This window comes from Sphaeramia orbicularis, chromosome 9, assembly GCF_902148855.1.
Source record: "Sphaeramia orbicularis chromosome 9, fSphaOr1.1, whole genome shotgun sequence".
NCBI classification, from domain to species: Eukaryota; Metazoa; Chordata; class Actinopteri; order Kurtiformes; family Apogonidae; genus Sphaeramia; species Sphaeramia orbicularis.
In genome coordinates this window covers 53,684,630-53,822,401 of record NC_043965.1, presented here as the reverse complement: position 1 = coordinate 53,822,401, position 137,772 = coordinate 53,684,630, and the positions used below count along the sequence as shown (strand labels likewise).

General features: G+C 39.3%; 4 protein-coding genes across 4 annotated transcripts in view; 2 read left to right on the top strand and 2 right to left on the bottom strand.

Annotated features, from left to right (window-relative positions):
- LOC115426255 (death-associated protein kinase 1-like) overlaps nucleotides 1–48,982 on the top strand; it is a 52,909-nt gene extending 3,927 nt beyond the window's left edge. The window contains 16 exon segments of the mRNA XM_030144255.1: nucleotides 1,575–1,694; nucleotides 7,487–7,585; nucleotides 12,477–12,519; nucleotides 12,522–12,574; nucleotides 15,381–15,479; nucleotides 15,565–15,762; nucleotides 15,993–16,190; nucleotides 21,315–21,413; nucleotides 29,290–29,367; nucleotides 32,678–32,894; nucleotides 38,385–38,570; nucleotides 39,421–39,618; nucleotides 41,057–41,195; nucleotides 41,876–41,996; nucleotides 42,104–42,292; nucleotides 43,171–48,982. Of these exon segments, the coding sequence (XP_030000115.1) occupies nucleotides 1,575–1,694; nucleotides 7,487–7,585; nucleotides 12,477–12,519; nucleotides 12,522–12,574; nucleotides 15,381–15,479; nucleotides 15,565–15,762; nucleotides 15,993–16,190; nucleotides 21,315–21,413; nucleotides 29,290–29,367; nucleotides 32,678–32,894; nucleotides 38,385–38,570; nucleotides 39,421–39,618; nucleotides 41,057–41,195; nucleotides 41,876–41,996; nucleotides 42,104–42,292; nucleotides 43,171–44,469 (3,336 nt within the window). The 3' untranslated portion in view covers nucleotides 44,470–48,982.
- An 11,112-nt stretch (nucleotides 48,983–60,094) lies between these two features.
- ctsla (cathepsin La) lies at nucleotides 60,095–64,409 on the top strand. Its single transcript, XM_030143318.1, has 8 exons — nucleotides 60,095–60,199; nucleotides 61,122–61,257; nucleotides 61,356–61,478; nucleotides 61,677–61,829; nucleotides 62,952–63,176; nucleotides 63,478–63,646; nucleotides 63,761–63,878; nucleotides 63,985–64,409. The coding sequence occupies exons 2-8, from the start codon at nucleotides 61,132–61,134 to the stop codon at nucleotides 64,082–64,084; spliced, it is 1,014 nt and encodes a 337-aa protein (XP_029999178.1). The 5' UTR covers nucleotides 60,095–60,199; nucleotides 61,122–61,131; the 3' UTR covers nucleotides 64,085–64,409.
- Nucleotides 64,410–67,431: 3,022 nt separating this feature from the next.
- Nucleotides 67,432–93,538, bottom strand: fbp2 (fructose-1,6-bisphosphatase 2). Its single transcript, XM_030143320.1, has 7 exons — nucleotides 93,288–93,538; nucleotides 85,105–85,267; nucleotides 83,309–83,401; nucleotides 80,141–80,281; nucleotides 78,511–78,648; nucleotides 71,233–71,352; nucleotides 67,432–68,073 (listed from the first exon to the last, which is right to left on the bottom strand). The coding sequence occupies exons 1-7, from the start codon at nucleotides 93,458–93,460 to the stop codon at nucleotides 67,888–67,890; spliced, it is 1,014 nt and encodes a 337-aa protein (XP_029999180.1). The 5' UTR covers nucleotides 93,461–93,538; the 3' UTR covers nucleotides 67,432–67,887.
- Nucleotides 93,539–95,180: 1,642 nt separating this feature from the next.
- Nucleotides 95,181–109,561, bottom strand: LOC115425645 (fructose-1,6-bisphosphatase 1-like). Its single transcript, XM_030143316.1, has 7 exons — nucleotides 109,285–109,561; nucleotides 104,289–104,451; nucleotides 103,416–103,508; nucleotides 101,339–101,479; nucleotides 101,119–101,256; nucleotides 99,822–99,941; nucleotides 95,181–95,912 (listed from the first exon to the last, which is right to left on the bottom strand). Exons 1-7 carry the CDS (start codon nucleotides 109,452–109,454, stop codon nucleotides 95,721–95,723), a joined length of 1,017 nt encoding a protein of 338 aa, XP_029999176.1. The 5' UTR covers nucleotides 109,455–109,561; the 3' UTR covers nucleotides 95,181–95,720.
- Between the last annotated feature and the right edge of the window lie 28,211 nt (nucleotides 109,562–137,772).

Sequence of the window (137,772 nt, the reverse complement as noted above, 5' to 3'; positions counted from 1 at the left end):
AGTTGAACTTACTTAAAATAGTGTTTAGAGATACAATGAGGTAATAAGTCTGTCTTTTCACAATATTCTAGCTAATATAGTGCTAGTTTTAACTAATACGAAGCTACAGAAAAACGATTGTTGTGACACCACTTGCATGATTTCACCTTAACAATATGAAATCTGTCTTAAACACAATGGGATGCACAAGATGGACTTTTTCAATTCCAATACCTATAAAACCCTATTCCCAGGGCTGATACACAGTTTCAATCATTCATTTATGTAAAGCAACAACAGGCCAGACATTAAATATGTGTACTTTGTAAATCAGAATGTAGTAATATACATATATGTACATTTACACATGACATCCATGTACATGTGAACATAGAATAATACAAAGTACAGGGCTTAAACTAAGATGATCTTTAAGAAGATCATTTACTGTATAAGTCGAGGTACTACTTAACAGCTTGAGCATTTCATGTTCTGTGGCGTTATATTTCTAACTCCTCTACAGACAAATATGATACTTTTTGCATGTAAAATAACTTAAGAACTACAAAGAAAAAAATATTAATCCAACTGTAGTCATACACAATCTGCTTTTCTAGACCGTATTCCCAAAACAAAATAATTGTGGATCTTAGTTAGACCAGGAATTTTTGTAGTGCATTAACCACACTGTTCCTGGTCGGAACAGTGTGAAAACACTAGTTCAGACTTTTGGACCAATCACAGGACATTATGCAAACTTGTTGTCATGAAAAAACAAAGAAAATAAAAAGGGAAAAGTTGAAAATGAGGTGCACCAACTTGCTGACATCAGATGCATGGCTGAAAGGAGACAGGGCACACATAGATGTGTATGGAAAGGTGTATTTGCTACCTCCCAAAACTACTTTTCACTACTGTGAAAGTATAACTAGGCAGATGTGTAATCTGCACAATGTCAGTTATTTTGTTCAGATCCTGAGTGAAATCTTGGTCAGTTACAGGACTTTATGAGAGCCCTGAAAACAGGACAATCCTCCAACGACAGAATTCCAGTTTTCCAGGTAAATCTTGGCTGACTGTATTGACAGTGGCAGTCTGTTAGCTGCTCATAGATGTTGTGTTGGGTTTGTGACTCTCTGAGGAGTTTTGGTCATGGCTTCCCAGCAGGGGGGTTATGTGAAGGAATGTAGCTGGTGGAGTATTCCGCTTGACTGAGCAGGCTTAACATCAGCCTTCAGCTTCCCTCCTCCTCCTCCTCTCCGCTCCTCTGTCCTCCTCACCTCCCTGCCATTCTCCCTCCTCATCTCTCTGTGCAGCAGAGCGTTGCCACTGACTCCAGTTCACGCTTATTGGGTCACATGTCACACACAGAAAAGAATGTTTTGCGTCTGAACTGAGAGGAAAGTCTGCAGGGTTTTCCAATGAAAAATGCTCTTGTTTGTTTCTGTGTGTATTCAAGCCTGAATAAAACAAAAGATGAGAGAGACTCACGAGGGCATGTGATAGAAAGAATTCACAAGATTAACACTCAGAGGATTAAATTATCATCCTATGTGGAGCAGAAGAGTAACTGTCTTTCTTTGCCACACTTGTAGGATGAGGAGGACTCATTTGTGATGAAGGCCATCATCCACGCCATAAATGACGATAATGTTCCTGGTCTGCAGCATCTGCTTGGCTCTTTGAACAGTTATGATGTCAACCAGCCCAATAAGGTGACTGATACAATCACATTCACCTATTTTTCACATTATTGATTCTAATCTTGTATTTTTCTGTGCTCCCATTCACGTTGTCCTGGTAAATCTAAACCTTCCACTCTTGAAGGTGATATTTCTAGTTTAAAAACATTAAACATACATTGTGAAGAAGTACCAGTTTGGGTTTTATGTCAAAGATATCAGTATAATAGAGAAAAACACCTGCCCCTTCTGTATGAATCCATGGGACTGTATTTTTTTTTTTTTTTTTTTTTTGGGGGGGGGGGGGGGGGGGTATTCTAGTCAATGGTGAGAGACTAGTCATTTTCACCCCTTAAAATCCCCTTGAATTCTGCCATTTTGACATACAGTATGATGTTCAACAATTTGAAAGATAACTTTACAAGTTAAAACTCTTGAACTATCAGACTGAACATATGTAAATATAAAGACTACGTGCCTGAAAGCTGCAGAGGTGACGTCATCATAACGTCTCTGTACATGAGTCCGGTGATACAGCGGATAGCACTCGTGCCTCACAGCAAGAAGGTCCTGGGTCGATTCCAACACCAGTCGATGGGATTGTTTTCCCCGTGTGCGTGGGTTCTCTCTGGGTACTCCAGCTTCCCCACCATCCAAAGACATGCACTGATAGGTTAATGTGTTAATCCAAATTGCCCGTAGGTGTGAATGTGAGTGGTTGTTTATCTTTATATCAGCCCTGTTATGAACTGGTCATATGTCCAGGGTGATCCCCGCCTTCGCGCATAAGTAGCTGGGATAGGCTCCAGTGACCCTAGTTAGGATAACACAAGTTCAGGAAATGTTAGTTTGTGGTAAAACTCTTGAACTATCAGACTGAAAATATGTAAATATAAAGACTACATGCCTGAAAGTTGCAGAGGTGACTTCATTGTAAAAGTCTCAGAGTCCATATCTCTGCAGCATCAACATCAACTAATTTGTTGTGATTTTCACTTCCTTTATACTACCATAATACTTTTTCACTTCACTGTCAAAGAATGAGGTAAAATGTGATGTTGGCAGTAGCCATTTTGGTGTTGGTGACATGTATCATGTATAACAAGAGATTTGGTCCATTGTTGAACCCTAAATTTTTCTTTACTATCTTTGCTACAAACTGTGACGTGTAAAATTAACTTTTAAAGTGACGAACCAACAAATGTCTAAATGGTGACATAATTCATAAGGACAGAAGGATCAAAATAATTTGCCTCTCACCACTGACTACAATTTATATTTTTCCCAAAATTAAGGAAACGGAAGGGATGGGACTTAGGTTCTTGATGCATCTAGAGCATTTAGCATGCGTAAGCAGGTAGCACTAAACACCCTTTCTCCCTCACAGTATTGAAATTGGTGAACACCAACTTCACAGCTTTGTTGTTAAATCTGCCCTCTGTTGGATTTAAAATTGAATTTTTCAGCCTTAGCTTTAGAGCTGATTGCTTTAATTTCATCCCATCCAAGAACATCATGTGCATCATCCTAGTTTGAAAAAGATTATAGTGTCAGTTCTACGTGCTTCTGCATTGCAGGTGAGTTCACTTCACTTCCTTAGCCCCCCTTCAAAATGTACCTGTACAGTACTGTGTAGTGTGTGTGTAGACTTTAACTACATGGCAGCATGTTTTGCCCTGAAGCAGGCATGACTGTCTGAGTTTTGTGATGGAGGTCTCTGGATCATGAGACCACAAAGTGAATTTTGTGAAGTTTATGACTGAACATATTCAGGCTTTAACTGAGCGGTCTTATGAAAAATTGTACATTGAGATCTTTCTGTCTGTCTTGTATTTATCAGATTTGAGACAGAGATGGATGTTGTTCAGTTTTATATCTTGTGAAGTAACAACTTCCCACATTGGTCATCCCAAAAAATTTAACACATAGTAAAGTATCTGGGCACAGATCCATATATTTAGATTTACTGGTTATATTTATTCAGCTTAATGTAAAAGCTGGTTGTTAAAACTTTCCTTTAAATCTGTTGTGGGTAAAAATGACTATGGACCCCACTGTAACATAATTATAAAACACAGTCAATATGGAACCAGTTAGCACTAATGCAAGCTCTGGTCTGAGTGCATTCAGCTAGAGTGCCATAATGTGGTGTATGACACTAAAATGTTACAAAGTGAACCTGTTGGAATCTGTTGAAGTAAAAATAAAAAGTCAGTTTGATCCAGTTGCTTGAAATGGTCCCCAGAGCTAGGTGAATTTTTTACCAGAGCAATGTTTGTTGACTCCCTAGAGGTTATTTTTCCAAACTCTTTAGTGATGGTGGAATTCCAACCATTTAGACATTGTCCATTCTACATGCCCTTTGAAAACTGGTTAAGATGTCGAAGAGTGAACAGACAGACACAATTTGGAGTATCTTTAAACCTACATACTGGAGCTTTCTTTACAGTAAAAGACATTCAATCAAGAAAACCAGTTGAAGAAAACAGAGGAAGATATTATTATTCTGAGCTTAAACAGGCCATGAAGTAGAAGAATCAGGGCTCCCCAAAGAGAAAACCTTAAGAATAGAAACAGGCTGGTTCAAACTTCACGTTCAACTTCAATGGTTCCCACTTGTTTCCATCTTAAAGATATGATAAGGAATGCAAGTTAACACAATGATAAGTAAGTATGAATTAATTTGAGCTTTTTTCAACAATATTTTCATTTTAATTATTAAGAGGAGTGCTATATATAGCCTTGCCCCAAAGGGCTATGTCCTCATTATTCAGTGTTTCGAAGGAGATGTTGTATGTTGACAGGTGATGGGGGAATGTGATGTTATTAAAGTCAGTCAGGTGAAACGAAAAGAGATCTTAAAAGTATAAACGAATGAGAACAAAGTGTCTTGAGGATAAGAGAAACAACGGCAAAAGAAGCAACAAAATACATCCATTATTCCTGTGGTCCATTTAAGCTGATGAACTGTTCTTGGCAAAAGTCCTACACTGCAAAAAAGGGGTGTCTAAAAACAAGATCAAAACACTAAATCTGGGGAAAAAGTACTCAAAACAAGTGAAATTATCTGTCCATGCAGCAAGATAATTTCACTTTATTTAAGACTGTTAAATCTAGTAGAAATAAGCATGTCTAAAGATTTATTTAGAAGGCTTAAAATAAGCATAAAATGCTGGTTATAACATGAGATTACTTAAAAAATAACTTTTACAGCCTCAAAATAAGTGAAATATACTAAATATAAGCATAAATAGCAGAAAATGGTGGTTTTAAAATGAGATTACTTAAATTTTTTTCTTTTTACAGCCTCAAAATAGTGAAATTTACTAAATATACACGATTATAGAAAACAAAATAATGAGTATCAGTTTAGAATGACTAAGATCTGTCTTAATCCAAGTTAGTTTTAATCCAAGTTAGTTTATCTTGAAACAAGGCTTGCTTCATCTGAAAACTCAGATTTAAAACCTAAAGCCTGGCCTTATTTCTAGAATATACATCTTGTTTCTACGGAAATCCCAACCACAATGGCTTTTTAGAGCAATCAACATTTATTTAACACTCAACATCATCAGCAGTAAGTCAGGGTTTCTATGCATTCTTACAATCAATCTGTAACGGGTAGTGTACAAGATGGAGGACCCAAATGCAACTCACTCAGAGATGTTCTTTATTATGAGTTCAATGGATTCTGACACAGGACTCTGACATAGACAGGAACATGGACTGGAAACGGACTAGTTAAACTCACTCATACTGACTGGAAACAGATTCCTGCACAGGCGGGGAACAGAACTCGGGGAAACGGAAAGCAGATCTCTTAATCCTATAGACAGATGGGGTTTACCGGTGCAGAGATGAGGGCATCTTCAGAATCAGATAGGCCTACAGAAGAATGTTGGATAGTCCCACAAGAAGCAAGAACAATGTGGCAAAGAGTAGCTGAGGCAGAGCTGCTTAAATGCTGGCCAGCTGATAAGGCACACCTGTTAGCAACAGGTGGAGCTAATGCTGCCACTGAGGTGTGGTAAGGTAAGGGAGAAGACAGCAGTTGATGGGCAAAATTAAGCTTTCTGAAGCAATGAACCTTTTCATCACAACTGTATTGAAAAAGGTTCACTACTCATTTGACACATACACCACTGGTTCGAACACTGATTCAGTGGTAGTGGTTCACGATGCACTGCTGATAAATCTGTATGGGTTATTTGATAAGAACATGAACAACATGAATCAAGCTCCACTGAAAATTGGTTTGTTTTTTTGACACATGCTTTGAAGCTTTGGTGTCACAGGTAACATCACTACAGTTGGGAGTTCCAGGTGAAACTGTTTGTGGCTGATGAGGTGTGACGAAGTGAGACTGCACCAAGCAAACTGTGACATAATCGTTACAATAAAGACATTTGAATATCATTTTTTCACAATCCACAAAAGAGAAAAAACAATTTCTCAGCCCTCTCAGTTATGTATCAGCATTTTTCAATGCCAAAAAATGCCACGGACTGTAGGATGAGTGGTGGTTAACACTGTATAATTTATCTCTCACATTGTCATGAGAAACATGCTTAAAGTCAGAGCAGTAATAAACTCTGTGTCTTTCTGATGCTTTTTGTGTGACTTGAATCTAGCAACTTGAGTTTGTTTCTGAATCTTAAAACAAGATTATTTTGATGAGACTTTGGGGGAGCGATATCCATCCATCCATCCATCCATTTCTTCCGCTTTATCCGGGGCCGGGTCGCGGGGGCAACAGTCTAAGCAGGGATGCCCAGACTTCCCTCTCCCCAGACACCTCCTCCAGCTCTTCTGGGGGGACCCCGAGGCGTTCCCAGGCCAGCCGAGAGACAGTCTCTCTAACGTGTCCTGGGTCTTCCCTGAGGTCTCCTCCCAGTGGGACATGCCCGGAACACCTCCCCAGGGAGGCGTCCAGGAGCCACCCAATCCACAATGCACCCGGCCCTACAATTCCCTCGGTGGGTGGTGAGTCCACCGGAGGGCGGGCCCACGTCGCTCCTTCGGGCTGGGCCCGGCCAGACCCCGTGGGCATAGGCCCGACCACCAGGCGCTCGCATTCGAGCCCCAACCCCAGGCCTGGCTCCAGGGTGGGGCCCCGGCTGCGCCATACCGGTCAACGTCACGTTCTTTTGATGTTTTCTTTTCATAGGGGCTTCTGAACTGCTCTTAGTCTGGCCCGTCACCCAGGACCTGTTTGCCTTGGGAGACCCTACCAGGGGCATAAAGCCCCCGACAACATAGCTCCTGGGATCATTCGGGCACTCAAACTCCCCCACCACGATAAGGTGGCAGTTCAAGGCGGAGGGGGAGAGATTTAATATATCTTATTTTAACAGTTATTTACTTCATTTTAAGATTTCTTGCCTATTTGAGACAAAAAGATAAGGTTGTGTTTGATTTAAGATTATTTTGTAAAACTGAATACTTAAAATAAGAAATTAACTCTTAAATTATCTAACAATTCTAAATCTAAGTTTGTTTTTTATCTTGGTAGGAACCAAATAATTTGCAGTGTACAGCTGTAATCTTCTCCTCTATATCTTTTGTTGTTTTCACCTCAGCCAGTGCTGCAAATATAACACCAGGGAAAAATTGATGTAAATACCATCCACCTGATTTTTGATTTTGACTGAAATTTTTTTTTCAACCCTGGAAAACTATACTAATCAGTTTTTTTCCTCCTATTGTTTCTTGTGTAATTACTTGCTGTCAGATTGAGACTTACTGTTTCAACTTTATAAAAAAAGGGCTGATAACACAGCACGTCCACTCAGAAACTGAGATTACAACATGTATTTATGTTTCAGCATGGGACCCCTCCCCTCCTGATCGCAGCAGGCTGTGGCAACATTCAGATCATCGAGGTGTTGATGAGGAAAGGTGCAGAGATCCAGGCCCACGACAAGGTAAAACTCATCAGCGTGTCTTTGACAGCCAGCTGTGGAGTTTAACACACATGGAATTATTTGGCATCAGAGCCACAGTAATGAAGGCTACACAAAGTGACAGACTGTCATTGGGCTTATGGCACAGCCCATTCATACTTTAAATAAATACAGAATGCACATGAACTCATCACATTAAGCTGTGATGCAAAGGTTATTTACATAACAAAGCCCTGTATTGCACATTTTCAAAAAGCTGGACTAGACGGGTGCTTTAGGAAAGGACCAAAAAAAAAAAAAAAAAAAAAAGAAAGAAAATTTTTGACCGATTAAAGCTATACCTACCGATGTGGCATTTCTCACAGCACTTACTAAAAGTTTGAACATGAACAACCCGCTCTCCAAAGCCCCACCCCCTTCCCTCTGCCTGAGCTCTGAGGCTCCTCCTCCTCTCTCCTCCTCTCATCTGATGCGCGATGGAAACAGAGGAGGAAGCAGATGCGGAGGTCCGGTCCGTTTTGGCGTGCCGCGGACCCCTCCCTCAGTAATCAGATGCATCATCCACCTGCCGCGGGCCCGCGGCTCCTGTTCCATCAGTAGACCTGGTCTGTGCAGTACTGGGTCAGGTCTTCACTGCAGTGCCCAGGGGATGGGCGCGTGCACTGTGAACGCGCGGCCTCCGCGAATTTTCCATGGACATTTGAGGTTTCATAGTCCATACAATTGTCATCCTACATCATCTTACATTGTGTGACACCATGTACATGCACCTGTATGAGTCCCACCGTCATAAAAGCTGAGCTTTATGCAGACCTGTTTAGTCCAGCACAGCTGACTTCCGGACTTTGATCTCCATCTTTCATTCATCAGACTCCCGTTTGTGCCCCTCAGTTGTTGTTTCTGTTCATAAATCCGTTTTTTCCCTTCCACATGTGCATGTCAGTTCTATCCAAACACATCGTAGACAGTAGACTGTGGTCAGTGACAGGAGAAGCAGCGCCAGTGAAGTGTCAGATTCAGAGGGACACATCGGATGTGAGACGGAGATAATGGATCGGATGCTGGACGGCCGTAATGGATGATTGACACAGAGGCTCAGTCAGGATCGGCCAATTATTTTATTCGGACCGACTAAAATGATTGGTCAGACTTTTATCAGAAATATATGAGAATTAAACATTTTTGAGTTTCAAAACCTGGTGGATTTCTTTTACATTTTAGTTTGACACACTTATTAGGAGCATTTTAAGATGACAAAAGAAAAGTGTAAAAATGCCACATCATACGGTATAGCTTTAACTAAATCACATTTTTACAACTTACAGCTGGGTGGAATAGCATAAATAGACAGAACGTATTGCATACTACATGCATGTGTATTATTGAGAACATACTACTTTCTATAGCTTCATACAGTAGAGCGGGGGTTCCCAAGAGGGGGATTCGCATGACACCAGCGGGGGGGTTGTGTGATGATTTTCAGAAACCTCTTGATGTGATTCCTGAGGTGGTTATGACTGATTAAGGGCAGTATTGTTGCACCTGTACTTTGAAGGAAGAAAAATGATATTGTGAGTTTCAAAGTGCATAGGAAGTGCCTTTACTTTTATAGAGCAAAGCTTTCATTAATACGGTACAAACAACAGCTGGTCAGCGACATACGGGTAAGGCATTATTGGGCTGACAGGTTTGACTAATTGTGTCACATTAATAAAAAGTAAACATAAAAAGGCCAATAAATGTTGTAAAACAGACACAGTAATGTTACATTACCGAACCCCTGCACATAAAACAGAACACAATGAGTAAAATGTCAAGTACCCACAGTGCAATGCAGTAAATATGCCACAGTATCCAGCATTTCCACTGGTAAAGTTCCTTGCCACCACACCATACATTTGATACAGAAAACAACACTGTTGCTTTAGACTTATACATACAGTGGATAGAAAAAGTCTACACATCCTTGTTCATATGTCAGGTTTTTGTGATGTAAAATAACGAGACCAAGATAAATCGCTTCAAACTTTTTCTACCATTAATGAGACCAATAACCTGTACAAGTCAATAGAAAAACAAGCTGAAATCTTTTAAGGGGAAAAATAAAAAACTTACAATAACCTGGTTGCATAAATATACACACCCTTATACTAATACTTTGTCGCAGCACCTTTGGCTTTTATCACAGCACTGTCTTTTTGGGTAGAAGTCTATCAGTGTGACACATCTTGATGTGGCCATATTTGCCCACTCTTCTTTATAAAAATGCTCGAAATCTGTCAGATTGTGAGGACATCTCCTGCGCACAGCCCTCTTCAGATCACCCCACAGATGTCCAATCAGACTCAGGTCTGGACTCTGGTGGGCCATTCCAAAACCTTCATCTTCCTCTGTGAAGCCATTGTTTGGTTGATTTGGTTGTGTGCTTTGGATCACTGCTGAGCTAAAAGATGTAGTTCTCTTCATCTTTCTAGCAGAAGCCTGAAGGTTTAGGTCCATCACTGACTGGTATTTGGAACTGTTCAGAATTCCCTCCATCTTGACTAAGGCCCCAGTCCCACCTGAAGAAAAACAGCCCCAAAGCATGCTGCTGCCACCATCATGCTCCATTGTAGGTTTGGTGTTCTTTTGATGATGAGCAGTGCTGTTTGTGCAAAATATACCTCTTGGAATTATGACCAAAAAATTCAACCTTGGCTCACTGGATCGTAACACATTTACCCACGTGTTCAAATGTGTTTTTGTCAAAATGTAGCCGGGCTTGGGCACTTTTCTTCACAGGATAAGGCTTTGGTCTTGGTCCCCTACCCCATAGCCCAGACATGTCAGATTGTTGTCATATGTCCTACATTGCAAGTATTTGCTAGAAGTTTTTGCATCTCCTTCAGTGTTGCTGTTGGCCTCTTGACAGCCTCCCTGACCAGTTTTCTTCTGGTCTTTTCATCAGTTTTGGAGTGACGTCTAGTTCTCTGTTGTGCCATATTTTCTCCACTTGATGATGACTGTCTTTACTGTGTTCCATGGTATATTAAATGCCTTGGAAATTATTTTCTACCCTTCTCCTGAGTGATACCTTTGAAAAATGAGATCCCACTGATGCTTTGGAAGCTCTCTGTGAACCATGGCTTGGACTGTAAGGTGTGATTGCAAAGATGTCAGGAAAAGCCTATAGAACAGTCCAGCTTTATTTGGGGTTAATCGAGGCACTTTAAATGGTGGCAGGTGTGTGCTTACTCCCATTTAATTTGAATTTGAATGTGATTGGTTCATTCTCAACACAGCCACACCCCCAGTTATAATAGGGTCTGCACACTTGTGCAACCACATTATCTCACTTGGTTATTTTTCCTTCCCATCCCTAAAAGATTTCAGTTTGTTTTTCAGTTGAATTGTGAAATGATTTATCTTTGTCTATTTTTTTTACATCACAAAAACCTGGCATTTTAACAAGGGCGTGCAGACTTTTTATATCCACTGTATGTACCTATATTATAAAAGCCAAATGGCCTCTGTGTGCATGCGTGTGTGTGTGTCTGGGGACTCACACTAAATCCATTCAGAACTGACTGCTGCAGTTTGTCATACATATGTATTTTTGGTCAAGGAACAGACTAGCGAAAATGGCAAGTTGATAGGACCATATTTGGGGAGATATTAGTAATTTTGGAATACAATAGCCTTACAATCACATTGCTATATCCAGAATGCTTTAGCGGTGACTGTGGGACAAATGCAGTACATTATGCATGAATATACAACAGCATAAAAGAACCACATCTAGTCAATGCGCTAGTAATATATAACAGTTCTACTATTTCCAATAAAAAGCCACACACACTTCTTGCCACTGTACAATTTTTACCCCCATATTTTTTACCCCTATGAATTATGCACATGCTCCAAACCGTCAGGCTTGTGCAACTGCATTCTTTTGGATGGAAACATCTGGTAGTAAATCCTGTCATACTGGATTTTTTCCTTTTTGTTTATCATTGACTATAGTAAATTTCACTTTGTATATTCAAACTACACAGTTAATGGGCTACGTGCTGTACCAAATTTACCCACATAATGCACATGTGCGAGAACACCGGAAATACAAAACTAATACGGGGGTAAAAATTGTATGTGACACTGCACCTTTCTGGGGTAATCAGAAGAACAGCGTGTGAAGGGACTTTTTTCTACACTGAGTAGGCCTACTTATTTAATAAGTAGGACAGAAACCTGCCAACCTGTGCACGCACCTCTGTCTGTCTGTCTGTTCTGTCTGTCTGTGTATCTATCAAGATCTAATGTTAGTTAGCTAATCAGAGGTTAGACAGCTTTTCCCCCCTGTCATTTAAGACTTGTAACTTTTCTCATCAACTTTGTCCTTTCTCTGCTCTTTATCCTCACATGTGAAGATAGGATGACAAATGAATATGTTTTATGACACAGAGCAGATTGAACTCAGTAGTGGACCTACAAACAGGAAATGATGTCAGTTTAACAAGTGAATTTTCTGATAATGACTGATAATTGATGTGACCTAATATCTGAATTTTATCCGTAGCATTTTTGGCTGTTACCAAGCCCGAGTTACCACACCATTAAACAAAAAAAGAAGATTAAAGCTGTAATGCACTATGGGATGTAATGCGTCATGCAGATGTCTGGAGTAGCGTGTTGTGTATTTAATGGGGGTATCTTTTGCATACTGAGAACCAGCCACTTTTAGTATGCAGGTTGGTCAGTGGCACACTAGCTTTATAACATTAGTGTACTGTCAAGTGTGTATGTTGATATATCTTCCATATTGCTCCAGAAATATGCTGTGTATGTATTATCACGTTGGTGGCAGACACAAATCCATAAAAGCCTTACTTATGTAGTAAAGGTTAGGACTAAATGATGGAATTTTCTCCTTCAGAGTGGAGCCAATGCTATCTACTATGCAGCAAGACACGGCCATGTGGCGACCTGAAATTCCTCCATGAAAAGAAATGCCCTCTGGATGTGCAAGATAAGGTATATCAAGTGCCTCTACTGTCACAAACACACACTCATGCAGATACACACACTCTCACTGTGACTCTCCACACTTGGTTATCTCAGCAATTACTCATCCATCAACCCTTGGAGAGGCATTACTTTGATTTTCCAAAATGCTCACACACTTGTACACAGAAATTCACACATTTCAGACTCACCACAGTTCACACCTGGGGATAAAAACCAGTTACTATGGCATTTTATGAGCTTATTTGCTGTTGCTATGGAAACAGGTCTTGCTGAAGAAGACGGGGTAGTGTGTGAGAGTGTATTTTCTTTTGATGCCAATGTAGCTTTAGTCAGAGCCTGATGTAGCAGACAAAATCTCAAAAGACTTCTCATATCTCTTCAATCTTTTTTTCCCATTGGAGCCATCCTCTTCTTTTTGGCCTCTTCCAATGGTTCTAAATTAATCTACACTGTAGGCACTTCTTCAGCTATTATCTTGTTCCCATGCTTAAAATAAGTTTCATCTTACTTTAATACATTAACCTGAAATCACAAGCTGATGAGTCTGTGTAACCGAAGTAGTCATGAGACTTTAACAGCTATAAAGCACTTCTTTCCTCTTTACCTTATTTCATGTATTTCCCATAATTCAATAGCTCTGCACTTTTTTTTCCATCTCAAATTCATTAAAGCATTTCACTTTCCCATAAACTGAGCCTGTGTCATGGGTATCCTTTTATATAAGTAGCTTCCTCTCTAATCAGTGCCTCCTCTGACTGGCAGCCATAACGTCAGCTGATGGGTTGATTTTCAACAAGTCTGCTTTCTGTATGTGCAGACGGTCAAATCTGAATGCTTTACTGTACAGAACCAAAATATTAGTTTTGTTTCCGCGCATGTGATTAGCTTTCCAGTCATGGGAAACACATGGAAGAAGTAATATTTCTATTGAAGTCTGTTGTCCTGGAAAAAGTAATTTCAGTGTTTCCTCATTTGCTTTTAGCTGGGTATGTGCTATAACACTCTCCATCAGAAATAGATACAGATAACAGCGCTGGCCTAAAAGAGTTATGTCCAGGATTATATTAACATTCAAATGGAAGTTTACAAAAGGAGTAGTTTGAAAAGGCTGCTCTCAATTACGTTATGGTTGTGCAACTTGATAACTGTAAAGTACATTATATCAATAGTTTTTATAGGTTTACACTGCCCTCAGTAAGTAACTCAGATCCTTCCATTGGATGATTACTGATTAATATGTTTCAGCTGACACAAGGTCTTTAACCCTTTAACTAATGCAATGAGTAGCTTCTCATTTCATAAACAACTAGAAGCACTCGGAGACCTCCGCCAAGGCTGATCAGTGGCCCCCCCCCCCGTGGGCCCCCCCCCCCCCCCCGATCACCACCAAAATTTAATCATTCTTCCTTATCCCATTTCCAACAAACCCTGAAAATTTCATCCAAATCTGTCCATAACTTTTTGAGTTATGTTGCACACTAACAGACAGACAAACAGACAGACAGACAAACAAACAAACAAACCCTGGCTAAACATAACCTCCTTGGCGGAGGTAAACATCAGTTTGATAGAGAGCATAAAGACTGGACAATACCAGGATTCATCAAGCTCAAATTGTGAAAGAGTGGTTCAGGAGCAGGAGACATTACTTTTGCACATGGATTGGACACCACCAATCCAGACCTGAACCACAGATTCCAAACTTGAACCACAGAGTCCGGACCTGAACCCCAATGAGAATCTTTGGGATGGGATAGAGAGGATTTACTCAGCGATGTGACTCTCCATCATCATAACAAGATGTGGGACAATATTAATGCAAGTCTGAAATGCAAGGTAAACATGGATAAAAATGGTTTCATTAAAGAAATATAGAATCATATCTACAATGTGCAGCCACCTAACGAAGAGAAAAAGGAATACAACCACATATGTAAAACTGAAATGGGAAAGAGAACTAGGTGTGAATATTTCAGAAAATATTTGGCAAAACACAGCAGACATCTACATCATCACAGATTTGGAGATTATATTGTTGGAAGAACTTGATTAGATTCTTTGTCACACCCAGGATTAGAAATTAACACACATCAGTACCACAGCCATGTTGGAGAAAATGTGGAGATATGAATGTAGACCATTCTCATGTATTTTAATTTTGTCCTAAAATCAGATATTTTTAGAAGAAGGTTACCAGGTAATTACTAAAATTCTGGGCTATAATATATCCAAGTCAAGTGCACTGTAACTGGGCAATATGTCAGGCAATGTGTTATTAAAAGAGGACAGATATTTACTGAAAATGTTGTTAGCAGCCTGCAAGAAACAATCACAAGAAAATGGTACAAGGTAAATAGATCCGCCAACACAGCATGACTGGCAAAAAATTGTGAGTGAGATATATGTAATGGAACTGTTGACCATAAGATAAGGACTCAAGTAGAACAATGTCGAGAAAAGTGGGAGAAATGGTCTGTTCATACAGCAATTCTCAGTACTTTACAAAAATGAAAAAGAGACAAATCAAAACACATAATTAAAACATAAACAACTAGAAAAGCACTCGGAAAGCGCAGACCTTCGCCAAGGCAGATCAGTGCCCCCCCCCCCGATCACCACCAAAATTTCTTTGTAAATCGAATAATGAACCAGAAGCTTGAACTTGTGCCATTTCTATTCAGCCTCCGGCCCTCCTTCTTCTATGCCTTGACCGAGCCATCATTCCTCCATGGCGCCTTCTGCCTATTTCTAAGTAAAATTTATTTTTGAGCTGACAGCTGATATTGTGTTAATTATTTGTTGTCTCCAACAGTCTGGGGAGACCGCTCTACATGTGGCTTCTCGCTATGGAAACGTGGACGTGGTTAGCTACCTGTGCAGCATCCAGGCCAACCCAGACCTCTCAGATAGGGTAAGCACACATGTAAGTAACACAGATAGCTTTCTGTTGACAACAAGACCACCAGGTTTAATATGTTTGTGGTTTGTGTGTTCAGGAGCAGGAGATCCCGCTCCATTGTGCTGCCTGGCATGGCTATTCTGCAGTGGCTCGAGCTCTGTGCCAGGCAGGCTGCCACGTAGACGCAAAGAACCGTGAGGGAGAGAGTCCATTGCTGACGGCTTTCTGCCAGAGGCTTGTGGACATTGTGGAATGTCTGGTGGAACACAGAGCGGACCTGGAAGCCACGGACAAGGTGAACAGCTCAACTACTCGTAATGCTCTTACAAGTTGTTGGACTACATGTAACATCTAGTCAAATCTCAATTTTTTCAATAAAATAAAAAGTCTTGTTTTTTCTACTTAAATACTTGGCCTGGCTTGCTTCAGTCTTTGAACCGTCTTAACACACGTACAAATCCCTGATATTAAAGTAGAGAAAGTCAACGACTTATTCTGTGTGTGTTTGTGATTGTCTGTGTGCAGGATGGCCACACAGCTCTCCACCTGGCTGTAAGGAGGTGTCAGGTCGAGGTTGTTCGCTGTCTCCTTAGACATCACTGCCATATGGACCAGCAGGATCGCCATGGCAACACCCCACTGCACATCGCCTGTAAAGACGGAAACCTGCCCATTGTCAAGGCCCTGTGCAGCGCTAAGGCCAGTCTCGACCTCCCCAACAAGGTTGGTACACCCACTTCTAACTGCAGCCATGTTATTTACAATTGCTATGGTGATGTTAAATGCTATGTCACAGACAGGTCTAATTATCCAACATTATTGGCTTTCTTCAATATACCATTTTTCCCTCCAAAAGAGTAAAAGCTCTCATGGGACGCTCTCATGTTCTCATATGAGCATAACGGTTTCATGTGTGACTCCTTATGATCGTGTATTCTAGTGGCTCCACAAGAAGTGGTGCATCGTCATGAATTGTTTTGTACACTACTATTTTGATGCTATAAATGCATTGTGTAATTTGGCTATGTTTGATGCTACTTGAACCTGGAGTCTGCACAGTTCAGATACGAGCACTTGGTGCTGGCCTGCACCCTACCTCATTGTTTTCCATCCTTATGTCTGATGCATTCTTGCTGTTTTGTGGATTTGGAGAAGGCTTACGACTGTGTCCCAGAGGCATTGTGGGGGATGCATTGGGAGTACAGGGTGAATGGTCCCATGTTAGCTGCCATTCAGTCCCTGTACTAAAAGAGTTCAAGTATAGTCCACATAGCTGGCAGTAGGTCGAGCTTGTTCCCGGTGGAGGTTGGACTCTACCAGGGCTGCCTTTTGTCACTGCCTCTGTTCATAACTTTTATGGACAGAATTTCTAGGTGCAGCCAGGTGGTGGAGGGGGTCGAGTTTGGTGGCGGGAGGATCTTGTCGCTGCTTTTTGCGGATGATGTGGTCCTCTTAGCTTCATCAAGCAGCAACCTTCAGCTCTTGTTGGGGCAGTTTACAGCTGATTGTGAAGCAGCTGGGATGAAGATCAGCACCTCCAAGTCTGAGGCCATGATCCTCAGCCTGAAAAGGGTGGAGTGCCCACTCTGAATTTGGGGGCTGGGAGTCCTGCCTCAGGTGGAGGAGTTAAAGTCTATCGGATCTTGTTCGCGAGTGAGGGTAGGATGGAGCAGGAGATTGACAGGTGGATTCAGGGCAGCGTCGGCAGTGATGTGGACTAGGGATGCAAATTATTGATTAATTCATTAATCGTTAGTTGGTTGCCCTTATTGATCGATTAACGATTAATTGATAAGCGGCGATTTTCCTGAGGACCTAATTTCTCTTTCAATACGGTCTATAAGAATAAAAGCTAAATATTGTTTATATACTTCATGAAAAAAAACATGCCTAAATGATTGATTTACTGAACCATTGGATACAGTCAGGTGTTCCTGTGGAATTCATCTGTTGATGTGGTGGTGTGTGATGGGGGGTGCACGTGCGTGCGTTTCGCCGATGGGTGGTTGGGTACACGCGCGTGCATTTCGTTTGGGGGGGTACTCGCACGTGCACAGTACAGCCGGGGGATGCTGTGCGTGTTGGTTGGTATCCGCGCATGTGCGTGCGTCACTTTCCGTCCTACTTCTAATACTATGGGGGTACGGTGCAGTCCGTGCCCTCGCAGAAGTGAAAGTGAAACTTTTCGCTCACTTGTCTTTTCCACCTCCAGAAGCTTCGAAATTGCTTGACATACCTGTGGCCCGAATCAAGAGCCTGGAGGATGTTTTCAACTTCTGTCTCACTGACCGTGGATGAGACCACCTCCAGGGAAAACGCTCCAATACCGACCGACATTTGTGCATGTATTTAGTAGGAGGTGCACCACTCCCACATACAGACGGGCCAGTCTGTGTTTGGCTCCACCATGTCCATAAAGACATTCTAACTCATCAACGCCATGATCCGGTTCAATGACCGGCTATCCCAGCTGTGGCATTGCAGCGCGGACAAACCGGCGCCCTTCCTTCAGACAGGTGTGGACGGGCAGAAAAGGACAATTAACGACAATTAATAATTTAATCGAGCAAATTCTTATCGACAGTTAATCGTTAGACAATTAATTGTTTACATCCCTAATGCGGACGTTTAACCGGTCCGTTGTGGTAAAGAGGGAACTAAGATGAAAGGAAAAGCTTTCAATTTACTGGTCAATCTATGTTCCCACCCTCACCTATGGTCATGAGCTCTGGGTAATGAGCAAAAGAACGAGGGCCGCAAGTACAAGCGGCTGAGTGAGTTTCCTCCGCAGGTGACTGGGCTCAACCTTAGAGATAGGGTGAGGAGCTCGGACATCCGGGTAGAGCCACTGCTTCTCCACGTCGAGAGGAGCCAGTTGAGGTGGTTCAGGCATCTAGTGAGGATGCCTCCTGGATGCCTCCCTGGGAGGTGTTTTGGGTGTGTCCATCCAGGAGGAGACCTCGGGGTCCCCATGACCCAGACCCGGATAAGCGGAAGAATGACGGTACGGTACATTTTAAATAATGTAAAAATTCACCCCAAGTACAGTTGTCATGACTCTGGGAAATTAGTATAGAACCAAAATCTGTTTATTTCTGTTGTAAGGTTTGCCATTTAACATGAGTTTCTTTTGGGACTGGTGTACATTTGGAGTCAGCCTCCACTGGACATATAAGGAACTGCCACTTAGCTCAAGCCCAGAGAGCATAAATATAATATAACTATAAAGTGAAATTCATCCTTTTTTTTGGCTGACATCCAATTTACCATAACTTTACCACAGAGACTTTGTTGTCTTCTCTCAAAGTTGCTGACACACAAAAAGCAGACCTTCCTCCTTCATTTAGATGATCTTGTTTTTCCATGGAGCTCTCTCTTACCTGATTTATATTTGATTGGAGATCCCATCTTACATTCCCTCTCTGCCAAACATCACTTTTGTGCCTTCGGTAATATTGCATTCTCTTTGACATTTTTTCACTTTAATATATTCTATTGGGGGAATACTTTGTCTGCTGTTTTTGCATTTTGCATGGTGTCATTCAGGATGTGATGTGCATCAGGAGCGGACTGGAGATGTTTTGATTTATTTATTATTGTCAGTTTGTGCCTGTTTTTTCAAGGTGGTATTTCACATGTTGCTGACTCTGCCTGGATTTGTATTCAGTGTCATTTTCTCACTCTGTGGAGACAAATACAAGGAGTGGAATTTAAAATGTCTACTTTTCTGTTTACAGCAGAATAGAATATGATGAATGAATTGCAATCCTCACCTTGTGACAAATGGCAATTGATTTAAATTTTGTGCTTAAATTTCTGGTTAAATGTTGCAAAAGCACACTCAAGTAAACACACTAGTAAATGTACTGGTTCATCTTCTTCGCTACAGTGACAAAGTATAGAGAACTGAACTTTACTTCATGTTAATATAATTTAGGAATAGACATTTCAAACAAAAACAGTGATTGATAATTGGATGTTGTCAGACAGTGTGTCCAGTCCTCCCATTCTTGCTGGACAGGTGCACAAAGCACTAGAAGCTGTGCTCAACTGTAAAAATATGGTACAATTTATTTAAAGACAGAACAATAGTTGCTGAAACCAATTGATTAATTTTTTTTAATAATATAACAGTTATTTGAGTATTTGTAACCTGTCTTTAATATAATATCAAAACTATTTAAAACATTGTATCTTAAACTCTAACTGAAAACCAATGTATTTAAAATAATGAACATGAACTTTGTTCTACCATGCAGTTTTCAATGACAGCAATAGAACTTGAAACATTATGGCACCTTTTCCATATGATCCAGTCGCCATTTACTATGTGCTCATCTTGTTTTGTTTTTTTTTTAGATCGTTTTCATTTGTTTTATTTGTCATGTATGATTTGAACAATAGATTCACCAAGTGATGGACTTGCCTCTGCTGGTGTCTTATCCATTCAGGTTGAAATTGGTGTCATTGTTGTGAAGGCACACAGTGGGTATGTTACGGCTACTCTTGCATTCAAAAGAAAAAGGGTAAAAAAATAAAAATATCAGAGTAGTCTGAGGAGGAGGTCTATGACTCACTAAATTCCTTAATAAGCACTCATGGAGATATTTCTATATTCAAAATGATCCGAATTTATTTTCACCAACAAAATATTCTCTGTGGTTGACTTCAACTTCACAATAATCAAACAAAAAACTTCTTTAGAAGATATAGTGTATTTAGCATATATTTAGTGTATATTTAGCGGTAGATAAACTGTCTCACTCCTCACTCCTTCAACATGACAATCAGACCCAGGGGAGAACCAGCTGTCCTCTCTCCCTAATCACAGGAGGAGGACGGTCCGACCAGGAGGAGGGCGTGAGCAGCTGAGAACAGTCAATCAATCATAATTCATCTAAAACTTTCAATAATTAATCAGTATGACCATAGGCCTTATTTTGATTTACCATTATCCAAAAATTATAAATAATATAAATAGGCTCCAACAGCCGCTAACACATTGAAGCTAAAAAGTAAGAAGTAAAGAGCCTCTTTTGAAAATGTAAGTACGTATGCAGTCAGAGTAAAAATGTCTACTTTTCTTCAGTCCTTACTTGTGTAATGATTACCTGAAAACTGTACTTATAGATCAAATGTGTAAAACTCAACTACCTGGCAGTATTACTTTGTCATTTCATTCATATGTATCACCTGAAAATAAGAATAGTTTTATTTTCCAATAATTCTTTTGCTCTTTTCATTGAACAGACCATTTTATCTACAAAGGAGGCATTCATTACCTCCGCCAAGGAGGTTATGTTTTTGCCAGGGTTTGTTTGTTTGTTTGTCTGTTTGTTTGTCTGTCTGTCCGTTAGTGTGCAACATAACTCAAAAAGTTATGGACAGATTTGGATGAAATTTTCAGGGTTTGTTGGAAATGGGATAAGGAAGAAATGATTAAATTTTGATGGTGATCGGGGGTGGGGGGGCCCACGGGGGCCCACGGGGGGCGCCACTGATCAGCCTTGGCGGAGGTCTGCGCTCTCCGAGTGCTTCTAGTTTTTCTATGTATTCTTGTATTTTCTCTTGATGTTCTACGGTAACTCAGATGGTCTTCTTTTTTCATTTTATAGTGGGTGGCATCCACCGTGGTGATGATGCTTATATCCAAGCTATGCCCTGAACCCTCGAGTTACATTATATGACCTCCCACCTCAGATTTCCTTCATCTTGCAACACAGGATTATTTTTCTGTGTGTATTTTAAAAAATGCTAAGCATAACAAAAATGTTGGCCCTTACCTCTGTTTTTTCTCATCTTATTGTGTCATCGGGCTCTGAGTATTTCTTGTCTGTCTTTATCCAGTATGGCAGAACTCCACTCCACTTAGCAGCCAACAACGGTGGTCTTGAGGTCGTCCGTCACCTCTGCCTGATGGGAGCTAATATTGACGCCATCACCAATGTAAGTCACATGGTCTTTTTTACTTTCTCCTGTTTTTGCTCACTTTGCAATAGTAGTATAGGACTATTACACAGTGCAGTGAATGTCAATGTGTCTGGAGGGGTATCTTAATGTATTCCGTGATGTAGGCTATATAAACTGGTTTCTGTGTGACCAGTGATGCTCTCCAAAAAGCTGAATACATTAGCATGTAGAGAAAAGCTGTCACTGCGACAGGTTGTTTACTGTGTAATTTTCTGATGGATATCTGAGGGTTCACTGAGCTGGATAAACATACATGACACAGCTCCTATGGAACGCAATCAGGACACATTATTGCCTCTGTTGTTTCAAACATCTGTATGGGGTCTGCTGGAGCTACAGAGCGGTTTGGCTTTTAAATTTGAATTTAATCTCAATATTAGCACTTCTCCCCTGATACTGAAATACATAATGCTATTTTTTTCCTGGAAGTCCTGCTTGTGTGGGTTTAATGCTTTAAAACTCAGCTAAGCAGCTTAAAAGTTTGACAAAATACTTCCTTGCCCATCACAGCCCCATTTACATGGTATTTGCCGAGTCAAACACTTTTTAAAACTCTTCATCATTCATATACTGACTGAAATACTCAACTGAAGTAGTAATGGCTATTGCCACAGTACTGTGGCATGAAATATTGGTTTGTGTATTACCACAGAGCCAATCAAATGTTAGCATTTGTCCTGTGCAAATAAGCAGTAAGGACATGTTGTTGCCACAGAACCAATCATGGATACTGTTCCATGAACTCATTAGCCTCTTGTTGCAACAGTACTGTGGTGATATATGGCGTATACACCCTGTACACACCACAACCAAATTATGTCAATCCACCAAACTTTAATATTGTTTCAGCTAGGGCTGCACAATTTTGTCCAAAAATAAAATCCTGATTTTTTTTTTTTTTTTCCTCCAAAACTTGATTTTCGATTTTCGGATAAAACTACAAAAGACAACAGAAGTTGGCATGTCGTTTTCATGAGCAGCCTGCAATGCAAGGCATTGCTCCCTACCTCAAATCTGTGATGGTATCACAGAATCCCTGAAAATTCAGTAATGGGCCCACAGAAGTTATACCAGTGTAAGTCACTGACAGGCATCAGTCGTGCGTGCGTGGACCACGTAAGATGAGCAATCCCCATGAGGTTATATTTAAATTGGGGGATCCGTGCATGGAGGAGACCAACCAAGGACACACTGGAGGGATTATATCCCTGGGCTGGCCTGGAAACACCTCGGGATTCCCCCAGAGCTGGTGGATGTGGCTGGAGAGAGGGCTGTCTGGGCTACTCTGCAGAGGCTGCTGCCCCCGCGACCCGGACCTGGATCAGAAGAAGACAGTATGGTATGGATCTGTGCATGGACAACATACAATAAGTGATCCCCATGCAGTTATATTTGAATTGGGGGATCCGCGCGTGGAACACGGCTTACATTGGTATCACTACTGCGGGCCCATCACAGATTTAAGGTTCGTGGTCATTACACGGACTTCTGCAAAAGACTGCTCTCACAGTTAGGAGGAGGAGCCTATGTTAGCCTGGAGATGCATGGCCTGGAGACATGAAAGAGATGAAACTGATTTGATGATTTCCCTTTTTTAAAAATCATCCTGATTAAAAAATCCGATTTTGATTTAAAATTGATTCTTTGTGCAGCCTTAGTTTCGGCCTTTCATCCACATGACACCGGCATTGTCAGTGCCGTGACACAGTGTTTTTGGAGAACGGGTAACAGAGCGGAAAAATCTCACAACGCCACCCTCGCATCACCGTATGGATAGACAAAACACCACTTTTTGGAAGCCATGACACCATAGTACCACATGACCAGAAGAAGAAAACCCCAGACATAACCTTATGCACATGCTCACTGCATTCTTATGTGATTTTAATGTATCCTGTGGCTCTGTCTGTGTTTGTGTACAGCGCCACATATAGATGTGGCATACGTATTACACCACTTTAACCCAGTTTTCCCATTTCCACCTGGACGCAGATATTTCTTGAAATGATATGTGTATGGATGCGAAACTTTCAGAATCTGCAAAAGAAAAATTCAACAAGTGTTGTCATCTGGACGTATCCAGTAACTGGTCCCCTATCCTTTTCCTATAACCGGATAGGTACATGGCATGTGTGATGCTTATGTCCACAGTACTGTGGCTTTAGGGTGACAGGTTACCAGTCTACACAGGATTGAACCAGGGTGCTGATTGGCCCTGTGGTAATAGTCAAACGAGAAAGTTAGTCCCACAGTACTGTGGCAATAGCCACTTCGAGTTTGTTAAAGGCAATTCCATGTATCCCCTGAACCATTTTGTACCAGAATGTGTTAGTAACTATGCCACTTCCATAATGCATCCCTAAGCTCTCCCAAAGAGTTTTTGTGTGTGTGTGTGTGCGTGTGCGTGTGCGTGTGCGTGTGCGTGTGTGTGTGTGTGTGTGTGTGTGTGTGTGTGTAGTGGGGTGTCCCGGGGTCCTGCTTCTGTCATCAGTATAGCAATAAATAGCACAGTGTTTACACAGATACATGGAAGAAAGCAGTGATAGTAACATTTAATTTGGCTTGTATTTCATTGAATATAATATGAACACAGGATCTTTCATCTTCGTCTGATCAACCTAATTCCATTTATAAATATACATGCATTTCTCACATTGAGGATGAAACCCATTCAAGAAACAGATTGAACAGTTAAACATGTTGGCAGTAATTAGTCTGGATTGTCCTTTTGGTCTTTGGTGTGGAGCACATGACAGTGACTTCTTCAAAAAAGACCTGGACACTGATTAGTCTCAACACAGCCCACATTTCCACTGAGTGCTGGTCCATCCCAGGTGAAGTCTGCAACCCCTCAGAACGCAGTTAACATAGGGCTTCCTTTGGCTCAGTTAAGTTTGAACTGGCTTTTGTGGTTGTATCTCCATGTAGTATAGTTTGAAAAAGGTTCTCCACAGTAATCCTGACCTATGTAGTTCTATCAGTTCTAGATGAATAATGGTGTAACGTCTGAGGGATCACAAATCTTGGTGTTAAGCTTAGACTTGAACCCTTTTCTTTTACACACTGAAATCCATCCAAATCCCTTGAATTCTTTAATTCTTATTCTGCACCATAGAAGCTGAAATAGCTAAATCCCCTCCTGTCTTTCTGTGATAAACTGGAGATTCTCAGCCCATCTTTGTCGTGGTCTAGACCTTTCCTGGATGCTGCTTCTGGACCAAGTCATGATTCCAATCACTTGTTCACATCATCTTTAACAAATAACAGTGTTTTCTTTATTTTATATCATTTCTTTATTTTAACTTATTTTTAGCCCTAAATTACTCCTGTTACTTCTTTTTCTTGAATGTGTTACAGCCTAAATTTGAGGAATGGATGTATATTTACAAGTGAAAAGAAGTTGACCAGATAAAATGTGAAATATGTTATTCATCCTGTCTACAATGAAATACAAGTCAAAAGACATTTTAATTATCACTCTTTTATATTCTTAATTTGTATTTTCTATATAGTTTGAACTATTTACTCTCTCATCATATTTACAGTTTGTCATGTAATGTGTTATTCACCTTTCTGATGCTAGTTTGGAGTGTAGTCAGTGGTTAAGATGAACGTCATATGAGCACAGATCACTTGAAAATGAAGTGATGGCTCTGCTCAATGTGCAAAACTGTGGCTCTATGCAATACAGCAAAATATTTTCACACTGTTAGGAGTGAGACATTGCAATATTTTCAATTCAATATGAGACAATGGCACTTAAACTTTTGGGGCAGTTTGTCCAAGTAGAGTTACTGTCACACATGAACAAATGGGCAAATGCGCAGTTGATCCAGTAGTGACAGGCAGCAGAACCAACCCATAAAGATGGAAGACGCTAAGCAGCACATTGGCCCTCTGGATGGAAATATGAGGACTAAAAACCCAAGATGGAACAGTTGTTTCCAGTTATTTTGATTTTGTTGAAACTGTTGAAGGTGTTTAATATATACATATAAACATGTTAAGTGCATATATATTCCCTTCTTTCTTGAGTCTGTACATATATATATATATATATATATATATATATATATATATATATATATATATATACATATAAAGTCATCTGGGCGGTGCCTCCTTCAAGCTCAGGTCTTCTGCCAGTGGCCTGAGGGTTCTGTACAGGATCTTAGCTGTTTGGACAGAGATCTCTGATGTTGTTCCTGGTATCTGCTGGTTCCATCTTCTCAGCTTGGGGGTCACTGCCCCTAGTGCCCCCATCACTACTGGTACCACTGTTGCCTTCACACCCCACATTTTTTCTATGTCCTCTTTCAGCCCCTGGTATTTCTCGAGCTTCTCGTGTTCTTTCTGTCTGATGTTCTATCACTTGGGATTACTACATCTATCACTACCACTGTCTTTCGATGTTTATCCACCACCACTATGTCAGACTGATTGGCCATCACTGTCTTGTTGGTCTGGATCTGGAAGTCCCATAGGATCTTGGACTGTTTTTTTCTCAATCACCTTTGGGGGTGTCCCCATCTTGACCCTGGGACCTTTAGTCCATACTCAGTACAGATATTCGTGTACATTATGTCCTCTACCTGGTTATGCCGCTCCATGTATGCCTTGCCTGCCAGCATCTTACACCCCGCTGTGATGTGCTGGACTGTCTCAGGGGCTTCTCTGCACAGCCTACACCGGGGGTCTTGTCTGGTGTGGTAGACCCCGGCCTCTATTGCTCTGGTGTTCAGGGCCTGTTCTTGTGCAGCCATGAGTAGTGCCTCTGTGCTGTCTTTCAGTCCAGCCTTTTCCAGCCACTGGTATGTTTTCTTGATATCAGCCACTTCTTCAATTTGTCAGTGATAAATGCCATGCAAGGGCTTGTGATAGAGGTAAAATGACTCACTCATGTATGATCAGACAAGGACTTTTGTTTTGAGCAGACTGAGCCTGCTGTTTTTCCACTGTCTCTTTATTTGTCACCTCATCCTTCTCTTCGGCTTTGCACCATTTAGGACTGTTGATGCTTACCGTATCTCATGATGGTCAGCCTTTTACCACATTCCGCAGTCTTCTCCAGAGCCCACAAAAATCAACCACCAATTTCTGTCATTGTCCCTTTAAGTACTGTTTTACCTCTTTTTTGCAGTGATGTACATTGAGAATGCATTTAATGTATTGTAAATTTGGTCGTGTGATATATAACTAGAAGACATATAACTTGCATTGAAAGATTTTTCAGCAGGCTTCACTGCCATATGCCCAACACTGAGGTTTCTTTTTCCTCTCTCTGCATTCTCTAGCTGTTAATATTGTATGGCAGCTGATGTGCTATGCATATTTAATCTAGAAAGCACATACTGAGATGTATAATTCATTCTCTGGTGTTGGGTGGTCAGGGATTTGTTGTGTAAAATAGAAGGATGAACCCTGGTCTCTTTTTCTATTATTTTGGTTAGTTTTTTGTATAATGTCACTGCAGTGTTTTCCCTACATCTGCAGTGCAAACCCCCCACTCCCCCAACAGCACCCATAGCCCCCCCTAGGGGGTCAGGTTAATTTACTTTAACTTTGTTTTCTGTATGGAACCAGATCACAACAGAAGTCATTTAAGGATACCTTTTCATTTGAACAGGTCCTTACCTTACGTGCACACACACACACACACACACACACACACACATATACAAATGAACACACTTGTACTAGTGACTATAAAGTGAGGGGAAACACTGGATCAGAGTGTTCTGGCTTGAAAGGAGCAGTCACATATGACGTATTGAGTTTGAAACAAATGAGTAGACTGTTCTCTTGTGTAATAATGCACTAATCTTACCCAGGGTGTTAGAATGATTAGGTTTTTTAATCTAAGTATGGGTAGGTAATAGCTTTTTAATTAGTTGAGCTGTGGATTTATATTTCAACCCTCTGGTATACATTTTAGCAGACCTCAGAGATTTATGCTCAACAGATTTAATATAATAAGGAGCCACAGTAGATGATCTAATATTCATCTCCAGCCTTAAGGTAAACATAGCACCATCAGTAGTAATCATGACACCCTCCCATCTGTGAGTCCTGCTTGTGTTGGGCGGCATGGCTCAGATGGTAGAGCGGGTCGTCCAATAACCGAAGGGTTGGCGGTTCGAATCCTGCTCTGTCCATGTGCTGTTGTGTCCTTGGGCAAGACACTTCACCCTCCTTACCTCCAGTGCTGCTACTCACACTGGTGTATGAATGTGTGTGAATGATTGGATTGGCAGCCACGCTTCCATCAGTCTGCCCCAGGGCAGCTGTGGATACAAATGTAGTTTACCACCACCAAAGGGAGAATGTGAGAGTGAATGAATAATGGATCCTCTGTACGAGCTTTGAGTATGCGTTCATAGAAAAGCGCTATATAAATCTAATCTATTATTATTATTGTGTACGAAATCACACTGATTGGTCATTTCCATTCATTTGCACTCTGATAGCATTATTTAACCTTACATCAGAGCAGTTTTAGGGTTTGACAATGTCAATATGTAAACACAAGAAAGGACAGAAAATTGTGTGTAGGAGTTTTCAGGCTGTGGGGGTAGGTTTTCCCCACAGCAGCCGCCAGAGCTGGGCACTGACAGATGGACGAATTACTGAAAGAGATGTGGAATGTGATGGAACTGGAATGTGTCTGTGGCAGTGTGTTGAGGGGAATAACAGGAATGACAAATCAGGACAGTTTGAGAGAAGGAGGAGAGGGCACAGAGCGGGAAAGGGCATCTGCTGTTCAGATTGTAGGTCTGTGTAATCTACTGTATCAGTGCAGTACTTAGTGCATAATAACTGCTGGAAATGGACTTGTTCAGGGTTGTTACCTGTAGATTAAGTCTTAATGGATTTATGCACACAGGCAGTACCAAAATCGACAAGAAGACATCTTCCCAATTAGTGACGCACAGTACAGTCATGGTCAGATATGTTTATCTCCCCCGTCCATCCATCTGTCTGTCCGTCCGTCCGTCCATCCATCCATCCATCCATCCATCCAAGATGTTCCCAGGCCAGTTGAGAGATGTAAATCCCCCAATAGCAGTAAATATAAAATAAGGACAATTTCTTACAATTTCACTTCATTAAGTGTAATTGTCTTTAAAGGAAGTGAAAAGACAGAAAGGAGCATAACCAGGCTGTTACTAACAACAGTCCAGAAACCAGGGTCTGTCATGGTCTGGGGTCAATGGTCATTGTCACCAGTGTCACTATAATATTATAAAGTACAGAGAGATTTTCACAATATGTGCTGCCTATAAGGTCGGGACATTCATGCATATTTCAACAAGGAAAAGCAAAACCATATTGTGCACATTGTACAACGTCGTTTTGTTTTTTTTTAATGGGTTTCAGCCCAAATTGAGAAATGGATGGGTGTTTACAAATGAAATGAAGTTGGCCCAACAAAACATGAAGTATGTTGTATTCTTACTATTGACAATGAAATAGAAGTCAAAGGACATTTTAATATCACTGTATGTAAGTAATGTAACATTGTAATCTAACATTTGATGACTTTTACTGAAAAGCATGTTCAGACATAATCCCATTGTAACTTAAGTACCAACATTTTTAATAATTGTAATAATATGGCTTTTTTTTTTTTTTTACAGTAACACATTGAAGTTACTTTATTTTTTTACTTTTAGATCATAACACAATTGCACAGAACACTGACAGGGTGACATGTTAGTCTTCCAGAGTAACAGGTCACTGTGTCATAGTGCACATATTAAAGCTAGACAGAGTAAGTAAACGGAGATGATTACACTGTATGTTTCTCTAATATACACACCACTTTTTTCTCTTCCCTGTCTTTCTCTGTCAGGATGGAAAGACGGCAGAAGATTTGGCTGCTACTGAACAACATGAACACATAGTTTCACTGTTGGGAAAGCTTAAAAAGGTAAGATACACTTACAGTCACATCCAAGATTAAAAACACAACACCGATAGAAATGTGCTACTATTCATAAAATATTTCAAAAACATTGCATTTATATGAACAGTGAGTTTGTATGTAATCTGCAAATGTCAGGACAGTTATACATCATAAACCAGAGAATAAAGTCTGGAAATGCTTGAAAATTATAAAACCACATTTATTTCTATCGCTTTTAAACACTGTAAGTAGTTGACTTGTTGAAATTTCTATTAATTTTCAGTTTGTGGTTACATGAACTTTCTGAACTTAAAAGCCAAAATAAAACAGACACTATTTGCAGCTTTTCATCCAGTTTTCGCAGAAATTTTAGAAAGTCTTCAAAAGTGAATGCTGATTTGGGTGTTTTCATCCACCACTATTATGTGACTTTTAAAAGATGGTTCTTCATCATCATCATCATCATCATCATAGTTTAAAAGTGTACTAGTTACAGCTAATATTTCAGACAATAACACATCCTGAGTTGACTGAGGAGCTGATGGATGACCTTTTGCATTCTGAACCCAACTGAACCACTGGTCTGGATCATATAATGTTTCATGATCCTCCACAGTTTGTCAAAGCTTACGTCTTACATTTGCTTGGAAGCTCTTCCCTGCATGGTGGCACTTCATTGCCCCTGTCCAGCTTTTATTATTTGTCATTTCTTGTATAAATTCAGTGACTGTTCGAGTCTCCTTGGTGGTCCATAGATGCCCACACGCAATTATTCACTAAGTCTGTTTCCAATGCACTTCTTTTCATTCATTCATTCATTGTCACCTCCCAAACCTAAAATGTTTTAGTGACAGAAGGAAGACATGCAATTGGTGTTACCTCTGAAGCATTGTTTGGACAATATTAAATTGCAGGATAGAGTACATTGTCATCATAATGGTGAGATAAAGGCAATTAACAAAGGAAGGCAGATGGGTTGTTATAAAAGTGTTGGGCTGTCCTTAGGAAAAATGCCAGTGTTGTAAAAGTTTTGAACAGCAGTTTACTTTCCTTACTTAAAAAGTCATATATAATGTGTTCAAAGTTTCAGTGTGATTCCATGGGGAGAGGAACAACCTAAATGATGATGCACAGGCAGATTTCACAAACGCTCATCACACTTAGACGGTTTCGGTGTGGAGGTGTGGAGAGAGGTGTTTCCACAGGCATGTGTTAGCATTCCACCATTTTTAGACTTGGTGACAGTCACTTATTCAACACATACAGGTAGAAGAATCAGGAGTTTCCTTGTGCTTTGTTGTCAACTAATCAAACCTGTGAAATGTACTTCCCCCTGTGTAGCTAACTACCAAGTAAAGCCGTATATATACTGTAAATGGTAAATGGTCAGTGCTTATATAGCGCTTTTCCTCACACTTATGGTGCCCAAAGTGCTTTACAAAGCCTCACATTCACCCATTCACACACACACTCATACACCAGTAGGCAGCTGCTGCCATGAAAGGCGCTGCCAGACCCTACTGGGAGCAATTTAGGGTTCAGTGTCTTGCTCAAGGACACTTTGACATGTGGACAGTCGGAGCCAGGTTTTGAACCTTCGGTCATTGCTCTACCAACTGAGCCACTGCCGCCCTATACTGTACTGGTGCATGGATCCATGTCAGACTGTACATGGGGAGTTCAGTCCACGTGTAGTGACATCCAGTACACATAAACTTTGTACATGAAGCCGACTTCTCTAATCCGTTTATCCAGAAAACCCGCTGGGATTCAGTGCAGAGCGTGAAAACATGAAAGTGGCAACTGTGAAAAGAGTCATCCTATGCATATGTTGGGCTAATTTAAGACACTTTGGCACATTTATGCCAGTTTTAGAGAACGGGTTGACGTCCCAAGAAACTTAATGAAGAAAAAAGAGAGAACAGTTGTTGAACACCTCAAACTGGAGATCTGCTTTTCTGTGAACATTTTGTTGTGTTTAGATGTGAATCATCCTCATGGGCATTAGAAACTCTGTTTAGTCAATGTGTTAGCTGTAACCCAGGTGGGAGTATGCAGTGCTCTCATATCCCACACAACCACTCACTGGATTTGTGGCCACTTTTGATCCATGATTCATCCGTTGGATGGTTTCTGACATGTTAACAAATGTTATCTGTTGATGTTGCAGAGTACAGAGGAGGCAGCCAGTTTTGGCCACGGCTTGTGTTTTTATTATTTTTGACTTTTCTTCAGTTCAGTGTGTTCTTTTCCAGAGGATTTAATGACTGAAATGGAATAATTTTCATAATAATCTCTTCATTAGTGTGTGATCACCTCTTGATAATACCATTCAGGCATTGCCATTACCTACTGTGTTTTAGTGTAAACCACAGTTATTTTCCCTTCCACTTAAAAATCCCAGAACAGACAAACCAAACACTGCCAACAGTTTAGATTTTTTTTTGTAGCCACCATAGGGCAGGGTGAGACAAGGGATACAACTTCGCGACTAGATGCCACTAAATATTACATTTTGGGTTTTTTTAACTCGCAAGTAAAAAAAAAACAAAACAACAAAACCACAAACTTTTTTTTTCTAAGAAAGAATCTGTATACAAAAATCAGGCTACAAAAATCTATAATATAGACATCTGTTCAGTACCGTTGTCTGTGTGACTCACTTCAACATGTTAATGTTAGAAAACAAATCATAAATCCTACATTACATACAGCTGTTCACTGGCATCATGATTCAGTTCAGTTCTCTGATTGGAGGGCATTTAAAATCAAGAAATTTCACTCAGTCTGTGATATTTAATGTGAAATGGCTGAATATTAAAGGTTTTGATTCAGGAGGGTTTGTGGTAGTCAAGTGAAAGAATTTGGAAAAAAATAAAGCTTAGTCACAAAACACACCAAAAAATGCTATGCTTATACCATTGAATTTAATATCTGAGCTGAATAAAACACATTTCACAATGGAAAAATCTGTGTTTTTCCTTTTAACCAACAAAGTAGATTCAAGTCAGAACTGTAAACTGCAATATAGCCCACAGTGATCTGTCATCTGCCAAACCATAATGCCCAAAAGGAAGATGTCATTGTTATTTTTTGTCCTCGTAAGCCAAAAATTTAAGAATTATATATTTTTTGCAAAGTAGATTTAGTATGTGGGACAACTTGTGATAAATTTCACTCTGTCATCTGATGTATGTGGAGCTTGTTGAAATGAAAACACATGGGAAGTGATGGCTTCCTCAAGCTGCTTCTTATTGTGACTTAAACTATCAGTACTTTTAAATCAATCCTCATCCTCCTTTTTATTTATTTATTATTTTGGGGGTGGGGTCAGGACAACCACAAGTTGAGCTACATCCAGCAGCTCCGGCCCACCCAGACTGTCCAGCCAAGGATCAAACTGAAACTGTTCGGACACTCTGGAGCTGGAAAGAGCACTCTGCTGGAGTCTCTGAAATGTGGCATCCTGCGCAGCTTCTTCAGAAGGAGGAGGACACGCATGACCAACACGGCCCGCCATCCCAACTCCCCCATTAACTCCAAACCTGCCGGTAGGTGACACACTCTGACCTCACCTGCAGCAGCTTTCATAAAGTCTGAGAAGCATTAAGTGTTTTCAGTAGGGTTGTCCATGAATAGTACTGTCACATACTGTTAATACTGTGAATACTGGGTCTATTCATATTTTATGTCTTTTTTTATTCTACTTAGCTCTATACATATCTTACTTATGTCAAATGTTCTATTTATTTTCTTATCTTATTTTTTAGTACTGATGTTTTAGTAATGTTGCACTGACTGGAGTGTACTATTCTATTCTATTCTATTCTATTCTATTCTATTCTATTCTTGTCTATAGAGTTTTCTCAGATCCTCTCAGTTTTTCCATTCTCCACAGATAAACACTTGGATAAACCTATCAGTCCATATTTATATGGGCTAATGGTGCTGACCTTATTCAAATAATATGTCATTTTTACCCTCTAAATGTTCTCACATTTTGCTGCCTGATAGATGGATTTAATGAATAACCAACTATGTGAATGATGATATTTGTAATGTATGACTGAGAGATTGAGTATTTCCACTTAAAGTGAAGATTTTTTTTTTCCTGTTTTGTTTTGCACAACTGACCAATTAAAACTTGGCCAACAGCTCTAATTTGATGGTTATTAATACTTTACGTACAGTTAAATTGACCTGTTGAAATGCAACATGATCATATTAACCAACATTAAACTGTAACATACCATGAATCAACTGAGTGAACTCCACTCACCCCTGCTCAAATCTGAAAAATCCTCCACATTCAGAGGAGGCTGAGGCAGAGTTCAGGAGGCATGGATGTGTGAGTCAGGCGTAGTCCAGGACATCCACAGGACACAGAATCACAAGACACTGTCGCACAATCATATGAACCATGTGCAGGTGTCAGTTTGGGGTGGTACACAGCTTTATCACCTCAAAGAGGCCAAAACAAAAACTTTGAAGAGTCAGTGTAGCCTGAATTGCCCCCCACCCCAGAGGACGGGGCTTTATAGATACACCAGGAATTTCGTCCATCCATCCAAGATTTTTATCCAGCTCATTTCTCGGACATTATTCAGCTGATTCTTTTCAAATTTCATATACATGTTCTGTACCACCGGGAGAGGTGCACTACACAGTTTGATGACTGAATTTCAATTTTTGGATTTTTTTTTTGCAAATAATTGTTGAGAGTTAAGACTCAAAATTTATCCCTGACTAGGAAGGGTGTCAGTGGGCAGGAGGGGCAAAGTGTTGTGTGACCGGGTGGGGGTATTAGTAAGCTCCACTTACTTTTTCACCCACGTTTTATTTTATTTTGGTTTCAACCTGATTGATTGATTGATTGATTGATTGATTGATTGATTGATTGAAGTATTTATTTTGAGTACGAATGTAAAAAAGAAAAAGAAAATAAATAGACAAAACATTTAAAAGTGCTGTATGCAAGAGTTATGTTCCAAGTAATCATAAAATGGCCCTGAATGTCACCAGACATTAAGGAATCATGTTCATTTCAAATACTGATATCACTGACAGTAGTAGTCCAGCCAGAATATTCACATTTGAAAAGCAAAGTGTCAGCCCACAAGTAATGTTTATGGTGACATTTAGTGTTTTGGTCTGATGCTCCACCCATCACCTTTCTCCCAGTCACCAAGTAAGTAGTGTTTCAGTATCCAGTTTGCCATTTCCCACTGAGCTGCAGCTGGAACATTTCTGATCATAAATGCCTGATGTTACTAAGCCTAAAAGGCCTCTTACTATTACAAATACATCATGACAAAGTGAGAACCACAACAAGGATATGTATAGGAGATGGTTTAGAAACATGGAGATGGCTGAAATATATGTACACAGATATATATATATAGATATATATATATATATACACACACACACACACACACACACACACAGGGTGGGGAAGCAAAATTTACAATATTTTGAGGCAGGGATTGAAAGACAGTGTTTGACCAATTAGTTTATTGAAAGTCATGAGAATTTATTTGCCACAAGAAAATTTACATAATAGAAAATGTTTTTATTCTATGTGTCCTCCTTCTTTCTCAATAACTGCCTTCACACGCTTCCTGAAACTTGTGCACGTGTTCCTCAAATATGCAGGTGACAACTTCTCCCATTCTTCTTTAATAGTATCTTCCAGACTTTCTCGTAATAGTTTTGCTCATAGTCATTCTCTTCTTTCCATTATAAACAGTCTTTATGGACACTCCAACTATTTTTGAAATCTCCTTTGGTGTGACGAGTGCATTCAGCAAGTCACACACTCTTTGACGTTTACTTTCCTGATTACTCATATGGGCAAAAGTTTCTGAAAAGGTATGGATAATAGTGTTAGGTATGATTATGACATCAATATATGTTCGGTTTCAAAACAATTGACGTAGTGCCTGCTGAGAAAAAACAACTAAATGTTCATTGTAAATTTTGCTTCCCCACCCTGTGCACTTGTACATCTTTATAACACCCAGTGATACCCAACGCCACCTTCATCCCTGTACCTCTAAAAGATCCTTTCTTTGTACCTCATTTTAAATAGTTTTATGCTCTGACATTGCTTTAACTCTATATTGAATCTGTTCCACAGTCTCGCCTTGCCGACTGAAACACAAAAACTTTTCCTGGTCGAACATATTAAATGAACATTAAAGTACATTTTCCCCCTTAAATCATAACCCCCCTCATGAATACTGACAGTAACTGTAAGTAAGTAAGTAAGTAAGTAAGTAAGTAACTGACTGAAGCACCAGATTTGTTTCTGTGTGGAAGTCCAGTGTTTCCAGTCAGAGCAAAAAACAATTTCAGTTTGTCATCAGAAAATCAACCAGGTTTAGCAGACTCTGCCTGAAGGGCAGGTGGGCTGCCAGTAGGTGACAAACTATAAAAAAAACTGCCACTAAAGGAGGACATCAACATTCATTTTTATATACTTTTACTGGTGAAGTCTTAATATCAGTATCCGCGTTGGGAGGCTAAGTGACATACTGAGGCATTGTTCCCGATGAAATGCATTTTAATATGTGTGTGGTCACCAGCATTGATTCGTTACATCATCATTAAGTCATGTAATTCACTTTACAGCCTAAATGCTATGTTTTAGGTCATGATGCCACTATGTCTTGTTTTTTCTCATTTACGATAATACTCTTGGAAAGAACCATTTGCAAGATACTATTCTGCAAGATCTCATATCCTAGTAGTTAAGACTCTAAACCACCAACTGCAACATCCATGTCCAACCAGGCCCTAGAATTGGAAATATTAATCTGACAGTCTCAAGACAGAGTGGATATAGTAACTAAGCACACAATGAAAAGCACCAACATAAACATTTACAGCCCTCTCTGCTTTTAGTTAACCCTGTAAACCTTAACAGTAGTTCCATTAACCTCTTTTTGCTCATCTAGTTCACAAAAGCCGTTCTTAGAGAAGTCAAGCCGATGCAATGACAGGTCTGTGGTAAGACTCCCCAATGTGTTCAGTGTTGTGTGAAAAGCACAACCCGAGCGCACACTCACTTTTTTTTTTTTTTCAGTCCGTGCCAGTTATTTGCTCTCTATCCAGCCTCCTTCACACACATACACGCCATTGTGTTTGCTTTAACCCTTTTATTTTGCGGTGCTCAGAGCCATTACCTTCCAGACAGATGTGATGCACGCTCAGATAATGGTCAGGTACGTGAGCCGTATAGAGTTACCAATCCCTTCCTCCATACTATCTCCACATCTGAATCCTCTGTCACAAATGAAGGGGGTTGAAAGAGCTTTTTCTTGTTCTTGCACTCACAGCTGAACTCAGTAACAGTCTGTGTTGACTCTGCTTTCTATCTGCAGCGATACGTGACAGGAGTCCACAGAGAAATACAAAGAGGCAGACCTGAGAGGGAACTGACTTCATGGTGTCTGTCTGTGAATTTGTCTAAATAAATAGATTTCTATCCCAGCAAATGGAATAATCATAAAAGCACCAATTCAGTGCCTTTGTGAGCTGGTCCTCAGTCACAATATGGCACCTTAAATTAAGCGCATGTTTGCCTTTGTTCTGTGTCAATATTTCAGACTTGAGATGTTGCTCAACACCACCAGAGTCTGGACCACAGAGGCAGAGCAGTTTAATCCTACACTGTTTTTTAGAGGCTCATTAATAAGTCTTAATATTATTTGTGAAATAGCTTTCCTTTCCTCTTCAGAAAATAACACTGTTGAGTTTGTGAAGTGGAGTTAGTAGGGGACACTTAATGCCATGTCCTTACTAATACAGACACTAAGCACATATGTTTCCATCTATTTCTTAAAGAAAATTCTATCCACATGACTCCAAAAAACTCCAAAAATATTCGAGGTCAAAGGCAACCTGTGGATGTTTACTTCGTATCACTCCCCAAGCTCACATACTTTGGGCGCTATGTTGTTGCAGGGTGTGTCAGTTATTAAAGTAGTATAATCAAATTCACAAGCAACAAGTAACAGTCACATCAGTTAATCATACTCTGAAGTCTAATCCCTGCCAGAATCACTGATGTCATGTGGTGAACATGACTAACAGGTTTCAGAAAACCAACCACTAAACAAGTTGCCTATAAGAGCATGTGTTCTTTACAGACCCTGTGATGTCATCACTCAGCAGTTTGGAGCTGAAGAAATCAAAATCAGACATGAAGAAATAGTTCATTTATGTGACTTTAGTGCAAAACACAAAAAACGAACTCTAAGTGTGTTCCTCCAAAGTGTCAAACATCTACAGATGAAATGTTTGCAGACTGGAAGAATTATTTTCTGTACAACATCGCCCCCATGTGTTAGGAAAGTTGTATTTATTCAGTGAAAAAATCCAACATCACTTTGCTTTTGGAATTTAAAACAGACCTAATCCAGTATGAACTTTTCAAAATTATGAGATAAAATATCGTAATTATGAGATAAGTGAGTTATGAGTTAAATATGGGCATGAAGATGGGCATACAAACAATGAAAACAAAAATGGAGTGAAACACAAGTGTGGGATGCATCAGAACTGACTTGCTCATTGTGAGCGGTACAGTTGTCTATTAAGACCCCTGTCCAGTGTTGGAGTTGGTACAAAATTTAATGGAGGTGACCATTTCTTATTTCTCTCTGTCAGTGTCCTGTGCTAAACTAGTTTGGCTCTGCCTTTTTCCCCTTCTCAACATTTGTGTTTTTGTCTTCTTTTGTTCTTGTATGTAACTGATTCATTATTTTAATGCTTTTTGTTGTTGTTTTTAAACTGTTCCTTGTGAGTGTTTTGTAAGGTACAATTAAATAAAATGCATATTACTTTATTATCACACTGCATCTGAAATAAAGGATAGACATTTGTTCATAATAATTATCTGCATATTAGTAATGAATTTGCTCTGAATGTGGAAGCTTCCCCAAAGATCATCTTTTTTTTTATGATCATTTTAAAGCACACAATAACTCCTTTCATAACTTGCACTAATGTGTTTGTGTTTCTTTGTGTGTCTTCAGTGTCAGTGAGCATTTCCAACTTGTACCCAGGCTGTGAGAACGTCAGCGTCCGCAGTCGTAGCATGATGTTCGAGCCCAGTCTGACTAAAGGCGTCCTAGAAGTGTTCTCCCCCGTCCATAGCTCTCTGTCCACAGCTGACGAGCAGGCCACCAAGGCCATCGACATCCAGCACACCAGCATCCACGGTTAGAAGCACAAACACACACACAAACATGGAGATGCACACAGTAAAAGTCAAAGATTACACAGGAGGGCACATAGGAGGTGTTCGAGGTTTGGGTGTAAGGGTGTAAGGCAGGACTGTCTAAGTCATTTTAGTTCAGGGGCCACATTCAGCCTAATATATTATAAAGTGGGCCTGGCCAGTAAAATAAAATAAATAATAGAATAAGAACTGATAAATAATATCAACTCCAAAGTTTTCTTTATGTTTTTGAATGAAAAAAAGTCAAATTCCGTTATGAAAATGCTTACATCTACGAATTGTACTTGAACATAACATGAAAAAACATGAACAACCTGAAAATTCTTCTAAAAAATAAGTGCAATTTTAACTAGAAGCAGTCGGAGAGCACAAACCTGCACCAAGGCAGATCAGTGCACACAGACAGACAGACAACCAACACTGGCAAAAACATAACCTCCTTGGCGGAGGTAACAATATTATGCCTTAGTTTATAATTTATACATGTACATCACAACTTACAGATCACAGTGGATCTACAAATACACAAAGCATTTAGTTATAGATAGAATATTGGTACAATTAGACATACTACTCTTAAGACATTTCAGGTTCTTCATATTTTTTCAGGTTATTCACATTTTTTGTAAAAGGTTAGTCTGTAATTTTTGTATTTCACAAATTCATCCAGCTTTGACCCTTTGGCTGGCTGCATGTTTGACACTAGTGGTGATCACTGATTTTTAGATTGCCAGTGGTAAAATCGCTGTTAGTACATATCATGTATGATTCTAAGTGATTAGGCCACAGAAATAACTGAGTGAAAACACGCTGCTTGTGTCTTCCGTCAGGTGTTGGGGACTTCAGTGTGTGGGAGTTTTCAGGAAACCCTGTGTATTACTGCTCTTACGACTACTTTGCGGCCAATGACACTACAGCGATCCACGTGGTCCTGTTCAGCCTGGAGGAGCCCTATGAGACCCAGCTGGGACACATCACATACTGGCTGAACCTGCTGAAAGCCCTCACGCTGCCGCAGGACAACATTGGTGAGCACAAGAACACTCACACTGGACCATTTATAGTGATGAACAATCTTAAAATACAGGCCCGCAATTATAAGGTTAGTGACAAAATAACTCTGAAAAATGACCCATAGATAAATGTATTAATTGAGTATGTAATTATTAATTAGTTTTGTTTCCTAACTCTCACAGACAACTAAATGTCCTCCGTGGCTTAGTGGGCAAGGCTGGGCAATAGGGACGTAAAAATTTAATTCTAGTCAATATCATTATCAGTATCAACAGGCAACAACAACAGCAAAAAGCCACATTTTCCAGGTGTCAATGTTCAATATTGTAAATTTTGCAATAAAATAAAAAGCATCTAGTAAAAGACTAGACTAGAGTGAGTAGAGAATCATATTTATAATGACAATAACACAGCTAAACATGTCACATTTTAAGTTTTGGAAGAGGAAGGATTTTATTAGAAAAGACTGATCACAAGATAGTGAGTTGAGAGGGGAAGTGTAAACCTTCATCTTGTCAGTGGGCACTTTAATCCTAATTTAATCTGCCTTCACAAAAGAAAAAAATGAGACACCTTCTCTCATTATGAGACAATATCTTGTAAATGTGAGAAAACTTCAGCCTAGTCATCATGCAACATAGACTCTAATGAAGATTTTTCAGTAAAAACATTAATATAAAACACAAGAAGTACCAGATCGATTACCTTTGGCATGTGTGCCCTGTGTGTCTGATTTCACTTTTAGTTTGACACCTGAACATCTAAAGATTATTTAACCAACTTACAAATATTTCAGTATAAATAGAAATATCCATAGTATTGGCAGTAGATTAGATCCTTTGCAGCAGGAAGAGCTACTTTATGACTGTCATAAATGAATATAAATAGCAGATTCTCTTTTATATTTCCTGTTTCACTCTAGAATGTTGTGCCTGTCTTTCTGCACTTAGTTTCTTGTATTTTGTTGCTGTAAATACTGCCATTTCCCCACCTTGGGATCAATAAAGTCATATCTTATCTTATGACAGAACAGTTCTGTTCTGATTAAATGTTTTTTCAGAGTCTCTTAACAGGATGAATTTTTTCAAATTGAAAAAAATAGTGATCATGGAGGTGCAGCTGATGCAAAGCTGCAAATATTCTTATTTTCTACCTGCAGAATTCTGGCATTTCTGCAGAAAATGACAAAAAATAATTAACTGGTTGGAAAAAAAAAAATCCTCTGGTTGTCATGAGAAGACACAGACATTTCACACCTTTGAGTCCAAACTAAGGTTGGAACCATAATAATATGAATCCAGTGTCTGGTCATTATCTTCACACTAAAAAATTGATTCAGATCAAACTGAAATTGAACAAACTGCACTAGTTGAGGTATGTATTACAGCTCCCTAAAACCTAAGGATGTGCATTAGTTTAGTGACTGCTTATGATGTGTCTGTGTTGGACCAGCTTTTGGAGGTCGGATCCAGCAGCCTCTTGTCGTCGTCCTGGTGGCGACTCATGCTGACCTCGCTGATGTCCCCCGAACGTTCTCTGGAGACTTCAGTTATGATAAGGAGAGGACGCTGCTCAAGGAAGTCAGGAACAGGTCAGGACTCAAACCACAATACAAAGAAGTCATAGTAGGGCCAGGTCAAGCCCTGACACTGTTACATGTTTGGTGTTCAGTGGACTGTTACATATGTGTGTTACATATTTCAGTAGATATTTGTCAGTACTCAAACATAGTAAGGATGATGATTGCATAAAATAACATTTTTAACCAAAAATATTTGAAAAAGTGCTCAGTGACATGGTTTCATCAAAATGTCGCTGATTTTGACAAGGTTTACACCAAAGTGCTTAACATACAGTTCCCACAGGAAATTCACTTACATTTGCCTGTGATGTGTTAAGAAGCATGTTAAGCTACACTGATGTCAAAATTTAGGAAAATATATTGGAAACTTTTAGACTTACTGACACAGATTTAAAGTAACACGGTTTCAATGGGCATAGTGACACGGTTTCAATTCTTGATCCTATTATGATGAAAGGACCAATGTATCTAGAAAACAAGTCAAATATTTTTAATACAAGCATTTATTCTACATCGCAGTAATAAGCTAACAAATGAGTGCATGCAGAATAGGATCAGAGGAACTTTAGTTTTTCTCATAGATGTGCGTGTTTCCTTGACCTGACCCAGTAATAGTGGCTTAAAGCTGCCCTCACAGGAAGGAGCTGTTCAAACATCGGTTGTTCTAACTGTGTTGTATTTGGGCTTAGGTTTGGAAATGACCTGCAGATCAGTGACAAGCTGTTCGTGTTGGACGCTGGATCTTCAAATTCCAAAGACATGAAGTTGCTGAGGAGTCACCTGCAGGAGCTCCGCACCAACATCATCTCCGTAAGTTTCAACATCCAACAGTTCATGCCCATCTTTATTTTGAATACAGGACTAACCCACAGACACACTGACTCCTCCTCACTGGTGTTTGTTGTGTGCTGGTGCAGAGGTGCAGTCCCATGACACTGCTGTCAGAGCGTTTGCTGACCACACTGCCCACCTGGAGGAAACTGAGCGGACCCAACCAGCTGACGTCATGGCAACAGTTTGTCTGCGACGTCCAGGAGCACATCAACCCTCTGGTCAGCCAGGACTACCTGCGCTCACTGGCCCTGCAGCTTCACAGCATGGGAGAGGTCAGTGACATTAGGTGTCCACCAGGGGTAGTGGTTTTCTCATAAATATTTAAAAGCCAACACGTTCACTTCCATCTGTCAACAGTTACTCAGAGCATGTTGTTTGTATATTTACCACTCACATCGAGCATTCTGGATGATTCCATTTGTGACGCTCAGAAGTTCCATTTCTTCACTTCTTCATTCATCCATTGATTCGGCACTGTCATTCTGTCGCCACAGTTTTGCTAAAATTATTTTCGTCTTTGCCCATTTGACTGGTTTTCATTTTTAATTTTTTTTATTGACTTTTCATTTAAATTTTAATTCATCAGCAATCTGTGTTAATTTTTTGAAAATTCTTAGATTTTGTTTATGGCGTATTTGCAATGTTTGCAATGACAGTTCTGTAAAACTGTTACCTGAAATGTAGTGAGTTACATTTCAAATTACTTTTCCTATGAAATAAGTAAATAGTCATCAAATGAAATAAGTTATATTGTAGAGTCATTCAAATTGTTGGATTATTGATTACTTTTCTAACCCACGTTTTCAATGTTGGACACTACAACTATGTAGCATACGTTTAAATCAGCTCAGTGATGTTAGGCATCTTTTCTCATTTCAGGCGGAAAATTCTTTTGAATTTCCAGAAATGAAAGGTGTTCTTGTATGATGACATTGCCCTTCCCCCACCTTGGTGTGATCAGCTGTTATATTCTATGTATGAGCCTTTTACCAAAAAGAATATTTTCCAACCAAACCCCTTGCAAATTCTAACACTTTGATCAGTAGCTGTAATTTAATTACATTGTTTTTCTCAATAATTGCAGCAAATTGTAATTCCTTAGTTTTTTCTTACTTCTTCCACCTTTACCCCTTTCCTGGTCATTCCACAGATCAACATCATGCAGAGTGAGACGGTGCAGGACGTAGTGCTGCTGGAGCCCCGCTGGCTCTGCAGTAACATCCTTGGTAAACTGCTCTCTGTGGAGACGCCCAAAGCCATCCACCACTACAGGGGTCGCTACAGGTTGGAGGAAGTGCAAGCACTGGCCCCCGAGACCGATGTGGATGAACTACTGCAAATTCTGGATGCCATGGATGTGTGTGCGCGTGACCTCACCAACCCGTCAATGGTGGATGTGCCTGCTCTCATCAAAACGAACGGTCTCCACCGCTCCTGGACCGAAGAGGAGGAGGAGGAGTCTCTGTTGTACGGAGGGGTCCGACTGGTCCCCGCTGAGCACCTCACCCCATTCCCCTGTGGCTTGTTTAATAAACTTCAGGTGAACCTGTGTCGATGGAGCCACCAGCAGAAACCTGAGGACGACAGCGGAGATGAAATCGATGGAGATATTCACCTTTGGACAAATGGAGCCAAGGTGAGCCAGGCAGGTGTGGAGGCCATGATCCTTCTGGTCAATCATGGCCAGGGTATAGAAATCCAGGTACGGGGGCATGACTCTGAACGGGCCAAATGTTACTCCCTGTTGGACACCACCTGCAGTATCACAGAGAACCTACTGGCCTCGACTCTGCCTGGACTGCTCACCGCCAAATACTACCTGAGTCCTCAGCAGCTGCGGGAGCACCATGCCCCTATCATGATCTATCAACCCAAAGACTTCTTCCGGGCCCAGGTCCAGCGGGAGAACTCACTTACTAACACCATGGGTGGCTACAGGGAGAGCTTCAGCAGCATCCTGTCCTTTGGCTGTGCTGAGGTGTACCAGCAGGGGATTCTGGGAACAGACATCCACATATCGGATGTGCCGCTGCTGGCTCGCAGGAAGCTATGTCGCATGCTGGACCCTCCAGACGCGATGGGGAAGGACTGGTGCCTGCTTGCAATGAATCTGGGCCTCACAGACCTGGTGGCCAAATACAGCAATGGGACTCCAAATGGCACTCCTGATGTGGACTTCCAGGACCCGGACTCCCAGCAGGCCACAGTGCCTCCCAGCCCCACTGCGGCGCTGCTTCAGGAGTGGAGCGGCCGACCGGACAGCAGCGTGGGCGTGCTCATGGCCAAGCTGAGGGAGTTAGGCCGCCGCGACGCTGCTGATTTCCTGCTCAAAGTCTCTCCTGTGTTCAGGGTCAACATGGAGGCGGTGGGAGGGGCCGCCAACAGCTACGCCCCTACCTGTAACGGAGGCACGTCCTATAACTCCATCAGCTCCGTTATATCTCGCTGAACTGGGTCGGCTTTGTTCTTCTCGTCAAATGTCACATATGATGCGACATTTGTGTAAAGTGTGGACAGTCTGTGTGAATGAACATGAAGTGCAATCCTTACAGAGTGCAGATGCTCGCTCCTTAAAGGTTTAGCTTGGATTTTGAAGTGTGGTTGTGGGAGGTACTTATCCATAGATGGCAGTCAGGAGCACCCAGTGTACAGCTGTGGTCAGGGTCAACAGACAAGGCCTAAAGTAAACTAATATCTGTTGAAGTGTACCTAGTATTATGAATCTTCTCTGTTTTATTTTGCTGTCACCCAACCCTTAACTCTCCCTTCAAAGTCACCCGTAACAAAAACACCAGTTTTATCTCACAGAATGCAGGAGTTGCAGGTCTAATGCTGCTAGGACTGTATATTTGCAAGAATATTGCAAAATATATTATCATACAGGGACTATGATTCAATGTATTGCCATGTATTGTGGTACACTTAGCAAGGTGATGTATAAGGAACATCTCACTAAATGCATAAAATCTGAGATTACTTTGAGAACAGTTAGATCTACATTTGCTTTTGTTACAGTATTTATACATCTAATGTCAAATCATTACTTATGTGCAAGCCGTTCAAAAGAATTAACATTTGCATATGAATAATGATTCTGTCTTGAATATTTGTTAACTATTAATAACTATTCATTAGAAGGTTTTTGAGTCAATACAGTATCACAAAGCTTCATCTTGCAGTACTAATCCAAATTTTCTCACTCTTCTACCTGCCGTTGTTTCAGTGCAAACTAATATATTGAAACACCAAAGTCAGTTAATAAGACATAAGCTTCTGTGTTCTGTGAGAATAATGTGCTTCTTTTATTCAAGGAGTCTGGTGACCTCATGACAGATTATAAAGCTGTGAAAATATTCTAAATACAGGGCACACTTAAGACCTCACGTAGCAGTTTTTGATTCTACTGTGTTGTGATTTAAGCGGTTCAAGATAAAACTAGACTTCTGCTGCTTCCTGGCTTTGTTCACAGACTTTAGAAATTGTAGCCAAGGATGAAAATTTGAAGCTGAATTCTAGCAGCTGCACTACCCTGACACTGATGCTGTGATAGTACCTCCTGGAAGCCCATTTCACATCCTGACCACTAGGACTTTACTGAGCGTGTGCAACTGAAGCAGTGGTGTTTGTGCTCTCCACTCCTGTACAGCTGACTTTTTTCCTTCACTTTGAATGTTGCGAGTGAGCCACTTGTCCTGAGCTCCAAAGAGGAATCTTGATGTTTATTCTGTTCTTAATCTTGTTGTGCTGCTTTTTAACCCCTTCCCCTTTGCATCTCGCTCTCACAGCTAACAGCCCGAAGGTCAAATCTGTAAAACTTCATGACAGAATGGAGGTGGTTTGAAAAGATGGCAGCCTCATGTTTGGACCTTCATCCAACCTAAACTTGCTGCATTAGGCTGCCACCTTTACTTCATCATCCATTACAGCTCCATAGAATAATCTCTTCCTCTTTGCTTCTTTTTTTTTTAACTGATGTGATATTTGACCATTTATCTTAGCATTTAAAAGAATTAGATTTTTTTCAGAGTGCCTTTGTGGCCTTCTACCTCCCTCAAGAGCACAAATAGTCTTGTTAAGTATAAAAAAAGTTGTTCTTTCCAGACATTTGATGAACTGTGCCTTGTTGACACTAAGAGTAAAATGAATTTTAATCAACCATCATGAAGCAGCAGAGTCCATATTGAGACAGAGCTCAGCCCTGGCAGAATGATTTTCACTGGGATTCATGCTGCATTCAGGCGTTGGGTGAGAATCTAAAATGTGTTGATACTCCCTCTCAACAGAGCTGATGTAATGCTCTGTGGACAAACAGGGTCTAAGGGAAACCAGTTCAGTCTGATGGACTTCTGTTACACAGTCAGTTTTTGAATTCCATCATTCATCCAAAAAAAAAATACTAGGAATCCATATTTTCTTAATCATTTTCCTGGGAAAAACAATCTGAATATGTTTAAAAGAAGGTGCAAAATACCTGGTAAAATGTTAATCACAAACATTGAGCCTCAAGTCAACAGTCGCTCTGAAAAAGCTGGTTAGCACTGATCACTTGTCACCCAAAAATCCCACAGGTGTGCGTTGAAAAAACAAAACACAGCCTCAAAAAGGTTTCACGTTGGAATGACACAACTTTAATTTCCAACATTATGTCCACATGTTCCACTGCCCCATGTTGTAAAAAAACAGCTTTTATGACATGAAAGTGAACAGTAGCCACTGTTCACATTTCCTACTACATCATACACCAGCATGTAGAGTCAATGCACTTGACTATTTTGAACTAATACTGTACGATAAAACAGTATCATACACTTAGTTAGAAACTGAAAAACAAAATATCCACTCACGGTTTGGTTGTTTTCATATAGGTCTGGGTGATATGTCCAAAAATGTGATGATTGTCATGAGAAATATATTTCCATCAGTCAGTGTTTATAATTCTCTCTTTAAATGTCAAATCATTGCTTCTTCTGGGTTTAGTTGTTTTGGTTTTGAGTAAAAATTGAAGAAGGCTGTTGGTGTTTTTAACATACAGCTGAACTTTGTAGAGATGCAACATTCAACCCAATTTTAATGGCAACAAAATATTAAAATGATACCAACAACAAACATTGAAATATTTTGGCTTTAACCTAACAATGTAAACAGAATGAATAAAAAGACAGAAGAAAATCTGTATTGCAGTAACTATAGGCAGTGTCTACTGCCACAGTACTGTGGCGTGAAATATGGGTTTGTCTATTGCCTTAGAGCCAATCAAATGTTAGCATTTGCACTGTGTAAGCAGTAAGGACATTTTGTTGCCACAGAGCCAATCATGGATACTGTTCCATGAACTCATTGGCCTCGTGTTGCCACAGTACTGGGGTCATATATGGAGTATAACTGGTCCCCTATCCTTTTCCATAGGCCCATGGCATGTGCCATGCTTATTTCTGCAGTACTGTGGCAGCAGGGTGACAGGTTACCCGTCTAGACATGATAGAACAACGGCGCTGATTGGCTCTGTGGTAACAGACAAATGAGAAAGTTAGTCCCACAGGACTGCGGCAATAGCCACTTTGATAACGATTATCACAATATAAAATGATACTGTACAAAATAATATCATCATGTTCAAAATGGAAACATATGAATTAACCTAAATCAAAAATCCAAACATTAAAAGACTATGTTTTAGTTGACAGTGTCATCCAAAGAAACCGTAAAGAAAAAAGGACAAGAAAAATGTGGGTTGCAATTATCAGCTTTATCGCAATATGAAATTTTATCATGATAGTTGTCATTTTACTGTACAGCTCTAGTTTCATCTGTATTGAGGCACTTAACACTTATTTACTACAGTCTATGGTGTTTCTATTGCATTACCCTGCCCTCTTTAATTTAATTAAATTTTCACAGACTTTAATGCACATTTTCAACATAAACACACATCTGTTTCGATGTTTATGGGATGTAATAAGGCCTTAATGTGTCATCAGTTTTGTATCCACATATTTGGATTTCCTAGGAAATGATTAGGAAACTCTGGGACTCCTGTTAGCTTTTCATAGGATTCTTTTCTATTCAGACAAAGGGATGAGCAGCCATTAAAGCAAGCAGAGACAAGAGCTGTTCCCGTCCAACTTCTGTGTCTTCTTCATGGATCTGGAGTGGGCTGTACAGGGTCGTGACTGAACTATGACTCGGAGCCCAGCGCTGATACTGCCCGGACTCAACACAGAACTGTGCACTTCAACTCCTTCACCTGGAAATGAAAAATGCCCCCAAAATGAAAACAAAACTCTCCAGGATTTCTAACACAACAACTGTGTTTAGGTTTGAAGGTTTTCTACTCCACTGAGAGGCAGATATTGTCGACGCTTCAACAGCTTTTGTGCAGCTTCGCTTTTGTTGAGCTCTGCTGAAGCTTGGTTCAGTATCACTGACAGTGTTGTTCTGCTTGACGTCTTTTTTCACTTTGTTTTTACATTAAGCGGCGTTTACAAACGTCGAGGACAGGGTTTTTTAGTATTGTTAATTGAAAAAGGCCAAAGTCTCCTGAATTGAGACACTTTGTGGAAGCAGATATTTGATGATGTTTATGTGTATTTGGAAACAGGAAATGCTTTTTTATTCCAATCCTAGATGTTGATAGAAAGGGTTCCTAAATGGTCCAGCTTTGGGGATGTAAAGAGCCTTTTCTGCTCAGTATTTCCTGTCCTTTTGGCCTCACATCCCCAGTGTTAACAGCTGTTCACAGATAATTAACATGGACTTCTTTCTCTATTTTCAGCTCAGCCTAAACTTGCCAATGTAAATAATTGAGGCCTGTTTCCTCCAAATTTGTTACCATTTCCTGTTTATTTTTTCTGCTCACTCTCTTTTTTCTTTGTCCAAATATGTTGACTTTCAAGGCAGACTGAATGTACTACTCATCTCTCCTTAGAAAAAACAATAACATGTATGGTGATCAAACTCCCAATGAGTCCAAAAACATGACATGAAATGTTTCTGACTTGGATCTATCTGGTCTTTTCTTCCTGTTATGAAACTGTTGTATAGACTGTGTCATTGCCAACATGGTGTCTCTCAGACACACATCTTCATCCTGTCTTATTGCCTTGGACGTGTCACCGGCCGGCCGACAGCCAGGTCTAACAAAGGGAAACAAGATGGGGTTTGTTTCAGCAAAGGCCGGGATCTCCGTCACATGGAGTGGGCTTCTGGTTTTTCCTCTGTGACTGCAGCAGAAACCAGTGGACTTACAGGTGTTGATGTAGTCAGCGTACTCTTTTGGGCTGACTGCCCAGACCCCCCCCCCCCCCCCCCCCCCCGAGACCCCCTCGGTCCAATCGCCACATTGCACATTCATTTTGTTGCTATTTATGTTTCATTCTTTTAGCATGTCTTTGAATGCCATGTTCTTAGTACTTCTGACACTTTATAGTGTAATACATTTTATAATAAACTCTTTGCCTAATATTGTTTCCCCTTTGATTCTGTTATTTCATCAGGTTTTCATTCAGAGAACTTTGAAAGAAAGCAAGTCATACTGTACTTGTTTGCCAAGTGGACACAAAATATAAAGGAGAGGAGAAAATGTTTCAAACTAAAAGACAACAAGGGGAAAAATGGAGAAAAGTAGATAAATGTCATATTGGAGAGAAGCCTGCATACATACACACTGGAGATGCAACAGTCGTGAAGGTTTTTATTATTTTTTCCCTTTTTCCACAGAAACAATGAAATCTTAATTAAACTAAATAAATAAGGGTTTTAGTCATCAGCCCATCATTTCATTTGTGAACTAGAAGCACTCAGAGAGTGCAGACCTCCGCCAAGGCTGATCTGTGGGCCCCCCCACCCCCGATCACCAAAATTTAATCATTTCTTCCTTATCCCATTTCCAACAAACCCTGAAAATTTCATCCAAATCTGTCCATAACTTTTTGAGTTATGTTGCACACTAACGGACAGACAAACAAACAGACAAACAAACCCTGGCAAAAACATAACCTCCTTGGCAGAGGTAATAAAAGAAATAAAATATCATATTAAAATAAAATACTAAATATGACTGTCCAGTTGGCCCAGGGTTTGGGAAACACAGCACTAGTGCAGTTACAGAGGTAAAACGTGTGGACTTCTTTTCCACGGAGCTCTTATGACTTCCTCCTCTTGTTGGTCTCTTACCGTGTGTGGCTGCAGTGAAGGCTGCTGGGATGGGCCGGCCGTCCTTCTGTCACATTCCAGGCACCATTACTCACACTTCTCTGAGCTCATTGTGGATATTGCGGATCCTCAGCTCCAGTGGACATCCACATTGAGCTCCCACACAGTCACATGACCCATCCACCAACTACAGAGCCCTGAATCTAAGTTTGCATCAGCTCATCCAGACTTTGAAAATATCTGTACATGGAGAGAGTTCAATGTGTGATGGATCCAAACATGTTTCAAAGATTAGCTCACTTAGTTTATGCCTGTAGGGGACTTGTGTCTCTGCATGATGTGGAACAGAAAACTGCCACTGAAGGTGGTCAGGAACCAACTCCAGATGAGAAACCAGAGGAAACTGTGCCGGACAAAGAGAACATGCAAACGGAGAGAACGGAGAACTGAACCCAGGACCAGCTGGGACGTGGAAGTGCAAACCACCATGCCACACTGTGTTCTGACATGAATTCCCCTGAAAATAAATAATAAAAGTAATCAACTTCCAGTTGAAGGTACTTTAGTATTTTTGTTTTATACTTTTTTTCTCCACTACATTACATTTCCAGGTAAAGTGTATTTGACCAGCCTTTTATAAAGTACATAAATAAACCAGTTACATAAGAGGTCTGTCAGTTCCATCAGATGACGCTCATAGTTACATGACAATGAAAGAATCGAGAGCCAAACACATTCCAGATGAATGTGTCCCTCACTTGACTGAATTTTCATAGTCAGTAGAATCAACAGAGCCATGAAACCCCCAATGCAGAAAATGTAGCCATGAAATTTATTAACCATAGACTAACTGTGTCTGATATGAGGCCAGTGTGGAAGTGTTAAAATCTGCAGTAACGTTAATGCCCACTAGGGGGAGTCAATCCCCATATTGTAGATTATAGACCACATGTCAGAGGTTGTTCTTAAATCAAACCACTGTCTTTGGATCTCTGTAAGTGTGTGTCTCGCTGCTGACGGCCTTCACTACATCACATATGTGTTTGTGTGTTCCTGGAACATCTGCACAGACACTGAAAGACGACACGTTTCCTTTGTTTGATTTGATATGAAAGTATTTCCATTTTGCTGCTGCTAAAGTTTTTTAACTTTTTCTTCCTGCCCTTTATATATCTATCTATCTATCTATCTATCTATCTATCTATCTATCTATATATATATATATATATATATATATATATATATATATATATATATATATATATATACATATATATATATATATATATATATATATATATATATATATATATATATATATATATACAGGGTGGGGAAGCAAAATTTACAATGAACATTTAGTTGTTTTTTCTCAGCAGGCACAACGTCAATTGTTTTGAAACCAAACATATATTGATGTCATAATCATACCTAACACTATTATCCATACCTTTTCAGAAACTTTTGCCCATATGAGTAATCAGGAAAGCAAACGTCAAAGAGTGTGTGATTCGCTGAATGCACTCGTCACACCAAAGGAGATTTCAAAAATAGTTGGAGTGTCCATAAAGACTGTTTATAATGGAAAGAAGAGAATGACTATGAGCAAAACTATTACGAGAAAGTCTGGAAGATACTATTAAAGAAGAATGGGAGAAGTTGTCACCCCAATATTTGAGGAACACGTGCACAAGTTTCAGGAAGCGTGTGAAGGCAGTTATTGAGAAAGAAGGAGGACACATAGAATAAAAACATTTTCTATTATGGACATTTTCTTGTGGCAAATAAATTCTCATGACTTTCAATAAACTAATTGGTCAAACACTGTCTTTCAATCCTTGCCTCAAAATGTTGTAAATTTAGCTTCCCCACCCTGTGTGTATATATATATATATATATATATATATATATATATATATATATATATATATATATATATATCAGCTGTTCATACACGGCGTCACATGGGTGTCACATGCTCATCAGCCATGCCCATCCCTAACTGCTCTGTGGGTGAGTGGATGTGTTGTGGTATTCCTCAGTTTATTTTATTTTATCTTATTTATTTATTTATTTATTTTTACAAATAACTTAACACAGAATATTAACTGACTAACACATAAACTGTTGTGTTGTGTTCCCATTCTCTAGTTGACACATTTCTCTTCACAAAGAAACCTCTCAAGACACAAAAGGACTTCGTTGGTCTCCTGTGTTTCGGTCCTACAGTTTTTTTAATTCGACATTCTGGTTCTAAATTGAAAACTTATAAAAGCTTCACTTCCTGATGTTCACATTTTGAAATATACAAACTGGTTGGGTGTCCTTCTAATGAGCTGTAAAGAAAACCAGAAATAAGTACTGTAAATACTTCCTTTAAGGAGAACTGGGGTGTGAAGCTGCTGTTTGTGTCTGCAGACATGTGACTGCAGACGTGTGTGAACCTAAACACAGTCCTGGATCAATATGTTACAACACCATGAGCCGTCAGAATGCCATGGACCCTGAGCAGCAGACAAACAGCTGAAAAACCTCTCAGTCTGAGGAATGTAGGCCAGCATCTGGACTGATAAACACAACACTGAGGAAATCACCGATAGCCGCCATGTTTAAACCCGTTCCCAGACGTTCCCAGAGGAGGGGCATGTCTGACACACTTCACTCTGAGAGTTGACCATGTCAACAATAAAAGGGACTGAAGAAGTTCACACTGAGTCTGAGCATCGCCCAGATGGGCCCTCTCCATGTTTAAATACATGTTTAAACTACCAAACAAACATCAAAGAAAAGAATCAAAGAAAAATAAATCAACCAAATGGATTCATTTTCCTCATGCTGAAATTATTGCTGTGAGTGATGCATTCCCTCATTTTTCTAAACAGGTCCTTCTGCATCTAACCATCCTATTCATACATTTCACTGTCATATTTAATGATATTTTTGATCATTTAGAAGTTAATTCTTTAGTTGTTTGATGAATCCAATGTTCAAAATATATCTATCTACTGCATGCTTACATAAATGACACTAAATATTGTCTATTATAGTAAAGTTATGTTAGTACAGATAGATAAGAAATACCCAGGCACCAGGTGGTGGTCAGCGTAATCTTCCATTAATTCTTGTGACTTATTTAATAAATGTAAATGAATCTAGACTATCTAGATTTCCACTGAGCCTGAGAAGGAAGTAGAGGTGCAGAGAGGAGCCTTTACAAAGTTTTTTTCACACAACTGATAATCTTCTACTGTTTCACATGTGTCCACTTAAGGCCCAATGACCACTGGACCTGAGGTGACCCATCTGTGCCCTGTCCTGACGTGTGACCCCACACCTCCTCCCTTACCCTCACCTGTCTGGATGGACCTCCACACCCCCACCAGATGTACCCCCTCAGCTGTCTGCGTGTACCCCCACCCTACTGCATCCCTAAAGACTGGAATTACATCATCAGATGGATGTCGGTCAGTCCTGGTCTCATCTACAACCTGTCCATCCATGGGAGTGGATCTGTCCTTCACTGTGGTTCTACCAGAGGTTTCTCTGTTTACCACTGTGTTTTTTTGTTTTCCTTGCCAAAAAGGAGGGTCTAAGGGTGGTGGATGCCCAGGACATGAATCCATTTGCTTCACCAACTATTTACCAACTAATTACTTGAATGTTTGTTTATTTTCATTGTGTTTTTTAATCAATTCAACAATTTCTGTAAAAGCCCTGTGAGGCGACTTTGATGTGATATTGGGCTCTATAAATGAAATAAAACTGAAATGAATTGAAATGTTTTATATTTAAGCCTAAGAAATGATGAACCACAAGAATGATGAATGAACCACCACGTCATCAAGAACAAGGACAGCGGCTAAAGCTAATATGGATAATGGTAACTTCACCAGTCATATCTGTCGGCTGACGTGGACAAGCTACAGATCATGAATGACCTTAACCCATAAAGACCCAGCAATACTTTTGCAGCAGTTCCCAAATAACTTTTTCCCTAGATTTCACCTTTCTTAAATTAGTTTTCAACTTTTATTCTAATATTATCCTCCGTATATTGTGGGGGTTTTTTGTATGAAAATTATGTATTTTCCTGAACTTAATTCACTGATCATGAAAGGTTCGTCAAAGCTCATATTAAAGTTAAGGGTTATTATATCAGAAACAGAGAAAACTGAAGAAAAAGTGAATTTTTTTTTAGCAAAGATATCATTAACTGAACATAAACCCAGTGTGTCCATCCACTGTCATTGATCCAACTGCATGGGTTTGACTGGCGAATCAATGTTGTAGAAGATGACAGTGTTTCCATGGTAACTACGGAGCCTCTGAACATCCAAATGGGTCACATCTGATGACCATGAAAAGATGAAGAACTGTATTTTACACCAGTTATTTACATGTATTGATAGGATTATTCGATCAACAGGTATTAAACAGTTTAGATCAGTAGATGGTTTTGGTCGCTAGCTGCTGTTTGGGTTTTTACGGGTGAAAAATTCAATCAGCAGAGCCCTAGCTCTAGAATAGACCCTAGACCACGACCAACACATCATAGACCTTGAAGGAGCATTATCACCAAAGGTTACAGCCTTGAAGACTCATGTAGCACATTAAAAACAGTACCAGTCTCCTTCCTTCACTGGATTATCTTCAAAACAGAATGAGAAGCTCCAATGTGAGAGTGATAAACTTAGCAGAGAAAGTGGAAGAGATTGATCCAGCAAATAAATCCAACAGTGTTTAAGAGCAAATCTAACCTTTTAATGTAATTTTCATTTTTTAGGGGTAGAAATCTGGTTTTAAACCATCACCACTGATTAAAAGAATTCAAACTGAACTGATGATGTCTGCTTTGAAAATGAAGATTCAATAAACCAAACCTATGATCGGCCCATATATAATATGATGCACATCATTTACACAGGTCTGTGTCTGGATGAACTAGTTACAATATTAGCATCACTTTTACCCAAGATGCAATGTGTAACAACATTACATTTTCTAAGAGCGTAAGTTTATTCTCCAGAATAAAGCATCTTAAATCCCTACATCCTTTTATTTTCCATTGTCTTTCCAGTTTCTAAACTGGACACCATGTCTTCTGTGCACTCTTTCATACCCTGCACAAAACTCTCAATATCAGCAAGGATTTTTTTTTTTCCAGTACAGCTAACTCCACACGTCATTTTTACTATGGCACTACACAGGACACACTGGAGAGACTATGTCTAACTCTTTCATAAGAATATTTCTATTGAACCAAAGGATGTAAAAACAGGCAACAACCACGTCAGTCATCAGCAAGTTGAACCTGTCATTGATGTGCTCTGGTGGACTCTGCTGACCTGCCAACTCATCCACAGACTCTCAAAGCGCTCAGTCAGTTATTAACTGTTGATCTTGAGCAACAGGATCCAGTCACACGATCAGCTGGCGAGGGCGACGCTCGTTTCTGCAAACACACACTGTATTTTTAGCAAACTGTAAAGAATCATCAAGCGTCATGTTAAATGGACCACAGGAGCTGATGGGGACGGTCATATGCATCTGAGGCATGTGGCACCATAAAGCCATGATTCAGATGTGTTAAATATAACACTGTTTATTTAGCATGAAGCTGCCTTTACTCAAAGCGTCTGGAAGACCTCCATCTTTTTACAGAAGCTTCAACAGCTGTTTTTATTCCACAGCTTCACCATAATGTCCAGCCCAGAGACTGAACAATCCACTGCAAAAAATATTCACATTAGCAACAAGATGACCCAATACCGTGGACTGATTCCTTTAAAGTTGTATAATATGAGTTAAAATGTATTTGAACAGAGGCACTGCAGCCTAAATATTTAATAGAATCATATTACATTTGCAAGCAGAATTCAAAAAGAATAGATTTATAGTATGAAAAAAAAATCTGAAATTCTCTCATATTTACTTAGTTTTAGGGTAAAATTTAATGCAGCACATTCAGATTATAACTCAACGAGTATTACTTAATTTCCATGATTAATTTACTTCCACTTGACTCAGTAACATTTCATTGTTCACAAGATTGACGAAAACTGTATGATAATGATAATAATGATGATAATATGATAATAATAAAATTATAATAACTCAAGATCCAAATGACAAAAACCAAAATCAGGAAACCAAGAATAAGAATGAAAATGAACAAAAAGTGGAGAAAACGATAAAGATGGTGCTCAATTATGGTGAAAATAATTGTGTAAATTGACAAAAATGAACAAAAGAGGCCAGAAACTGGACAAATGTAAAGAAAATAGTTATGGAAATTAATAAGAATGAACAAACGAGCAAAGAAGATTAAAAAAAAAGAAATTGACATGAACTATTTAATAAAAAAAGAACAAAAAGCACCAAATAAAATATTCAGAAGTTTAGTTATTAAATATGATTTTAAAAAGGCACCGATATCAATTGGAAATTTACATTGAAGCTAAAACTAGTGACTTTTAAATGAGTAAAACGTGTGCATTTTCATTCTTAAAAACTGCTCAGTATTATAGAAACAGATTATTTCTACTAAGTCACTTAGTTGATTTTGAAAACAACATTGTTATTTCATTCAGTAAATGCAGCTTTTCTGGGTGAAAGTCTGAGTTTCCCCCGTCTGACTTCTCCCAGTGTCCTGAGGTCAAGGTCCAGACTGATACTGAGTCAGACCGAACTGGACTTTTACACACAAATAGATCAATTAAAGTGACGTCGCATTATCAGCAGCAAAATATTGTGCGTCAGTGACTTTTATCATTTATGTTATGTGTTGACTGTGTGTTGGCTGTAAAATAAAATTACTCATCTGAAAAAGAGCAGAGTCTTTCTGAAACATGGTTCATTTCAAGCTCACAATGACTAACATATGACATCTGAGTTTACAGCTGTCATCTCGTTCTGTCTTTTGTGTTGTTTTTGTCTCTGATTGTTTTCATCCTCTTTTGTCATTTTCATCTTGTTCTGTCTTGTACATTGTGTCATATTTGGTCATTTCTGTTCTTTCCCTTTTACCGTATGTATCTTTTTTCGTAACTGTCTTTCATAACTCTTTTTTTCTTTTCTTTTACCTTGCTTTTGCTGTGTTAAGTTCAGATTGCTCTCTCTCTTTTTTTTTTTTTACATTTGATTTTTAGTTGCAAAAATCAGTGTACAAATAAACAAAATGAACAGAATAAGCACTAAAGAAGACTGCTCAGTGAAAGTAAAGACACCTGAAAGCTCCCCTTCGGCACAGATAGTTCTCACCTCTGCGGACATGATGCAGTACTTCTAGTCATAGAGCCTGTAAAAGCAAAAACAACTATTTCACAATCTTATCAATCACATGAGCGTCGACCTGGTTAAGGCAGAGTAGGTGTGTTTGCCAGCATTTCCTGGAATTCCTGCTATGATGTCTGTTCATTTGATGAACAGAACACCACTGATAAAGTCTTATAGGTGAGGTGTACAACTCCCTGTATGGTAAATACACTGTCCAACTGTTTTATATTATTAAAGCTCAAAGTTTTCACCCCATAATTTCTTCATTTGGAGTCAATAATGCGATCAAATCTTTGATCAAATATGATCTGATGCTACCTGAGCGTCCGCACATACAGCCTGTAAACCAGTGTGTGATTCAGACCCACATAGACTGTTCAGACCACTGGTGCAAACCCTCATGATGCACAAAAGCCTCCCTCTGTTGTTTGCTTTTGGTCTTTTTCATGTTGAACAGAACTCTGAAGAGCTGTTGTTTTCAGGCGTTAATGTTTTCATCATTAACAGAAACTTGCAGGCATTTCAAAGCTCGTTTCTGCCTCATGTTTCAGTTCAGCCAGACCCCAAATGTAATAAAAACATCCTAGAACACACTGACTCAACATGAGCAGCCCATAAACAGGGACACGATCATCTGCAGCATCCTCTGCTGACTGTCTGTCCTATGATTTTGAATGTGTGTTTGTATTCGTTCTAACATCATCTTTGGACATTATTCAGACCATTTAACTACAAATAACACACCAGACTTAAATCTGCTCACGCTATGTTCCCCAGAGTGGGGTCTTGGGTCCCCTCATGGTTTGCCACCCATAGCCAAGGGGTCACCAAAGTTATTTGCTATAAATAATGCACTTGTTTAGAATACAAGTTCATGGAAAAGATTTGTACCAGTAAAACTAACATCCTGTGTCCTGGTCATATCAGTTTTAAGTCATTCCAAATAACATGATATGACTGTTCCACAGACTGTGGCTCATTTGCCTGGTTATAAGTAACAGGTTGATGACAATTACTGGTATGATTTGTTCTGACCTTTGTACCAATTATTTGAAGGAGAAGCACCATCTTTATTATTATAAAGGTATAATATGTGGGTACAGACCCAAATACTTTATGGCACTGACTGAATTACTTAGGATCTAAATTCTTAAATGCTGAAAAATGTATCATTTGATTCTAAATTTCACTACTTAAGGAGTAGATCTTATCAGTGTTAATGCCTCCAACATGTCCAGCTTTTATACATTTTTAGTCACATAAAGAGACTTATATAATAACTATGTGCTAAACAGGTTAATTTCTTTGTTTGTAAAGCTGGTTTAAGTGTATAAAAATGCTAACAATCTCAAAACTAAAAGTAAAGGTTTTATTGTTCTTTATAACATCATTTTTGTTTTTGTTGAACTGGTTGGTTGTATGGAAAACAAAAGCATCATTTTAGAAGTGGTCCTGAAACCCTGGTATCAGTATCAGTACAGGTGTTGTTACCCAGCTCTATCATTCACACGTGCTTGTGTGCATTTGTGAAATTTGTATTGTTGTAGTTTGCAGCTACCTGTAATATTTGTAACTAATTCCTACATCCATTATATAACGGGTTTCAATGTGAAGGACTTGAGCTGTGTAGCTTAGAAATGCTGTTGGCTTACGTTAATGAATGACCAGCTCCACAACACAGACTCCAATACAAAACATACACATATGCATAAGTATTGTACACTGAACTTTTAAAGTTGAAACAAATAGTTACCATAAGGGCTGTGGAATGTCTGAGTTGAGTAGGACTTTGCCAGACAAGCTTTTCAACTCAGTTCCTTGAAAAATAGAATATTTCAGAAAATTCTCTTGTGTTTGCAAGTGATACCGACAGGTTTGAAAATGACATGTTTCTTTTCTCACTATGAACTAGGTGGATGTAGATATAAATGTTTTCAATACAAAAAGTTCCATTTTAGTGTCAAAAAATATAAACAGTTGTAAGAACACCAGTTTGATGATGAAGGAGCATTTGGATAGTTTTCTTCGCTGTGGCTGTTGTCACTGAACCCCTGTGTTAATGAACTGTGTCTACATTCAGCCACTGTCAACATATTTAGTTTAGTTTTCTAGAACATGAGTGTAAGAGAGCTTGTAATGATCTGTTTTCACCTCACTGCATAGCTGATACAGCAACACTTTAACCCTGACAGAATCAATAATAAATAGTATTGATTCTTTCCTGCACATGTGCATGTAAACAGCTGATTAGAGCCCCTGTTACATGTACACATGGCCCAGATAATCCACTAAACTGAACAAGTATTAAAGTATTAATTGGCAAATCCTGCTTTGGCTGCTCTTACAAGGGTGTTGAAATGTGAACATGTATTGTTATTTAGGGCAGTGTATGTTTGTATTTGGCCTGAATCTGAAATCGAATTTATTTTGGTTTATTTGATCTGTCTTTTAATCATAGTTGCTGTTCAAAAACATGAATAAAACAAGCACTTGAGAATGAATCAAATGTATTCTGAAATCAAAATAACAGTCCCATAAGAACAGCGTGCTGTTTGGACACCATCCAAATGCGGTGGAATCACGTGCTTCCATGATGATCTCAGATAACGGGGGCGGGGCTTGCCGCAGATAAACAAGTAGCGGACCAATCAGAAGGCGCGTTGGGCTGCGTTTAGCTGCCACTCAGGCCTTTATAAACTTTGTGTACCGCAGCAGGGGTACGGTGTTCAGTCCTTCATCTAGAATAGTCTACTGTAAGTATCATGTATTTTTCTAAGATAAATGTAGTCCGTTTGAAACCTAAATATAGATAATAAAACATTGTGTTCATGTTTTGGGGGATTTTATTGTCGTTTTAACGCAGGACAAACTGATCCCCGTTAGAAAAATCTGTAATTTACCAAATGTTTGTAACATCTGTGTTATTGTGAGCAGAAGGTTCCTTCTGTTTGGGTCTGTTTTGGAGTGTTCGTCTTTCTGTTTGAATCGGCTGCCTTTGTCATCGTCTCGGTCGTATTCTTTGAAGTGAAGCCATTGTTACATTGGTTTGAACTACACGTTAATATCTGGAAGAAACCTGGGATGGATTGGAATTCTTCCTCAGGTTGAACAAATCTGAAAGACCCGGCTGCTTTTGGCAGTTTTGGTTTTCTTTTCGTTTTCCTGGTCGAAGTTTCGATGTCCGGGCCCGGTTTTGTGGCTCCGGCGGATCCCGTGACTGCGAACAAAACACCAACAGGCTGGTTCCATCCTGGGGATGGGTCCAGTTTCTGAAAACCACAAAAGCAGCTCCACTCTATTTGTTCCTTCTCAGTCCGTATTAGATTATTAGCAGCCTTTTGTCCGTATGTTGGTGCCGTGGCCTAAACACAAACCGTCCCTGTTTTTCTTGGAGCAGTCTGGAAGTGGCCGCTGTGTCGGGAATGTGAACTGCAGCTTTGTGCATTTTTCCTTCTGTCTGTCATTTGTGAACATTGTGTACTTGGACGCAACAAAGCACAAGGATGGTGAAACATGTGACTAAGAACTTCACATGAAAATGAGCGTGTCTCTTTTCCACAGAAGCTTTGCTTTGTGTGGTGTTTGCACCGTCACCGCCGTTCTTTAGCCGGAGTCATCAATGATTAGTCTGCGTCTGCGCAAACTCAGCCCTAACTTGTGCTGCTGTTGTTCCAGTGCTGGAGCCATGGTGCTACCTCTAGCTGTGCTGGTTTTGTGCGTGGCTGCTGCCCTGTCAGCCCCGAGCCTGGACCCGCAGCTCAGTGACCACTGGGACCTGTGGAAGAGCTGGCACTCCAAAAACTACCATGAGGTGAGGGCTCCTATTTAACATCTCCCTATGGATCACAAGTTCTGGTTTGTTGTTTGTTTGTTTGTTTTTAAGTGTCTGAATGCTATTTGTTTTTGTAGAAGGAAGAGGGCTGGAGGAGAATGATCTGGGAGAAAAACTTGAAGAAGATTGAGTTGCACAATCTGGAGCACTCCATGGGTAAACACTCATACCGTCTAGGAATGAACCACTTTGGAGACATGGTAAGAACACAGTGACCTGTAGTTTTACTGAAACCACTTCTCAGGTCTGTTAAAAGGAGGATAAATGTCTGTGATAATCATTTGTTAATGTTTGACACTAAAATGTCCAAGACGCTCAGACTGCTTTATTCTGAAGTCTTTTGGTGCCTTTCCTGCTGGTTGTGGTGTCATTTCCTCATATCTTTGTAATTTCTGCAGACTCATGAGGAGTTCAGGCAGATCATGAATGGCTACAAGCAGAAGGTACAGAGAAAGTTCAAGGGCTCCCTGTTCATGGAGCCCAATTTCCTGGAGGCCCCACGTGCCGTGGACTGGAGGGACCATGGATATGTCACTCCTGTTAAGGACCAGGTCAGTACTACTTTTCTTGGTCTCTCCAGATCCATAATCAGCCAGAGAATGTCATCAGTTTTCTAATATTGGTCTTAAAAAGGCATTGGAGGCTGAATTTGTGAGGTCATGCTCTAAACAAAGTAGTGAATCATAAGAGCATCTCTTCTTTTGTAACACTTGTAGAAAGATTTTTTCAGGAGCATATTTAATTGTTTAGCTGTTGCGTAATGCACTCAGACAACTTAAATGTCTGAAAACTATGTGGTCTTAATTGTTACAGAAACAACGCTAATGAAACTATAAAGAAAGAAAAAAATGCAGTGGTGGTGGAAGGTGGATATTTTCACTGTATCTACAGCAAAAAGCAGTTTCAGAGAGAAAAGTTAAAGCTGTTGCAGTGGAGTCTTTAAAAGTCAGCTTTCATGAGGCCTGTTGCCAGCTTTGACAGTGCATTTCCAGTGAATCTGGGAGTTTTGAAGGAGTTTATTTGGTTTCAGGAGGAGAATGTGAAGCTCAGCTCATAAACAATTCATCCTTGAGTTCATCGTAGACATTCTTTTCTTCGACATGACAAAATCTGTCAGTTTATGTGAAGACACATTTCATCGCTGCTTGGTTTTTACAAATGCATTGGATTAAGCAAAAATGCATTATTTAGTAGAGCCTACAGAAAGTAAACATGATGACATAATATTTGACTTTTGACAAGCCATATCATCATAAACTTGTTCTGCCTGAACATAAAGATAAGGTGGCCACTAGGAGGTTGTTGTTGTTGTTGTTATCTGTGTGCTTCACACACTGCTCATCTCGGTGCAGTTAGTTTCTCGTCCCTCTCTGCATACCTTCACTCTCTGTAAGTTGAAACCAGTTGGACCGGCTGGAGAAAACACCAATGCATACATTACAGTAGGGCAAAGTGCTGTAGCTATTTATAGAGGCAAGGTTCTCATAGGGCATGAAAACAAAATATGGGACACAGTGAAAACAAAGGACTATTAGGAAATAACCTTCAGATCTGAGTAATTATGTCAGGTTTGGGGTTCTAGTCTAGATGAAGGTGCCAGTTTTAACCACATCTGCGCAGACATGATTTTGCTAATTTCATGTGTCTTAACATCCTCATTCTGTCGTCTTCAGGGTCAGTGTGGTTCTTGCTGGGCCTTTAGCACCACTGGAGCCCTGGAGGGTCAGGTGTTCAGGAAGACTGGCCAGCTGGTGTCGCTTAGTGAGCAGAACCTGGTGGACTGCTCCAGACCTGAAGGCAACGAGGGCTGCAACGGCGGTCTGATGGACCAGGCCTTCCAATACGTCAAGGACAACCAGGGCCTGGACTCCGAGGACTCCTATCCCTACCTGGGAACAGTACGTGTCTTACAGACTGGCTATCTTTGTGTGTGAAAATCTAAACTTATTGAAATATCACTAGTTGTGGTTTGCAGTCGGTACTGAATCTGATGCCACTGGTACGGTACGAGTACTAAACATTCTTAATTCTGTTACAAAGAAACAGCACAAAAGTTCCAAAAATAGGGTCAATATTTAGTCTTTCTACCAAAAAATATTTGTTGGGTCAGGGTTCAATCTTTGCATTTCTCAGAATTTGATATTTGTTCAAGGAGAAGCATCAACTAAGCAACCCACCCCTCATTCTGTGTTCTTTCAGGATGACCAGCCCTGCCACTACGACCCCAAGTTCAACTCTGCCAATGACACTGGCTTTGTTGACATCCCTAGCGGCAAGGAGCGTGCTCTGATGAAGGCTGTGGCCGCTGTAGGACCGGTTTCAGTAGCCATCGATGCTGGACATGAGTCTTTCCAGTTTTATCAGTCTGGTAAACTTTGTTTTAGTCTAGAAAAGTGCAGTTAATTTATATTATCCTTGACTTCCACTTGGCTTTAGTATGTGCTTCATGGCTGACTTGTCATGTCTTCCTTTTCACCTTTAGGAATCTACTATGAGAAGGACTGCAGCAGTGAGGAGCTGGACCATGGTGTGCTGGTGGTGGGTTATGGCTTTGAGGGAGAAGATGTGGATGGCAAGAAATACTGGATTGTCAAGAACAGGTCAGTGAAAGGGTTAAACGGCCGTTGGTGGACGTTGAACCTGCTGATAGATCAGTTGTAACATGTCCATGATGTGTCCTGACTTCCTGTCGTCTTTATTTTGCAGCTGGAGTGAGAAGTGGGGAGACAAAGGCTACATCTACATGGCCAAAGACAGGAAGAACCACTGTGGAATTGCCACAGCAGCCAGCTACCCCCTGGTTTAAGCATGGCCTTGGAGCTCTGTTAGTGTTTTTATTGCAATAGCGTGACTGGAGATGAGGGACTGCTCTTCAGTCTGTCAGAGACGCCTCGACAGGAGATTCTGCCACGTTTTCTGGACAAACACTGTTTTTAGGGAAATGCTGCCATTTTTGTTTTGGCTGATTTCTTGTCACTTTTAAAAGATTTTAGTGTTTTATTTTTTGTAAATATGTGTTTACTTGGTAAGTGGAATATTAACACTTGCTTTGGTCATTGTAAATCTTTGTTTCTTTGTTGTTGTTTTTTTTGTACTTTTACTGTGATCAATTAAAAACTCCTGAAACACTAGTCTGGTGCCAGGACGTATGTGTCTTTATGAGACTTGGGTCGCCTTCTGATGTTAATCCCTCACTGTTTTAGCTTTTAGTCATATGAGCTATGGTGAGCTCCCTGGAGTCTGGGATTGAGATCTCATAGGATTATGAAACTTGAATAATGCTGTCGTTTCATCAAGTTCCGGTCACACTGGTTCCATAACACAACACCACTCTAACAGCAGAAGGACCTCAAGCATCCAGGTCTTCACTCAGTAATCCATCATAATTTTTTTTTATTCAATGAGGAAAAAGGAAATGAAGAAAAATATAAGATGACATTTACAAATGACTTTTTATACAACTCACTGCTCATAGAAGAGAATAACGTTTAAAAAATTAACCCATAAATGTTTGGATTGCATTTTTCTTTTGATTCATTTTCTGATTGGCCAGTATTTTTTCAGCCCCCTAAGAACATTGACACATTTTTACTTCATATACTTTACTGTGTAATTTAAAAAATGTAACTGTGGTCCAACTGTGTCACATGGTTAATTATAAAATCTTGCAGTTTGTGGGGCTTGAATGATACTGAAATCATGTTTAATACTGTCAACTGCAAAAATCTTAAGTCAGATATTGGAGGGATGAGATTTCCATGCATCATTATAAGTTCTATTTTTTTTTTTTTTTTTTTTTTTTACAAACGAAGAATGATAATTATCAGAGTGCCTCATTATATGTTTATATATCCCACTGTCCCAGAGTGTAACAGCTGCTTAATACACAATGTATAGTAAATGGCCATCTGATTGGCTGCTATTGAAGTTACAGTTGCTGTAGCATGTAGGTGAATATGTCTCTTTTGGAGTTTGAAGATGCTGTGACATCAGACACATTAGTCCTACACTTGGCTGTTTTCATGATCAACTCTGATGCAAAACACTGGCAAGTGATACTCACTTTTTGGGTATGTTTGTACTTGCATATCATTGGTATAAAATTGTATTCTATTTTACTGTGTACTACATTCAAGTGGTGCTGGAGGCATGGATTTCTCTGAGGAAATGAAGGGTCTATTAATAATCAGTTATTGATTTCAGATCTTTTCTTTACTTCTGCAGACAGTGGCATCAATAAAAAGTTGAACTCAATGTCTACAGGGTGGGGAAGCAAAATTTACAATATTTTGAGGCAGGGATTGAAAGACAGTGTATGACCAATTAGTTTATTGAAAGTCATGAGAATTTATTTACCACAAGAAAATTTACATAATAGAAAATGTTTTTATTCTATGTGTCCTCCTTCTTTCTCAATAACTGCCTTCACACGTTTCCTGAAACTTGTGCAAGTGTTCCTCAAATATTGGGGTGACAACTTCTCCCATTCTTTAATAGTATCTTCCAGACTTTCTCGTAATAGTTTTGCTCATAGTCATTCTCTTCTTTCCATTATAAACAGTCTTTATGGACACTCCAACTATTTTTGAAATCTCCTTTGGTGTGACGAGTGCATTCAGCAAATCACACACTCTTTGACGTTTGCTTTCCTGATTACTCATATGGGCAAAAGTTTCAGAAAAGGTATGGATAATAGTGTTAGGTATGATTATGACATCAATATATGTTTGGTTTTAAAACAATTGACATAGTGCCTGCTGAGAAAAAACAACTAAATGTTCATTGTAAATTTTGCTTCCCCACCCTGTATATATCCTTAGATGATGATGATTATTATTATTATAATATGTACAAATGTATTTTAGTCTTAAATTCCCTGGGACCTTCTGAAAACAAGCTGAAGTTTAACAGCCCTCTTTGTTCTCAGAGGTTACTTCTGGTTATATATCACATATTGACCCAAATAGCAGAATGAACGTTTCTTGTCCTACAGTAAAGTAGGTTCAGGTCAAAGTGTTTCTGTGTCATATTTACTTCAGCGCTGAGTTCAGTCCAGGCTGAGCCAGCATTCAGGGCAACAGTGGGAATGTGTTGTGTAACCCAAGACAGAGGAGGACTGAGGACAGGACACATTAAAGGGTCAGATCACATAAAAACATGCCCCCCAAAAAATCTCACTCTCTCTTTAACCCTTTAACCGCTCATGTCAGTGGTCCATCGTCTAGAGTCGGGGTCTGCTCCAGGTTTCTGCCGTTAAAGGAACTTCTTCCTTCCACTGTCACCAAGTGTTTGCTCCTGGAGGATTCTGTTGGGTTCTGTGAAGTGGCTGAAGAGTCTGGTTTAGACCAGCTCTAAATGTAAAGTGTCATGAGATGACTTTTCTTATGATGTGGCACTATATAAATAAAAATTGATTGATTGGTTGATTGATTGGAAAATTGGTTTTATACGTTGAACTTAAGGTCAAACATGGGTGCAAATATGTCACTTAAACCACATTCAAAAATGTCACAGCTTTTGGATTTAAACCAGTGATGAATTGTACTTCATCTCTTTCCATGTTCAGTCACTCATTTGAAGTGCTTCAATAGTCAGTAAACTGGATCCTGGAGATCGGCTGAGACTGGGATCGCCCCATCCCACCAGTCTGACTAAACACTGCTGGATGATTCGACATATCTGGGTCTGGGAAAATGCATGTTGATGGAAAAGGAAAGTGGATTGTTCCTCTTTCTTAAAACGTGGGATTGACGTATGTATTACGTGTGCACAAAGAAATGCTCTGACTCAGCTTAACAAATAGTTGCCAATGCTTAATGAACATTAAACTGAACTAAAGACTAACTCCTTGTTTTGTAAAGGTTGAGTAAAGTGTTCTTCTATTCAAAAACTTTGGGTTTTTCATTATGAATTCACGTAATTCGTAAAGGTAAAGGTACAGACCATGATTCAAGACCGCACACACTCACACTCTGCTGCTGTGCGTCGCCATGACCAGCGCCAGCGAAAGAGACTGACTTTTAGGAGAGTATCTAATGTTCAACAGTTCAGCGTAATATTCACCCATCTATGAGGAGATGTTGTTTTAACAGTTTTAATTACATAATCTCATATACCATAAACCATGTGAAAAAAAATTGTTACTCATTTTTAAGGATGTTTCCCAGCGCAACTGAAGGTTCTTTAATGAATTATAAATACAGTGAAACATGAATGAAATGTTTTTCTATCAGAAACATGAGGAAAAGCTGATAAACACAAAAGGCCACAAAAGGTCAGATTTCAATCATTGTCCCCTGATATATTCTTCTAAAAAAACCAATTAATTAAATGAAAATTATTTATTTCTTGATGTTGAAATAAAAAAAATTATGAAGTGATAGACATTATTGTATGTGTTATTTTATACACCCTTTTCTGTTGATTAAAATTAAAATCCTATGATTTTTACTTTTCTTCTTTTTTTTTCTAAATATGAAACTCTTTATTGTCTGATGGAACAAACATTGGTATTGGATTGGTATTGTAAATACTATGAAAGTACTATATGGTCTTTAAAAAAATGGATTGTTCATTTTTTCAATCTTGGCCTTCACTGGAAAATAGTCTTCATGGATACTTCTGGACGAAGGACAGGTACTCGTTGACGTCGTCAGGGGAGCCGACCACGAAGGGCACCCGCTGATGGAGGGCCTCTGGCTGGACGTCAAGGACTCTCTGGGTGCCAGTGGTGGCCATCCCTCCTGCCTGCTCGATGAGGAAGGCGATGGGGTTACATTCATACAGCAGACGCAGCTTAGGGGAGAAGAGACACAAAGACACTTGTTACATTTAGCGATCTCTAAAAAACAGTTTTAATGAGAAGATTAAACAGTAGCAGTGTGTATTCTTCTTCAATAGTCACAATATGATTGTGTTTATTGTTTATTTATAGTTTATTTTACATTAGACAGCTCATCTACACAAGACAGCATTTTTAGACCTTAACAATGATGTCATTATTCTGATGGGACTGTACTTTTACTGCTGTGTTGTCTTGAAATACAAATTTGAGATACTTGCACTTCAATAGTGTTTCCACTTTTTTCACCTTCATACTCCATTCAATTTGTCTGACAACTTCCATCACTTTGTCAGATTTCAGGTCTTATCTAGTATTTGTGATGAGGATGAAGTGTTTTCTTTATGGGTTTAGTGTCAGATTCTCTCATGCTCTACAAATGTTCAAATATTAATCAGCTCTAAATGAGGTCACACAGGGTCGAAGGAGTCAAGGAGGAGATGACCCCGAGGTTCTACTGTAGTTTATCTTTATGAGCAGTCTTTACTGTCTCTGAGCTTTCTTTATCACTGCAGAAGGATGTTGAGGCCTCAAGTTATTAGACTCTGTGTATGGTTTGTCATTGAGTGAACCAGTTTCACCTAAAGACCTGGATCTGTGACCTACAAAGCATTAGTATCCTGAGCTGGCCGTGGTCAGACGTCATCTGGAGCTAAGCACAGCTTGGGACTCAAGAAGTGTGACGACTGGGCCTGCTGACAGATTTTTCACCTACTTGGTCACTGTGAAAGAACATAGTACCCCCTAAAACCTCTGTAGTAAAACTGCAGCGCTTTATAGTTGTGGTTTTAATGAGTAACACTATCAGAAGTCCCTTTCAGCATATTGTCATTCATGCGGTCTAAAAGGAAACCAGATTTTTGTCTCTTCTCTAGACTCTATTGTTTAGGCCTTACCCTGACATGAGGTTTTAGCCACTACAGGTGTTAATGGACAGGTTCAGGTGTTAATGGTATACTGATGCCCACAGAAACCAACTCATCATCTGTCAGATTCTTCATTATTAGGACGATTACGAAACTTGACAGTTTTGGCAGAACACAGAGTATTTTCACACCTGAATGTTTGAACCAAGGTCTGAGCCATAGATTATAGAATTATTGGACAGAAGTCTTACAGCTTTATGATGCTTGTGCTTTGGCCTTCTTTTGGAAGATGTTTGTCCTCTGGCCTGAACCATGTTTTTTTGTTTGTTTGTTTACATTGTCTTCATTTGGACAACTTAGGCTTCGTTCACACAGCAGGTCTTAATGCACAATTCAGATTTTTTAGTGAAATCTGATTTTTTTGGTGTGCTCGTACATATTACAAATTAAATGCGATTACTGTCAGTTTTGAATATGAATTGAATGTGACGCTGAAGTGACTTGAAAAAAATCGGATTTGTGCTGTTTAAACTATCTTTAACAGATTGGATACAGGTTACATATGGGCAAAAAAGTCGGATTTAGGCCACATTTGCCTACAGTCTGAACGTAGCCTTATTTTTGCTTTCACGCTTCAGTTTTGGTTTTGGTCTTCTACATTCTGTCCTCCTTGTCTACATGCACTGTGTCTCCCTTCAAGACAATGTGTCTGACGTTGGCACTAATTTGCCTAATTTTTAACTGCCTGCTTTTCTTCTTCTTCTTCCTTGCACTGACAGCTTTGTGTAACTTCTTGTGATTGAGTCAAAAGTTGTAAAATACCCAAAATACATTAGCATCATGTGTTACACATGATCCAAACCATGATTCTGAGACTTTTGATCTGACAAAAGACAGACTATTTGGTCTACATCAATGAGCCCATTTACATGCACACCAATATTCTGATAAGTATCTGACTTCTGGAGATATCAGATTATTCAAGTGACCATGTAAACAGAATAATCTGATCTGTTTTATCGGATAACAGCAGATATCTAATTATGAGAAATCAGATTAACATACCTGGATTTCTCTCTAACACGGCAATGTCTTCATGCATGTATACAGGTTAATCTGATTCATTACATTCTTTTACGTCTGCACATGTGTAAACACGATTAAAATTGTAGAGAGCAGAAGTTCTGTAATCAAATGTGAGCGGAAGACAACAGGAAGTTAAAATTTACGATCATTACGTACATACTCGGAAAGAAATCTGATAATGGACTGCAGCGTCTAAACCAGGGTTTTTTGATTTTCGCATTTCTTAAGTGCATGTAAACACATCAGATCTGATTAATACAATTATCTAATTACTTCTGGTTATCAGACTTTTATGGCCATGTAAACAGGCTCCATGTCATACCTGGTCTCATTTCACAAATGTAAACTAGGTTCAAATCCAACTAATGAACAGAACTGTGTGACAGCCACTTTCAGATGGCAGAGCTGTGGCTGTGCTGATACACACAGAGGTAGCCAATGAACACAAATCAAGTTCCATTCTATCAGTATAAGTTGTTTGACAGTAGTAAAGAGTGTAGACATGGAGGTTAGAGTTACTAAAACAAAACTGTGGAGGTTTTTGACAGCTTTCACTTCTTAATGCCAAGGTGCAATGGACCACTTTGTTGAGTTTCAGTTCTTCGAAATCTGTGTTCTTTGATCAAACTTAGAAGTCCAGACAAAACAGTGTATTAATGCAACCTTAAATGAAGACTCATGTAATAATTCAAGCATCTGAGTCAACAAGATACTAATGTTAATCATTAAATGGTTAATTGGGTGACTAAAGCTCAAAAACAACTCATTTAGATTCCTGGGTTCATTTTAGAGTTGCTGCACAGAGATTCCGTTGTGACTTGCTTCTAGGAAGATGGTGATGCTCTGGTAATGTCTTCTTCCTGTCTCCTCCTTCCTTTATCCATGGGTTAGACACACATACTTTAGTGCAGGATTTGCAAGTTAAAGGGTTGGACCTGTATGGCTAAGGCTGGAAGGGATGAGCTGCATTTTTTCTTCGAAATAGTTCAGATAGATCTCCTTATGCTATGTTTGCCCTGTAGTAACCATACCGTCCTGCTATTTTCCCATCAGGTGGACTATATGCACTATATGGGTGATGAGTTGTATGACCACAACAGCCAAATGGTGAGGTAGTAACAGTTCTGTTTCTGTCTCTGAGTGTCTGTGTTTACACTTTACCTTTCCCTTAGGACTCTTTTCATTGGCAGGGTACATGAAGATCCCTCCATACGCGATGGTACGGTGAACATCAGAGACCATGGAGCCCACGTACCGAGCTCCATAAGGGGAACTACCATCCTGCACCAAGACAGGAAACAAATGTCAATACTTAAGTATACTGGTGTGTACCAAGACCTAATAAAGCTGGGTATCTGCTTTGTAACGTACACCAGCATTTTCCATCAGTTACCAAGATTCAACTGTGTAATGAGACACAGTTTCATAATGAACTGAAAATATTTTTGCACCTCTCATAACAACACTACAGATTGTGAAACTGAGTTACTATGATGAGACGATCTGAACTACAATTGAACTTCATTTACATAACTGCTCAGTAGCAGAGACCACTTATGCAAACTGCAGCGGACTAATCCAACATGTAGGGCTGACAAACTCTAAATATTTGCAACAAGCAGAGTTAAATACACTCAACAGCCTAGCGATATTACAAAGGCCCATGATGTAATGTTTTGTGGCCCATTTAATATCAGTTTACTGTAAATGAAGGAGGGTAGTTTGGTCAGTATAACTAGTGAAACATGAACATGAAAAAATGGAGCTGTATATCATTAGCCTCTTAGCGTAATTGCCTAAGTCATATTTTTTCAGGACATAGCCAACGATGTAAAATGAAGCAGCAGTGTTTGGAGAGTAAATTATGCAGATATCACAATTTGACCAAAAATATGACTTTGGTAATTATGCGATGAGGCTAACGATATGTTGTTGAGTTAATGCATACACATGCACAAGTTTTATAAATACAAAAAAAAAAAAATGATGTAAGCAGACAATTTCAAATAAAAAGGTGTTTATTCATTTTCTGTTGTGAAGTTGAAAGGAGGCTGAAAAATAAAACAAAAGAGCTGAGACAGACAACTGACATGAAAGTCGTATTAATAAATAGGATCATAAGTGAGAAAAAAAAAATTCTAGGAGCTGAAAATTCTAATGATAGATTTGAATGGATGTTAAGAAGGGTGGATTCTATGAAACTGGTATCATCCTTTAGTTAATGGCATCAATATTGGCGAGAATTGAAAAAAAAAAAGAATGTTACTTAGTCCTTAGTCCTTGCCTTCACACCTTGCAGGATTTAAAAATTTCCTGGTTGTATTTATGTCACTAACAATTGGCTGATTACAGAGATAATTAGTTTTGGAGGTGAGAAAATAATTAAAACATAGAGAAAACGATCTGAAAGTCATGAGGGTTGATAAGCTGTGAATCTGTTACAGTTTTAGGTTTTCTTCACATGTCTGTAGGTGACGATTATCCTGATCCAGTTACAGCTTTTATGATCCCCATGTTTTCTTATAAAGCCACTGGGATATGTAATAATTTAATGGGTGTGTCCAAAGGAGTTTATACTCAAAATAACTTCAATCATAAGATGTGCATGGCTTCAGGCTTATACTATCAGCCTGGAAACTTGCATTAATAAAGCAGACAGTTACTTCTGAGATTTAATGTTTACAGCTACAGCTTTTTTTCCCCCCTGAGATGATTTTTATGATTCTGCTATGGAGGAGAAACTAAACAGCACAAAGGTCAAAGTTCACCTGCAGCAGCCGCAACAGAAAGTTTTGTTTAAAACAACACAAACAGCTGCAGGGCATCCAAAGCCAGATTCATTTATCTAGATTGACCTTTGACTGAAAATGTTTCCTTTTCACTGCACCAGAGTCTGCTCTTCCAGTCAAGTCTACGTCTGCAGAGTAGAGTATACGCCATGTCCTACGGTGAGCTGCATGTTCAGACCAGTTCAGTGTGACGCAGAGTCATGTGCCTGCTGAGTCACAGCCTCGTCATCATGAGGGAAGGCTGTGTAGAGGGAGGGGTAGTTCCTGATCACAGACCCTCCCAAATGATGCAGCTCTCACTAACACGCTAGGAACATCAAAGCTATCTGGTCACGAAAACAAACATCACCGAACACAAGAAAGACACGTGTGGGAACAGTTTTCTTTAAGATTCATTTGAGATTCCTTAACCAAAAATACATAAGTATGTAAAACTGCAGCAGTCCACTTCCCTTTTATAATATAGGATGTGTATAGTCATGGCATAGTCAAACCAAAGTACTAAACCCCATTAAAAAACAACTTAATTTGGCATCAGGACTTCATGAAGAAGTCAAAATTTAAAAATTCGGTTAAATGCAACCATGCTGTGACAAAGATGGTATTTGATTTTCTAAGGGATAATCCAATTAAATTCAGTTCAATTCAGTTCAATTTATTTCAATTCAAAGCCTTTAAAAAATTATGCAGAGTGGAAATCCAACAATTCCTCCAGGAGCCCAAGGTGACAGTGGGGAGCGAAAAACCTCCCAAACCGCTGGACTCTGAGTAGGAATGCCTTGGAGTTTTCTCAAAGTTTTGAGATGTCAGTCCTCATCTGGTAACATTACTCATTGTGAAAGGGCCATTGTGCAAATGTACAGAGTGTTATAGGTGGGAATGAACTGTGTCAGTATGGAGAACAGGTTTGGGGACTTTATGGTCTTATTATCAGTAGAACAGACTATTCTAGTTCTCTAAGGAACCTGACTTCATGAACCTTGTGTTAAAAAGATTTAACAGATTCTGTATCAGTGAATCACTGTCATATTCTTTGATACATCCACTCCAATTTTATTTATTGTGAACAATCTGTCTTTCTTCCATGTTACTCCAAGAATTTATTTTAACTACCTTTCAACCCCCTTTATTACATCCATTTTTTGTTTGATCTGTACTCAGTATCTGCAAAACAAATAACATCTGCCTCAACAAACCCTTGTAGTCAACATGGTAAATGTTGGATAAATCAGTGTGTTGGGCGTACACCTCTTCTAGGTGTGTCACTGGCAGCATCTACTGGTTTCAACAGGTGAGAAACTGCCGCGTTATGTATTACAATGCATTCCTACCTGGAGCCTGGTTGTTTTTGAGGATTTTCCACGATGCCAAAGGTGATCTTTAACAACTTCTTAGCATCACTAATATTTGGCTTTATTTTATTTGCTGCTGGTTCCCTTTCTAATGAAGCCTAATAATACCCATAATGACATACATTTGTTTTGTTTAGCCCTTACCCCTTAAACTTAACTGTAGGGTTTAAAATTCACTGTTGTCTGGAAACCCTTGAGAGGATATTAAATAGTTAAACAGAAGTAACAGTTAAAGTAAACCAGGTACAAACTATTCTTGTGGTTTGTTCAGCAGAGTTTTTTTTATCATGCTATAACTCTGTCCAGTCATTACACTTAACACGGGGCCAGATTAAGCCAAAGTGAACATCAGTGTCAAAAATGAAAGTTTCACCTATCATTTCTCAAATAGGCTCATTTTTTAGCGTAAGAACTCTCTTTTATGGAACTGTTTACAAAATTTCAGTATCAGTTGTGGAAAAAAAGATATAACTGATTATGTAAAGTTATACTTTTGACATATTAACTTTAATAATAATAATAATAATAATAATAATAATAATAATAATAATATACTTTTTAAATACATTTTCTTGCTTGTATCAGTGATATTTTTAGTCTGTGAATCTTCTGAACTAATTATTCAACAGTACATGAATATCCAAAGCTTCTGTCCAGTCCAATTATTAGTCCAATCTGCTCTGCTATTATCTGTATTTATCACTGCAGTTGTAATATGTCTGTCCAATAAAAGTTTAGGATCATATTTGTAGTGTTTTAGTTCCAGTCATTCTTTTATTGTGAACAAAGGTCCAAATTGCTGTCCCCGTGTCACAACAGATTTGTGTTCATACAAACTGATCATTTCAACATTTTTATCCAATACTGATCCCAGTTGTAGTTGAACATCAGAGCTAAAGCCCTATGTTTCATTTAGGATCCATTTTTGAGGAGAACAGCATGTTTTGGACATTTGCATAAAGTGTAAAAATGATGTTCATTTTGAATCCCCATGTCACACAGCAGTAATTTAAGTATTTTTACCCCAAAATTGAATTTCTGTAAATTGTACCATGTGTAATGTAAAAGTACTTACTCAGACCTATTCATACATGTATTAAACATGGAGATCAGTTCTTGAGTTTAAACACAGACTATTGAACAGGACATGTGTCCCCATGGCACCGCTGGATCTGGACCCACTGTACACTACTACTGCATGGGTTGCTTTATGATGGATCATGAAGGCTACATTTGTTTCATTTGTGGGTTTTAGAAACATCCAGAACTCCTGCTGACATCAAATAAAAAGTCTCAAAGTCAAAGTAAGCTGAATCATTGGAGAACCTTGAATATACAGAGTACAAATTATGGATTCACACCAAATAAGTTTCCTCCTATCAGAGTGACTTATTGCAATTGGGTCCATCTGTCTGTCTCTCTGTACCTGTAACTCATAAACCACCACATTTGAACTGGAAAATTTTACACGAGTCCTTGCCACATCTCAGGCTGAGGCTGATCCAGGGATGGGTGGGGTAGGGGTGGGGTCAACCTGGATGTGTCCCCAGTTCATCACAAAGCTGACATAAATGGACCATCAACCATTCACACTCATCAGTTCCCTGCTGATCCAGGAGACTTTTTATTTCATTCCAATCTGTTTGTATCTGACTTCAGATAGCCTTTGGATTATCAGATTTGTTTCTTACACTCACTGATTACTGTTTTGTTTTGTGTTTTTTTCCTCACGTCTAACTCGTTTATCCTCAGTCTGACAATAGAACAGACAGTACTGAAATCACATCCACTGCACCTCGAGGAATTTAAAAAACAAACTGATGATAGAAATATTTACTGTATCTATCCTCCTGTGTGGAGGTCTGGGGAAACATCTATAAAAGCACCCTACAGCCCATATGCATGCTGCGGAAAAGAGCAATAAGGACAATAAACCAAGCAGGATACAGAGAAGACATAAACCTGCTATTTATAAAACCACACACATTGAGACTTATGGATTTGGTTAAATTTAAAACAGCTCAGATAATGTACAAAGCAAGAAATAATCTACTGCCAAAAAATGTTCACTGAAAGAGAAGGAGGAAATAATCTAAGGGGAGATATAAATTTTAAAAAACATTAACCCCTTTGGCCCTATCAGCCCGCCAGCGGGCTGAAAAAATTATATTAATGTTCATTTACTATAAAAAATATAATAAATCAGGACAATTAATGTTTTTTTCAACTTTTGCTCAAAGTTTAGACCCTTATGTTAATAAAAGTTCATCAAAAGTGTATTTTAGTGCAAACTTTAATGTTCAAACATGATTTTTAATCTTTGTGGGGTGAAATATACCCTATTAAAAATCTCCGACACGAACAATTAATTTATGCATATCATCGTCAATCCAGCCGAAAAAAAACAGGGGAGGATAAAAAAATTCCAATTTCTCTTTTAGTTTGTTACAGTTTACTCAGGCAGAGTAATAGATACGATATTTTAGACAATGGGAATGGATTCTGTGAGGTCTCTAAATGCCCATAGACACCAAGAACATCCATATGAACCTTATTATTGTGAAGGAATTCTTCATTTACTTTGGGTATGTCTTTTTAGGCATTTTTCCCCTGAAAATATGGTCAGGAACAATGATGAAAAGTATGTGCATATCAATCTGTGGGGTGACTTTGTGGAACAGTCTGGAGCAAGAGATAAAGCAAAGTACAAACATAAAAATATTTTTAAAAAAAAGGTATAAAAAAATAATTTCTAAATGAATATATGGAAGATGAGGGATACAAATAGTATTTTCCCAAATACCAAAGATTTCTTGGAATTAAGAGAGAGTAACTATAATTTCAGAGATCTTCATATTTGTGAATGGACTAAAGTGAGGACAAATGTGGAGTGTAGATGGACTGGGGTTGTGGGTGTGAAAGTACGGAATGGACCTGATGATGCTTTTAAGTTATTATTAAGTTATTCATTCCTTTGGCAAAGTTTAAAAAAAAAAATGCCTTCAGTTTAAAGTTATTCAGGAATATTGAATTGAGATGGTAGATATGGTTTTGTTGTTGATTTTTTTGTGTTTATGGTGTGAATGCTTGATGCTGTACACATTTAATTTAAGGTAAGCAGTGTATTAGGTGAAGAGGATGGGCAAAAAAATAAGCCTTTGCTTCTAGCCTTTTCCTTTTTTGGTTTTTATGTTTCTTGTGATTATTGTACTATTATTATTGTAAACCAAAATAAATTCATTTATTTATAGGAATCCAAATGCATTAGGTGATATAACATGTATCTTTGAGTGTATTCACAAGACAGAGGAACTACTCAGTGTGGTGGACATGTGGGGGGGGGGGGGGGGGGGGTCTGTGATGATCATAAAACTGTGGTCAGTGAGGACATCGGTATGTGAGTAAACCTTCCACAGTCAGAGCACAGAGTGATGACAGAGACTAAAGACAACTTGATCGTCATGTTTGTGACAGAGCTATGAAGTGCTGAGTGTGCGTGAGTGTAGATCGGAGTTTCCATACAAGAGGCTGTAACAGGATGTTTCCTCACACAGATGTATCCTCATCTTGCAGCTCAGCTGACCATGCCACTGCCCTCCGTCCTGTCTCACCCTGCTGTCATGCTTCAGTGACTGTTGATCACATGCATGGCTATTCTTTGCTCACTCTGCAACATTTTCGTCTATACATTGAACCTTAAAATAGCACCCCCCCCCAATACACTGTTGCCAATTAAGTGAGAATAAAATTTTGTACTTCTTCGCATGAAATGATTGTGACGATGGGATTTATTCTTGATAGATAAAATGTAACTGGGACTTAGTATGTAATCACTGCACCTGGTCAAAGTCGATTAGTGATAAATACGAGTAAAAAGAGGAATGTGTCTAAAAACAAAATTATGCCAATTTTATGGTTAACAGTATATCAATTAAGCATTAGATAGATAGATAGATAGATAGATAGATAGATAGATAGATAGATAGATAGATAGATAGATAGATAGATAGATAGATAGATAGATAGACTCCTGATGAAAATCATTGCACCAGAGCAAATGCTTGGTCAGGACTCACATGATGAGTGTGAGATTCTGCTGGTGTGTGAAATCCTCAGGACTTAGCGTAAGTGAAGCTGTGTGTCAGCAGAATCCAAAGCCTTGTTTCAACTGGAGCTTTGGTTAAAGGTATCACATTCCAAACCTCAAAGAAAAGCCAGCTTTAGCTCTGACTGCGTTATATATTTGTACGTCTACAGCCGTTTCTCTCTAGGTTGTTGATGGTGTAACATGCGCTCACCTCTGGGTACTTCTTGTGTTTAAGGTAGTTGTTGATGGAGGGGTGGAAGTACTTGGCGTAGCCCTCGTTTAGACTATAGATTTTTCCTTTGGGTTTGATCTTCACGTTCCTCTCGGTCAGGATAAATTCACCAATAGCCTGAGGACCAAGAACGCACTTATTAGATGTAATAATCCGCAACACAACACAAATTACTTGATGGACCCTCAATTTCTAAATGAGTGCACTAAAGAATAAAGTCCCTACAGCTGATGGTGTTAAGGTGGAAATCTGAGTGACAGTTAAAATGGCTAATTATTAAAAGAAAGTTTTAACTGAATACAACATTTCTTGCAGTTTATGGTATAAGAATCCCATAAAGGAATTGTGAAGTAAAAGAAGAAACACAGTTAAAGGAAACAGCCTAAATATACTTTTTACAGCAATCCATTACGACATCACTAGAGGTAAGTAACTGCAAATGTTTCAGGAGAGTCAGGAAAATAAGGTGCAACATTTCTCTTCTTTGTCGGTTCCCTTAGTTCACTGCAAAACAAAGTGTTATGAATGTATACTGAACCTTTAAATCCTGTTGTGACTAAAGCTGCTTTTCCACAGCCTAATTCCTCTGAGAAAATGGAGTACATATATTGGAGGACATGTCCTCTGCATGTTCCTCTGTTTAGGCCTTTTCCACCAACAGTAGTTCTGCTTCTTGAACTGGTTCTGTTCAGGAGTCTTGGATTCCTGGTGCCTCCACTTTTTGACAACTTTAATCTTTAGTCTCCTGTGTTCTTTATTTCCTTTTGCTTTTTTCTTCATGTTTTTTTAGTGTGTTTATTGTTTCTTCTGCCACTACTGTTTTTTTTTTATGCAACTTTCCATCTTTTCACCACCAAAAACCTTGTGTTTAGTGTTTCGTCAGCAGTTATTGCACATTATTTCTTCCACTGCTTTCTGACACTTGGTCACTGTGGTACTCATTCCATTATCTTCCTGTAGAAAACTAATAATTTTTGGCTCCAGCTAAAAACCAGAATTTCAGACTAATTACCTCTGACAAGTGTAATGATGGAGGTTATGTTTTCATCAGGGTTTATCGGTCTGTTTGTCTGTCTGTTAGCAAAATAACTCAAAAAGTTATTTTGAGTTATCGGATTTTGATGAAATTTTGCTTTTCTAGTTTATTATGTTTGGTTGAAATGCTCAACAGTTCAAATGAACGAGAACATCACCAGTTCCATGTTGGTAGCAAAGGCCAACCTGAATTAATCTGAATTGGGACTATAAGGTGATAAATGTGTATATGTGAAATGTAAAAAGGCTCTACAGAAAGAATACAAAAACACAAAACAAGCAAAACAAATAGGTGAGGTCAAATTCTCTGAGTTGCACAAAGGTATGTTGGAACATTTTGTATTTCCAAATAAAGAAGGTTTTATGTGTGTTTACGGCTCTGTATTGCAGGGTGATGATTGACAGGAACATAAATGTTTTCTAAAATAAAAGCATAAAACCCTACAACAGTGAAGGAATAAAGACATTAAATTTTAGAGAGGCAGAAGGACAGTGACCAGAGCTCAGATCAGTGACAGATACATTTAAACTTCATATTGCTGACAATTCATGTTAATGAGAGTGAAATACTCACTGGGTCCAGCATAAAGAAGTTGAGTCCTGTGCCGGTGCTGAGGGCGACCAGAGTGGCGCTGCCGTACAGCGCATAACCTGCACACACGATGTTGTTGCCCTGTTGTAGAGCATCTTTTTCTGTAGGCTCACCTTCTGATTCCTGGAAGAAACAGAGGAGGTAAAAATAAACCCAGGTAGAGCAGAGTGGCTGGAATGTGGCTCTACAAACAGCAAACACTTCATTCAATGAAACAGAACTGTTCTGTATTAACAACATAAAATCTAAGCCAAAGCTGAACATTCAGTGGAGTGAACACATTTATTTTGACGAGATATTTATCAAATAGAAAGTTCATAATGGACTGTAAAACTACACAAAGAGAATGCTTAAGTCTTAGTGTTGTTATATTGAGAAGATATATATATATATATATATATATATATATATATATATATATATATATATATATATATATATATATTCTTAAACAATGAAATACAATCTTCCTTCTCTGCTGGAGTAGAATGTAAACTTTTGTTTTAGTCTGTTACAGGTTAAATCTAGCTTAATATTAGATCAGATATAATTATAATACCTGAGATTGATTGTCCTTAAATGTTTTTAAAAACCCATTTCCCAAAAAGAAGCCTTTAGTTATTTTCTGAATTCCCTTTCTGATGTGTGAAACTGCCTTACAGTGTATGCAAGTGTCCTGAAAAGAAACACGAGCCACACAGATTCATAAGCAGAACAGCAGCGCCCTCCTCTGTATGACAATCTGACTTCACCTATAGTTACAGGACAGTTGTTCTCTAAAGATAATCAGTAATTTCTAAACAACATGTGGAAACCTCCAAACCACTGGGCATTTACAAAGTATTTGAATTCCTCATTCAGTGACACTGTTGTACACATTTTGGTGCATTTGTGTAAAGGATTAGACATGATTAAGTACAATTTCCGTTTGAACACAAAAAAATCCTGTTGTCTCTCAGTTTTCCACATGTACGAATTTGTGGAACATTGTGGAAGCTATCACTTGTACAATCGTCCATTTACTTCTCATAAAAGCAAAAAGAAAGTCAGGCCTAGTTAGTGTTCACTGTTACATGAACTATGTAACAAATGATTTTAACCCAAAATGAAGGCTATGGATTGAGTGCTTCTTCTATTTTACCTTGTGCTTATCTTTTACCTTTTCTTTTTTAGGCCCGCATTCTTGTTTTACTAAGGTTCTAATGACCACAAGTACATTTCCTTGTCCAGAACTAGAATATCCAGGAAATATGTAATGAGCAGTGAAAACAAATAATCCAGAAGAAAAATAGTGAATATCATAGATGCTGTGCTGAATCATCTGAACAGAGGAAAAATATAAAAGATACTGCAAATCTGTAGAAGAGCTGGAAGGTCTAAAGGAACCTTGGTGTAATAAACCACAAGATTATTGAGCAAACTTCAACACAGTCAAACCAGTGAAACATGTACCAGGTGCACACGGAGGTCAGACCCTGTAGAACACATTCATTTCTACTTCTGGTGTTGGTAATACTGAGCACATGTATTTCTTCCTGCATTGCTTGTTGTAGCTTCAGAAAGAGACTGAGGATCAAGGATCTGTGCTGACTTTGTGCAGTATCCTAAATGTTTTACCTGACACAAAAACTCAGAGAATACATCGCATTAGCCTGAAGACACTGCCTGTTTTGTAGTCTGTTTTGTCAAAAGCAATGAGAGGTGTCAAAAACTGGAACAGTACTGAAAATACAAATACAGTAACAAGTAAATGTGACTGTAGTGTGTACTGTTAAACCTCGCCCTGCTGAAATCTACACCTGAATAGTATTCAGTCTGAATCATGATAACATTCAGTTAGATAGACACAAATAACAGAGGAGTACAGGAAACATTCAGTGTCAGTGTGTAACAAAAGGACAAAGATGGAATGTCGACATGAGGAACATTTCTGAGATCCACAGCCTTACCAGTAAAACACTGAAACTTATCTCAAATCATATCTCTTTTTTTTCTTCCATGACTATGATTTTAAATATTCTGCCTCTAAATTTCTAAAATATTCTTATGCTCTGACTAAATAATAATTTTCTACCACAACTAACCATCTCCTTTCATCACATCTCACTGAGGAAGAAAAATCTTTCATCAAACTTTTAGTAAATATTGATGTTTCCAAACTATATGGACAAAAATATTGGGACACATCATGTCTACAGCAGTGAGATGTCCTGTTAATGATGATTTGACATATAAACATCAATGTTAGTAATATTTATTCCAATATCTATATTATAAAAGGGAAGTGGACTCTGTGTGTCTCAGGCATCACACAAAATCCATACAGAGCAGAGTGCTGCAGGTTGGCATACTTATGTCATTTTGGTCAAGGAAGAAACTAGTGAAAATGGTAAGTTGATAGGACCAATATTTTGAGAGATATTAGTAATTTTGGAATACAATGGCCTTACAATCACAGAAGTGGGTTACCTAGCAACAGATAAACAATAGGGCCACATTGCACATGCCAGCTGAGAGATTATTCAACTGAAAATGCCAGTGGAATTTACCAAGAAAGTAAAGAAAGTAAAGGAATGAACTGTATCAGAGGATCTAGAACTAGTGGTTTCCCACAGGTCGACACGCTAGTAAAACTATATTATGACATTTGTCATTATTGTTTTGTATCCCAGACCCCTGTTAGAAAAGAAACACCTGAATACAACTTGTCCCAATACTTTTGTCCATATAGTGTATGACTTGGGCAGTTATGCTATAAGGCTAACGATATTGAACTCCAATGTTTTCACAATCCTACAGGTCTGTTCATTTGGAGGCCACTGACGATATATATGAGACATTAATAAGTTTGTTTTGAAGCATGAGTTAAATGGTTTCAGTGCAGTAAAACCATTTGCATATGTAAATATACCTCAAGATTTTACAGTATTAACACAAACACCAGTAGATACTGTCACGTTTTATACCCAGTCGTTGTATAATACAGTAAATCCATGGGTTGTTAACTTCCTGTTTCTGTAGTACGAGTCATGATTATAAGCTCTGAAGAAAATCCACTCCATTCTGACTCCACATCAGTAAATATGTACATGTTCTGATATCAAACACTTCCTTTCAGTGGCTGCATGCTCTGTGAGTGTTTGCACTGACCCGTTTGTAGATGGCAAATATAGTACCAATGGATGCCAGACAATCGATGTTACTGGAGCCGTCCAGGGGATCGAAACACACCACGTACTTTCCCTTGGAATGTTCAACAGAAGAATGAAAAACACAACAAACTGAACTATAACTGGTTAAAAGTGGACTCTGTGACAAAACATGCTGTCACAGAAAATCAAATCAATTTATCTTAAAAACAAATACAAAATAAACTTCACTGTCTTTTACACATTTAACCTGTTGTCATATTTTATGTTAGTGTCAAACGCTTATCAAATAAGTCAAATTGAGTACTTGTTTTCAACCTGATATTCATTTACTAGTTGCCTTTATCATCAACATTAAATAATTCATGCGTCATGTAATACCATGGCAGACAGGTGGAGTATTCAATATGCAATGAGTGGAATGTTTTGACTCCTTAGTTATTTGTAAAAGCTTGTTCAGATCCTTCCATTATTTTGAGAGCATAAAGATTAGATTGTGTTTCAATGGAAAAAGGTCATGTGGTCTGATGAGTCCAGATTGACCCTGTTCCAGAGTGAGGGGTCCCTCAGGGTGAGAAGAGAGGAGGATAAAGTGATTACCCATCATGCCTAGTGCCTACAGTAACAAACCTGTGAGGGCAGTGTTATGGTCTGGGGTTACTTCAGTGGGTCACATTTGGGTTCAGCAACATCCAAAAGATCCCAGAAGTAAACGTTGTGAACTTGCTTAAGCTGAATGAAATGATGTTAGAGTAAATATCTGCTGAAATCAAAGCTATTCACTAAATAAAGCTAAGGCTAAGTATCAGAGTGTGACTTTTTTAGTTCATTTCCCTAATGGGGCGAGCCTAGTGGGGCAGCCATGGCTCAGGAGGTAGAGCGGGTCATCCAATAACCAAAGGGTTAGCGGTTCAAATCCTGCTCTGTCCTAGTCATGTGCCGTTGTGTCCTTGGGCAAGACACTTCACCCACCTTGCCTCCTGTGCCACTCACACTGGTGTATAAATGTTCGGTGGCGGTCAGAGGGGCCGTTTGCCAAGAATTGGCAGCCACGCTTCCGTCAGTCTGCCCCAGGGCAGCTGTGACTACAAATGTAGTTTACCTCCACCAGAGGGAGAATGTGAGAGCGAATGAATAATGGATCAATAATGTAAAGCGCTATAGAAATCTAATCCATTAATGTCATGCTTCAGAATGAAGCATCATAAATATTTTTGTTAGGGCTAGCAGAAAGACTTCCCATCATTACAGATTCACAGACTTAAAATATCACTTACACAAGCAAGAAAAAATATTATTATTAAAGTTAATAGTGCATTTACATATATGTCATAAGTATAACTTTAGATAATCGGTTACATCTTTTTTTCTACAATTCATACTGAAATTTTGTGAACAGTTCCATAAAATAGAGTTCTTAAACTAAAAAAAAAGAGCCTATTTGAGAAATTATAGGTAAATTTTAATTTTTGACAATAATGTTCACTTTCACTTGATCTGGCCCAATGAAGTATCTCACATTTACGTAAGAGTAGTGTTTGTATAAAAGTATTCAGTTACATATCACTACTGACAAATACACAATACATTACAACATTGACAACATTCCAGCTTGTTGTTGCTAATGTTCAAGTGGAAACAAGAGGAACTTTTTCAAGTTTTTTTTTTACTCAGTGGTTGAAAAATATGCTGACTCTTCAAAACACTTGTTTATTTTTTTCTATTGTTGCCCATGAATCTATTGCATTGAATTAAGTTTTGATTCATAGCACAGGTGGTACTGAGTTGTCTACATACCCTCTTGTCTTTGGGTGTGATGATGAGCTCCTTGTTCTCCTCAGACACCATGCAGCATGTGCTGTAGGACGCCTGCAGCATGTTGATCACCAGGTCGTTGGACAGTACGTCCAGCTTCTTCACGTCATCACCGGTCACGTTCACTGCTCCTGCCATGCCCTGCCTACATGTGGGACACAACTTCACTGAACATAATCAGTAAGAACAAGAGACAGGCTGTTGATCCTCAAATACATATTTTGACCTCTGACCCTAACAGGAAAAGCCTGACCTGCTGTGTTCTATCACATGTTTTGCCTTTGTAGTTACTTAAAAAAGCTAGACGACAACGTGGACAGGACTCAGACATTAAGTATCTATCAACTGTCCTTTATTGGTTCAATGTATGGAACTAATTTCCTCCTAAAACAATGTTTTCATCCAACAAATATCCAACAAATACACAACAAATCTACTACATCGTGCTGCAAGTACATGAATATATCAACCATAACATTCTGAGAACTAATGGGAGAAGTGGAAATAACATTAATTTTTTCATTACAGTGGTACCTTTCACTGGATGTATTAGGCAGCAAATGAACATTCAGTCCTCAAAGATGACATTTTGGAAGCAGCAAAATGAGCAACATAAGGAACTGTGTGACTTTTTCAAGGTCTATATTGTAACGGTGATGACTGGGTCAGAGCATCTCCAACTGCAGGTGTTGTTGGGTGTTTCCGATCTGCAGTGGTTAGTACTGACCAAAAATGGACAAAGGAAGGACATTCCAATCACAGTACCATTGGGTGTCTGTGGGAGGTGTTGGACATCTGATCAGTGTATGCATTCTACAAAGACAACAAAATGTCATATGATGTTTGTTACACAGTGTTTGTGTTGATGATTTTCTCACAAATGCCCAAAGTAATTCAACTTTCAGAGCAGCAGGTGGTGCTATGGGTCAAGACTGGATATAGACTAATTCATTAGTACCAATTGGATGTTTTATATTCTATCTGTAACAGTAGGAGCTCTTGCGGATAGTAGCTGATGGTTTCTACCCTTTAAAAACTGACTTTTGTGGTAAACAGTATGCTCAAAGATACAGTTCCCAAATGTTTTTTGTTTTTTTTTACACAGATTAATGTTCAACTATACACTTACTAATTCATGAGTTTGCACATGATATTGAATGATTCTGATTTATTTGGGTATTCAATAGTTTTTGATGTTCAGGCCATTGATTATTTGTTTTTTACTATAGTAAAAAAAAAAAAAAAAAAAATTAAAAATGCATTTTCAGAGTTGATGAATGAATCTACTATTGGGGGACCTCAGTGCTTGCAGGTCTGATGCGTCACCAAACCTACACCAGTTTCACCTGTGGAGGTGGAGCAGCTGAACCCGGCCCGCAGAGGCTCAGCGCAGCTATACTGGCTTAACCAGCTAAGGTGGCCCAGAGCAAAGTCGTTTATTTAGAGTGAAGGCTCTTATTGCTTGTTCTGACATGGGGCCAAAGAGGAACCCTGCAACAGAGGAGGAACTGGAGGAAATCAAAAGATCATTAAACTTTATATATAATCAAATGGATAGTATATCCAAACAACAAAATACCATTATGGACCTGATGCAAGAAGTGTGAAGGAGCTAAAAATAAAACTAAATGATGAAAAAGACAAAAAGATCTCAGCACTAGAGGAGTGACTGGCAGATATGGAACACTCCAGAATAAATGACCTCATAATCAATCACTGGCTTGGATATCAAGGACAGAGGAGGAGCACCATGAGCAAGACACGGAATCAGTCAAGCAACAAGTGGTAGGATTCATGCAAAACAAGGGGATCACCATGAACATACGAGATATAGAGACTTGTCCTCCTCTGCCACGTAGAGAAAAGTTCAAACCAGCCATAATTATAAGGTTTGCTAATAGAAAGCAGATAAATGTGGTACAAACGAGATGGGAAACTCAGAGGCACAAATGTTTACATCAATGAGCATTTAACAAAAAAAAAATGCTGATATTGCACTGATCTACAATTTTAGAAATCATGTGCCTCAGAGATTAAATGTGCTAAATGTTATGTATTTTAATAAGATCAACTGGAAAAAAATGATCAAAGTGCTGGTTGCTGATGTTTTGAAGGTATATGAGAAAGTGTTGTTATTATTAGTTTATGTACATTTATCCAATAGATTTATAAATGTTCCACTGATAGAACCTGTAAAGTGAATGAATTGTCATGTGCAGACAATGTTTTGAAGTAGATCTGGTAGATCTGACACTAATATTCCTTTGGAGTTAAACCCATTTTCTTGTTAATTCTCAAATTTCACATTTTGACACAAGACTGGATCTGGGAAACTTCAGCCAACCAGCATTTAGGACTGGATTTTTCTTTATCAACGACTCACACGTGGTAAAATTTCACTACTTTTGTTCTGGAAGCATTTCAACCTCCTCTGTCACACGCCCACTGATATCAGGCATCAGTTAAACTGATGCGAGATTGATGCTATGTTATGGACTTAATATTCAGTTCAATTGTTCAGGGTGTGTCATGGCCCCTTTAAGAGCCACAGGTGAAGTGTGTCCCATCCATGCAACAGACAGCACACACACACACACACACACACACACACACACACACACCTACACACACACACGCACAAAACGGAGTGGCTCCACTACAGGTATGGACTTAAACCAGCATGCTACGTGTTGCTAACCCTTGGTTTATTTGTAACAGCATTGGCATTGTTCATTAAAAACCAGGACATTCTGTGTCCCAGGAGAACTTAGACATTTTCTGGGACAGACTACAAAAAAGAACAATCCCGGTAAAACTGGGATAGGTGACAGCACAAGGACTCATGCATGGATAGAAGTTATAAAACATTTCAAAATGCACCTACATTGTTTTGTAACTCTGTTAAAAAAAGTCTTTGTCCAGTCATATATTTTGTCATTTTAGTTTTCTTAAAAGTAATGTCTTGTAATGTAATGTGTCTCATCTTGGTCTCATGAACCCAATATCGTGAATCGCCTCGTCTCATGAGCTGAATGTATTGTCACACCCCCTAGTACTTTATCCTTCCAAACAGGAAGATTCCCCAATTTAATGAAAATTGGAAAGGTTCGACACGTATTCAAGAATGGAGATAGGTACGACATTTCAAATTATAGACCTGTATATATTTTGCCTCTGTTTTCCAAGATCCTTGAAAAACTCTTTTCGGCATGTCTTGATAAATTTATAGATAAGACTAATCTTATTAATGAAGCACAATACGGGTTTAGAAAAAACATGTCGACAGCTATGGTTCTAACAGAAGTAATCAAGGAAAAAACAAACAATATAGATAAAAAATTACATGTTGTGGGACTCTTCATCTACCTAAAAAAAGCGTTCAATACCATGTACCATCAAATTCTGCTAAAGTTGGAAAAGAATGGTATTCGCGGAGTTTCACTAAACTGGTCATATTAAAGTCATATTTGTCTGAAACTCAGCAGTTTGTTCAGCTAGGGGACTGAACATCAGTTTGGAGGCACATCACTTGTAGTGTGCTCCAATGATCTATTTTAGGGCCAAAATTATTTCTACTTTATATAAATGATTTATATTACACCACTACTAAATTGAAATTCATACTTTTTGCTGATGACACAACAATATTAAGCTCTGGTAAGAATCTACAGCTTCTCATGACAGACATTTCAGCTAAAACAATAGTTCGATATAAATAAACTGTCAATGAACATAATGAAAACAAAGATTATGTTATTTGGCCAAAGTAAGAACGATACTCAAATACAAACAAAAATCAACAACATAAATGTAGAGAGGGCATATGAGTATAAATTCTCAAGTGTGATTGTCAGTCATAACATAAGCTGGAGACCTCAAATAGTCAGAGTCCGCTCCAAATTGGCAATAAGTATAGCAGAAAGGACCAGAGCAAGACATCTGCTAGATAATAAAAGTCTATCCATCATCTACTGTTAATCACTAATTCTACCATTCATCAGCTAAAAATTTGCTGACCAAAACAATTTTTCACCAGCCAAATAAAAATTACATGCCTTATTTGACTGAAAATAATTACCATATATTTTTATTATGAAAATCCAACTTAAGCATCACTAAAAAAATACAGTTATGCCGAGATAAAATTAGATTGCCATTTTATTAAGTTATATTTCATTTCAAGGTGACTGCTGCATCATCAATGTAATAAAAATATTCAAAAGTGCTGCCTTTGACATTGATTGAGTGAACCAAATGTCTGTTTGACAGCTTTAACAGGAACGATTGAGTCTAAATGAAATGAACTTCACAGACCAGAGACTAGAGTCTGGAATGCTATATGAGTACTAGGGCGATTTTGGATTGATTTTATTTTAATTTTGTGTTATTGAGTAACAGTGGATAAGATCGCTTTTTCAGGGCAGGACCGCGGGTACCTGACCCAGGTACCGCCACACCGAGGCGCAGACGGGTCCATCTCGCTGGCCCCTAGGGCAGACGGGCGTCTCAATCCATGCGTTTACATGACAACTTTTATTCCTGGTTTAAACTGATTAAAGGTTCGATCCTATTTCAGATGCCCATGTAAACACCTTATTCCAGTGGAAAAAGAAAAGTTCAGATTAAATTTAAACCCAATTAAAGTCACTGGTTTAATCCACTTTTGAATCCAGGCTAAACTATTCCTCGGACATGTAAACCCTTTATTCCATTTGGACTTTATTCCTTCCATTCTGCACATGCTCGTTGTCTTGTCCTGTCACAATGACGCACACATTCTGTGCTGGTGGAAGAATATGCACTGCAGTCTAGTCTTCCCAAACCGTTCCAGTGGGCTATTCTGATGGGATCTACCAGCCTGGAAAACCCTGAAGGAACAGTTCATCACCTGTTTTTTATTAATTCATTTGTCATGAACTAATGAGTTCCATAAGTGGGCAAATCAGTTTGCACTGCCGTGCACCCATTGCCTTGTTCTCACAGCCCTTCCTTTAGCTTAGTTTAGCCTAGCTTAGCATAATCGCTTCATTCCTATGGTCAGACATAGCCAGGCTTTTATAGGTGATTTGTAGTATTTTATGAGTGATTTTGTGAAATTCAGTTCTCCCTAATCATTCCTTTAGTCCGCTGAGGTCAAAATGATAACAAATTGAGGCTCGAATCATGGCGATGTGACTTACTGCACTAATAAAATCTTGGGAAATAAAAACTAATGCAAAGCTAAAACGGTAAAGCAAAGCTAATTTAGTGCATACATCCCTTCAACAAAAAGATTTTCCAACTTCTGTCAACACAACAGTCCCAAGATTGTGTGAGTGCAGGAAGTCGCAGATCTAAAGAAATAATTAGGGAGACTCAGATTTCACAAAATCACTTACAAAAGACAACAAATCACCTTTAAAAAAACTGGCTTCGTGTGACCATGGAAATGCAGTGACTATGCTAAGCTAAGCTAGCAGAAGGGCTGCGAGAAACGAATAAATGTCTCATGTAAACCTTTATTCGGGTTTAACATTTCCATGTAAACAGAAGAGAAAATACTTAAGTCCCGGATTAATTTCTTCTGGAAAAATAAATCGGATTTAAAAAACATCATGTAACCGTACCCAATGTCGCTCGCGCAGGACGGTCACATAGGAGGAGTGAGGAAAACTCCTCCGGGAGGTCCTCCCGGCCTCAAACTCAAACCCGCACTCAGTGCAAAGGAACTGGCTGCCTAGTTTGGGGAGGCTCTCCGAGGTGGGTCGCTGAAGCCGTTCTCACATACAATTCAAAATTTTCCATCGGCCACTGATGGGTGTGTGTGTTTGTTTTACAAGCCAAACAAATTTTTTACCTGCCATTGGCGCTTGGCGGATGTTAATTTTACGCCCTGTCTCCAATATTACAATATTAAAGATGATTTATAAAGTCAAAAATAATACTGTTCCACATACCATTCAAGATTTCTTTAAATTAAGAGAGAGTAATAATAATTTCATAGGACTTTAAGTTTATGAATGTACTAAAGTGAGGACAAATGTGAACTCTAGATTTGGGTTGTGGGTGTGAACTTATGGGATGGACTTGATGATGAACTGAAGTTGTTCGCTTCTCTGAAAAAGTTTTTAAAAATGCCTTAAGTATAAAATCATTCCGGAATATTTAGTCGAAATGATAGATATGCTTTTGTTGGCCATGGCTCAGGAGGTAGAGCGGGTCATCCAATAACCGAAAGGTTGGTGATTCAAATCCCGCTCTGTCCTAGTCATGTACTGTTGTGTCCTTGGTAAGACACTTCACTCTCCTTGTCTCCAGTGCTGCTACTCACACTGGTGTATGAATGCACATGAATGTTCAGTGGTGATTGGATGGGTCATAGGGGTGAATTGGTAGCCACACTTCCATCAGCCTGCCCCAGGGCAGCTGTGGATACAGATGTAGTTTACCACCACCAGACTGTGATTGTCAGAGTTATTATATATATATATATATATATATATATATATATATATATATATATATATATATATATATATATATATATATCCAAGAGTTATTTCAGCAATTGTCACAAATCTTTATAGAGAGTAGTAGAGAGCAAAGAAGAAAGATGTTTTGTTTCCTGTTTTGTGATTGTATTTTGAGCTAGGAGAGAACAGGAAGTAGAAAGGTTCTATGCAAGCACTTGGTCTTGGTGGCGGTGATGCCACCTAGCCATCTGGTGTGCATACTATATCGATAAATTGGAAATTTCACACACTGCATGCAGATTTTCTCCCCAAAACGCACGTCTAAATGCAGAATTAAAAGTGAGAACACAATGCCACTTTTGTGTTTTCGGTTCAGATAGTTACCTTCTAAACGTAGCCTAAGATGGTGAGTTAAGGGAAATGCTGCCATACTCAACTTGAACCAACTGTCACAGTCTGAGACACTCATTCACTGTTCAGCTTGTGAACACCAGTTACCCTCATTTAGCATCGAACAATGTTCCCTTGTGTTTAGTTACATAATTTCAATGTGCATCAACTTTTCTGAACAATGAGGTTGTCATAATGATTGAAGATGGTGTCAATGCTTCTTCATACAGAATAACTGAAATGTAGGGGACTACCACGTGACCTGGTGCTTTACAACTTTTTCTGGCCACCTACAAAGTACATTGGACCAAACATCCCACCAGATCAACACAAGCAGATGACAACTTTAAGACATAAATGTTCACTATGTAATCTTCAGTGGTGTATGGTGGATGCAGATTGCAGCCACATTAATACCTCTTCCCTCATCCTCCCTTACAGTGGCCACAAAGTCCTTGAAAGCCCACCTTAGAAACGGTGTTCTGGTTTTTGTTTTGTTTTTTTTTTCCTGGTCTGATTTCTAACCTGAGAACAGCTTATAAAGTGCTGCCATTCTAGAGTAGTAGCACAGATGTAAAGACATTTTGTATTTAAAAACAAAAAAAGAAAAAAGCAAAACTCGTTATCCACTCAAACATAGTTGATGACAGTAATGGTTCCTGTCCCTGGATGCCACCTGCCATAAAATTCCAAAAAGAAGTGGAGGAAATCTGCTCTAAGCAAATGTAGAAACATAGTGGTACAGCACGGTGGACTCCTGGGAGGTGACCTGCCCCCCCCTGCCAATATCAACAGCTCATTCTAAGGCCAGGTCCACACTAAAACAGTTTGTGTGTTTTAAAACACAGTGTCCACACCACTATGACATTTTAATCTCCTAAAACCAGTGACTTCCGGAAATGCTGCACACCCTGTTTTAGTCTGGAAAATCTGAGGTCATATTAAAATCGCACTGTCTAAAAAAACGGAAACTTTTAGAAACAATCACACAGACAGTCAGATCCCCCGTGTTGGTATGGAATTAGAATATATCTGAAACACAGTTAGGGACAGAGATAGCCATTTTATTTGCATCAGTGTGGATGTAATGAATGACAGTAATGAAAGCACAATGATTCTTATTCTCAGGATCGTGTGCACAATCTTACACATTCAAGCATCCACTCTAATCCAGTCATGAATTCCTACAAGCACTGCTGCAAACCTTGGCCTTGGCCCTCTCCATGGGGACATGCAAGCACAAGAGCCTTATACATAAATATTTCCATTTCTACAGTGGATGGACAAAGCACCAACCCATACAGTCCATATATCAGTACTTACAGGTGGGCCAGGCCTGCCTTGCGTACAGCTGAAGAAATGGCCTTTATGGCAGTCAACATGGCGTTAATGAGCTGGGTCAGCTCACCAGTTGCCCCCTTAGCCTGTCGGCCTGTCTCAATTACGAATCGAGTTAGGGTCCATACATCTGTGTCAAATGCAGACTGGTCCGACATGTTGGCTGGTGCGGCTGCTCCTCGTCCTGGTCCCTCCTGTTGCACAGTAGTAAGCCGTGTGGTCACTGTGTGAAGGGGGGATTGTAAGTGAGCGATCTCATTACTAGCCAAGTCCTTGTCATTCTCTGAGCCATGAAGGGAAGCCAGGGGATCTATTTGTGTGTGCAGCCATTTGGAAGTGTATGCCTGTGTATGTGTGTGTGTGTGTGTGTGTGTGTGTGCAGAGATGAGTGAAGGTTTCAAGTGTCAGCTGTGGTGAATAGCACAGACTGCAGGCAAACACTTACCAGTTCTTTTATGCTTTAAGGCACAGAAGTTGCAACATATTGAACAAGTGGAACCAAAGACTTGGGCAATATGAGAGCTCTTGGTGAAAACTGTCACATTCATTGTGAATTAACTTGAGAAAAGTCTTGAATGTCTTATTTGGGTTCATGTACCGAACAATGAAGCTTAGTCTTCTAAAGGATAAGCAGTGGTTAACTGTAAGACACATGGTAGATACTCACATTTACCCTCTGTGATCTCTTTTTTCAAGGGACTTTATGTGACTTCAGACATACTCAAACCAACAGCTGTCCTTTAGTTTGAAGGGATTGGTGTGTGACCTGTCTATGCTGTAGCAAATGACTAGTTATACAATAAAGATATAAGTGAATGATATAAGACTTTATTATAAAGAAGTAGGAGCAGTAGATTTTCAGTTGCCAGGTTCTATCAGAGCAGCAGCTCAGATGAACTTTAAATGTCATTAGGGTTCTATGAGCTTCCTCTGACCTTTAGCTTAAAGGCCAGCTCCTCTGGATAAAGTATCTTAACTTTTATAGACTGCATGTCCTCCAACTTTCTCATTTCCAAAGTCACAGGGTGTGAAACATTGAGTCTTTTGTTAAATGTGCTACATTAACAGAGAAAGATTCATATTTCTTGAAACACCGAAAAGGCTTTTGGAAAATACTGAAAACACTTTTAGGGCGTCATTAAAGGTTCAATAAGCGACTTGCATACCTGCTTAGGTGTCTGCCTGACGGGAGTCTACTTGTTTATTGATATTTGCTAACTCAGTTTCTTAGCTGATGACTGGCTGTGTTAATTTCCTACAGAAGTGACAGCAGCTTCTATACTGATTTCTACATCAAGGCTTCAGGTCTGTTTTCCTCAAAAATACTCACTTTCACAAGACACAGTACAAAAAGAGTATAAGTACTTTCTTAAAATATTATTAGCAACTAGTAAAAAAGCAATTCCAAGAACATGGTATAAAGTGGAACCTCCAACTGAGGAGAAGTGGCTAGGCACTGTGAGAGAGAGATATGTAACGGAAAAACTGACGCATAAACTGAGATTGCAAGAACCTCAATTTCATAACAAATGGAAAAAATGGTCAGAGCCATGAAGCCATGAAGAGGACACCACTACCATCACTGGATAATAAGAACTCGAAAAGAATAATTTATGTTTAACAATGTATTCATGTTGCTCCTCACCACTGTAAATTATTTCAGAAAATTATATAAAAAAAAATACTTTCAGTTGCTCCTCTACAGTGGCAACAGTTGCAGTTATCCTAGTCAGCCAATGTTCACAAATGACCAACGCCCAGCACAACAGTCCAACATTCCATGTAACATTTCATGTAAGAACACCACCATGCAAAATGGATAGTACTTAATGAATATACACATGCTAATGCTTAATGGAGGATTAACAATGCAAACAATGAGTCGTCTTAAAATTATTTGGATTTATTGAGTCTTCATCATACCGAGCAGTAGTAGTTCACATAATGAGGCATCAAGTATTATTGCATAACATTTGTATTTGGTCCTTCACTTTTCTGGATTGTCTGGTTATTCTTGTTAAGGCACAACTAGAGGTAAACTGAAAACCTTTAGTTAAGGTTAACCAAGAACATTGGTCTCTGTTTGGCACATCTTTGGTCTTTGGTAGTTTTTTGTGCAGTCTGTGCATGTTGTCTGTTGAGCTTATGGAGGAATTGTATTGGTTCACTGAGCCAGTACATTTTTTCTATATACCTGCTTTCAACAAACTGACCATAAATACGGCTGATGTAGTAATATGAAAGCCTTGTAACTCCAAATGCAGTCATTCAATGAGTGGATTTTTAGGTTCAGGACCTTTTCACATCTGACAAAAAATAATAAAAGAGGCTAACTGTCTTCCTCAGTCCCTGAAAAGATGAAGGTTTAGAGATACATGGCTTTCGTCGTACAGTGGTAGTTGGTGAGTTGGTACAGTCTCACTTCTTGGCGTGCTTCTTGCAGATGGCGATATACTCCAGTACATCATCAGGAGAGCCCATGGCCACCGGGGCTCGCTGATGGATGCTTGTGGGCTGGATGTCTAAGATATCCTCGAAGCCGGTGCTGGCCAGGCCGCCTGCCTGCTCCATGATGTAGGCCATGGGGTTGCCTTCATACAGCAGTCGCAACTTGGATGAAAAGCAGAGGGTTGGTTTCTAGTTTATAATCTCAAATCTTCCAAAAGGAATATTGAAATCAAACTACACTAAGTTACTTTAAAAATGCATACATGCATACATGCATACATACATACATATATATATATATATATATATATATATATATATATATATATATATATACAGGGTGGGGAAGCAAAATTTACAATGAACATTTAGTTGTTTTTTCTCAGCAGGCACTACATCAATTGTTTTGAAACCAAACATATACTGATGTCATAATCATACCTAACACTATTATCCATACCTTTTCAGAAACTTTTGCCCATATGAGTAATCAGGAAAGCAAACGTCAAAGAGTGTGTGATTTGCTGAATGCACTCGTCACACCAAAGGAGATTTCAAAAATAGTTGGAGTGTCCATAAAGACTGTTTATAATGGAAAGAAGAGAATGACTATGAGCAAAACTATTACCAGAAAGTCTGGAAGTGGAGGAAGCAACAAAAAACATACCAAAGCTTTTATTAAAGCTCTCAAATCCAAAATCCTAAAGGATCCAACCAAATCCATGACAAAAATGGCAATTGAACTTGAGGTAGACAACAAGACCGTTAGAAATGCAGTAAAATATGATTTGAAGATTTAAATTCTCATGACTTTCAATAAACTAATTGGTCATACACTGTCTTTCAATCCCTGCCTCACAATATTGTAAATTTTGCTTCCCCACCCTGTATATATATATATATATATATATATATATATATATATATATATATATATATATATATATATATACACACACACACACACACACACACACACACACACACACACACATATATTTATTTATTTATTTATTTTTCCTGTATTGTTAATTGTTCTTGTGTGGAAAAGTTTCACAGTAAAGTTGTTCTGCATGGAAGTTATCTGAAGACTGTGTAGTTTTTTTGTGCCACAAAGTTTTTTTAGTGAGGGAAAATTCAAAATAGTGATTTTACTGTCAAAGCATAGGTATATACCTGTAGCACCACCTTCTTATGATGCAAATGAAGCATTTTTTTGGTCTTTTATCTGATTCTCAAAGCTCTGAAATTACAATATGTATTATGTAATATATATTGTATAATACATATACATACACACTTATGTATGTAATATGATTGGTCAGTTCTAATAATAGTCCAGGAGCAAAACAAAAAACAGCAAAACAATTACTGTAGTGTGTTAGTGAAACAAAACCAAAAGAGCCAACTGTAAAATAATGTCTTTCTACTCTTATTGGTATGTTGGTAGCCTTCTACACCCACATAGTGTGTCCCCATATTGAGCTAAATCTTGCACATACTGGAAGGATGTGGAAAATGAAGAAACAACATTGTGACACTGTCACAAGTAGCCAATGTATGTAAGCTTATAAGTAAGAATTGTTTCACAATACTGATGATTTTCCAGATGAAGACAGTGCATTAAAATAACTAGAAATACGACAGAAAGTGCAACTTAATTGATTGATAAACAAAGGAAATATGACAGTTTACAGCAACAGGGAGCTGTTGTCTTTCATGACTAGCCAAATCTTCCATTCATATCTAAGATTCTGGAGAAAATAGTAGCCAATCAGTTCTGTTACTTCCTTCAGGCCAACAGTCTGAGAATTTCCAGTCAGATTTTAGGGAACATCCTTGTACAGAAATGGCACTGGTCAAAGCACCTTCTAACTGCTTCAGATAAGGGTCTGGATTCTATACTGGTTTTATTAGACCTTAGTGTGGCTTTGGACACTGTTAACCATCACATCCTTCTGCAACGACTGAAACAATCAGTTGGTATTAAAGGATCAAGTTATGTGGATCGATGAATGTGGTTCAAATCCTATCTAACAGAATGTTTTCAGTTTGTTAATGTTAATAATCGATCTTCTCAGTCCACCACAGTCAGTCATGGAGTTCCTCAAGACTTGGTTCTTGGATGAACACTGTTTATCTTATACATGCTTCCTTTAGGTAACTTAATAAGGAAACACTCCGTCAACTTTCATTGTTTTGCTGATGATACCCAATTATATTTATCTATTAAACTTGATGAACCCAATCAGCTAACCAAACGACAGGAGTGCATTAAAGAGATTAAAGATTGGGTGACCAACAACTTTCTGCTGTTAAACTCAGACAAAACTGAAGTCATTGTGCCAAAACCGCTGTGAGGAATCTAGGCGTCATTTTCAATCAGAATTTATCATTTAACTTAGACATAAAACAGATTTCTAGAACTGCCTTTTTCCATTTGTGTAATATTGCTAAAATTAGGCATATTTTAACACAGAATGATGCAGAAAAATTAGTCCATGCTTTTATTACATCCAGACTAGATTATTGTAACTCACTTCTCTCAGGCTGTCCCAAAAAGTCCTTTAAGACCCTTCAGCTAATCCAGAATGCTGCTGCTTGTGTACTGACTAGAACCAGTATCAGAGACCATATTTCTCTTGTGTTGGCTTCTCTGCACTGGCTCCCTGTAAAAGCTAGGATAGACTTTAACCCTTTCATGCATAGTGGTCACTCCCATGGACAGCTATTCTACAGCTGTTGTCTTGTATACTCATGGGTTTTGTTGTTTTAGTTCCATATCAGCCAACACAGTGGACGCTCATGCATCATCCCATAAACTGCAATTCAGTCCATTACTGTAACTTTGCTGTTCTTGATAAACCTAATCTGCTGTGACATGTTTGGCTGTAAAGCAATTGTTAATTGTTATTAGACTGTAATTAACATTTTTGTTTTGTTTTTTTTCCACAAAAAGTTTTTGTTTTTTTTGCATATTATCTCCATGAAGTGAATAATAACTAGTATTAGAGTATGTTAAAATGTGAGAAAACATTTGATTAGCAGCATTAAAAACGTTCTTATTGCATAGTTTTCCATATCACTTTCTGATATTAGGTCTTAAATACACGTTTCTTTGCTTCAAAAATTAAATGCATGATCTCTGGCTGAGTGAACATTTTTGTAAGTCCTTAAAAAATAAACAAACCTTGATCGCATTGTTTTTTTTCATGCCTAAAGAGGAACAAAAACACAGGAAAAATATATTGACAAAGGTTTCATAATTCATGCATGAAAGGGTTAAAATACTCCTCACTTACAAAGTCCTTCATGGCCAGGCACCTACTTATCTGAAAAAGCTTTTAGTTCCATACAATCCATCTAGAGCGCTATGCTATCAACATGCAGGCTTACTGGTGGTCCCGAGAATCTCCAAAAGTAGGAGGGGAACGTTCTCTTTTCTAATCTTGTCCTCTATTCATGTCCCAGCAAATACATGCTCCTGACTCTCCTTCTTCCCTGGAGTGTCTGTGCTTTATGTCCTCACAGGCTTTCCCTGGATCATCTCTGGACCTGCTGCTGTGGTCCTTCTTCTCTCCTGCCTTCATTGTCATCACTCACTTATCCATATAGTGGTGATAAGTGTTTATTATGTAGTTCCACAGATGGTAGAGGTTTCTGTTATTTGTACTAACAGTTGCAGTAGTAGTATACCCACTGTTAATACTAGTATTTGTAGTAGTACTGTTACCAGTCATGGACATTTGTACTAGCTATTGGTAATTATACTAACACCAGCAGTTCTACTTTTTAACAGTTCAAGTGCAGTTTGCTATGCATCCACCACCCCCCCACCCCCCAATCTCTCTCTCTCTCTCTCTCTCTCTCTCTCTCCCTCCAGGAGTCGGGGTCTGCTTGAGGTTTCTGCCTGTTAAAAAAAAGTTTTTCCTCTCCACTGTCACTGTTACTGTAAAGTGTCATGAGATGACTTTTGTTATGATTTGGCGCTAAATAAATAAAATTTGATTGATTGATTGATTTCGAAATATGAACCAGAACAAAGATCTGAAGGCAGAAACTGACTCTTACCTTCCCTTGGGGGCTCTTCACATTTCCTGGGTATAAAAAGATGCCTCCATACATCAGTGTTCTGTGAACGTCTGCCACCATGGAGCCAATATAGCGGGCGTTGTAGGGTTCACTGCCATCCTACAGTCACATAAAGCAGTACATGGGTAGGGTTTACCAAACCTGCACCAAAGAGAATCCTCATTCTGAAAATGAGCAATACCAAAACTGGAAAGAACATGATCAATAGAGACAAAACCAAGCACGAACCAAAAAATGTTGGTACTAAAATATGGAATGTGAGAGTGACTGGTTGTTCGTCTTTATATGTCAGTCCTGCGATGAACTGGCAACACGTCCAGGGTGAACCCCGCCTTTACCCAGTGAGAGCTGGGACACATTCAAGCACCCCCACGACCCTCTCAAGGATTAAGAGTTATGGAAAATGAATGAATGAATAAATGAATGAAATATGTCAAGCATGGACATTTAGGACTCTAGCACTGAAGATTTGATGTTACTGACCAATAATTTGAAGTTGAGTGATTATCATTATACAACCTCATTCATTCATTTATTCATTTTCTGAACCCGCTTTACCCTTACTAGGGTCACGGGGGTCACTGGAGCCTATCCCAGTTACTTATGGGTGAAGGCGGGGTACACCTTGGACATGTTGCCAGTTCATTGCAGGCAACATAACACCAGTAAAAGAGGACAACAGTGCTGTCATTCATTATATTCAGTGTAGACTCAGAGGATGTGAACAGAAGAGCTCCAACTCCAAGAAGGGGCTCCAACTGGGGCTTAAAATGAAAGCTAAAGCACTAGTGCCTCTAAGTGTAAAACCACTGATAATCACTAGATGCCAGCACCAAAAAGTCCAGCTTCCATAGACTTCAATAAAATTCTCTCTAATATCATTCAGGTCTCCTTCACTTTATTTAGACCCTGTAATGAGTGATCTGGTGGAAAATTATTGTTTGGTTAATAAGAGATTAGGGTGGATAGGTGGCAATGGCTGGAATACGTACTCCCAGGTTATTCAGTAAATTAACTCCAAACCCTTGCTCCATTCCAGTTTACACATTCTAATCACTGTATTGCTCAAAAAGAAAACAGATGGAAGTATGTTTTTAAGTATTTGATGGAGAATGATTAACAGTTCAGCCAAAATCTGTGGTTTGAAACAATGAGGAAAATCTGGACAAATAGTCTCAGTGATGACTATGAGGTTCAGTAATAAAAGATTACCCACTTTATTTTGTCTTCACGTGAAAAATGTGTATTTTCAAACACTCTTAGGTTGTAATTTTACCTGAGGGAGCTTCTTCTTCTGCAGATACTCTATGACAGCAGGCTCAAAGTATAGTGAATAGCCTTCATTCAAGCTGTAGATCTTTCCTTTCTTCTTGATCCTCACATCACGGTCAACCAGGATAAACTCACCAATGGCCTGAGGAGCAGAAAATAGAAACTATGACCACTAACTGTGAATGCTTTTGTGTTCTCTGACTCACATGAGACCACACACTGACCGGGTCCAGCATGAAGCAGTTGACTCCCTGGCCCGTGGACAGCACCATCATGGTGGCGCTGCCATAAAGGGCATAACCCGCTGCCACAAGGCTCCTCCCAGGCTGCAGTGCGTCCTTCTCACAAGGCTCAGTATCTGTGGTCTATGGGAGAGGGTGGTGTCATTTAGATTTCATAGCATATCTGAGCAGTAAGTTGGCAGCAAAGTTGAGCACAGTGCCTTGTTTAGGGATTTGTTCTCCTGAAAACAGTACAATTCTAAAAAGCAATACATATTCAATGATCAGCCCACAGTATTGTTAATATCAGGCTAATATGGCAAGCATTTTTAGCATTTAAAAACTGGGCTGCACCTATCTATGTACTGTATGTTCCTTTAGCAGACATCTGTAGTTCACCCTGTCAGTATTAGAGATATAACGATATGAAAATTTCATATCACGGTTATTGTGACCAAAATTATCATGGTTATCATTATTATTGTTGAAATATGTTCAAAATGTTCAAAAAGTACTTATGCACACACTGAAATAATTTAACCAAGTTGTATTTTGAAAAAAAAAAACCCGGCACGCACAATGTACTTTCTGTTGGCGGAAACATTAAAATAACAACATGTACACGTCAAACATACAAATGTGAATTAAAGATGACACCTTATGGCTATACGAGATATCTGCACTAGGGGTGGGAATTGATAGGATTTGATCAATATCAATGCCATTGTTGATTCTGCTTACCAATCCAATTCCTTATCAATTCTCCTATTGATTCCTGAGTGGTTTTTTGAGTAGGAAAAAAGGTAGTTGGACAGGTCATAGGTTTGACCATTTTCCAGATCAAATCAGTCACAATGTCACAATGAGGGGACCAGGTCCGTGCAAGCGCTCGGATCAAGAGGAGCAGGGGGAGGGACTCCACAGTGGAGGTCCTGCAGGCAGACACTTTAGAGCAGGAAATGAGCAGTATCACCATGAGTTTTCAAGGTGCTGTAATTGAACATGGTTTTAATGATAATTAGAATTTAAACGGTAATACTAACCATCCGGAATTTTACCACGGTTTATCGTTATACCGGTAATTGTTACATCCCTAGTCAGTATTAACATTCCATATTCCCACAATGATGTTCCTCCTGTCTACAGTTGGCATTCCAGATACTCCTGACATTCAATGACATAATTGTTCCTATTCATGTGTAGTAGGCTTTCAGGTTGAGATATCCACAATGTCAGTGTTACATATCTGCAATAGAATTCCTAGGGGAAAAATACCCATTTCAGATATTTACAAAAAATAGCTACCAGGCATAATTTCAATTTCAAATGTCCAAGTTGAAAAACTATTAAATACCCATAACATAACTCTACTTAAAATGTCATTACAGATACCCACAACTGACCTTACCAGTAAAAATGCAATGTAAGATATCTGCAATAACAAAGTGTAATTGTTTTGTAAATGACATTTTAGCATGTATTTATTTATTTAACCTTTTTTAACCAGGTAAGTTAGTTGAGAACTGATTCTCATTTACAATAATGTCCTGGCCAAGAGGCAGCATACAAGCAGCACAGGTTGCATGTACGAACAACAGAACAGATTAAATATCCCACAAACAAACAAACAAACAAACACGATGGACAGAAGAACCCATCACAATGACATATAACAAACAGAAAAGCTAAAAACAGGTGCAGTGGTCCAGAAGTGCATCACTCGCTAATCTTTTAAATGACAAGAGCAGTATGAATGAGGCGAGTTTTAAGGATCATTGCAAAGAATTCCAGTCATAAGTGGCTGAAAACTGGAATGATGATGAGCATAAAAAGGTTCATGGTTAATTAGGTATCCATAATAGAATTTCTACAACTGAAATACTACAACTGTATTAAAAAGGCTTGCCACAGACCTCAGTAATCTGTTTGGACCATTAAAACTTGAAATGGTCAGATTTCAACATGAGACCATACAAATACAGTCACAATTGCACAATAATCAACCTGGCTTTATCATTGTAAATACAGATGATGGAAAAGGACTTAATTAGGAAAATGAAATTAAGCAAAATTCCAGTACCTTTTTGTAGATGGCAAAAATGGTACCAATGGATACGAGACAGTCAATGTTAGATGAGCCATCCAATGGATCAAAGCACACGATGTATTTTCCCTGAAAAACACATCAAATTATTTGGAATGTTACCTGTACTATTGTCTGAGGTGTGTTTTTCAAATGTTTTTTTCCTATTTAAGATATCAAAACTACAATGAATAGGAAAAAATGGATTTCAACAATAGCTTTATGAAGATCTAATTAACCCTACTGTAAACATGTGATATGACATATACAGTAGAACCATCACTTTATATTATGCTCTATCAGTTATTTTCAATTACATTCTACTACTAACCATTTTATGTTTTGCATTTAATTTTATATTATATTTCTTCACTGAAAATTTGAAAAAAAGTTTGCAAACAGGTTCAAAATAAAAAGTGAAAAATAGCCAAATACGATAATTCTATTTTTTGAGCATGTATTCAAAATGTAATTAGAAATAAGCCTTTCCATGCGGTCAATGTGAGAGAAAAATAGATTCACTGCATTTACAGAAAGCGTAGTACATTGTGATCTGAGTCTGGATGTGAAATGCCTGATATCAGTGTAGAAGTTTTTGGTCATACTGTATTATTTTCATGCTGTTCTGCTGACAAACACATGTCCTGTGTCTGAAAGGGGTCTTTATGACAAGACGTGACAAAAAATGTGAGTGATCTGGTTTCAGTGTGTCAAAGGCTCATTTCAAAAATGAGATTGTGAATAAATGGAAACAGGTTTTTTAAGACTGGCTGAGTCTGATGCAATATCTTACTCAACTCTGAGTGTGTCCATTAGACAGGACCAGGAAGAGAACCGATGTGTGCTTTGGGTTTGTTGTGAGTCACTTACCCTGGCCTCCGGCTCCACAATGATGGCTTTTTCATTCTCTTCAGACACCAACACACAGGAGCTGAAGGAAGACTTGAGCATGTTGATGACCAGATCATTGGACAGAATGTCCAGCTTCTTCACCTGGTCGCCTGTCACATTAGTGCTGCCCGCGATGCCATACCTAAGGAGACCAACAAAAACCCTGTTTCAGCATATGTAGGAATGTGAGTGAGGCTGATCACCTTCTAACCCTCACAAACCGTTCTAATGTATGCTCTGTAATTACAAACCACTCAAAGGAGTAATTCATCAATTCCCATCCCTGGACTAATGAGTTGAACACCTTATTTCATCTGAACATGTCATTCATTTTACACAACAGGCTGCTTAGCTGTATTCTGATTCTAAGCAAAATAAATAAAGTTCACTTTTTATTCTGCTGCTCTGTCTACAAGGATATGACAAATGATTATATTGTACATCATATTATTATTATATTAATGAAAGATGGTTAAAAGGGTTGACTTAAACACAGGTTGTATGCAAGGTTGCAGGTTGTATGTAAGGCTATGTACCAAACTTTATTACTTCTACTTTGCAAAACACTACTACTGAGGACTGAAAAGTGTTATCATTTGAAACAAATTTCAATACCTTTGGAGTAAATCTAAATAATGTCAGAGCAAACAGAAAGCATTTCATAAATTTTTATCCATGATATTATGATTAAAATGTCAGGAGGCTGAAACACAAAACTGAAAGATAAAAGAGACAATTTCAGTTCAATCACACGGTGGTGAACAGTTTGTATTTTTATGTTATGTAACTGTGATGGAAATATACTGAGTGTTTCCCCTGTATCCCTAAAGATGTGTACTTTTCTTCCCACTGGCTTTCAGATTTCTGTGAAACACAGTAAACAATTATCACAGATACATGGATTAAGAAATTACTTTAAAAGAACACAATCATCAAAGATACAGGGTGGGGAAGCAAAATTTACAATATTTTGAGGCAGGGATTGAAAGACAGTGTATGACCAATTAGTTTATTGAAAGTCATGAGAATTTATTTGCCACAAGAAAATTTACACAATAGAAAATGTTTTTATTCTATGTGTCCTCCTTCTTTCTCAATAACTGCCTTCACACGCTTCCTGAAACTTGCACAAGTGTTCCTCAAATATTCGGGTGACAACTTCTCCCATTCTTCTTTAATAGTATCTTCCAGACTTTCTCGTAATAGTTTTGTCACTAGTCATTCTCTTCTTTCCATTATAAACAGTCTTTATGGACACTCCAACTATTTTTGAAATCTCCTTTGGTGTGACGAGTGCATTCAGCAAATCACACACTCTGTGACGTTTGCTTTCCTGATTACTCATATGGGCAAAAGTTTCTGAAAAGGTATGGATAATAGTGTTAGGTATGATTAGGACATCAATATATGTTTGGTTTTAAAACAATTGACGTAGTGCCTGCTGAGAAAAAACAACTAAATGTTCATTGTAAATTTTGCTTCCCCACCCTGTATATGTATATATCTACAGTACAGGCCAAAAGTTTGGACACACCTTCTCATTCTTCGCATTTTCTTTATTTTCATGACTATTTACATTGTAGATTCTCACTGAAGGCATCAAAACTATGAATGAACACGTGGAATTATGTACTTAACAAAAAAGTGTGAAATAACTGAAAACATCCCTTATATTCTAGTTTCTTCAAAGTATCCACCCTTAGCTCTGATGACTGCCTTGCACACCCTTGGCATTCTCTTGATGAGCTTCCAGAGGTAGTCACCTGAAATGGTTTTCACTTCATAGCTGTGCCTTGTCAGGGTTACTTAGTGGAATTTCTTGCCTTATTGATGGGGTTGGGACCATCAGTTGTGTTGTGCAGAAGTCAGGTTGATGCACAGCTGACAGCCCTATTGGACAACTGTTAGAATACATATTATGGCGAGAACCAATCAGCTAAGTAAAGACAAACGAGTGGCCATCAATACTTTAAGAAATGAAGGTCAGTCAGTCTAGAAAATTTCAAAAACTTTGAATGTGTCCCCAAGTGCAGTCGCAAAAACCATCAAGCGCTCCAACGAAACTGGCTCACATGAGGACCGCCCCAGGAAAGGAAGACCAAGAGTCACCTCTGATGCTGAAGATAAGTTCATCTGAGTCACCAGCCTCAGAAATCGCAAATTAACAGCAGCTCAGATTAGAGACCAGATGAATGCCACACAGAGCTCTAGCAGCAGACACATCTCTACAACAACTGTTAAGAGGAGACTGCGTGAATCAGGCCTTCATGGTCAAATAGCTGCTAGGAAACCACTGCTCAGGAGAGGCAACAAACAGAAGAGATTTATTTGGGCCAAGAAACCCAAGGAATGGACATTAGACCAGTGGAAATCTGTGTTTGGTCTGATGAGTCCAAATTTGAGATCTTTGGATCCAACCGCCGTGTCTTTGTGTGACGCAGAAAAGGTGAACGGATGGATGCTACATGCCTGGTTCCCACCGTGAAGCATGGAGGGGGAGGTGTGATGGTGTGGGGGTGCTTTGCTGGTGATGCTGTTGGGGATTTATTCAAGATTGAAGGCAACCTGAAGCAGCATGGCTACCACAGCATCCTGAAGTGACATGCCATTCCATCCGGTCTGCGTTTAGTTGGACCATCATTTATGTTTCAACAGGACAATGACCCCAAACACACCTCCAGGCTGTGTGAGGGATATCTGACCAAGAAGGAGAGTGATGGGGTGCTGCGCCAGATGACCTGGCCTCCACAGTCACCGGACCTGAACCCAACCGAGATGGTTTGGGGTGAGCTGGACCGCAGAGTGAAGGCAAAAGGACCAACAAGTGCTAAGCATCTGTGGGAACTTCTTCAAGACTGTTAGGAAACCATTTCAGGTGACTACCTCTGGAAGCTCATCAAGAGAATGGCAAGGGTGTGCAAAGCAGTCATCAGAGCTAAGGGTGGCTACTTTGAAGAAACTAGAATATAAGAGATGTTTTCAGTTATTTCACACTTTTTTGTTAAGTACATAATTCCACATGTGTTCATTCATAGTTTTGATACCTTCAGTGAGAATCTACAATGAAAATAGTCATGAAAATAAAGAAAATGCAAAGAATGAGAAGGTGTGTCCAAACTTTTGGCCTGTACTGTATATATATATATATATATATATATATATATATATATATATATATATATATATATATATATATATATATACTTTTTTTTTTTATATATAGAAGAACTCATAAAAATATAATCTAACAGTTAATATTTTCTTTGCTTTATACAGGATGTCAACAAGAAAGTAAGAATGATAGCTATGGGTTGTTAAGTTCTTTCACGGTACAAAGTTCTGATGAATGAAATTTTCATAATCAAACCACGCCAGCAAAAGTGAGCAAAAGATTCAGGTTTCTAACTCACCTGTCATTTACCAGGAAATTAACATATAGAAGAACTCCATACAGCCTGTTAACTTAAAAAAAGTTTGATTGAAACACTCTGAATTGATGTGACAATCTGGTTGGTCTAATAATAGTCCAGACCATAGTAGTAATTTCAGATAAAAATAAACACAAAGAAAACCAGCAACAGATGCATGACACTGCATTTCTTCACTGCTCATGGAACTTCATGACTGAACAGAGTATTGCATCAACCACTGAAATAACAAATAAATCAATCTCACAAGACACAATCGAAACAATTGCAAAACATTATTACTCATAACAGTAAAATGTGATTATCACTCAGGAAATGTGCTTCTATTTTATCTCACCTGCCATTTACCAGGAAATCTCTTTTGACTGTTGCACTGAAAACAGTACAGCCAGGATGTGTTCTTCCTTTAAATCTTCTTAGTCCAAATATACAGAACACTGATTGATGAAAGCTGTCAAAATGACTTTTCTTTTATTTAATAGAACTTTATTTCAAAGAATACAGTTAACAAAGAACAAACATACTATTGACAAGGCCACATGAACTTACAACAATCTTAACATAAAAACAAAAACAAACAAAGGGATTCTTTAACATTAGTTTTCTGTAAAAAGATCCTCATATAATTTGAGTCTTATCACATTTGGGGGAGTCTTTAAGCTCAGTACTGCATATGTAATATTCAATTTCAGCTAGGAGTCTGTCTAAAACCTAACAACCTGTCCTCTTTTTGACGTGGGGGTGTGGTTAGATAAGAGGCGTGTCCAGACCTGGTCTAGACAGGAAGCAGTATGCGTGGTAACATCACCTCATTCACTACAATGGAACGACAGCGAAGTAACACTGTAATGTGCAACTCGGAACCAAGCCAGGCACCAAACTCCAAGCCCCGGCTCACAGCTGGACACAGAGCCCGGCTGTGCACACAGCAGTGCCCGTGTCACTTAAACGCACCTGAGTCCCAGTTAAGTTCAATGTAACTGGAAGCTGATGGACAGCCTTACTCGAACCGGGGCTTGGAGCTTGGTGCCCGGCTTGGTTCCGCGTTACATATTATGGTGGTACTTTGCAAATGAGGTGATGTCTGTCCATCACCACTAATATTGGTTCTTGTCTAGACCAGGTGTGGACACGCCTCTCATGTAACCACGCCCCCACGTCTAAAAAAGGCCAGAATGTTTTATAACCACAGAAAAATTTTGTCAATGTAGACCACGCAGAAAGTGTTTTGTAAAAGCAAAAAACGGGTTTGTAGGAGCAAAATAAGCTTTATAGGTGCATTTTAAAAAGAAAAATATATCTTTGGTTTACAAAACTTCTCTTGCACTTCCAATACTTCATGTACGTGTACCATGTAATCTGGCCTCATCTTGACGCCATACTGAACGCTCACTTTTGCCAACGTGGATGGACCATTAGAAGCGTCATTCATCGCCAGAGCTTTATACAGTGAGAAGACGAAGTTCACACAGTGTAACTGCCAGTCTTAGTCTCCAGTGTTATCAAATGTAAAGTCACCTCATTCCCACATGGTTGAGGGTACTCACAGGTGGGCGATCCCAGCTTTACGCACGGCGCTGGAGATGGCTTTGACCGCCGTGCACAGCGAGTTCAGCAGGGTGGTCAGCTCACCCGTGCCCTTCGCCCTCTTGCCCTCCTCCATCACGAACCGGGTCACGGTCACCACGTTGGTGTCGAAGGTTCCCTGATCGGACATGGTGGCAGACACGGTCTCCTGCAGCCAGACAGACACAGTAGAGTAGAGCAGAAGCTGGAGGAGGAAATGCTGCAGAACTTAAATGCAGCTGGAACACGGAACTGAGCGGAGGGAGTGAAGAAAGCCCAGCCAATCCAGAGCTGTGGGAGAGGTGTGGCAGCTGGAGACACTGTCCGCATTGTACACACCAGTCTGGAGTGTGAGGGTTCACAGACTGATACTGAGACTGGGATGTGAGCAGAAGAATAGACGCTGCACATACCTGCAGTGGGACACACTTTACGCAACAACGACCTGCACTTTTCAACACGTCTGGAAATGATACGTGGACTAAGAGCACATTTGTCCCCTCCTGCACTCAGATTAAGTTTTTCAGGTTTCTGATATTTTTGGATTGTGTACAGTGTAGTGTGACTTTTCAACAGAATACTTTAAACTTAGCCAATACCAATACGTACTACTTATGTATGTGTAAGCACATGTATATTATCCATCAGTCAGTTTACTATTACAGTATAGGCCTGTTATTGTCACCCTCAGTTACATTTAACACCCACCTGGTGTTTCCATGGAAACCACTACTAAGTGTTGTCTGCCAGGTCATCAGGTTAGTAGTACCTCTTGTTTCAACTGGACTGGTTTAGTTCTTTTGAAAACATTTCATCTCTCATCAATCTCCTCATACCTTCAGATGCCACATGGTGTGGGATCCACATGTTTTTTTTTAACCCCGTTTTTGTCTTTCCATTGTTGTGTGCCTTCCTGTAGGTTCCAGCTATTATTAAATGAATCCCCTGTTTAAGATGACTTTACTAGACTCCTTTAACCAGCACTCAAATCAGAAATTTCATTACATAGGTAAATTATATATTATAGGGGTGATCTGAGGCCTTAATATCTGTAAAATGAATGCATCTTTTACTGAAAAAAAAAAAACAAACAAAACAAAAACAAACACGATAGGCTGAGATGTTTTACACATAGAAAAAGTTACATATTAGATGAACATGATAGATGATCCATCTTTGTAATAATGAATGATAACAGGTCATGAAACCCTGGATTGAAGCTCAAACCTGAAAGAAAAGTCAAAAAGTGGGTTTATCTTCCTGGTGGTAAAATGTTCTGTTCATGTCACTGTCAGACATTTCCACACCAAGCTGCTAAAAATAAATGTGACTTTTCCCCCCTGAAATCAGCAGTCATTCAAAACGAAATAAGACTATTATTCTAAACTCATTAACAGCTTAATACTAGATTTTGGAATAACATATTAGTGATGCTGTTTCTTAATGCACATTTTCTGTTATTTTACAGAAACATATTCAAGTGTGTATTTTTAAAGGGGTTTCACTATATAAAAAAGTTACTAGAGAGAAAAAGTTTTTTTTTATTTTTTTTATTTTTTTGTTTCTGTGTTTTTTAGTAGAAATCCAAAGTTACATCAGTTAACCTTAAAAAGCATTATTATTATTTTCTCAAATAAATAGATTAATTAAATAAATACATGTGTCTCTTAGTTACTGGTGACAGACAAATCATTTGTTTGACAGTTTAGTTGTGCCATGTATAAGTACTGATCATTGGTTTATTGATTAAAAATATATGTGGAAAGCCTAGACAGTTTTCTGACTTCCAGTGATACCCATTTTTTTTGCAATTACATAACTGTTAAAGAACCCCTGTGTGCAGAAATACTCAAATACACCATTTTGTACAATAGGTCAAATTTACATATTTGTACTGCATGCAAATTACTGCATGGTACCAAACTGCCTGAGATTAGAATAAATTTGGTGTGTCTGTATAGGGGAGGCCTGTAGGTACCCATATAACCCATTTCCATTCACTAAATATTGAGGTGACAGGTCAAGGGACCATTTGAAAAATGGTGTTGACTGTTTTTCCCTTCACAACCTTTTCGTCTGACTTTAAATCATTTGGTTTTTAGCCCTCTTCCTGATAAGGTAGCATGACAAGCTTGGTCACACTGGAAATCTGAGGTTGTCTTGAAAGATAGTCTGGCTTGCATTCCTGGCAGTAATCCCACAGGTATCATAGGGGTAATAAAACATTAAAAAATGTATTTTGGACAGGTTTTGTTCTGGAGATCATCAAAATTTTTATTTTAGAGGTCCTAAGGATAGCAAAAATCTGGACAAGAAAAAAACATAAGGTGGGTGCACATTGACCTCTCCTGGGGCCTCTACTACTGGGATCAATTCCAACACAAGCCAAAAAGGGGGGGGGGGGGGGCTTTCTGTGTGGAGTTTGCATGTTCTCTCCATGGGTTCTTCCTGGTTACTCTGACTTCTTCCCACCATCCAAAGACATGCAATTAATAGCATAATTAGTTAATCAAAAAATTGCCCATAGGTGTGACAGTGATTGGTTGTTCGTCTCTCGTCCTGCAACGAACTGGTGACACATCCAGGGTGTACCCCGCCTTCACCCATAGGTAGTTGGGATAGGCTCCAGCAGCCCCAGTGACCCTAGTGAGGATAGAGCTGTTCAGAACATGGATGGATGGATGGATATACGTATATATATTTTACACTACTGTAAATATGAAATGACAAAAATAAGTTCTAATCAAATTGAGTCATTTATTGCTACAGTAATATACTAAACACTAAAGAAAGCATTAGCTGAAAAATAATGACTCACATGGTTAATCAGTTTTGCTGATTAATCGGCAGTGATAGGACAATTTTCAAGCTGTGACTACAGGAAGAACTAAGGTCATGCTTTTGTTGGCAGAGGAAAGTGAAGGAAAACCATATACATTTGGGGCGAATGTGAACATGACAGAGAAAGACTAAACCACACCATCGCCTTCCAGCACACATACTTCTGTGTAGACCTGTGTGAACTCATACCACAGTGCTCTGTGCTCTACTCTGGGTATAAAAGTGTGTCTTTAGCCTTTGTCCTTTGTCAAAACAGGCTGGGTTGTTCTTTTCCTATTTAATTATTTTCATGCACAAGATTTAATCAATCAAATTTTATTTATCTCATGACACTTTACATCTAGAGCTGGTCAGGCCAGACTTAAGTCCTTAGATTATATCTAGTGGGTAATGTTTTGTTCCAGTTTAGAGCGAAAACTATGGCCTGCAGATATGTATCCCACCTAACACACACTAAACACAGCTTTATCACAAAACCTCAATGGAGAATCATACAAATGTTCAAGGCTCAAAGTATATTAAAAAAAATAGTGTCAAAGCCAGAAACATAAGAGTTGAAGCCGCCCATGCTAGCACATACATGTCCAGACCTTTGTTTATGAAGACCATAGAGGTGCCGTGTTTGAGTTTCCATATACTTGTAATGTAGCCATGTTGTCTGTCAACAGAACCATGATCTCTTGTTTCTGGTCCTATTGTTGCTACTGCACAGTTCTGTAGAAAACTACCCGAGTGCAACTTTAATCTGGAGAAGAAGTCTTTGTTCATTTAGAGTAGACTTTTCCAAGACAGGTTGCAGAGTTGTTTTTATTAGGAAAGTTGGTAGACTGGTCAGAGAACCAATTTTTTCCCATAAAACTCCACCAAGTGAATGAAAATGATAACTTATGAACTCAGAAAATGGACATTTGTAAGGCGATCTGTATGAACCAAATTTTATCTCGATCTGCCTATTATTGCTTGATTTCTGTCCAAAAAACTGATTTTCAACTAAAATGCCACCATGTGGATGACTTATAATACTCATAGACAAGCTGAAATTGATAGAATTCTTCCACTGTCCCCTATGTTGGTTATCAAGGGAGAAGAAATCCAACCAAGTCTGTCCTAGTTATTGCTGAAACACCAAGGATATCGGGCAGTGGATTCGGTGGCGTTCGGGGTAAAACCATTATATCACCGTAACTCAAACTCAGGGATATAATTCAGAATCAGATCACTTTATTGTCATTCAGGCAAATTATATCAGAGATCCACTGCAGAATGAAATGATAATGCAGGGTCAGCAATAAAAACACAGTTAAAAAAAAAAAAAAAAAAAAAGTTATAAAATACTGGTTGTGATAAACAGAAGTACAAAGTCTGGACCCAAATGCACGACCCGCAGACAAAAATACAGTTAAGCAGTGTTTATTAAACACAGACAGGGTAAACAGTTCACAAAAAGAGGGTTTGAGTGAGTCTTCGGTGTATTGTCTCTGTGGATTCGTCACGTCGTCCGAAACCAAGGGAGGAAACCCCACGGCCCGGGTCGGGAGCACACGAGGGGAACCCGACTAGGAAAAAGCAAAGGAACGTCAGGGGACAGACCAGGTCATGCATGGGGAGACTAACAGACAAGCAACAGTACATAAGGGAAAAGGCTGAGTCATGTACCATAAAACCGGGCAAAAAGGTCGAACACAGAAGTGGCAGATCAGGCTGAAGTACAGGCAGGGGGTCAGGCAAATCTCAGAAGTTGAGGAACAATCCAGGTCAGGAACAGACAGGCAGGCAAACAAACAGGATCAGAAGAAACGCTGGTAGGTAGACAAACCACGAGGAAGGAATACAAACTGGCACAGGACAGGGGAAAACACAGGGCTTATATACACAGAAGGGAGGGAAGACAATGAGACACAGGTGGAACAAATCAGGGCGGGGACAAGTAATCAACACAGGTGACACAATCAGGGAAGGGAAGCAAAGACACCAGACATGACACAAGAGGAGAACTTAAAATAAAACAGGAAACGACACACAAGACAGACAAAACATACAAGAGTCTAGGGACTGATATGACACTGGTGAGGTAGTGCAGTGAATAAAATAAACAAATATAAAACAAGAGAATAAACAGGTAGTTATTGCACAAACAACTAAAAAGTTATTGCACAAATTTTCAGAGGTAATTGCACACCCCCTTTTTACAGTCCTTTGTTTAAAAGATGGATGGCAGTGGGAGAGAAACTGTTTCTGAACTGAGCAGTTTTGAATTTCAGGCTGCGGTACCTTTTGCCTGAGAGTAGAAGGGAAAGGAGCCCACAGGCAGGGTGAGTGGGGTCTCTAGAAATTTGCAATGCCCTGGACCGGCAATGTTGTTCCGCCAAGTCCCTTACAGGAGGCAGCGAGACCCCAGTGAGCAGCAGCCCTCACCACTCTCTTCAGTGCCTTTTCAGTCAGAGGCACTGCTGCTCTCATGCCACAGAGAGCTGCTGCTGGTTAGAACACTCTATGGTTCCTCTGTAGAAAGTGGTGAGGACTGATGTGCACTATTTCTACAACAGTGTCCTTGATGTAAACCAGAGTGTGTATCGGCTGTTTCATCCTGAAGTCGATCACCAGTTCTTTAGTTTTTTCAACATTCAGGATCAGGTTGTTTCTGCTGTACCATTACACAAAAGACTTCACCTCCTCTCTGTAGCCCTCCTCCTCATCATTTCAAATGAGACCCACCACTGTTGTGTCATCTGCATACTTGATGATGTGGTTTGTGCACAACAGCTGTGGGTCATCAGGGTGAAGAGGAGGGGACTCAGGGCGTTTTCACACAGCGTACTTGAGTCTGTATCCGAGTACGCTGGATGCCAAAGTCCACTTAATTTTATCCATGAATGCAACCGTTCCGTGCTCGGGTACTGTACCCGAGTCCAGTTGAAAAGGTAGTCCTAGGTACGGACTGCCCGGACTCTGGCATGGTATGTTGCCATGTGAATGCGATCCATACCCAAGACCGGATGTGATCTAATCAGCATTCTGACAACGGAAGTGAGCTAATCAACATGAGACCATAGACGGTGCTCCTGTTGTCTCCTCAAAAAGCCTCAGATCCATGCAGCACAGGCTCGCCTTACCAAGCGAAACACTTGGTGAGATATCAGGGACAACGAAGGTTGCTCTTCTTCACTTTGCCTCAAACAGAATAACAGATAGACAAGTACTGCCACCATTGTAGACAAATGAACAGAACAGTCACTCAGTTGATGATGTATGGGCTTGTCGTCTTCTGACTTCCATGTCTGTTGGATAGCGACAGAATTCCTTCCACACTGCTACCTACTGTTTGGGCCCTGTAACACCCATTCATACCCAAGCACGGGCCACAGTACGCGCTTGTGAACATAACATCTGCAGGAAAGTTGTGAATGTATCCAAGTACAGTACGGACTCGAGTACACTGTATGAAAACACCTTCAGAATGCACCTCTGTGGAGAACCTGTGCTCCATGGTGAGATGGTGTCAGACTTATTCTTCCCTCCCTGTATGTACTGAGGCCTGTCTGTTAAAAGTCCAATATCCAATTCTGCAGGGGAGTGCTCAGTCCCAGTGGGCCAAGTTTACTGACCAGATGCTGAGGGATGATGGTGTTAAAGTCGACAAACAGCATCCGGACCAGAGCTTCCCTGCTCTCCAGATGTTCCAGGGTCAGGTGAAGTGCAGTGGATATGGCATCGTCTGTGGCGCGGTTAGGGCAGTATGTATAATAAGTAAGTATAATTGGAGTGGGTCAAGTGAGGGGGGTAGGACAGAAGTGATGTGATCCTTAATCAGCCTTTCAAAGCACTTCATTATTATGGGTGTTAAAGCTACAGGGTGATAGTCATTCATGGTTGTGACTGGTTTTTTTTGGAACTGGGATGATTGCTGAGGTTTCGTAGCATGATGGCATGCATGTTAAATATGTCTGTGAGGACATGCGTCAGCTGATCCGCACATCCTTTGAGCACGCAGCCTGGTATCTGGTCTGGGCCTGCAACTTTCCTTGGACTGATTCTCCTCAGAGTACGGAGGACATCAGTTGGGTCCAGACACAGCACCTCCTCATCAGGATGAGGGGTGGCTTTTGCTGCTGATGTGTAATTAGCATCTCCATAAAGCTGGTCAGCGGAGGGAAGTATGAAGTGCTCTAAGACTTCCTGGTAGATGGCTGTGTTGACCTTGGACCTGAAAAAACACAGTGGACCAAGACCAGCAGATGTCACGGCTCAGTGGTGCAAAATCCTCTTTGACGATGAAAGTAAATTTTGCATTTCTTTTGGAAATCAACGTCCCAGAATCTTGAGGAAGAGAAGAGAGACACAGATTCCAAGTTGCTTGAGGTCCAGTGTAAAGTTTCCCCAGTCACTGGTGGTTTGGGGGTCCATGTAATCTGCTGCTCCTTTTTGTGCTACATGTTCATACTTGTTAGTGTTACCAGATGGGAAATGACAAATTATCGTACCAGAAGCTTAAAATTATTGTAGTTTGAATAAAATAATCACACATATCCAATTTGACGTTGCTCAGGACCATCTGCCTCAGTAAAACATTACCACAGACGATGTATCTGTAGAGTTTATAATGCAGTTTTACCTTTAAATGAACTAACAGCACTGGCACTGGCAGAGCAGTGCCCCCACCTGTGTGGAGGAGGATGAGCTCCTGCACTGAACAGCCCAGCATATCAGTCATTTTTAACCATCTTCTTAATCATCATGCATCAAGGTCCTGTATCATAAATATTTTGAGACTTAATCTGTTTATACATTAGGAATAAACATCAGTCAATCCACTTCAACCACTAACATGCTTGATGATTGGAAAACTTGAAGAAAGCTGTTTTTACAGTTTTATTGTGTTCAAAACACACTTTCTAAATCAAAACTAAAAATTAGGTGTCTCTTCAAACAACACTTTACTTGAGCTGCTAAAACCTTCAACTTTTAGAATCAAAAATTAAACTTAACATTTCACCTGAGCTACTGAAACCTTAATAAACTTTTGTTTACGTTTCGTGTTGCCGTGCTACGTCATGCGTCACCCATGCTACATTGTGCACTGATTGGCTGTAAAGTCGTGCCAGACAATGTGCACCACCAGGTGCAGTGCAGAATGCAGGGCGTAAAATTAACTTTTTACCTCATTTGCCATCGGCTAGTGACCTCCAAAAATTTACCGGCCAAAAATATTTTTCACCAGCCAAATGAAGATCACATGCCTTATTTGACTTAAAATAATTACCACAGATTTTTATTATGAAAATCCAACTCCTTCATCCCGGTGGATCACCTGAATCCACTCAAAGAATACCGTTATATACAGATAAAATTTGATTACTGCTATTTTATTAGGTTATATTTAATTTCAAGGTGACTGCTGCATCATCATGTCGTAAAAAATACAACCTTTGACAATGACTGAGTGAACCAAATGTTTGTCTAACAGCGTTAACAGGAACATTCTTTTTAACCCACAGGAAAAGGGAAAAGAATAAAAAACATTAACTGGGATTGAGTCTAAATGAAATGAACTCCACAGACCAGACATTTGTCTAGAATGCTATATGAATGCTAGTGCTGGGTAAAAAAATCAATTTGATCGATCTTGGATCGATTTTATTTAAATTTTGCATTATCGAGTAATAGTGGATAAGATTGATTTTTCAGAGCGCGGAAACTCCATAACCAAAAAGAGCAAAATCAATATAGGGTACAAATTTTTCCACAAGGAATTTGTCCATAAATATCAAGTTAAGTAGAGAGCGATCAGGCTGTTCTGAACTGCTGGTTAGAATAACAAGTCATTAGCATGTTTACGTGTTATGTATAATGTACAGTCAACCATACTAAAGCATCATATTCTACTTTGAATGAAGCATTATGGCATCAACTTATTCTGTTTAGGGTTGTCCATGTGGACATCTTCTATGTAGTGACAGTAATGTTAGCCCAATGCTATCATCAGTTAACCATTTTTTTGGGTAATGTTTGTATTTATGTATGTGTATATCTGTCATCTTAGTATCAAATATACTAGACAGGCAGAAAAGGCTGAGAAAAGACATGAGAAAAGGCTAGGAACAGCCCCGGTTTCAGGCGGCAAACAGCAATTCCAAGCACAAAATCTTCGGATGTGAAATGTCTGCTTCGGTCCCTCATCCCGGCGGATCACCTGAATCCACTTCTGCCTAACAGAAAGACAAATATGGCTGCTTTTGGGCATAACAAGAGTAACCTGGAGCGCTACAAAAACTCTTGTTCCTCGCTTGCACCATAGTTGCCCTGATAGGAGAATTCCACAACAATTGTGTATTTCCGGTCAAAAATATGGATCTGTGAAAAAGGTCTATAGCCATGTATTGAAGGGGTCAAATGATCATACATTATGGGAATTTTTGGAATTATTGATCGTACAGAGGGTAAAGTTATCAAACAAATCATACATCTGGCAACGCTGATACTTTTCAGTTGTCCAACATTTCTGTGTTGAAAATCCTTTTATTAACTAGTCTTAAATAACATTCAAATTTTCTGAGATACTGAATTTTGGATTTTCGTTCACTGTAAGTTATAATAATCAAAATTAAAATGAATAAACCCTTGAAATATATAATTATGTTTGTGATGAATATATATAAAGATGAGTTTCACTTTTTGAATTCAATTACTGAAAAAATAAACTTGTTGATGATATTCTAATTCACTGAGATGCACCTGTATAAGTTATTTTTAATTAAGGAGGGACAGGATAAATGTAGCTACAACACTTTCAAATCTTTATTAATATTACATTCAAAATTTGGATTTTAATTCCTTAACCTCCTGAGATCCAGGATTAATTAATTAAATTATTTCTTATATTGGAAACATCATGATGCACCAATTTTTCCAGATGCATTTTTTTTTTTTTTTAATGCAATGTCCTTTGCAGTGGACAGTTATTGTTGTTTTTGTATAAACCTGTGAAAATCTTGTCCACAAATGTGGACAGAAAACCCTTAGATGGGTCTTAGGTGGTTAAGTCGACTTTTAATGAACTACAAACCTCCATACTCACCCTACTATGAAGTGCATGACTTCAACCAAACTTTTCTAACGCTGTTCACACAAACCACCATATGATGGCGCTGTTGCCCTAGTCATCCGCGGTTGGGATATTCGCTTTTCCCTGAGCTGATAGAACCTTTAAGGTTTATTTAGTCAGAAAAACTGTATTAATGCGTTTAAAAATTATAAATATAATTAGCTGTGATGATATTTCGGCTTCCGGTTGTATCAAACTTTAATGCACTTGTTAGTTTTTCTCAGAAAACATTGGAATGGACAATAAACACATTCCTATCAACATGAACAATTGGTGAGGCTATATATATTAGTCACTATTAATACGCCAAAAGAAAGTAGCCACGTTTTAATCACGAGAACTATATTGTTTTGCTGCAGAGAAACGTCCAGCAAAGTAACAAGTTAATTTAAAAATGTGCCGAACCACCAAAATGAGCCTTGTTATTTATTGATTCATTGCAAAACAGTTTAGGAGCCGCAGAAACGTTAACAATTAACGACCTAGCTTATTGTTTATGTTGTGTTTGTGGCTGGTATTTTTCCTCTGAGTACTTTTCCGTTTAAAATAAAAAGAATAAAGAGTTAAATCCTGTTTGTTTAGCACTCTGAGGCTCCGCCGGTAAAAGTAGGCCAGCCTGGGCGCAGGTAAGCTACACCTGTAGCACACACTGACCTTCATATCAGCGGCTGAGCGGAGCTGTCCCGGCACGGACTGCGCATGTGCAGTACTCGACAACTTGCTGCTGGAGGGACAAGTACAAAGAGGCTGGTGGAGCGGACGGGCCGGGCTGCGAGTGTGTGGGACAACCACGGAGCTCTCAGACTCCTTCTGCTGCCTTTAACTTGACGTTCTAACCCTAACCGGAACATTTAGCACCTATACCTCGACTCCGGGGACTCAGAGGAGGCGGTTCCAGTCGTGAAAGCAGAGTCTGGGACATTCGGCGTCGGGTGAGTTGGAGCAGGAGCGTCTGAAAACCGGAGATGTTTGACTGTAATGTTGAGGAGTTTAATCCATTTTTCCCACATAAATATCCTTTTATTTACGTTGTTGGGTCAGAGTTGTACATGTTGGCCTCAGTGCATTTTCTTGGTAAGGTCAGGTGGTCCTTCAGCCTCCAGACCAGACAATCCCATGAAGCGCTGCTGGTTAAGCAGGATTACGTTTAAAGTCATATGCTGTTTGTTGGACCTGCTCGTCGAGGGTAATTCTTTGTGTTTTTCTCCAACAAATAAGCTTGTTTACAGTGAACAGGTGTCGTGCAAATGTTGGGAGTATCTCACATAGTGGTGGAGAGGCTACGTGGGTTGAATTTTGACCTTCAAAAGCAAGAAAACTACTTAAAAAGCAAACAAACTTTTGTCAAAAAGAATTCTGTGGCTTTTAAACAGTTTTCTCAGACTCTGTCAGTCTCATTCATGTGACCTGGTAATCCCTCACCATTATATGATCCATACTGACTCATTTTTGCGTAGATTGAAGGCTTAGCTGTGGTTTTCACTGTCCAAAGCATCCTCAACTCAAGCACCCAAAAAGTATTATGGATTCCTTTGTCACACTGTCTTTTTCTGTCTGAAATGCAGTAAAATGCTTAACACTTTGGAGCATCCTTATGGGCTGACCAAAGGGACTGTGGTAAACCTTGAAGCTGCTGTTCATATGTTGAGTTGAGTTTAGTAACAGTTTTTCTTCTGCTGCTCTAAAGTGTTTTTGTGTGATTTGTTGCTCTCAGACTCTGAAGCTGATAGATGAAAGGGGAGTTGGGGTATTTGAGGGTCACAATAGTGACCTTAGCTTAGATGAAGCTAAGGTTTAGACCTGGATGGTGGTCTCTTTTGTGAGTTTGAAGCCTTTCCCTGGGGTCAAATGGAGGGCTCTTCATCTTCTCTGGATTTTTCTTTCTTTCAAGATAAAGCAGTGAACTAATGTCAGGAGGGAAGAATATGAGCTCAGAGATGTCAGCTTAATGAAATTCTTTAGCTTCTAGTGTGGCACTTTTTGGCATATGTCCCTGAATCCATTTTTCTACACTTGGGTATAATGACTGTAGATAAATGTTGCTTTTATTCTGAAAGCAAACAAAGGATTCTCAGACGTAAAAGTCTCAACTCGGTTTGTCCTTGGTAAGCCTTTATTTTCTCCTGTCTAACCCTACTGAATAGACTCAAAGTTATTTGCCACAAGCTACATTTTTATGTAGCCTACTTTGACCAAATGGTCACAAGAATTATAGAACCGAAAGGATTTACTGCAGGGAATGAAATCCAGGAACCAAACCCAGGACCTCCGAATCACCTTTTACCAATTCCACCAAAGAGTGTAATTTTCATGCAACGATTTGTGGCAAAAGTCTCACAGCAACAATAATGCAAAAGCAGATCCCACGGTTAGTGTTGCATTTAACAAAGGTAACATTCTTTAACAGACTCGACATGCTTTGTTTTCTCTACACTGATCGTTTTACTAAAATTAAATATGCAAAGGAAAAAAATATCACATCATATAAAAATGGGGTTCATACTGACAATAGGAATCCCTACTTTGAAGATTGCTTCCAGTGTTGTAAGTCTAGATAACTTTAATGGTGACACTTTAACATCATACATTGATGCATTTGCCTAACTAACCTGTCTGAGTTGTACATAACATTAAACTTTTAGCCAGAGAGTTTGTTTTGCACACTTAAACCCACAGTCCTGTCTTGTTTTGTGTCCTATGTACGTCTAGTGGTACACAGTATACACAGGACCTCAGGTCATTGTGTTTTACAGGCACTAACCTGAAAGTGTCATGTGACAACACATTTCTCCAGTATATGAGAAAAATCAGTAAGGGAATCATACCCTTCAGTATATGCAATGTGCCATTTCATGAACATAAAACATACAGATGCTCCACACTGATTGTCCAGACAGTTTGACTCTGCAGTTTCTCTTCTGCTTGGAGTGAAAGCACAGTGCAGTTTTTCCTATGTCTTCATCTAGCAGCAGTGCACCACCACAACCAGGAAACCACTACCACTGTAAACATATGTTGTAATTTAGCTTAAATGTTATCTATAACTAGATTAGGTGTAGTTCAGGTGCTGGAGAAGTGGTGATTGTATAATAATTGCAGAGGTTTTTTAACATAACCTCATCTTTCACACTGAAACAGCTTTAACTAATACCCAAATAGCAACTAATATGAGATGAAACTGGAATGACCGCTCAAAACACTACAGCTGAGTTAAATTGATACATGGAGCCATAAGTGCTAGTGCAAGTGCTACTGTTCCATTTCTATTGTTTTATCTGTCAAATTCTGTGACACTAACATCACAGAGCAGAGTATAAATCCAGAATGCCTGCATTTTTTTTTTTTTTTTAACAGATATTTTCTTCATCACAGTGAGAAGTATTGCAGATAACTGACATACAAATATGTATAAAATGTAATGGAATCACTGTATTATACCATCAATATCATAGACAGTGTATAGATAGTGGTAGTATTGCATTAATTCACTAACTAATGCAGTACTAGGCTAATATTAATGCAATGTTGGGCTTAACTGATGACTATGGAGATGACAAAATGAAACATAGATCTGCTGTTTCTCCACCTGTTTGCATCTGTACTAAACATAGGCAGACTATGACTGAAACAAACACTTGCAATGCATTTTATTTTTCAAATTTGCTTGACATTAAACAAAAAAAAAAAAACTGGAACATGTGTACAAGACGAAAAAAAGTCTGAAATACTTAATTCCAGGCACAGCAGTCGACTGTCCATGAAATGGGAACAAAAGTTAGCAGCCTGTGCTCATGCAAGTTTACAAAACAGAGTAAATCTGTATACGATGGCAGATGTTTGAAACTGTCCATATTGATAACGTACTGCAGTGTTTCTTTAGTGCTCTGGTGCTTATCAGACAGTTGGTAAGACTGACACATTGACTGTTTTACAGACTGGCACACCGTAAAATAGTCAACATTTATTAACCAAGGACTCGATGAGGACTCAAGCCCGTGAACTGGCAAATGGCGTGTTGTTAAAGCAATCTGCCATTTTTGTTTTCCAGCATTTTGTGTTTCATGATTTAGCTGAAATATGTGGCCCTTCTCATACTTCAGCGAAGTCACTGTGGAGGGAAATATTGTCCATCCCTGTTCTATACATTTCAGAGTCTCTCATACTTGTCCTGTTACAAGCTTAGTGTTAAATCTGTACATTGCAACATGCAAAGCATACCACAGCCTCTCAACTGTTTTATATCCAACACATAAGCAGATCTGGTGGAAGTCTGCAACCTGGTGTTGCTTGGTACATCAGGCTTAGCTGGTCCACATCAGGCTCAGCTGGTCCACATCAGGACATCAGGCCGCTCATTCATTTGGCCTTTTGTAGACATATGGCAGAGGTCTCTCAATTAACACCTTGGTGAGGCAACCCCTCTGTCCACATGATCAAAGCTCTGGCCTGGGCTGCAGAGATGTGTCAGCCCTGGTCACAGCCTCCCTGTGATTATGACTCCCATCCCTCTGGTGTTTGTTTAGAGAAAATAACTTCCACTCGGCTGCGCTGTCTGAACAGGTTGCACGTCAAATGTGGCCTTGCTTTTCTTGCGGCTTTACAGTTCTTGTGGAATCCTTGCTGTGGTGTTTTCTCTGTAATTTAATGCAGAGGTGGTGCTGAAGGGTAATTTTAGTTTTTGGTTGAACATCTGTTCATGATCTGTTCTGATTTTTGCTCTCTTGCAAATTTGAGTGTTAAAATACAACTTCCCTGCTGCTTTAATGAGGAACTGCTACATTTATGCTCTTTTCTGTGTGAGATCCACTGCTGTTTTTCCTTGTTTTTTTGGTGGTCTTGGTGTTATTGTGGAGGTGAAAGCAGCTATTACAGCTGCTTATGTCTTATAGTGTAAGGCAAAGACCTACATGAGCCTCTGGCACTGCCCTGTTATTACAAGATCAAATCCACTTTGAACACTAAAACCACTGAAACCAAACAATTAGAGTTCCTCTGTACAAATATACCCCACGTTGAGAAGTGTGCATATTTGATGAGAGCTAAACAGATAATAAATTAGACAATCCAGGGCTTTAGATTACCTTAATTTGGGCACATCAGATGCTGGAATCGGCGGAGGGGGTGGGTGCGGGATTAGATTTTTCAACAGTAATTCCTGTTTTCTCAGACTATTTCAGATATATTCAAGAGTATGAAGGCATGGATTCCACAAGTCTAATTTCCAGAAGTATTGATCAGCATATGGCCAGCTGATTTTAATTCCAAAATCACAGGACTGCATGCAGGCAGATAATTCATATGTCATATGTTTCACTGCGTTTGTTATGTGAGCGGCCTGAACTTATAGGTCGCCCACGAGGCATGGTTGTTGAGAGAAAACCTTTGGCGTACAACGTACGAGTCAATCTCCAAGCTCTCATCACCTCTCATTGGCCGAAACGGGTGATTTAGACCAATCAAACGGCGCAAATATGTCATACCTGCTGCCAGACAATAGTCTGGTCTTGTCTGTCTTTATGTTTTGTGTGTCACTTCCTGTTTTATTTTGTTAAGTTTTCCCTCATGTGTCTTGTCTGTCGTCTTTACTTCCTGTTCCCCGCTCATCCTGACCTCTGACCTGGTTACCTGTCTCCGCCCTAATTTGCTCCACCTGTGTCTAGTTGTCTTCCCTCCCTTTTGTGTATTTAAACCCTGTCTTTTCCCCTTGTCCAGTCGCCAGTTTGTAACTCCAGTAGTTCAGACCAGCGTACTTGACCTCGTTTGTTCGTTTGCTTGCCTGTTTTTTGACCTGTTTTGGATTCCTCGGTTTTTCGTCTTCTGCCTGATCCCTGTCGGTTTTTGTCTGCCTCATCTGATCTGGTTTTGACCTTCTCGCCCTGACTACCGGTACGTGAGTTTGCCTAGTCCTTATGTCCTGTTGCTCGATGTTAGCCTGCCTGTGTATGACCTGTTTCCGTCCCTGACCTCCCTTTGCTTTTCCCCAGTCGGGGAAAAGACTCCTAAACACCGCTCGGGGAGACGGGCTGCTGCCCTCGATCCGGAGGACGAATCTGAGGAGAAAATCCCCAACCATTATCCTCAAGATTCTGTCACTCATTATATTTTTTCACCTGTGTGTGAACAATAAACCTTTTGGAACTAACTTTTGTTGTCGGAGTTCTGCATTTGGATTCTGGGTTTGTGCTAACGTTATCACAAAATATGACTTCTGCGGGAAGCATGAATACTTGTGCTTTCCTGTTCGGTACATATGTGTTGTTGTTGTCAATGTTTTCTCTGTCGTTATGAACAAGCCTTGTATATTATAACCGATGTGTTTTACGGGAGGAAAAAAGCAGGGGCGAGTGAGTCAATACTTTCGTTTACACTCTGCTCTGGCCTTTTTTTTATTTTTAATTTGGGGACACTAATTTGGGGGACATTTAATTTGGGCACACCGTTAGTCGGCCCAGCCAAGGTGTAATCTAAAGGCCTGCAATCTTAGCAAAATGTAAATTGAGCACAACAGGTTCCAACAGATAACTTGTTATAGTTATAAAAACAGAACATGAAAGTCACATTTCAGGGAATCCTTCTTAAAGATTTAGAGTAGCTGGCAGGCCTGCACCACACTGTTTGTAAATTTGCTCGGAAGTCATTAAAGCAGTGATCAAAGCTCTGGCAGAGCTGTGCAAAACAGTGTCAAATCAGTGCTGGGTAGATTTGGAGATTTACCACAGTCTGAGTGGCCTGAGATGGACTGTGACACATTTGAGTGAGTTGGATTTATTATTACTGATCACTGTGTGAACAGTTAGTGTGTAACATTTCATGTGGGCAAAGTCTTATCTAAATCATCCACTACCGTCATGTTGACTCCACCTCAGGAAATGTGGGAAATGACTGATGAGTTGACATTCCATTGTTAATATCACTTTGGTCTTCAGGCAGTTGTAAATAATCTGTTTATGCTATGTATAAAATAACAGGTTAATGGAAATAAGGCCAAAAACACTATAATGACTGTAGTAGTTGGCTACAGTCCTAGTCTTCTATATTGGTGGAGGCTAGACCTCAGTTATTTATTGACTCCAATTAAAAGTAGTGAGCATTACCACTGCAAAGCTCACTGATCCTTCCAAGAAACAGTCTTTTCTCCAGGCTCGATGGATAGATAGATAGATGGATAGATATACAGCAGTTTGTACTAGACAATATATTATTGATATCATAATTAAAGAAATATACATTAATAATTGTGCAAAAGTTGTAGTGTGTAATTATTTCGTGGTTATAAGGAAGAATTGAACAGTCTGATGGCCACGGGCAGGAATGATTTCCTGTGTGGTTCAGTGGTGCATTTGGGTGGAATCAGTCTCTCACTGAACATCCTCCTGTGACTGACCAGTACGTCATGGAGTGGGTGAGTGGAATTGTCCAGTATTGTCTTGATCTTGGACAACATTGGCCCCTGACATCATCGTTAGAGGCCAACAGTGTTACTGACTTTACGGATCAGCTTGTCAAGGCTGTCGGCATCAGCAACCCTCAGCCTGCTATCCCTGCATGCAACAGCGTAGAGGATGGCACTGGCCACAACAGACTCACAGAAGATCCTGAGCATTGTCCGGCAGATGTTGAATGACCTCAGCTGCCTCAGGAAGTAGAGACGGCTCTGGCCTTCTTGTAGAGTGATGATGAGTTTTTGCCCAGTCCAGTTTGTCAATCTGTGTAAGACTGTTTCCACCCATTTTTTGAATGGAACTATAATAATAAAGAAGTCTTGTCAACAGAGGGTGTTGCATAATGTGCAGCCATCACTGGTGTCACACTTCTAACTCCTGGGTTTTTTGCTAGAACCAAAAAAATATGTTTTTGTCTCAAAACAAATGCTCTGAACATTTTAAAATTGGTTACATAAACCTTTTCTATGTTGGAAATTAGTATGATTGGGGTTTTAAAAACCAAACTACATTTATTTCAGGTTACCTACTCGCATGGCTGCTTGCATTTTAACAACATTTTGAGCTAAATTTCACGACTGGTAGACTCTTAATATACAGTCCTTGTGTTGTAAAATTCCAAACATTATCAGCCTTTTTTAATGCCTTTTATTTAGTGTTTTAAAGACCTCATTGTTGAATTCCTCAGGTTTTGCTGATAGCCCATTGATAACCACTTCCCTTTGTGGCTTGAGGGGATAAAGTAAAGTCAGTGACATTAAAATAAAAATAAGGGCTTTCAAAATTAATGATGAAGATAAGATGGAAGATGGTAAATAGCACGTTGGCCCTCTGGATGGAAATAGGAGTACAAAAAAATCCAAGACGGAACAGTCGACCAACATAAAGTATTATACACACTCTGTAGGAAGGAGTTTTCTTTTCACCAAAGCACTTCCATCTCAAAATACCACATTAATGCAAAGCATACGTTAGTCAGGGATTCTGCTAGCACTTTGGCTAACGCATTGCCCAGCTTGCGACAAACATGTTAAGTGCATATATAGGCATATTCCCTTCTTTTTTGAGTCTGTTTGCTCTCACAAAATTAATCCATAGCAACCCTGTGATTAAGCTGATTAAAATTCTTAATTGTTTGACAGCATTAACAAAAATATAAAATGAAAAAGTCACATTTTTGTTGGTTAGGCGGTACTTGGAGAAGTCCACTACTACTTTGAGTTTCTTCAAGTGTTTTAATGTGAACTGCATCCTTGTGACCTGAATAAGCTTCTCTGTCTGTGAGAACCTGGCTGTGTTGATGCAGAATTGTTAAGTGGTTCAGTGCTGCATGCTTCAGCTTGTGTGGCTTCAGCTGTTTGTTGAGGCCTACCTGAGTCAATGACTGAATGAAGGTTCTCTGTGTGGTGGGATTAACCCTAGCTAAACCTTAAAGTGTGTCTCTGAGATACTTTGTTTCCTGGTATGTTAATCCCTTTCTTCCATTCATGCCTCTTTTGTGTTTTCTATCAGCAATGATCAAGAGTCAACCTTGGCTTTAAAAGACAGTCATGGATTTAGGAATAATCCTGAATAACTCTGATGAAGTGTTTGGAGAATAGAAAGATGTATTTAATCCTTCTTTATTGTGATATTTTTATTGTGCTGTTCTACAAAATGGATACCAGTAGTCCCAGGACTTCCCCATGTTTGGATATATAACCTGTGAACTTCATGGATCTAAAATGGTGCAGATAGATAAGTGAATCCTTCAACACAGTGTGTATATGCACTGGCTCTATGATTCTATATGTAGCGAGGAAGTGTCCACTGGTACAAGCAGGTTGTTATTCTCTTCAAAGTCCTTGAATGAATGACGAGTTGACTGAAAACCGAAGGAGTGAAAAATCCCTCCTGTTTCACGAACGTTTAGCAGGACAAGACAGGTGCAAATGGAATTTAGGCCCCAATTGATACTGTAATAATCCCTCAGCAATGTAGGCATGCACAGACTTTGCCTGTCAAGTTGAAACACTCCTGAAGAAGACAGCCTTTGCGGGCTGCCTGAATTTAAGCCAGAATTGCACCCTTATCAGGGCAGCCAAGCAGCCATAAACACCTGGCAGGAAACTTTGTTTACCAAAAGATCTATACTGTGCCTAGAAAGCTGACATGCTAATTGTCCGAAGTAGAATGTACCTTCTCTTATAATAATGCATGGGGCTGTGTAACTTTAAGGCAACTTCAAGGTAACTTTAATCTTTGTTTACATGGCCCCATATATCTGCACCATGAAGAATGTGCCAACCTGTACGTGGCAGTGTGGTGAGACAGTCGAGTACCATTAACCAATCAGAATCCTGAAAAGAATCACAACAAAACTTCTGTTATGAACCAACAGTCACAAATGTGATGCAAATGTATTTCCGTTGAAAACTGTGATGTCCGTCTGAGATCTCCGTTTCCCTCTGCGTGTAAAACGCTAATGTGAAAACAGAGATTTGCCGAAATCTCCACTTTGACCGAAATTTTTAAAAACCATCGTTTTCAGTGGCCATTATTGTCATATAAATGATGGGTACAAACAGCAGAGAAATGCAAAGAAAAATATTCATTTTGCCAGATACTTGGCTACGTGTAAATGGAGCCCAAGTCTGTGGCTTCAGATACCAGTGAGACATGGGTACAGTATATAAAATCTGATTGGTGAAGTTGAAAAGGTCTTAGATGCTGGACTGTCAGCAACAATTGATAATACTTAGACGGGATTTTACAGCTCTGATAATTAAGTTATCATGGTGGTGAATATTTCATCTTCTGTAACAATTACATAGACATACAGCGTTCAGTTACTCAAAGAATGTGTCCTTGAACGTGGTGATGGTCCAAATCCTGTTTTCTTCTTTCTTTTCTGTTCACACAGGGCTGTGTTGCATTAAAAGTAGAGTCAAGGTGAACATCCTGCTGGAGGACCTTGTGTTGTTTTGCTGCATGTCTAAATTTGTGTATGGCACTACAAAGAACAACAACAAACTATAACTTGTTCAACAGTTAATGAACAACTGCAATAAAAGAAAAGTAACTGAAGAACTGTTATCTTCATTTAAGTCACATATAAACATGAGCACCCTGCAGGTCTCACCTTGACCTTGACTATGACTGAAAAACAAACTTTTGAACGACAGAATGTAAACAGAGCAGTGTCATTATTTTATAGAGACATGGAGAATAATGTTATCAGCCACAGTAACCACAGTTCTGAGTGTGTTTGAATCTGCCTCAAATGAAAATAGCAGCTGGGGCAAAGATGCCCAACAAAACACGGCCTTATATTCCTTTATTCTAGGTGAGATGGAAATGCAAAGCACTACTGAAGGTCCTCCACTTAAAAAATATAGTGTACCATATAAAATAGGTCACATCCTGTCTCCAAAATGGGCATTGTCACATGGATTGAGAACATTGTCTGGATGAAACAATCAAGTTCTTTACGAATATCTATCATTATTTTATCAAAATTATCCTTTGCTTTATTTTTCTGCTTTTTTTTCCACTTCTGGATGAGTTTATTTCCATATTTTTGAATGTGATGTTGAAATGGAGGCCAAGTCTATTTTGTCCCGATATATATGTCTGCCAAATGTAATTTTAGCATCAGAATTTTCAGGAAATGTGTTATTTACATAGGTGACTTTGGGTCGAAAGAATCGGGATAAATGGGAGATAATCCACCGCCTCTCTCTTAACAGGGTGGGACAGTGGAGGAACAATGTGACACTGAAATGGCAAATTCCTCTCCCTTCAACTGTTCCTTTGAAAAGGCAGTTTCAGTCATATTAATTATGCAATACTAGGACCAACAACCTTCCTTATTGTTATTTTTAAAACTCTCATACAGAAAGTTAATGTTAATTTAAATAATGACATTACCTTCACTTTATGTATGAAGCATCCATCTATATCATAATACTGGAAGGGCTTGGATTGTGTGTGTGTGTGTGTGCGCATCTGCAGGATTCTGACATTTTCAGATGTTTTTATGTGGCCAATTTGGTACCTACAGTTGAAGAATAGTCCCGTCTCCTCATTAAATGTCTCGGCAAGTTGATAGGACCAATATTTTCAGAGATATTAGTCATTTTGGAATACAGTTGCCTTACAATCATGGGTGCAAAGCTGCATGACGGGAAATGAAGTTCAAAACAGGAACGCCGCATTTACTCCTGGCTTCGTCATGTGTAGTGTAGTTGAAGTTTTGGTGTTTAATGACCAGCCAGGTTTCTTCTCAAACTGCACGTTTATTGTAAAACATGCTGCAGCTTACAGAACACAAACAGGTAACTGGCACTCCACATCTAGAAAGTGCAAAGTTTTTTTTTGTTTTTTTTTTGTTTTTTAGTCAACACAATCTAAAGCGACTTCCTGTTTCGACAGACAGGGGGTGGGCGCAAACCCCCACAGTTTAAAAAAATCCTGAAGGAAACCCTGAGAGAGATAGGTAAGGTATATCCCGTTACTTAAGGAGAACTCCCGCCACCCTGGTCCTACAAACTATCCACCCCCCACCCCTGTCCGTGCATTTCGTGTGTACCTCACTATTTCACTCTGCAGGCTTGCATGGGTATTAATACTGTATATTACTTGCTGTTTACATTTTAAAGAATGACTTACTAAACAATTTTTATGTCACTACTTATAAAATATAGACTAATATCTTTTCCCAAAAGTCAACTCTCCCCAGCATATAAACTACCACATCTAGAACCTGTGGTTCCCCACGGGTTACATACTAGTTAATACGTAGTTCTCAATATTACTCTAGTTATGAATGGGTGTGTAGCCCTTGAACAGACTTTAGATGTCGTCATTTTGCAGGTGGATGCTGTACAACCAGGAGCCACAACAATGACTGTTAAATGTTGCATTGGTGCCAGTTGATCAGCCAGCATCTACCAGAAAGATATTTTGGGTGGATTATCATGTTGTGAAAACTATTGTGCACTTTTACATAGGTCTGTGCACTATGGCCAAAAATGTGATCAATGTAATCTGTTTCCTGTCATGGTGAAGATCATATTATTGCTGCATCCCAGGTTGAAGGCTGATTTTTGGTCAAGTAAAAATCGATTTCATTTATCTTGTGCAACCACATGAACCAGAAATGTGGGGGGTTAATTTTCAAATCGCTTAACCTGCACAGGTTATATTAGTCCTATGTGAACAGGGACTAAGTGGTTCAGATGAAAATGTAAACAAACCCTGTAGCCAAATAAACTTACTGCATTAACAGTAAGTGTTGTATGGCACAGTTCCACTTCTACTTTATGTCTCGCTGTGTGTGAGGCCGTTCACCCTAACAAACCCCATCATGTGTCCATACTGGCGTTGCCGTCAACAGCACAGACAGATCTGATGAGTTGATGCCACTGTTTACGGCTGAGAGAAGCCCAGAGCCTCAGCCTGTTGGCCACCAGGCTGCTCATGTTACAGCGTCCCTCACTGCCTGCCATTGTCAGGTTACGGTGTGTGTGTGTGTGTGTGTGTGTGTGCGCGCGTGTGTGTGTGCGTGTGCGCTGTCTGTGCCGCTGTGCTGCGATTGGCTCGTGCTGTGCTGTGTGAGACGGCGGTGGGTGACGTCTGCATGCTAATCCCTCATTTCTCAATGGGTTATTCTCTCTCCAGTCATAATGGGAATTGTGTGAGAGTTGCAGCAGAGGGAAGTGTGTGACAAGATAACTTTAACAACCTGAGTGACGGCGAGTAACATCTTTTTAATTTATTGTTGTTTTTACAGTGCCACGGAGCTGGCATGTGACTGTTACTGTGAATGAATTAGATCTGTTGTTGTCCTCGCATTTATATTTGATTCATAGTTAATGTGCACAGAATGCAGAATGTTGCACTCAGCTTCCCACGCAAAAGCTAATTGCAAACTTTGAGATGGCACAGTAAAAATGCGCTAATTGCTTAGAGTGCATGTCATGTAATAAAGGGTGTGTCATCTGTGAAGTTTTAATGCTACAACTGAGACATTAAGGTTCTGTTTGCAGTTTTAAAGTTTTCCATATTCAGTGTCAAACTGAACTGCTTCAACATCATTCTTATAACTGCTGGCTCTAAAACCAAGAGATGGTATAGAGTAGTTAGAACGTAAAATGGAGATTTGAGCTTTGTTGTGTCTACAGCTGCAGTTGAATTCAAGGCTGGCTCAGCTTTGATTTTCCTGGCTCTCAGTGGACAGCTGTACAGAAGTTGTAGCCGGGTCAGGTCAAGGGAACGTGCACATCTATGAGAAAGTTTCTCTTATCCTATTCTGTATGTACTCATTTGTTAGCTTATTACTGTGATGTATAGCTTGTATTAAAAATATTTGACTTGTTTTCTAGACACATTGGTCCTTACTAGGGGTGTAACGGTGCACTTGTTTGTACCGAACCATTTTGGTTTGGGGCCTTCAATACAATATAGAGGTGTACCAAACGAATACATGTAGGCTTTGTGAAGAATGCAAACATTGCAATCATTCCACCAGAGGGCGCTGCTCTAAATTACCATACTGACCAAATACCACGAAGAAGAGTAAGGTTTTTTGTGATGGAGAAGAAGATGACAATAATAACAAACATGGTGATGACAGAGGAGGTTTTACTAATGTGAATACTAATGTTAATATTGAGAAGGATAGCTGGAAGTAGAAGGGCTGCACTCTGCATCTGGCTTGGGCCGGGCTCCGCTGCGTAATGCTTTAGCCAGGCTCCGCATCCAGCTCCAACCAATGACGATAGAATTTGTAAGTCAGTCGTCTTGCAAAGCTCTAATATAAACGCGAGTTGTCTGGAAATGTCATTTGAAAATGACAAATAAGCCATAACACAGTACATGCTCGTACCGAACCGTGAGGGGCGTACCGTTCTGTATGACATGTACTGTTTTACCCCTAGCCAGTACAAAGATTCCCTGTCAGTTATGTCAATGGAGAGAGACAAATTGACAAAACAAGGGTGGTGTGCCAGCATTGTTTCGTGAAGACTGGTCATATTAAAAAATTTTTTTTGTGAAATTGGTCTCCTTCACTGTACCGAAAATATATCGAACCGAAAGTTTTCTGTGCCATTACACCCCTAGTCCTTACATCATAACACGATCAAGAATTGAAACCACGTCACTATGCTCATTGTAACAGTGTTACTTTAAGTCTGTGTCAACAAGTCCAAAAGTTTCCAATATCTTGTCCTAAATTTTGACATCAGCATAGCCTAATATGTTATTTAACACATCACAGACAAATTTCCTGTGGGAACCACATGTTAAAGGTCTGGGAGACTTTCGTCACCAATTTTTTATCAAATCTGTCAAACCTCAGTCATATACTCAGTATCACAAATCCGTAAGTCTTTCTGTGATTACTCACCTGAATCTCTTCCCTCACGGTGAACAATTTCAAAGTGTACTCCACCATAAACAAACCATGTATTTACAAAAGAGCTGGTAGGTAACTCGGGGATCTTCGGAATGTTGTCGTGATGTGCATTCTGGGAAGCGGAAGTTCACGCAGCCGCCTGGCAGCAGCAGCGGCAGTGCACCCATATGATATTGTATGGCTGCAACAAACACGGTGCGGAAATGGCTGGAGTTAAGTGGAGCTCCTGCTGTTTCTGCATCGTGTCTGTTGCAGCTGCCACTGCCAGGCGGCTGCGTGAACCTCCACTTTCCACTTTCCCACTTTCTGCATGATAATGGCTCTTAAAGTTGATGGCTTTATTTGAGACCCTTAAAAATGTATTGCATATGTAGTTGACACAAGGGATAGGCCCTTGTGTTAACTACTAAAATTGCTGTTGACTAATTTTCATGGTAGATCGACTAATCGCGGCAGCTCTAGTCACTATATTTTTCAAGGCTAAGATGATATCTTAAAATTTTTATATCTTCAAAGTCCAAGGATATTTACTTTACAATAGTCAGTCTTACATAAAGTTGGGTATTTATATCCTACTCATTTATTATTCCTGCAGGCAAAACTATTAAGACTTTAATTTAGTAAATTTTTACACAGCTCAGCTTCTATATAAAGTCAATAAAAATGAACTACCGCCAAACATCCAAAATGTATTTGCCCGAAGAGAGGGGGGCTATAACCTGTGGGGATTTGGGAATTTCGAAGTCCAGGCAGCAAGGACAACCAGGAAAAGTTTGTGTGTATCGGTCTGTGGGGTTGGGCGTAGACCTCAGGCAGTGTCAAAATAAATTCAAATAAATAAATTCAAAATAATGTACAAAGAAATGGATTTGTCACAATATATTGCTCAAGGAAGGGTGTGATCGTTACTTGGATTGTCAGGTTGTTATATGGTATTGTAGTGTGTGTGTGTGTGTGTGTGTGTGTGTATGTATTTATATATGGGTGTGCGGATGTGGGTCGGTGTACAGATGTAGACAGAATTTGATGTGTATGTGGTTGTAGGTATATGGGTGTGCAGGTTTGTAGGGGTATGTATATATGTTTATGGATAATCACAATCTTATGTTGCATATTATGTGATTAGGCACTAACAGTCTGAGGACTGGAACAGGGGCATAGGACTGGATAAGCAGTGACTTCTTTCCTGCTCCCTTTCAGGCACTACAGTTGTTCCATTTTCTGTTTTTTTTTGTCTTGTGTTTTTTTTTTTCCTATGTTTTGTGTTATGTTTGTGTCTGAAATAAACTAAACTAAATAGTCAGGTTTCCAAATGGACCTGAGTTTTCAGAAAATCAGCAAAAGAAGATACACATTTATGTGCCTTTCCACTTATTTATTTCTACCTGTGATGGAAACGCTACAATTGCCATCTCCCCAAAACACTTTTTGTATTTCAGGATAATTTTCTGCATTTTCAAATAGGTCTTTGTATGTAGATATTGAAAATGTGAACCAACAGTCGCCTACTGCAACTGTGACAATGTTTCTTTTTTTTTTTTTTTTTTTTTTTTTTATTTAGTGCTTGACAAAATATTGTGACGGGGTAACAAAGACAAACAAACAAAAGAGAATTCATAAGACATAGACATTAAGCAAAACAAAGATGGGTGCAAACAAAGGGCTATTTACAGGTGCGTTTGTTTGCATGCCTGTATGTGTGTGTGTTTGTGTGTATGTATGTGTGTGTGTGTGTGTGTATGTGTGTGTGAGAGAGAGAGAAGGTAGTTTATTTTTGGGAAGATGGACAAGATTGATTGTTGCTTTTCGGCTGATGAGGGATAATGGGAGGGTCATCCAATGCAAGAGGTTGTCAGTGATTGATTTTAAAAAGAGGTGTGTAGTTGAGATTGAACAGCTCTGACAGTCTGGGGGAGATGTTAATGCCCAAGTAAGTGATGTGACTTGTGCATGGGGTATTGGGGTATGGACTGCTGCATCCCAGCTACTTTTCTGTAAAGGTAGGATTGTGGATTTGTGAAAGTAGATGGAGTAATCTGAGATATTTGAAAATATTTTTATTAATTTGATAGTTTCTGTTAAGGATGTATGTGCGTTTTGCAAATAAAGTAATATGTCGTCTGCGTATAAGCTGATTTTATGGTGTAAAGTGGGTGTCTATATTCCTGTAATGTTCAGATGTTGATGAATTGCTGCGGTAAGTGGTTCAATGAATATGGTGAAAAGGGCCGGAGAGAGTCGACATCCTTGCCGGAACTAGAGAATATTAATTAAAATGCAGTAAAAAGGTAAACTTTTCTTTAAAACATTGAATCCAAAGGATTCCAAAATAATTTTACACACTAAAGATTTGTGTCTGTGTTCTCACAAAAGAAAAGCGATGCAATAACTGTGAAATATTTTATTACAAAAGGTTGATAAATTAACAGACTTCTGAAACAAAGTTCTATTCCTTAAATGGGGTGGGGGGGTTGGAACAGTGAACTGCGATCTGCTGGCTCTGTCTTCCCTGATATTCCCAATAAATCTTTAAAATGTGTATGGTAGACAGGGAATGTGGACCGATGAGACCAAATTATTAATTCTTTGACCCCATCTATGAAAAAAGTTCCTTACCACCCATTTTGAACAGAAAACTGCAACAGAATGGTCTTCTTCTGCACCTTATATTACAATCAGGGAAAATGTAGCCTACAGCGCCTCCTTCTGATGACACTGCACAGTTTACTGATGGGCTTTATGCACAGCCTCACTACTTCGTGAACTTTAGGTGCCTCCTTTATTTATTGTCTTTCATTATTGGACACACTGATTCATCCAGGTGTGTCTGCGACTTCTTGTTGCGACTACCGTGGTCAGACACACATGGATTAATCAGTGTGTCCAAAAATGAAAGACAGGAAATAAAGGAGCCACCTGAAGTTCAGGAAGTAGTGGGGCTGTGCATAGAGTCCATTGCTTAAAAGCAAAAGATTAAAATGTACCCAAGTCAAAATTTGATGTGTCAATCAGAAGTTCATCCTGAGGCTACCAGACATTACCAAACTCTGACCCACAGTCAGCCTGGTGTTTATACCGGTCGTGTTTAATCAGATTAGAGTGTAATTGCTGCTGTTGACTCTGGAAGACTCTTTACTTTAGGACATGATTATCTGGATGCTTGAGGAAATGATTCTGATGTCACACATCTAGGGCAGTAAACCCAAGCTGTTGTGTGTGATGAAAACATCAGTTCATATACGTCATAATGAGCAGAAGTGTCACCACTGCTGATTACCATCTGATACTGGGGAAATATGGCTCCCAGTTTTTGGGTTAATATGCAAGATTAACCTTTATATTGTGCCAAGAGCTTGCTATTATTGCAAACTATTTATCTGTAGTTTCAGAAGATAAACACACAACCATTTGAATATCTAATCCCCTTGACATCCTGGAATTGCTGTTCAGAGTTGATTCTGCAAAAGAACAGAAGAGGTACTGAAGAAATCAGGAATATTTGTAAGGATGAGAAAATTTGACCTTCTAGTCTTCTACGTGTGTGTGTGTATGTAGGACTTTTCAGATTCCCCAGATGTCATGGGGGCGTGGGCTGTCTGCTGAAGAACGCTGATTGGTGGAACACAGATGTAGATCTGTACTTACATTCATCCCCTACAGCCAGTGTGCAGCTGCATACCTGTTT

Excerpts from the sequence above, each read along its gene's own strand:
- fbp2 (XM_030143320.1), bottom strand. The coding sequence starts at position 93,460 with ATGTCGGACCAGTCTGCATTTGACACAGATGTATGGACCCTAACTCGA. Across the intron at positions 83,402-85,104 it reads TCACACCCAAAGACAAGAGG|GGAAAGTACGTGGTGTGTTT; the intron begins GTATGTAGACAA and ends GAACATTCCAAG. Across the intron at positions 78,649-80,140 it reads ACTTCTTTATGCTGGACCCA|GCTATTGGTGAATTTATCCT; the intron begins GTGAGTATTTCA and ends CTTGGTCCTCAG.
- LOC115425645 (XM_030143316.1), bottom strand. The coding sequence starts at position 109,454 with ATGTCCGATCAGGGAACCTTCGACACCAACGTGGTGACCGTGACCCGG. Across the intron at positions 99,942-101,118 it reads AGAAGAAGAAGCTCCCTCAG|GATGGCAGTGAACCCTACAA; the intron begins GTAAAATTACAA and ends ATGTGACTGTAG. Across the intron at positions 95,913-99,821 it reads TGAAGAGCCCCCAAGGGAAG|TTGCGACTGCTGTATGAAGG; the intron begins GTAAGAGTCAGT and ends TTTTCATCCAAG.
- ctsla (XM_030143318.1), top strand. The coding sequence starts at position 61,132 with ATGGTGCTACCTCTAGCTGTGCTGGTTTTGTGCGTGGCTGCTGCCCTG. Across the intron at positions 61,830-62,951 it reads TCACTCCTGTTAAGGACCAG|GGTCAGTGTGGTTCTTGCTG; the intron begins GTCAGTACTACT and ends TGTCGTCTTCAG. Across the intron at positions 63,647-63,760 it reads TTTCCAGTTTTATCAGTCTG|GAATCTACTATGAGAAGGAC; the intron begins GTAAACTTTGTT and ends TTTCACCTTTAG.